This window comes from Neolamprologus brichardi, chromosome 18, assembly GCF_056152115.1.
Source record: "Neolamprologus brichardi isolate AB-2024 chromosome 18, ASM5615211v1, whole genome shotgun sequence".
NCBI lineage: Eukaryota > Metazoa > Chordata > Actinopteri > Cichliformes > Cichlidae > Neolamprologus > Neolamprologus brichardi.
The window spans coordinates 10,352,988-10,471,925 of NC_142121.1; the positions used below are offsets into that span (position 1 = coordinate 10,352,988).

At 40.3% G+C, this 118,938-nt stretch overlaps 1 protein-coding gene across 1 annotated transcript; it reads left to right on the plus strand.

The window, feature by feature from the left end:
* Positions 1 to 13,501: 13,501 nt before the first annotated feature.
* On the plus strand, positions 13,502 to 118,428 carry LOC102779545 (neuropilin-1a-like). The gene is made up of 18 exons (XM_087831757.1): positions 13,502 to 14,317; positions 15,231 to 15,405; positions 46,905 to 47,086; positions 57,254 to 57,481; positions 63,167 to 63,337; positions 71,288 to 71,454; positions 84,539 to 84,694; positions 85,736 to 85,880; positions 90,380 to 90,555; positions 91,095 to 91,250; positions 95,460 to 95,604; positions 105,136 to 105,309; positions 105,856 to 105,897; positions 109,187 to 109,324; positions 111,337 to 111,638; positions 112,028 to 112,124; positions 112,702 to 112,746; positions 115,178 to 118,428. Exons 1-18 carry the CDS (start codon positions 14,224 to 14,226, stop codon positions 115,450 to 115,452), a joined length of 2,868 nt encoding a protein of 955 aa, XP_087687883.1. The 5' UTR covers positions 13,502 to 14,223; the 3' UTR covers positions 115,453 to 118,428.
* Positions 118,429 to 118,938: the final 510 nt, after the last annotated feature.

Sequence of the window (118,938 nt, forward strand, 5' to 3'; positions counted from 1 at the left end):
TTTCAGTTTTTGTAAGTCCAGGTGCCACAGGGTCATGTGACAGGAAAGTGTTCACTGTTCTCACTGTCTGCAGCTACAGGTTGGTTATGGTTACTTTCACATGTGGAATTGCATGCAAGTCTACTTTGTTTTCCACATTTGTATTTTCTGACAACTATTCTGTCTTTCTCCAGTCTCTGGTGCAGGTAAGGTCTCCGAATATGTAAGTTAGTATTTGTTTGTGTGCGAGAGGAGCCGGGCAACTTCACACCAGGACAGAATTTGCAACAAAGAGCAAAACCAGACGGCAGGTCAACCTGAGAGGACGCGGGGACCACGGCACACGCATTCCCAGCCATTTCATTTCCTAATTTTAGTTTCAGTCTTATATAAAGTAGCTACAAAGAGATACAGTAACAAAAAACAGTGTTTCCATGACATTAGAAGATGTTACTTTGACTTGCATTCATTTCCTGGAGACTTCTAACCATAACTGCTGCTTGTGTTACCCTTTCCAACACCTTAAGTCAACTCTTCATGATTGTATTTAACCAAATTACTGTTCACAAGGACTTTGCACACACACACACACACACACACACACACACACACACACACACACACAGGCACTCCCCCTGACTGTGTAATGGACATCCTTTTGCCTACAGCTCCAGGTCACTGATCGCACTCTGTGTGACCTTTAGGCCATGATACTCTCAGTATCCTATTTGCTTCCATTTACTATGTTAGAGCCATTTTCATTAGTTCAATGCCAAATTTCCTCCCGTTAATACCTCTTAATGGTGTTTCTGAAAAGCATCAGCAAACATTATAGTATATAATTGTGCTGAAATTAAATTAAAAAAGAATTATTTGTAACCATTTGTAGTTATTAATTTAAAGCAAAGACCCAAAGAAAATGAGGGTTTTTCTTTTTATGTTTTGTTTTCATTACATAACAAAATTGGTCTATTTTAACCAGGGTCAGGAAGGAAAGGTCACTTTTCAACAGCAGCCCAGTCAAGTTGGCAAAAAAAATAGTAATTTTTGTTAATTTGGGGTCATTTTTTATAATAATATTTGCAGCTAAATATCACATTTTCATTTCAGCGAGCTTATTTGAAACAGACAAATCCACGTGTTTAAGTCGTGCAATAAGTCGTTCCATCCATTTACTTAACTGCTTATCCAGTTTTGGGTTGCTGGGAGCTGTAGCCTTTCCCAGCTGTCATGGGGTGAGAGGGAGATACACTCATGACAGGTCAGCAGTCCATCACAGGGCTGACACAAAGACAGCTAACACACCTGCAGCCAATTTAGAATCAACTTAACAACCTATTATTTGGACTGTGTTAGGAAGCTGAAGTACCCAAAGAAAACCCACACAGGCCCAGGGAGAACATGCAAAGTCCACACAGTAATGTCTGGCAAGCTTAGATAAGATAAAAATAGGAATAAAAACATTCATATAGCAAGAATTTTTCTTGTTTTTATGTAGCTTTGATGATCTTTTGTGTGTGTGTTATTGCATGTGGACTGTGCGGTCTACAGAATGATGTAGTGGTCGTTTCTTTGTCAGCTGATGTAATACAACACCACAAACTGCGCCATCCCGCTTCTCACCCACACAGAGGGAGATGTGGGACAGTGTTCTTTTCTTGACAAGCAGCTCTTCATATCACTTGACAAAGTATCAGGGTGCCTGGAAGTGTTAGATGCTGGCATTTGCACTTAAAGCCTTCGTGAATAGCTGCTCGGTGCCAAGCGAGGGCTTAGGCTAAATCGATGATGACTGTGCCAAGAGAGAGAATGAAAGGGTAAATTTTGCACAGCTGTCCCTAAAAATAATGGAGGCAAATATCATTCTGAGGAGAAGCATGTGAGTGGTCGTAGTTTCACTCAAAAACATGATTTGGATATTTTAAGAGTATCAGAACTGTGTTGGGGCAACTTTACTAAAAGCTGGGAAAAGTTGCAACAAAATATGTTTCGGGTAACCTAAAAAAAAAAAAGGTTTACAGAACAAATTAAATGCAGTAAACTGATTGATGTTAAGTAGAAACACAATGTGTTTGTGCTTTCTACTTTTTTCCATTAATGACATGCAATAGTAGCAGCTGAAATGCCTCATTCGATGCTTACTTCGTGACTCGGTGCATTTTGCACACATGTGGTCATCATTATTTATCAATCAGTTAAAGCATTGGGTTCTCACGTCTGTGTGTCAACAAATAAAATCTGAAAATCGGAAACATTTTTTTTTTCCTTTGGTTGGTTTTTGTTGGAATGGGTGAATCTTAATGTTGAATTAGCGACATGAATATATTACACTCGAAAAACGATAAATAAAATGCATCTAAATGTCACGTGTTCGCTTTGTTTATATACCTTTTGCTTAAGTTGCGTGGTAGAGCATTGGAGTGAATCGTGGTCATTGCTTCACTTATTGGCTTTGACTTCATCTGATAAATACTGAATCATCCTACTGTTGCTGCTCTTGGATGGAAAACTTGCACGTGTGGCACTAGTTTATCGTTTTTCGAGTGTAATATATTTGTGTCGCTAATTCAACATTAAGATTCACCCATTCCAACAAAAACCAACCAAAGAAAAAAAAAAATGTTTCCGATTTTCAGATTTTATTTGTTGACACACAGACGTGAGAACCCAATGCTTTAACTGATTGATAAATAATGATGACCACATGTGTGCAAAATGCACCGAGTCACGAAGTAAGCATCGAATGAGGCATTTCAGCTGCTACTATTGCCAGCTGGGCTCAAATCTTACTGAAAGGTATGACTTTCAGATGTTTCTGATGCAGTAATGACTCAGCATTTAATATCGGGGCTCTTTAAATAAGGGACGCGTTAATAGACATCAGATTTTTACAGTCACGGAAATTTCTGATTTGTTCTGCCGTGGGAAATGTGTGTGTAACATCTGAAATCAGAAAGGTTAAGTTTCAGCATTTGCGTTTACTTTTAGAGCCACATGCTATGTAGATTTTAAGCAAAGTTAACAGGTCAAAAACTTGTATACAAATCATGCTGATAACTACCATATGTCAGTATGCCAAATGTGCTACATTTTAGCAACAAATTGCTTCACTACTGTAAGCTTTCTACCTTATTTTCTCTTGTTTGGTGATGTTTAATAGTAGACCTTGCTGCTGAGAGCTGTACATTAGTTTTGTAGGTTTCACGTTAAATAATTATAATCTCTATTATTCAGTTTCAGAAAAAAATGTCTTTAGTTGTGGTGAAACAACTTCTAACTAAAACAAACAAATCATGTGGAGTACTTGTAGATGTATTATTATTACTAGCTATATTACTGGGTAGAGTACTCAGTGCGTAGAATCTGCTGGAGAAATCATGTATCTCATCTGGCCTGAGAATGGCTGCTGAGAAGGATCTGGAACTGGTGCCTCTGTGACCCCATCACGGACTGATGGCTGGATGAGTTGCTGCTGTTAATGTTGTCATTATCAGTGTGGCCAACTCCTCAGTAAGGAAAATCGCTATTGGTTGCTAGTCGCTAGAAGTTGCTAAATGACATCATTGCCTAATTTGCATAATTCGTCATGCATATGTAGAAGAGACATAAAGTGAGTAAAAAAACACCCTAAATGCATTTAGAATATATTTAGAACTGCAAATTAAATAAGTTTTGCAATTATTTAAGAGGATACAATTTTAATTGTATTGAAATATTCTAGCATAGACTTTCTCTTTGAGGTTCCACAGGGTTTCATCTTGGGTCCTCTGATGTTTATATTTAGTTTTAAACCTCCAACTGTTTGTTTTTTTTGTTTGTTTTTTTTGTTTTTTATTGACTTATTTATTTTGTATTGCTTCTGTATGTACATTTCAGTAAGTTTCACTTTTATTTTACATTAAACTATGATGACTACTTCTCTGGCAGTAATAGTGCACAAACTGTAAATAAAGCATTTCTGTTCTGTTGAGTGAAAATAACCATTTAATCAATTCTTTGTGAACTAGCGCTGAAAACCTCTGATATGGCTGTCAAGTGCGGTGGAACGTCAGTAGTGGTCTGCAGTGAAAGGTTTGAAGTTTCAAACCATGTTTTTTGCTTTAATACCAAATGCATGTCCCACTTGGATTATGTGAAGGAGCCATCTGTCTAGTAAATGTTTTGTTGTAGTTGAATTTTGTACATTGATCATAGAAAGCAGCTCCCTGGTGCACATGGGCAACTTCAAGTTTTGCAACTTAACTTTTTCCAGCAAACCAAAATGCTTTTGGGCAGCCCAACAACGTAGTAGCTGAAATGAGCTGGGGTTTACCCACTCTTTTATTTACAGCTGGACGATTGCTATGGCGTCCTTTTTCAAATCGCCTCCTTGGTAATGACAGTAATTATCACAATCCAAATCCTTAAACAAGGCGTTTTTGGCCAGCTTCGTCCATTTCACTCCCCAATCCAGACTCTCATCATTAGGTCCTTTGGGAAGTATAACTGGCATGCCTGCTGCAAGGGTGTGTGTGTGTGTGTGGAGGGGGGGGGGGGGGGGGGGGGGGGTCTCACATTGTGTACCATAACCAGCTTGGCTCATTGCCAGGCAGTGAGACCTGATCATCAGTGTCATGACCTTGTGTTGTGTTGAAACATCTTTTCACTGTGTGTGTGTGTGTGTGTGTGTGCTGCCGTTAATCTGCACATGTATACGTGTGTGTGGAAAAAGGAGGGGGGATCAACACTATGAGTGTTTTGGTTTCACTGGATTGTTTTCTGAAGGAAAGCTTTTGAAAAAATCTGAGGAGTGTGTGAAGTCGAGCTGAGGGTTGCATGTGCCTCGGATATTGATATGTACTTGAGCACATTAATGCATGTAAACTTTCATGCGATTGCTTTTGCAAATTCTGCAGCATTTTTAGATGTAGGAAATAAAATTAAATCAATCAATAAGTGTGCATGTGAATAAAAATCACAAGTGGTTGCCCTGTACTTTATCTTTTACTGAAAGTGCAAAACCATCAACATAAAAAAGGATAAAAACCACAAGATGGCAATAAATGAATGGAAGAAATGGCACCATTTGCATGTGACCATATCCTTGAACCTGGGAACACCAAATGTCCTTGCCAGATGGCTCAATGATCCAGGTGTTGACTGGTCAGCTATGGCAGACTGTAAAAATTAATTGTATGTAAATGTTACTGTTTGTTTTTTGAGAAAATATTCTCACTGCAAGTATTAGCATTAATATCTGTATGCATTAACTGAAACTGTGAGTTGTGTGTTGCTTGAACCTGTTGGTCTGATCGGGTCATTCTCTCTCCACTTTGCATTTTTGCTCCATGCTTGTACGGGCTTTATCCAGGTGCTCTATTTTCTACCCACAAGACATGCATGCAGTTTAACTGGTGATTCAAAATTGGCCAGAGGTGTGGATTTTAGCGTGAAAGGCATCTTAGATTTCCATGCCTTTGATGGACTGGCATCTGCTGGGACAGGCTCCAATCACCCATCCACCAGTGTGACCAGCACTACTCCTATGCAGCCACAGCTGAATATTCAGTCATGAGAATTGTCTGAACCGCATTCGTGTGTCAGAAATGCATGCATCAGAATATAAAGAGTTATAATTAGCTGTATTAATGAGTGTGTTATGGTACACGCAGATAAAAACAGTTGAAATAACATTGCCAGACTGTGTTTCAGATACGTGACTATCACTGCATTACGCTTCTTTGTACATGTGCCCTTGAACATGTGCTCGCTGAATGCGGCATATATAGAAGCTATGTTTTATTACATGTGATCGGTAAGTGCATAATAATAGGATGTGTCTACCAGAAGCCCAGTGTTAGCCAGTATGTAGCTGCTGTTGCTCTCAGCCCACCACGGCAGACTAATGGATCACTGTCAGTTTCTCCTGTAATTACTGAGATATGACTGTGTCATTATAGAAATACCGCCCCCTCCTCCATCATTCCACAGCCGTTAAATGCACGGGTGTTATTGTGTGTGGGTGTGCATGTTCCCGCTCCAGTATGCACATACACATTCAACTATACATCGAGTGAAATAAAGGGTTGTTTTTGGGAATGCTTTAAACCTTTTGTGAAAGTTTGCTCTGCAAGTATCTCGTCCATCAGTTCTGTAACTTCACAGGTTTTCTCATAGAAGTTATATTGCATTGTTTAATTAATTTCATTAAAAGTGACAAATTGCAGATGTTTTCTGCATTATAAGATAGATGAAGGCTAAACTATTACTACCATAAATACAAAGAATCTAGTTGCAGCAACACATGTTTGTGATTGAAGCTTATTATTTGTACACTACTTATTGGTGATCCTACTTCTTGACAGTGTGCTTTAATTTAGGGTTAAACTGTTCCTCTAAACATTTGTTGAAATAACGTAACTGGATTTCATTTTTTAGCATGAGGATTAATCCTAATGAATCTGCTTTAAAATATCAAAAGTGTATAATTAAAGCTAATCTAGGGTATTTTCCTCAAAGTAATTTAAAATTTGCAAAAAAATGTTATCGTCATCGATTAAACATGGCAGTTTCCTGAATAATGTACATGTGCTTTGTTTATTTTATTTTATTTTTTTGACTTATTTCAGTTATTTCAACAACGATTCTAAGAAACCAGGATTTTTATTTTTTTTTTTTCCACCATCGTGAAAGAGAAAATGGTATCTCATGACCCTCGGGAAATACCCAGTCACAATCACAGTGCTATTAAAAAACATCAGGGTTTCATTGCTGTGGTTTACAATAAAACATTGTCCAGCTCCTGCTGAACAGCTGAATATTTTATTTATATTACTTATTTATTTTTTTACAGTGTCATCTTTAAGCTTAAATTAAATGACAATGACTAATTGAAATTTTACACTTTAAAACCAAATGATTTGATATATCTCACAAAAAAGTGCTCATTCAAAGTCAACATTTAGTTTTCTCCCATTTTTATAGACACAAACGTTTTTATCTACGGCTGTTGTTCAGATAAACAGCACAGTTATCTTAACCCCTGACACAGTTACACATCGTGTAGTGATGATTTATTCTGGAGAGTTTTATATCCAACTACACCCTGGAAGCGATCCAACTTATGGTCATCTACAGTTAAAGTGCTCATAATTAAATTACCTGAACTTTGTTTTCTTTAAAACTTGCACATGCAAATCAGCAGAATTACCAGCGTGTGCAATATATGATCAACCATCAAAAAAGAGATGAATATCCAAAAGAAATGGATTTAGTTCAGTATATTTCAACTGAAAAAAACTTGCATAGCAAAGTAGATTAAGCGTATTATATAACAGCTATATGCCCAAAACACATTACATTATCATATTAAGAAATGATACAAAATAACGTAACTACTGTGAATAAATACTGCACAGATTGGGAAATCACTTCATCAAAAGATGAGGGCAGCTAAGAAGTTGCGCGATGAGCTCGTTCATGGAGTAATAAAATAAAAATAAATTGTGTTAAAGCTTTTACACAGATGAGTGTGTGGTGTCCTTTGGTGTTCTGCTATAATACAGTTTAACCAATAGTGAGGAGGGTCTCTTACTCCTGACTTATCACACGAAGGACACTGTAGTTTCAAACTTAGATGCATGGCATATGCATCACCTTATAATATCCATCCATCTTTCCATTTTATTAACCGCTTATCCAGTTTACAATCACAAGGGCAGTGAAGCCTATCCTAGCTGTCATAGAGTGAGAGGTGGAGAACACCTTGGACAGGTCGCCAATCGGTTATGGACAAATCAAGTGTGTGATCATGTATGAGTTGTGTAGTTTTAATGTTTTATTTGGGAACAGAATGGTGTGTATGTGTAAGTTTGGTGATGGAGTTTTTATTATGAATGAATGATGAATTTTTATGAATTGTCTATTTTTTTATGTTTAAGGACAACAGATGGAAATTAGCCTTTGGCTACAATCTGGCATGTTTACATTCATGTAATTTTTTTTTTTTTACATTTATGTTCATTAACATGCACTGTCCTAAATAAATAAAATAAAATAAACAATCTACTGCTTGGCTAACTCAGAGAGGCAGACAATCACTCACCCTCACATTCACAACCATGGTCAAATTAGAGTCACCAGTTCAGTTAATGTTCATGTGTCTTGACTGAGAGGAAGCTGGAGTAACTGGGAAGAACCCGCACAGGCACAAAAGATGCAAACTCCACACAGAAACACCCTATCCTGTGTTCAGATCCACTGGTCGTTTATCAAAATGTGGGGTGTAATCTTTGCTTAAGCCTCATCAGCTGCCTAAACTTCATCAAACAGCAGCAAAAATAACCACAGTAAAAGACAGAAAATCTCTCTCCGCGACACCAGCAGCATCTGACAAAACATCAGTATTTGATGAGAACATGTAGGTCAGAGGGGAGGAGCCTAGAGATTGGTTTGTAGAATGAGGAAGTTCAGGAAAATGTATGGAAGAAGAGGCTGATGAAAAGAAGTGGAGTAGTGAAAGAAGAAGAAAGCTGACGAGTACAAACAGTTGTGGGATAAGGTGGTGAATGAAAAGGACGAGGTATTGTGTAAGTGGTCCGAGGATGTGCACAAAGGATGTGTCACAGGTTAGAGAGATTAAAGATGGAAACTGACAAGAAAAGAGAAGAAGGATAAGGAGTGTTTTGAGGGGATAATGAATAAAGAATTACAGGCTGCATTGTGAAGAGATGGTGGAGCTGGGAGTGTAAGTAAAGGATGAGTATAAAAAAATGGGACGGTGGTTAGTCCATATGAAAGACATTGAGAGACAAAGAGGTCAACAGGCGAGATGACGGTGAAGTTTCTAAATAGTGTGTTTCGCTGTTTTGGAAATGAAGTGGATGAAGAGAGGAAATGGGCTAGTATGCTTGCAGTTCTGAAGAATAAGGGTTATGTGCAGAGCTGTAGTAAATATACAAATAATCAGCCAGAGTGGGGGAGTTAGTTGTGGAAAGTATTGGAAGCTAGGCTAGGATTAGTGAGATGCAGCCAAGAAGTGGGCTACAGATGCAGTGCTTGCTTTGACTTTGAGAGTACTGCTAGACAAACAGTCTTTGAGGACTTGGAGAAAGCATATGATAAAGTGCTGTGACAGGAGGTGTGGTACTGGGTAAAGAAGTCAGGAGTGTGTGACATTGGTTTATTATATGTACGAGTGCCGTGGGACTATAGTGAGGTGTGTGACAGATGGTTTTTAGGTGGAGGTGGGAATACGCCAAGGGTTGGCTCCGAGCCCTTTTCTGTTTGCAGTTTTGATAGACAGGCTGACAGGGAAGATCAGGCGAGAGTCTCTGTGGATATTTGCAGATGACATTGTGATTTGTAGTGAGATTGGGGTGACTTGCCTGGAAAGTTCAGGGAGTGCTGTGAAGACAAGGTGTAATAAAATACAGCAGAAGAAGGGCAGAATAGTTGTGCACGAGTAAGAAGGAGGAATGTGGGATCACGAGGATGCAAGGAGCAGAGGGTTCAAAGAAAGTTAAAAGTTTGGGAGACGTAACGGGTCCGAATCCCGGATAAGCCCCCATATGTCTATGAAACAGCTGGGAAAGACAGACGGGTTTGGGAAGGTATATCACAGGGGCAACTCAGGTTAGTTGGTTCAGGGACACAGTAAGACAGGCAAGATGGAGCAGCCAAGCAAAAGGAAAAATGAATGCCAAAAAGGTTGTTTATAGATGTGGTGAGAGAGAGTGCAGGCGGTAGGCGTAATATAGAGCAGGACAAAATGGAAATAGATATTCAGCTGTGGCGTCGCCTAATAGAAGAGGAAGATATTGTTATTCTTATTATACATATATCTTTATATTAACACATAAACATATGGCTTCACTTTTAATAGCGCTCTCAACACTTTCTATATGTCACTCCTCCATCTTTTCACACTCACCTACATGCTGAAATTCACTTTAATGAAGCCACACTCCCGACCATTAGTACACATGAACCAGCATTAGAGTAATTTATTAGGCTGTTATTGGTCTTTTATTAAATCCTGATGAATGGCTCTGAATTCCTGGAAGCACTTTGCATTAAAATAGGAAAATGTCAAGTTGTCAAAAAATATCAACAGGCGTCGATACAGCAGAAAACAGTTGTGATCAGTCTTCAAAAGCTTGACTCTGTTGTCATAACACAAACACAAGTTCTGTTCTCGCTTTACAATCTGCGTCACTAACATGTACTTTGCCACTGATGCTATTTCAGTCATGCTTGGCAGTGTTATGAGTGCATCGTGCTGCCAACGATTTTTTATTGTCTCCACTCCGGCATGTACTGGTGCGGAAAAAAATAATCAGAAGACTAAAACTAGAAACTAAATCAGATTTGAACACTGACTGGAAACATTAAAGTCTATCGGGATCTTTGGATTGTAATACAAACTGTTGAGATGAGAGTCTTGTGTCTCCTCGCTCTCTGCCAGACCCACTCAGCTGCTCATTTGCTGATCTCTTACTGTGTTTTTATGTCACTCAATCACTCGTTCTGCTCGCTCTCGCTAACACTCGCTCACCCCATCGTCCTTTGTGTTTACATTGCAGGATCCATCTCTGCATGCGATTATGTTCAAGCAGGTGCGTGTAGTGCAAATTTAGTAACTGGTGAAACTGTAGGAACAATTACTTTATGTAGGCTCGAGGGTGTTTTTTGAGGCCCTTTCCCAAAAAAAGTTTCAGTTATTTCCTTTGCTAACCTCCTGGAAGTCTAATAGTTTTAATTTTTATAGACCTGTTGCTCCTCTTGCTGTTTTTAATTGTTGCTGAATTGAAAAATAAACTTGTTTTGCATTAAAACTTGTCATGGGCTGGGTCGTGTGACCCTGTGTTTGAGTTTTATGTATTTTTGTATCCATGTTTCATCTAGTTAATTTCTAGGTGGCTATTTAGTCCTTTATTTCTTAGTTGTTTTTGTCATCTCCCCCTGTACTCAGTCTCCCTGATTCGTGCGTCTACCTGTCATGTTTCATGTCTGTGTGGTTATGTTAAGTTCATGTCATGATTTATCTTCAAGTCTCTGGTTTTCCTGTTTTATTTTGAAAGAGTCTGGTGTTCTTTGTTCACTGCATTTAGGTTAACTCTCCCCTGTGCTGTAATTATGTTTCATTCTAGTCAGCTGTGTCCTCATATGTCTCCACGTCCCCTGATCACCTCATGTGTGTATTTAGTCCTCAGTCTTGCTGCGTTCAGTGTCGCGTCGTCTGTGTTCTCACCTCCATGTTTTCACGGTCAGTCTTTGCAGTGCTCATTATAGTCTCTGAGTCTTCTTAGTTTGTCACAGTATTAGTTTTCCCAGTTTAGTTATAGTCTAGTTTAGTCACGCTATCCCTGCTTTGTTTGTACCCTTTGTCTTCAGCCATAATAAAGGCTCACTTTCTGTTAAGTTCACTCCCGTCTACTCACTTGTGTACGCACCTGGGTCCATTACACACACCACCGCACGGCCTGTCTCCGCAGACCGTGACAAAACTGGTGTTTCGGAGCACTACACTATCACTACATGCTAAAATTAAAACTTAACCACTTAAATCCCTAAAACAGTCAAATGAATTCACATTTTTGCTGTTGTACGTTTTTTTTTTTTTTTTTTTTTTTTAACCTCCTAAGACCCGAACTCTTCCATTTTTAATTTCTCTGTGATATTTTGGCATATTGGGGCCCGATGAATGTAAAAACAAAGAATTACCAGATTTATTTTTTTACCTTATTTTTGTTTTTAAGAAAAATAAGAGCCACATATGAGGATATTTGCTTAAAAATTTGATAGAACAGTAGCAGCAAAATGTAGTATTTTGGTCTAAATAACCCAAAATGTGATGTCCGCATATGTGGACACCAGGTCCTAGGAGGTTAAATTTAAATTGTTCACCATGAGCATTCATTGTGCACACAGTGCTAGAAAACCCCAAGTGCAAGACTGGCATGTGTACATTTAATTTGAAACATACTTTACTGCTATTGTTATTTTTAAAATCTTCTCCAGAGACACTGACCTTAATCTAAGCAACTGCTGAAGAGATTAAATTGCACACAGCAGCTCATCGGCGAGGATGACAAACGCTGATGTTGAGGGAAACTAAACTCTTGTTTGCAAAGAGCAGAAGATTGCAAAAGTGTTTTCTTTAAGCATACAGTTGTTCAGAATTACGCTGCAGTGAGTAATTAGCCCCTCTTATAAGTGTCTAATAATCACATTTTTATCTTTATTTAGCCAGGGATGATGTGCTGAACAAGCAAGCTCTCATTAATTATAGGCAGCTCCACCTGGGACTGTTCTGCTGTTTACCACTGAAAGACTCCTGCAGGCCCAGGATATTAGAAAGGTCATGAGGTTTGAGCTATGACTTTTATTCTTCATGCATGTTTTGTAACTGTTATGCACTAGATGGTAAAATCCAAAGGGCACATTCTCTGCTCCCCCAAAAGACTCAGTCTGTACTCTTAACTCCTTCATGAGCTTTTGGAGAAAAGAAAAATGGAGTTTGTGTTCTTGTCGTAAGTTTAAGATATTCTCATTAGTCTCAATGTCTAGTGCAATGATGAAAGTAATTTTGTTGGAGAACTCCAGTGCAAAGGACTGAACATGAATGCATTAATCACAGGAGGCCAGCAGTGCAGCACTAATGTTTTCTGTCTTGTGGTCAACTTGTGATTGACAGTTTAGTCAGTGCAGTGAGTCTATTATTGTAATTAAAGTGTTGTTTATCCTGAATGTTGTTACTGTAACCACGATTTGAATAGAACAAGAATGCTATAGCTAATAGCCCCTGAAATTCCACACTCTGTCCTCGTGTGCCATGACCCTGCGCTTTGTTTTAGGTCTATTGTTGCTCTTTCGTTGTCAACATTGCCTTATTCTCATTCAAAGTATTTATTTTCCTACCAGTTTGGACATGTTCTCTGGGGATTCCATGAAAGGCATTGTGGGAACTGTAGGACGTCATGCTTCACTAGATAAGACCTTTTAAAGACGTGATCACAAACTCCTGTAATGGACTTGAGTTTAATCTGAGACAGTAGTGAAGTTTCACTATATGTTGAATACTATTATACATTAGCATAGATCCATAGATATTAGTATATACTACTAACACAAAAATTAGGGTATAATATATTAACAGACAAAAGAACAACAAAAAAACACTCCAGATAACGCAGTTCTCTCCCCTGTCAGCTCTCTTTTCACTGAACAAGTTCAGTCTTTGTCGGTGTTATTTCCATCCACCCAAACCACCCTCATTAGTAACAAAAATAGACTAAATATGCAATAGACTTGTCCCCAATATACTTGTAATTATTTTCAGAGGAAAGACGTGTAATTTAACAGTTCAAGTATCTAATATATTTCATGAAAGTATCTGGTCATTGGAGCAAACTATTAAATGTGGGATGTAGGTCGCCAACAAAGGACCGAATAAACCTCCCTCCAATACTTTTCTCCTCGTGACTACGTGTCAGATGTGGATTCTCGTTGGCTCATATGGTCGCTGTCCACACCTCACCTTACACCAGACCCACATGCCAGCCTGAGTTTGCGTGCGCATTTATTCCCGCGAGCACGCGTTTGGAGCGCAAAGAGGGCGCACCGGTGTCAGTTTGCTCCAGCCCCTTTGTAGCGGTCGGTCGCTGGTGGCTGCGCGCAAGGCGTCTAGAAGCAGAAATTTGGGGAGTGGAAATTCCGCTGTTACTTTCACGTCTTCCTGACATTTCTGCTGCGGCGGTCAGTCAGTCGCTGAGAGCGGAGAGAGGCGGAGAAAGAGCTGAGCTGAAATAAGGAGTGAAGATCTGGAGAGCGGCGCTCCGATGTTCCCCGCGGCTGGGTTTCCTCTGAATACCGTTTAACTAGTGATTTCTCTTTTTCCATTTCCCACTTGGAAGTATGTCTGTCGCTCCCGTTTGGTGTCAGGAGTGAGAGGTCTGAGCAAGAGTCGCAAGCTCACGGCTGCCACTTTTGACGATCGGATTTTTCCTTTTGATTCTTCGTCTTGTTTTCTGCATTTGGATTATTTTTTTTCCAGGAGATGCCAAGTTGTTCCCTGACAGACGCAAGGCTCTGCTGCTGAAGCTCACAGGATGCTGGGGACCCTACAACAACCAGATTTCTTACTTTGAGACAAATCTCTGTTATTTTTCCTGTGTGGACGTAAACTCTGGACGTTTACCCACCCGTTTGCCTTTATTTTTTTATTTTTTATTTTTATGTTCTTTATTTTTTCATTTTAAAGAAATGTCTGTCTTGTGCTATCTAATAAGGATGCGTAGTGGATTGCTATTGTTCCTTTTCGCCCAAGTCTTCTTGGTTGCTTCGTTGACACAGACTGGTAGGTGTTGACGGGTTGAATGAATACATGTGGCTTGACAACAGGCAGTCTAGCTGAACGTTGATCCGTTTTACATCGTTTTGCACCATTGTTGCCGCTCACCTGTTATGCTTCGGCTCTCCCTTTGAGAGCACGTCCGCGAGGCTTCAAGTTAGACCACGCAAATACCGTTTTCAGTAGAATTCCTCCAACAGATGGAAGGGAAACGGCAATATGGATAAACCACAAAATACACGGAAACCGGATTATACTAATGTATAATATAGCGACGGAGGCGCAAATTACCTTGCAGCTGCAAACTAATACATACAGTCACTGAGGCACAACAATTCACTGTAATAAGTTTCCTTATTATAATAGAAAAATTAAACAATTTGTCTTTGAGGTCTGTTGGCTTCATCCATTCAGAGACGCGTTTTGGAGCTTGGCGCTTGTTGTCATTGAAGCATGATCTTGGCTACAAGCAATTCATTAAATCATTCAGAGAGAAAATTAAATTTAATCATCCTGCCTGATTGCTGGCAAAGCAGCCCACCTCACCTTCATGGGCGTAATCACACCTTATGGCGCGGATGCAAAGGAACCTCACTTTATCCAACACCTTTTCTAAAAAAGTGTACGAGTGTAAAGTTTTAGAGAATTCTAGTGTGTGAATTTATAGTTCCAATGTGTGCCTGGTTTATTGGCGCAAAAAAATATGTGTAATTTCTTTTTTTAATTTCTGCTCTGGATATTTGGATTTATGTGCCCAAGCTGGAGTTGTTAGTGTCCTCCTCACTCCCACCCCTGCGGTTGCACTTAAATCTTTTACACCAGAATGCGCAATCAGTCAACATTACAGTGCAGCCCAGTGCCCAGAAAGTCAATTTATCTCCTCTAACTGAACAACTTTCTTGCTTTTTTTGCGTTGTAGATAAATGCGGGGGGAGCATAGAGATGCACGCCGCGGACTACCTGACCTCCCCGGGCTATCCCAGCGCCTACCCACCGTCCCAGCAGTGCGTATGGGTGATTACCGCCCCCGAAGCGGGTCAGAAGATCCTCATCAACTTCAATCCGCATTTTGATCTGGAGGACAGAGACTGCAAGTAAGAGTTCACTCCTCGCGCTCTTCTCTCTCTGCCTCTCCCACCCTTCTTTGCTCTCTCTCTCCTCAATTCTGCCTGGATACAGCGTGAAACTGTGCCACCTATTGGTCAAGGAGATAGTTGTACATCTGTTCCCAGGAAACGGGGGTGCAGGGATGAGATATGGCGCTGAAGGTGCTGGCAATTACTTCAGAGGAAATGGGCTTTGATGGGTTTAGTAATTCATACATGATAAGGAGGCAGGCTGGACGGGCTTTTAGCATGATTTTAGGGGGGGAGCAAACTCTGCAAAACGGGCTGCATCCACTTTTGATTAATGAAGTTCACTTTGCTCAGTGCTGAAATGGAGAAAGTGTGTTTACTTTTCATTTGGAAGTAGAGTTTACCTGTTTGTACTTGAAGGAGAAACGCTTTGTGTGCCTTTTTGTATGCAGCATTGGAATAATGATCAAATTTGATTTTTAAAATGGGTGGAAGGGCTGCTGTGTTGGTTTTTCTGAGGAAGATGTTGAAAGATAAACACGAGTCAGTTAATGCGTTTATCTGTAATCATGCTTCCTCTCCTGCTTTTTCTTGCGCTATTTATGAATCAGAGTAACAAAAGAATACGCCAGTGCATCCTGATATCTAACAAAAACATTTATTTCTTTAGGAAAGTTCCAGTTTTTGAGTTACTGTGAAGCTTTTGTGCTTTTCTTTGTCTTCCATCATAGTTAAGGAAATATATTTGAGCTTGGGAGCACTGGTCAGACAAAACAACGTAAGTGACGGGATGTTGTTTCCTGAGAACTCGTATTTTATATCTTTTATTTGTTTTTTTTGTTTTCCTTTTTGTGAAAATGATCAGCAAAAGATAAATAAAGCTCTATTCAGCCTTATCGCTGTCACTGGAGACAGTTTGGGTTATCGACTTTTTGAAAAAACGTTCTTATAATGATGCACGCACGCTGGAATCGTTCATGTGTGCGTCTCATGGTGCTTTCCTTTGAATTACTGTTCAGAACCTGTGAGCAAGCACCCATGCAGACACCCTTAAGCCACCCTCTGTGACACAGAAACACACACTCAATTGTGCACGGCCGCACCACAACCCATGTGTTGCCGTTGTCCATAAATAAGCTTGTTTTTATGTCGGCTCCTCTGCCTTTTTTAAAAGCTCCATAAATGGCTCCTGTGTAAATCATGACTAGCTGTCCGGCGCTGTCTCACAGATGGGGTCCACCAATACTATTGGATCACGTTTCAGCACCAAGGGACTAATAAACCATTAGCGCTCGGGACAGATAGTGGATATCGTGTGTCTTTCGGGGGAATATACCTCGTCCACCGTGCTGAAAGCAAACAAGCTGAAAAGAATCTCCTTTGGAAGCTAATTCTGCAGTGACCCTATTTTGTGTGATAACCCAGGGAGCAGTATAAGCATGCAATAATGCTGCTTAAGTACTTAATGAAATGTAATAAATCACGGCGATAAAATTTTCGACAGTGGCTGGCTGGCACTGCAGTAGATCTCGAACTGAACGTTATTGTCTCCCTAAATGACTTTTCCATAGGTTAATGTGCTGAAATAAGGCAGTTGTAAAATAAAATATTACAGTTTAATCAGGTTTTATCATGAGCAAATGGTTTTAATATTAACTAGAGACCATCTGGCTTCTGGTGTCGGGCAAAGCACCAACAGAGTGTGTTCAGGTTTTACGAAGATCAAGTTTTTTATGTCCAAAAGGTGGAAAAGTGTGAAACCAGGAGGGAAATGGAAGCATGAGCTGTATTGATCGTGTTGCTCTTCAGTGTTATGGGATTGTTCATTTCAGCCACACGTGCCTGATTCCATGTCTCGCAGTCAAGAGAGCCAACGTTTCCACATGATGATTGACGCGCCTGTGCCCGCTGAACAGCCTGACCACCCTGCAGCCACCTCAACATGTCATTTGGCTGTTTACTTAGGGGCCTCTCCGCTTTCCTTGATTGGTTTCATTATTTGTTGTGTGAGTTTATGTTGGATGATGATGGGGTGCAGCTCGTAGCTCTCTGACTTGGCAGGAGCGGTGTTGTTTTTGGGAACGAGTCAAATCTTCGAAATATGCCCGTCGAGGGGGGCCTTAAGCCTTTGGCAGCGCTGCGGTCCCACTTAAAAATTTCCTGAGATGATATCTTAGTTTTATTTCACTGGATGGATGGCACAGCGTCAGCGCCGGAGTATGATACGGCAGTTGGCGGGGACATGAGTGGAAACAGGAACAGAATATAATGTTTTACTGTGAACTGAATGTCTGAAAAGTTGTGCGTTAATCTCTGCTGATAGACGAAGGCGGGTGAGGCATTTCACACCTGTTGTAGAACACCTGGGACAGCTGCTGCTCACCTGAACCTGCACCTGTAGGTGCCATACATCACCCAGAAACAGTTTAGATTATTCATAAAATCATGTTTACACATGTTGGTATGGGATATTGTATTTGTTTTAAATGTTATATACCTATGTGTTATGTGACTTTTGTTGCCATGATGCCAGGTCTCTCTTGGAAATGAGATTTTTTACCTGGATAAATAAAGGATTAATAATAATAATTTAAGCTAAAAATGTTAAAAAAATATATGTAAATGTATATGTATCACTTTAAGACTCTGTTTTACAGTAGTGAGTAATATGCCATTAGAAATGAAACTAAAAGCTGTAACAACAGCAATTTAACACCTTTTATCAGCCCAGTCAATAGCTGTCATCAGCTGTTATCAGTCCAATACATATGGTCAGTAGCTCTGAGCTAGCAGGCTTAGTTTGCTCTTATAATCTATTGTATTCAACGATTAGTAGATAAAAAGACACGTTATACAAGAGACCTCAGGCAGGACGCAGTGAATATGGAATTTATACAATGGTAAATATGGTGAGCTAAGAAACAGAGCTTTGTAACATGTGCTTTATGATGTGAAACGAAGCAATTTACACAAACGGTACTGTTTTTCTCACCTTAGTCTATTAGCTTTGCTGCCTTAATGCATCCAAGTGCTTTTGTTGCCAAAGCCTACCAAAGTGCTCTGACGCCTGACCAAGTAGTTTGTTTGCATAAACCTAATCCTTTTGGTGCCTGATCCTAACTTAGCGAGTGAAATATAATTGAAATCAACATTTGTTTTAAAAAGCCCCCTAACCCAAAAGACAGGTCTCAAACTCATGACTCAGTTTAAACTTGAATCGATTATGTTTCTGCAGACTGTTTATAAGCTTACAACACAATTCACATTACCTCTACTCAGCAGAAAGACGATCTAGAAGCAGGCAGCTTACAACAAGTAACAGCTACGAAAACTGATCATTGATTTAGGTCTCGTAACACACAACAATAGTAAATGTATTTTGGCTAATAAACTGATTAATTTGAAATAGTGCAAATTGCCAGTTTCATCTTCAAAGAAGCCAAGATGATGCATTTGAATGGTCTGCTATGTCTAATCAATAGTCCAGAGAGCAAATTGAGTTAACTATTAGAGGAAACAGGAAATCATCCAGTCTGAGAAGCTAAAAAGAACAAAAATGTGTTTTTTTTCATCTTTTTTTGTCTGATTAATGGCATAAATTAAACTATTGTCACTTACTTGTCTGCTAATCAACCAGTGTTTCAGTTTCCAAAGCACTACAATCATCAGTAACCTTCACAGCACCTTCACAGTGCTGGTTTGAAGTGTCTCGCTAACACACATTTGGAAATCCTACAAGGAAAATCAAGCCAGTGGCATTTAGGTTACAGTTTCTCAAATATCCCTGATTTTAAGATACTCTCCAAATTGAAATTCATTGTTGGAATGACAATCCCACCTCCTCCGTCATAGCATGTAGCCGCTTGCCCATTTCTCCCAGTCCCATAATTAAATTATTGGACCAAAACAGAACAAACATGTTCCACTGCTGTGAAGCATGTCTGCAGTTAACTAGCCAAGCAGAGAAACCATAGCAGTGCTGTTCCACGAGCGAACGGCGGCTACATTTCCGACATCTGTGTCACAAAATATCTTCCCCGTGCAGCCTCACGACCCAGGGTTTGTAATTATGATCCCTAATTACAGCATATGTAAAAATATATGTTTGTGAGCCCTGTTTTCTACAGGGGTGATTCATGAAGAAAGAAATCTGGGAGGAGCTGTGCACTAGATTTAGATGATCCATCAGTGTGGAGACAATGTAGCTTTATCTGAAAAATGACATAAGTGTAACACACACCATTATAAGCTGCTGTTATTTAAAAAGAAATAAAAATGGAAGCATCTTTTTTGTGCACTTTGAGGTCAAATAGATGGATCTGTGGTTCACGAGGCCGTCGCAAGCTTCAGAAAAACAGTCAATCTGTGGAAGTAAAAGGTCGTTGTTGGAATTATCACCCAACCTCTCAAGTGACAAATTCTGTGCTCGGTGAACAGACGAGAAGCAGTAACACTTTTTTTTTCAGACACATTAAGATCCGTCGGCTCTTCCTCTGGAGCCAATCTGGAGCCGCACCAGAACAAGACTTGTCTCACGTCCACGTCTGAAATAGCGTGGCCGACAAAGTGAATCCCCGCGGAGCGTGGTAAAATAGAGCAGAGGCATGGGTAAGGAACATGCGTCGGTGGCCGGATAATTTGGGACATCTTTTTAGGAGTTGGCTGAACTGTTGCCTCCTACATGAGGCTGAACTGGCACAGCGTGCGCCTCACACATACACGGCACGCACACAAACACAGGCAGCCTAAACTTTGTCGCTTACATTAAGCCTCGTGTTCAGACATCGATGCACGCTGCTACTGAACGCACAAACCACACATCCTCAAGCGCACATTCATACTGATGCTTTAAAGGTAACTTCAAAAGGAAATCTGCCATTTCTATCTCCTTTCAGTGATGGATATTGTCTTTGAGCAATTTTGTTGTTCGGCTCTCATCTTTCTTTCATGTAGATAAATGTCCGAATGCATAAAGAAAAATCACGCGCATAAAATGAAATAAATGATAGATTAAAGGGAAAATGTGAACCTAAAATCCTGGATAAGCATAAAAAGTGGGAAGGTTAAAGGCAACATACTGGGGCTCTCATTCAGTTTTGATCATTCGGATAGCAAGTAAGTGAATATCGTTTGGAAGGACAGAGTACTGAACGTGACTCACTGAATACAAAAAAGCACTGAAGCGATTCTGAGGCCTCTTTGTGAAACAACAGTTTCAAAGATTTGTTGAGTTTTGCTTCTGTCACCAACATTTTTTTGGTTACCAGCCACATCAAAGAAGAGACAGAGAAGAGGTCTGTCGTGGATTTCATAGCCCAATTTGGCTCAAATACATCTCCAGTTATATGAAAGGGACTCACATGACTCTTTGCAGTTCTGTGAAAAAGTATGTCGATGCAGTGCAGTAACTTGAAGTGATTGTTTACTGTATGATTTTTGTTATTGCCTTACAACTTTTCTTCAGGTCATTGTACTTTGTGGGCATTTGTTTATGCACGGCTCTCTCTGAGGTCTGGACTTCGACTGGGCCACTTCTTCACTTAATTCTTTTCTTTCTCAGCCGTTCTGTTGTAGATTTGCTGCTGTGGTTGGGATCATTGTCCCAACCACAGCAGCATAGGATGTGCTGCAGTATCAGCCAAGTTTTAGCTGTTGGACAGACATCCTCACATTTGACTGTAAAATACTTTGGTATGCTTCATGGTTGATTAAGTAACAGCAAAGTGCCAGGTCCTATGGCTGGGGGTAAAAAGCCCAAATCATCACCCGTCCACCACCATGCTTGTGCTGATTTGCTGTCTTTCGTTTTTGCCAAATATGGTGCTGCACATTAAGGCCAAACATCTCTAATTTGGTCTCATCTGTCCAAAGGACATCGTTCCAGCAGTCTTATGTTCAGATGCAGCTTTGCAAACCTGAGCTGTGCTGCAAGGTTGTTTTTAGAGAGAAGAGGCTTTTACCTGGCAACCTTTCCAAACAAGCCCTACTTGTTGTCTTTTTGTGATTGCACTGTCACAACATTTAACATTCAACATCATAACTGAGGCCTCTAGTTTGAGATGAAGCCCTTGGATTTTTATTTTTTTTTATTTTTTGCAGTTTCCCTGAGCGCTGAACGGTCTGACTTTAGGTTCAAGGTTCTTTATTTGTCACATGCATAGTTATACACACAGTGAAATGTAACCTGACATGCTTCTCGACATGTGCAAAAATGGGGGTGGGTAGAGGAAGAACATTTAGAGTGAATTTGATGAGATATCCACTCCTGGGAAGATTATGGCATGTGTCACAATAAACCTGAATACTCCAGACCAGCGAACTGCTAAAACTTCTGCTTCTATAGAGGTGCCCACACTTGATGATGATGATCAGTTAATCAAATGCATTTCATTAGCAGCACCTGGCAGCTACTTAACCCTAACCCTCTTAATTCTGGTTGAAGCAGGAAGGTGCAAATAAAGAGAATTCAGATTTGGGATTTTGTGAAGTTCAGCTAGTCGCCGTTTCAGTTGGTGAACAGTTATAAACAGTCTTAACAATGCTGACCTTAGAGAGAACAGAGAGAAGCAGAAAATCCAAAACAGAGGAAGCTATCAAAGCTGTGTCACATGACCTCAAGGCTTTCCAGCACCACCAGTTTAATAAACACACAAGTGGATTTCAGTGTGATTCATATGTGGAAAAACACTGGGGTTCTTTGTTTTGGAACTGGGTTACACTCCACATCACATGCACCCTGCTGCCAGGTTTTTATCATCATGTAGATTTTTTAAAAGTGATTTACTACAAGTTCGTTGTATCGGTCTGCATTAACATGGGTTAAAAAAAAGTAAACGAGTGTAAAATACACAAGTGAAAACTCTCCTTTCGGTGATGGAGATGAAGCAGGGTATAGGCACGGCTAAGAAGATAATTAGAGTAGTTAATCACAGCTGCAATTTGTGGACTGCCTCGTGATAATAAATAACATTATAAGGATATCTATGGTTTTTTTTCCCTTTTCTCTGCCCAGCAACACATTTAAATTTGATGCAGCTTGACATTTCAGGAACATACAGCGAACTCGTCATCGTACAGAGGAGAGGCTGGAGGGGGAGAGGGAAAAAGGGAAAAGGGAGAAAAATAGAGTTCCTCCAGAGTGTGACGGAAGGACCAGTTGCTCCTTACAGTTTGTCTCCAGGCAAAGCGCTTCGTGATAAGTCAGAAAAATGCCCCAGCAGAGACACAGTCACAGGACCGACATCTCGTAGCCTGGAGGTGTCACACGAATGGAAACGTACTGTTAGAGGGCGTTTGTGTTGCGTGTGTAATGGTTGGTGGAGCTCGTGTTTTCAAAGTTGATTTCATGTTCTCATTTCTATTATTATTCCCAGTATGTCTCACTTATTTATATATCTATTTTTGCTGAGGCACGGTTTGATGTGAATAAATGAAGAATGGATCATTGGAAAAGCTTGTTTCTTTTCTATTTTGCAGTAACATTTATTTCAATGAGGAGAGATCACTTGGAGGAATTGAACATGATTTATTAAGATAGAGAAAATAAAGTATTTGGGGATTAGACTCCGATGGCCCATCGTGGCTGAAAGGAATCCCAGCGGTGATAGGATTTGGAACGGGACCCCACGGAGTCGAGACGCTGGTGGTGGTGGAGAAGATGGAGATTATGGGTTGAATAGAGCTCTGGCTGAGGTGTCTGAGGTGGAGATGGGGAGGATGTGAAAATGACGGAGAGCACAGATTTAAACCATGCGACGCTGAGGCTTATTGGCTCAAAGAAGGCGGACAACTAGATGATCGGACTAGAGTAATGGTGATGGTGATTCTTTATTCGCCACATGCATAGTTATACAAGTATAACACGCAGCGAAATGTAACCTGACACGCTCCTCGACTTGTGCAAAAGTACATAAAGTGAATTAAATAAGAATAGACAATCTGAACATTTTACAAAATAGACAATATGAACATATTTCAAATTAAAAGAATTGGAAATGTACATTGTGCCGGTGGGTTTAGAGTGTCTAGAAGAGAGTCCTGTCTCAGTCACTTATGGATGATGTGAGAGGGCGGGCGTGTGTGGTGTTGGGGGGGGGATGTTATGGTTTAGGGCCCGGATGGCTTGGGGATAGAAGCTCCTCTTGAGTCTCTCTGTCCTTGCCTGGATGATGCAGAAACTTCTACCAGATTGCAGAAGTTGGAACCGTTTGTTGCCAGGATGGGACGGGTCCTTCAGGATCTGCGCTGCTCTAGTCCGGCATTGGAAAGCCGTAGCACAAAAGCAGCCAGGAAAGCAGGCAGATCACTGAACTTATGCATAAGCTTCATTTAGTTGACCCCAGTGTTTTAGGCAACAACAAAAAAGAGTCAGCGAAACTAATATAGCTTTAAGGCAAGACCAGTAAGAGTTAATATAAGATTTAAGGTAGATGAGACAATATTATTGTCACTTTGCAACCCACATTTTCACTCCACTTCTTCCTTTATATGTGTGTCCTACTTAATCATTGTCATGTCTGTCGTTACTGATACTTGCTCCGTCCTGTATTGAGGTCTTCCTGCTGCTATCTCCTTCTGCATCTTTCCATTTATATGTATGCACATGGAGCGGCTGGGAGGTATGCTCTCCTCCCGTAATGGAGGGTCAGGGAGGCCCCAGGACAGAGCTAGGCAGCCAGATATAAATTACTGCAGATGGAAATGACTATAGAGGTCCTGACTGAAATACACTTTATTGCAACATAAAATAAGAGAAGAAAGTGTAACGGGCAGCGACACTGTTACACAGACTGAAGGAGTGTAGGAGAAGCTTGTTTGGGCTTTTTATTAGGTGCTTTGAGGACCTCCACAGGAAACAAACCCTGGTAGAAAATAGATGGTAGAATCAGATTAATGGACGCACGCGTTTATGGATGGGCCGATAAAAGGATGGAATTCAGTGTGATGGGAATAAATGTCAGAATGGATGGATAGATTGACAAATGATTGGCAAGATATGAGTGTTTTTGATGAAACATTACATATAGGCGACTGGGTGACTGAGAGAAGCATGACACGATTAGTGGATAAAAGGGTGTTTACCGAATATATGAATACATTTGAACGAACTTTGTTGCCTCCTCTTCTGAAAGTGTGCGTTTATACCACATCAAAACGCGTCGTCTTGAATGTCATCCTTTGTTTTGCGGCTTTAGACCGAGGCGTCGCTTCACCCGCCCGGCGCTCTGAATTCTCAGCATTCACTCTGACTTTGCCATTTTCAGAGGAAAAATAAAAGCCTCCCTTCCAGATGGTTGTATTTTTCAGCTCCACAGCGACCACACAAAACAGGAAGGCTGAATGTGCTGCTGTCACTCCACGAGTGACTTGTGGCCCAAAAAATCGAGGCGGGAGCCTTCAAAAACAATTTAGCTGTTTGTTTTTGTGTTTTTTTCTATGTGTAACTTTAAAGCACTAAAGCACAACGAGGATTAAGTCAGCGTCATCGTGTTTGCATTCTGAATGAACAGTTGTAGTGTCTTATGTAATATCATTTCCATTTTTTTCAGTAATGCACAAACAAATTTGTGATTTCTCGAGTACATTTGTAAAAATAGCAGGCACACCGGGACTATTTCAACTTGTAAAGCAGACCACCTTAAAGCTTTCCTTTTACACATCCGTGTCTGGCAGTGGTTTGACTGGTTGTTTTTGACTGTAAAGCCAATCTCATAGTGGCCCCTGACAGCCCTCAGCACTGCAGGATGTCTGTGGGTGCAGATGGGGGCAACAAGAGGCCCCGGGAGCAGTGGACTCGCGTGCCTCGGTAGAGTTGCGTGGTAGCTACACAGAGAGCGACGGACGCCGAAGCAGGCAACCAACACCGTGATTGCATGCTGAGAGATCCCCAGCGATACAGAGACAAAGACTTAATGTTCCTTCTACAGATCTAACAATAGCTGCAATCATAAAAATAACTGCATGCTTTCTTTCTCCTTTTTTAAAAATGAGCACTAAGCTTCAATAGAAATAGAAATACACACTGAGGACTGAAGTTTGATCGTTTAATCCTGTGTGGTCAGAAAAAACGTTCAGCTTTTTATAGAAAAGGGAAAATCTGCTTCATAAGAAGAGATGAAGATTAAGCCAAAGGTTAGTGAGTGAAGTGATTAAAGCAAAGAAGGATGAAAAAGAGATCAGGAGGGCGCCAATATACTCAGAGAGACAGCGAGCGTCATGCTGGTTGGCACGGTCAGTCTGATCCTGACCTCAGCGACAGACCTCTCGCTGTTTCTCTCCACCTCCTCCACCCTCAGGCTGTCCTGTCACTTGTTTGATCCAGTCGCCTCCTAACATTACTTTCTTTTTCTCTGTCCGTCGTCTTGCTCTCTTCTCCCTGTGAACTCGGTGTGCACTTGCTATGTTTTCAGCCCACGTTCTCCCCTGCTCGCCATATGCTCTCCCTCTCTGCTTGATTTGACAAATGATGGTGAACTTTAAACCGTGTGCAACCTGAGCTCTCGGCCCTGTTTGACAAAAAACAAACACAAAACGATAGCTGGCCAAATTACAGCCTACCAGCATTTGCTTTTGTCTGAACCGCATTATCATAGGAGACGATATTTGCGAAGGTGTAAGAATCGGCTTCTTAAAAAAGGGTCTGTGAGATGTAGTGGCCTTAGATAGAAACGTGTGCATACACAACCAGAAAACAGAGAGTCCTTATCTCTGTTGTTTACCAGATATTGCACGTAACTTCTCAAAGATCTCATTTATCCATTAACTGCAAGCCATGAGAGAACTAACCTGACAACCTAGGGTGAAACTGAGTTTTCTGTTTTCATGCCTCCTAATTAGGAGCTTCAGATTAAATTTATAAGATTATGAAGGATTTAGAAGTTTTGATAAGCTCATAGGAATCATGCAAAATATGTGACAGCTTTAAGGACACGCTGCACTCAAAATAAAGCCATGCAGAAAAAAAAACAAGGAAACCTCTACAAAGAGCATAATGAGACACCTCAATCAAAGAACTCAGAGCTTTGAGTTATTTAACGGTGATTGTTTGGTTGATTGGATCTTTTTGAGGCCCTTAAAAGAAAAAATAAATATTTCTTTTAGGAAAAACACACCGAATGAAAGCACTTTACAATAACTGACAGTTAGATTTACAGATCTGGCTGGTGCGAGGTTTTTAGAATTTATTTAGCTGTGAATGCAATAATTGACATCCACCATTTAGATCACAGTACGAACAGAGGTGAAACACTGGCGAACAAACAGACTTTCACCAGCTGACTTCTCTCTTTCAGCAGCAAATATTTGTGTAATAGGAGGAAGGGTGAACTCTGAATCCCGCTATTGTTTCTCTTATGTAAGTTAATATTGTTTAGATTTGCCTTTTTTAAACAATTACAGGCCCCGAATTCTGTGAATCAGCTCTCACATATGGAAACACTGATTCACACTGACTGTATCAAGGCAGGCGTTAAACAATAGCGCACATACCAGCTAAGCAAACACAAAGTCAAGTGCGTGCACACACACGCACGCGCGCGCAATAAAACTAACAATATGTTGTGAATGTAATCAGAGCCATTGTGGACTCATCAGTGAACTACACACACAGACAGACACTCACACTTTCACACACAAATGAAAACACATGTCAGATTAGATCCTTAACGAGCAGATTAGCAGGGAGAGAGCTTGCAGGGGGGGAGAAAGGGGCAACCTAGTTGACAATGTCACACACACACAGCTGCAATCACAGGATTTACAGGACACACTCGCTGATACACTCCAGATGTCGTCAAAGCAACACACACTCACACACTTATACATCAGAGGGCATCAGAGGGCATCCATCAGCGTAAACAGCTGGATTTAACGGTGACGATAAAGCTTGTTTTGAACTCTTTTTTTTTTTTCTTCAAGCTTCCATTGGCTGTTATCTAATCTTCTGTTTAATTTCAATATATCTGATACACAGTAAGCACTAAAATGACAGATGGTAGTGAATAAATGTTTCATAAATTGCTGGATGGGTTGAATAAGTTTGGTGATTTTTATCCGAAGAAGCGTTTAAGTATAAGCATCGCCTTTAGGATTATATTTCACGTGGTGCTGGTTGGATATGGCTTCCTTTAAATCTTAAGAGGTTTTCAGGTTTCAGCTCGGCTTAAGTGATTATTCAGGTTTGTTTTGATACGCAGGACTCTTCTCTGAAATGTTGGTTGCAACATCGAATTGTGTTGCAATCAAAGTTGAAATCTGCTGCTCTGTATTTTTGTACAAATGCAATACACAGTCTCTTCATTTTTGCCCTTTACTTCTGGATTATTTGTTCCTGACAGCACATAAGAATCTACTTAAGACAGTTTTTCTGGATTGAAGTCCAGCCAGAGCAGCTTTCACCCTTCAGCAAAGCTCTCAGGGAAAACGGGGTCTGGCCCAGCAGTTGGCTGTGGTGTAAAAATGCCCCTGTGTGAACTTTGAGACATCTCTACAATAGGATTCCCAGACATGTCTTTAGAAAGAGAAAAGAATCCTTGTGATTTGTTTGTTAAATGCATAAAAATCAAAGGGACCGCACTACTCATCACCAAACGTAACGACTTCACTCCTCGTGCTTCAGTCAGGACAGGTCAGGCTCGGGATATGAGGGTTAGAGGTCAGTCAAGGGGTCAAACTGTGTTTTGACCCCCTTCAGGGAGGACGAGCAGCTTGAGAGGCTTTTAAATATGCGTAACAGGGAACCAGCCCTCAGTGCAGTCTGAATGGCAGTTCAGTCACGGGATGGACAACAGCCTTTTTCTTCTTTAGCTTGTAAAGGAATGTGTTGTATCTGTCTGGGTAGAAACATCCAGAGTGACCTCTGAATGAGACACGCAGGCAGAACATACACATGCATACACATCTTGCGGGCAGATGATAAACAGACGGAAATGTGTGGGAGGCATAAGCAAAAGCACACAGATATATGCACGAATTAAAAATTAGACCAATGCATGCATGTATGAATGAATGTATTCATTGTGTTGACCCGGCCCAGCTAACAGACACATTTGGGCCTAATCTGAGCTACGTGTTGCACTTACAGCTCATTTGCAGCCCAAAAGTCTTGAGCTACGTTTGACGTGAACAACAGCAAATATTTTGTGAGCAGTGTTGGGGAGTAACGGAATACATGTGCCGCCGTTACGTATTTAAAATACAAAATATGAGTAACTGTATTCCGTTACAGTTACCGTTTAAAAAGGTGGTATTTAGAATACAGTTGCTTTGTTGAAATAAATGGATTACACGGCGGTACTTCCCTGTTTCATTTTGTGGCGGATCAGGACTGTTTGGGTTTTGTTTGACAGCTACGTTCTGTTGTTCCAGGCGGCAGCGTTGCGGTTGCCATGGTTACAGGGTGACGCTCTCTCTCTGCGTGTTTCCTGGGTGAGAGAGGCCTTTTTGTTGTTGTCGTGCTAAGCTAACAGGCAGAATGCTACCAGTATAGCTCTAAAGAATGTAGCATCATAGGCAGTGTAGTCCGTGCTGCAGGGAGAATGGACTGCCATACACGTTATGTGTCTGTGAGCGAGGGAGGGAGAAAAAGGAAAAGTACGAGCTGTCATCGAGCAAAAACGGGAGCTGGAAGCATGTAAATATAATAATAACCACTGCAGCCAAGAAGAGAGCCTGACGAGCCCAGCTGTAAGTAAGCTATTAAGACTCGACTGTACACCGTGTTCGTGTTTTCCTCGAAACAATAAGTTCCGTTGGAGCAGCCTTTCAACACCTCTCTCTGTCTCTCGCTAGCAAACTTGACCCAGACAACAAAGTAAAGCTAGTTTTCAGCTACGAGCCCGACACGAACCCGACCAGAGGTCCCTTTACTACGGTTCGGAGCCGCGGACCTTCAGTAACAGTAATAAATCACAGCAATAGTACATTCATGTAGTTGTAAACAGCATGATAATATATTAAGTAATCCAAAGTATTCAGAATACGTTACTCTCATTGAGTAACGTAACGGAATACGTTACAGAATACATTTTGGGGCATGTATTCTGTAATCTGTATTGGAATACATTTTAAAAGTAACCTTCCCAACATTGTTTGTGAGCTACAGTGCCATAACCTAGCTGACATTTGGCTAATATAAGGTGAACCTGCGGCTGAGTTAAAGCAGACAGACCAGAATCGATGCCAGCATTCAAGTTCAAATGTGGCCCCAAAGAAAACCAGTGATTTCTCCCAACGCTAGTTGCTACTATCTAGAAAAACGTTGAGAATAACTTGATACTTTACTTTCATGTGAATAAACTTTAGTGCAGTGTGTCTGTGTCTTTCTTAGTTTAACTTTAGCATACTTTGCAAAGCACAGTGAGTGGGGGTAGGTGACTGCATAATGAGCTGTAAGTAGTTTTGAATTAGACTGATGAATCAAGGAAACTCCCCAGGAAATGCTGCATTAGTCACCAGAGATATTTTATGCTGTTCTTTGCTAACATTTAGTATAGTGCACATTTATTCGAGCAATAACAGGCAATAGTTGGCGTGTTTAGATGAACAGATAAGACACGTCGGTTATAACTGCCGAACATTTTTATTATGAGAAATGGCGATTTAGTGTTAATTGAATGAGGAGAATGTAGTTTTATTTGGCTCTTTGGAGAATGTGCATCAACTTTTTGGTTGTTGAATGATGAGAAATGTTTCAGCTTTCCAATTAGAACATGCTGTTGTTTTAAAAACTCTAATCCTATTGTTATTCATCTTGCTAAAGTGTTAGCGTGGAGCTCCAGAAACAGTAATCCTCAAATAACACGAGACTCATTTGGGTGTTTATGTTTTTATTACTGAAAAGCCAATTTTGCAAATGGGCTAATCTCCATATAACTTGGTTTATTTTCCAAATGTTAGTCATTAAGTCCCAACACCAGGAGGCAGTTCTGCTCGGTATCATCTTTCTGTCAGAATGAAGACTGTTTCGCAGCCTCTGAGTGTTTGCTCTTTATCTCTCTATCTGCCTCCGTGTCTGTCTGTCAGCAAGCGTCCATCGCTGCACACTGAACAATCCCTGCTAGAGTTTCTATATTTGTGTCTGAATAGGGTTGGATAATTAATCTCACATGTTTTTGGAAACTAGAGAGGAGAATGTATGGCGGGGGAAAGCCTCTCTGTGAATGCAAATGAACTTGTCGAGTGCTAACGCATGTCAAAGTGCAGTGGAAGTGACAGTGTGTTTATTGCTTTGACCCTGGATCACTTCAGAGAGGTGAGGATTGAGTGTCGGTTGACAAAGGGTCTTTTTCCTCCCAAATCTCTCAGGTACAAAGTGAGAAGTTTGGAGTTTTTCAGGATTCGGACTCAGAAACGCCCTGCTGTGTTTATTGAAGTCTAAAGTTACCCAGGCATGCTCAGGATGTAGCAAATTTTATGAAGCTGATTAAACTTTATCTCATTTTCTGCGCTCACAGGAAACACCTGGATTTTTTATTACTTGTATAAAACATACAGGCTTTAGCTCATCTTTTTTTTTATCATAAAACAAAAGCACTTCGAGCAACAGAATAACTTTCCGACTCTCCAAAATGTCGAGTCTGACGTTCGTTCTGTTCACCTTTTCCACATTAAACACTGACGAGTTTGCAGCAAATCTCATTTCATCCTTCTGGGTCCCTAAACAGTCTGTCTAAGAAAGCGGAGGGGAAAACGGTGTTCTCTTTCCCCTTTCTGCTGGATTAAGGCTTCCTAAATGAGAACAAATTCCACCTCCTCCTCGCCTCCGTTTTAATTTCCCAGAAGGATTGCGCTGCCGTGGCTTTGTATCTGCACGGCCGAGGTGAAGGATGAGGATATTCATACTTTGGCTGCTTGGCCCAATTTATTTTTTGGACAAACTTCTTGTGACTGTTTAATCCTATTGGCTTAAATTGGATTTGCTTTAATATGTTTTCTCAGTTTTTGAGATTCATCATCAGACCTCAGTTACAGAGTCTCATGAACAATTTGTCATCTAGGACCAAATTTGCATGTAGGTTCAGGGTATTTGATTAGCAGCCATGGTCATTGATCATCTACGTCTGTTAGATGTGAAATGACTGTTGTGTTGTGATAAGTGTGTCCTTAACTGCTGAATTTGAGAGTTAGGTCATTTTTTCTGATGCTATTCTTAATCTCAAGGCTGGCATAAGCTGCTGGGTCGGGTAGAAGTGATGAATTATGTGACACCACATATTTTACTTGTCACTGTAGACTTGCCAGCCGCTTTCTCTAAACCCTTACATGCATAATCTTTGGACCATGTAAAAAAGGATATTCGAGAAGCAATGATACACGTTTATCAACACATCTGGTGAAGAACCAGCACAGGTCACAGCCAGGCAATTTTCTCTTAGCTGGAGTCTCTGCTGATGCACTGTAACACTGAGAGCAGCTTTTGTCCTGGTTAGCACAGCACATTTTAACACCTTCAGCACCACTATAGCACCATCTTTCCATGTGCAGTTTTTCTATTGTAGAGTCAAGCTTCGAGCTGAGCATTCATAGCCTAACCAGCTTAGTGACTGTCAAACTGAGGACATTGGGATTGACACGTTGCTAGCCAATGAGCACTGCCTGGATAATCCTCATTTCTGACTCTAAAGACTTCTGACTTGACTCCAAAGTCTTCTATGCAACCAGAACTCTTTTGGCACCAAAGAAGGCGCTTCAACATTTGCTTCACTTATCACACCCAGAAAGTCCATCGTTTTCTATCAAATATCAGGTTCGAATGAAAGGAAACGGCGAAAACAAATGGGAGAAAAGTCGGTCTCTCTGTCGATAGCCGACGACACCACTATTCTGTCACGGTGAACGGATGGGAGTCGGGCGCAGACTGAAAGTCACAATTAAACAGTTCTTTATTCACAAAAATACCAGATGCAGAATATATACAGGTGGGGAGAAGTCGGGGGTGCCAGGGTCCACAGGTCCTCTCACACTCATATTCCAAACACAGTTCCACTCGCTCCTTCCACACTCGCTAGCTCGCTCCGCTGGGGGGAAATCTTCACACAGCCACGCCAAACAACTCACGCTCAGGGTTCCTAAAGGCAGGGTTAGAGGACGGGTCCGGGGAAACAGGTCACAACCAGGAAACAAACTCGCGAAGGAAAGCTTTTCTAATTTTCACGAAGCCGGGATTTTACACTAACGTGTCTAGCACAATCATCCAGCGACAAGAGACTCCAAGTCCCGGCCTTAAGACGTGGCATAGAAAGATTCAAGATCTTTTATTTATCACGTGCATAGTTATACAAGTACAACACAGTGAAATGTGTCCTGATACACGCCTTGACTGTGCAAAAAGAGAGAAAAAACATTATATACAGTAAGTAAGTAAATATATACAAAGAGGACATTATGTGCAGGCAGTGAATGAATTATATACATTAAGACAGCGGTCCCCAACCTTTTTTGCGCCACGGACCGGTTTATGCCCGACAATATTTTCATGGACCGGCCTTTAAGGTGTCGCGGATAAATACAACAAAATAAAACTAGTACCGGTACCCAAAAAAAGAAAATTTATTCATAACACACGTGAAAAGACCAAGGAAAACCGAGTAAACAATAAAAACGATAACAAAATAACGCTGAAAACCGATAAAAACCCTGAAAACTATACATTTCACACCTGACCCTCAACTCTCGCGGCCCGGTACCAAACGACTCACGGACCGGTACCGGTCCGAGGCCCCCGGGTTGGGGACCGCTGCATTAAGATAATTAAATTAAATTAAATAAACAATCTGGAAATTTACAGTTCAAATTTGGGAATGTACAGTGGGGCAAAAAAGTATTTAGTCAGCCACCGATTGTGCAAGTTCCCCCACTTAAAATGATGACAGAGGTCAGTAATTTGCACCAGAGGTACACTTCAACTGTGAGAGACAGAATGTGAAAAAAAAATCCATGAATTCACATGGTAGGATTTGTAAAGAATTTATTCGTAAATCAGGGTGGAAAATAAGTATTTGGTCAATAACAAAAATACAACTCAATACTTTGTAACATAACCTTTGTTGGCAATAACAGAGGTCAAACGTTAACTATAGGTCTTTACCAGGTTTGCACACACAGTAGCTGGTATTTTGGCCCATTCCTCCATGCAGATCTTCTCAAGAGCAGTGATGTTTTGGGGCTGTCGCCGAGCAACACGGACTTTCAACTCCCGCCACAGATTTTCTATGGGGTTGAGGTCTGGAGACTGGCTAGGCCACTCCAGGACTTTCAAATGCTTCTTACGGAGCCACTCCTTTGTTGCCCGGGCGGTGTGTTTTGGATCATTGTCATGTTGGAAGACCCAGCCTCGTTTCATCTTCAAAGTTCTCACTGATGGAAGGAGGTTTTGGCTCAAAATCTCACGATACTTGGCCCCATTCATTCTGTCCTTAACACGGATCAGTCGTCCTGTCCCCTTGGCAGAAAAACAGCCCCATAGCATGATGTTTCCACCCCCATGCTTCACAGTAGGTATGGTGTTCTTGGGATGCAACTCAGTATTCTTCTTCCTCCAAACACGACGAGTTGAGTTTATACCAAAATGTTCTACTTTGGTTTCATCTGACCACATGACATTCTCCCAATCCTCTGCTGTATCATCCATGTGCTCTCTGGCAAACTTCAGACGGGCCTGGACATGCACTGGCTTCAGCAGCGGAACACGTCTGGCACTGCGGGATTTGATTCCCTGCCATTGTAGTGTGTTACTGATGGTGACCTTTGTTACTTTGGTCCCAGCTCTCTGCAGGTCATTCACCAGGTCCCCCCGTGTGGTTCTGGGATCTTTGCTCACCGTTCTCATGATCATTTTGACCCCACGGGATGAGCTCTTGCGTGGAGCCCCAGATCGAGGGAGATTATCAGTGGTCTTGTATGTCTTCCATTTTCTGATGATTGCTCCCACAGTTGATTTTTTCACACCAAGCTGCTTGCCTATTGTAGATTCACTCTTCCCAGTCTGGTGCAGGTCTACAATTCTTTTCCTGGTGTCCTTCGAAAGCTCTTTGGTCTTGGCCATGGCGGAGTTTGGAGTCTGACTGGTTGAGGCTGTGGACAGGTGTCTTTTATACAGATGATGAGGTCAAACAGGTGCCATTCATACAGGTAACGAGTGGGGGACAGAAAAGCTTCTTACAGAAGACGTTACAGGTCTGTGAGAGCCAGGGATTTTCCTTGTTTGAGGTGACCAAATACTTATTTTCCACCCTGATTTACGAATAAATTCTTTACAAATCCTACCATGTGAATTCATGGATTTTTTTTTCACATTCTGTCTCTCACAGTTGAAGTGTACCTCTGGTGCAAATTACTGACCTCTGTCATCATTTTAAGTGGGGGAACTTGCACAATCGGTGGCTGACTAAATACTTTTTTGCCCCACTGTACATTGTGTGAGTGGGGTGTTAAAGTGACTTGTGCCGCAGTGAAGCCAGAGGATCAGGCGTGATATGAGAATGATAACAACGAGTCTCATCTCGGTCAGTTATGGTTGATTGGGGAGGGGGCATGTCCTGATCTAACACACGGATGGCCTGAGGGCATCTTGCCCAGATGGTGCCAAACCTTCTGCCTGATTGCAGAAGTTGGAACAGTTTATTGCTGGGGTGGAACGGGTCCTTCAATATCTGCGCTGCTCTGGACCAGCATCTCCTGGTGTGAATGTCCTGAAGCAGGGGGAGAGCAGTCCTGCAGCAGCGTTCTGCTGTACGGACCACTCTCTGAAGAGCTTTTTGTCCTTGACACAGCTGTTCCCAAACCACGATGTGATGTTCTGTGTGAGGATGCTCTCCACAGCGCCTGTATAGAAAGTCCTGAGCAGTGTTGGTCAAGTTACTTGAAAAAAGTAATCAGTAATTAATTACTGATTACTTCCCCAAAAAAGTAATCCCGTTACTTTACTGATTACTTATTTTCAAAAGTAATTAGTTACTTAGTTACTTAGTTACTTTTTAAAAACATGATTTACAACCTGAATAGGTGATAAAGTGATAGATCTTTCAGCCCAATTCTACGTTTTCTACATAATCCATCATACAAAATGTAATCAAATGGAAAAGTCTCTTTTTAAAACTTGTTTTGTTAGTTTTAATCTTTTAACTTTATGCATGAAGCAAAATTTTAATTATATGCACCATTCTCTGACTGGAAGAAATTTGTTTAACATTTAAACCTATTTTCTGCACATTCCAGCACATAATAAATATATATATATATATATATATATAATTATATAATTATTTTTTTGTGTTTACACTCACTCTTTCAGATGCAAGTAAAACACAGCAGGAAATAAATAAAGTCAAAGACTAGCGGTCCTTTTGCTCTATTTTCACCTGTAAAGCAGGAGTAGAGTAGGCGGAGGTTTATCCTGGTGCAGGTGTGCCGCAGCGGTCAGTGGAAGGATACCGCAGTTTCTCTGTGAGTTTCCCATTACGTCGTAGCTACTCGGTGCTTGCTTGGAAGTTTAGGGGGGTTTTTTTCGCTGTAAAAAGAAGTTTTCTTCCCACGCACAACGGACACTAATGTTTTTGTCACTTTTTATGGAATCAAACTCAAAGTAAGGTCAGTACTTCCACGCTTTAAACGCTGCACGCTCATACTCTCCCTGCACTCGATATATTATCCATTGTTGATCTGCACACAGCTGTTGTCATGAACGTTGCACTCGCTTACCTCACTGTCATGAGACATTCTCGCAAGAAAATCACGGTTTTAGTAACGCAGTAACGCAGCGTTCCTACGGGAAAGTAACGGTAATCTAATTACCGTTTTTGCAATACTAATCCCTTACTTTACTCGTTACTTGAAAAAAGTAATCGGATTACAGTAACGCGTTACAAGTAACGCGTTACTGCCCATCTCTGGTCCTGAGGATGTCTGGTGAGACCCTGAACTTCCCTAGTTGTCGTAGGTGGTACAGGCGCTGCCTAGCCTTTTTTGGACTAACATGATTGGAAACAGATGTGTAGGGAAGGAAGAGCGACGAGAGAGAAAAACTTTAAAACAAACACATGTCGCCTTGTAGGGCTGACCGGGCAGACACAGGGACCATGACATATTCTTTTTGTTCTACTTACTGTCTTGCATATTTTGTCAGTTTTTCAAACAGAACCATTCGCTTTGATCGTCCCGGGCATGCCCGGTGGATCAAGGCATTGACACCGGAGCTCGAGCTTCTCTCTGTGACACTAATGGCTACTGAAAGATTACAGCGTTTGATGCACTGGGTTGAGAATACGTTAGAAGGCCAGTGGTTTGCATGCCTGAAAGGATTTGGTGGCATCTAACAGTCGTGTTGCAGTTGTACCGAGTCAGTCTGTGACAGTGGGGCTGTTAAGGAATATATTGTGTCAGTTAGGGAGAACCCAATTTTTAAAAATGGACACGTGTGTTGTGAGTAATTGGATGGCATGAATGCAAGTGAGTATTTATGCAAAATACGTGAGCGTGAGTAGAAGAATGACTAAGAGTATTGTAAGGAGATGAGTTGAGCTGCAGCGAGTGAGTAAGACAGCGAGCAGGAGATGATGTCGATTTCCTGACGAACACGGAGGAGGTGATAAACGCAGAGGGATGGACTGGTGTGCGTTTGTGATGACAGGTGGCATCGTAGTGTGTTTTCTGCTCACGCGCTCAGACACTACACACACACGCGCACACACATGTGCCATCTGTAGCCTCCCAGCAGAGCGACTGGTCAGGCTGAGTTTATCGGTTAAACACAGAAACCACTCATGTATTACAAAATCGGAACATTGTAGCCTTCAGCGTCCCCCTGCGTGCGCGTGCGAGTGTGTGCGCATTACTCACAAGGACAAAAATGTGTTCACAGAGTCACACTGTGGGAGCTTGGCTTGCATTTAGGGACGAAAGCTGTTATCAATAAGGAAAGCCATTAAATTAGTTGACTTGGTTTAGAGTTGAGGGTCAGACGTGTAATTTAGAGATTCGAGGTCAGTTTAAATCCTGGGAGAATGAGCGTAAGTCTGTTTTCTGAAGCAACAAAAACACTTGAGAAAACAATGTTTTAATGGACAGTTTTGAGTTTGTTTATTCAAGAAGCTTGTTATTGACAGGCGTTCAGTGGTATGCACAAACTCCGAGAGAATTTGGGGACCACGTTAGAACATTTATGTCCTTCCTCACATATTATTTTTCCAGTCAAGCTTAGACAGCACTGTGTGGTGCCCCCATTGTTGAACCAACAGGGAAGTTCTTCAATTGGCCACTTAACCTCCCAGGACCTGCCGTCCACATATGTGGACGTCATATTTTGGGTTGTCTAGACCAAAATACTAAATTTTGCTCTACAAGGGCCTGATATCCATTTACGAGGACATTATACTGCCACTGTTCGATTGAAATTCTAAATGAATATCCTCATATGTGGCTCTCATTTTTCTTAGAAACAAAAATCAGGTTAAAAAAAATCTGGTAATTCAGACAGAAGGACAGATGGTTTGAAAGAGGAGTGAAAGAAGCCATCTATGTCCACTGTGAGCGACCATCTTTGAACAGAGGCGGTGGTTTACGACACCAACTCTCTGCCATCTATAATCCAGTTTTGAGATCCCTTCCCAGACGCCTTAACGCCCACTCACACCCTGGGCCATCTGACCTCAGGAATTCGCATGATAAGGTGGGGCCAGGTTTCACAATGAACTCACCTGAAACTCTGGCTGATTGGGACCCACACCCAGTTCCACACCTTGGCTCAGGCGATTAGAGGATCATCAGGGGGTCCTTTTGTCCCTCTGTGGGGGGACACTCCCACTAGGTTTATATCTGGGACTCTCCACCATTTGACCTTAGAACTGAAGAAGCTTCTCGGATGAGAGGTGAAACGTCTTCAAGTAACTTAAAGAAGTCCAGACGCTTTTCTTTGCAAGCTCCTTTGCCTGGTAATTCTTTGTTTTTATATTCATTGGGTCCCTGTGATGGACCGAGCAGTGAAAGAAACGTAGGCACAGGTTAAAATCCAAAAAAATGATTTTTTATTTAACCCACAAAAAATTATTGGTTAAATCATGCAAAAAGAATCAAAATCTTGGGCCCATAAAAGAGGTCAAAATAACAAAACTCTACTCAAAGTTGACAACACTACTGATAACTCAAACAAACTGACCTCACTTAACGAGACAAAGAGGAAACTTAAATAGTGGCTGATCAGCCCACAAAAACAGGAGAAGGGGTAAAACACACAAAACCTAACTAAACCTAACATAATGAACTCCAATTCCCCCCCCCATGGTCCCGAGTTATGGCATGAACCAATTTGCAGCCTTCCTTTAACGCTCGCTCCGCCCCTTTTCCACCTCTTGGCTCCTTAATCAAGGGCCTGGAACAGCTGCAACTAAGGTAAGTCAGAAAACAAAAGATTAATCACACGTAATAGTGTAAACTAAAATGTGCGCACTTATTTTAGAATGCAGTGTTATGTGGATATGTGAATTAATTCTAAACCAAAACCAGTTATTTATTGTCCTGTAAATTAATTCCTATATTTAAAGAAAGACAAATGTTACTTATAAGCCTCTACACTAACATGGTGGGTATTACCACTGTGTGGCTGTAAGTGCAGCCATCACAGTCCCAATATGTCCAAATATCAAAGAGAAATTAAAAATGTATGCCACGGAAGAGTTCGGGTCTTAGGAGGTTAAAGTTGGTTTTGCAAATCACACAATCCATTGACTCCCATGTTAAACTGTCCACAGCAGAAACGGTCATTCTCCTTGCTTGGTACAAAAACAATTTTAGCTTCCACAGTTTTGTTCTCATTCCATATGTTTTCTTAATGTACATGTCAACAGTTTAGCTGTATCAATAATTAATAGACTTAATATTTCTAGATTAGGCGTGTAGCCTGTTTGTTAAGTGGTATTTGGTGGGCAAACGCACTCTCACTCTCAAAGCGTAACATTTTACGCTAGGTGACAAATCGTTGGTATATTACGCTTGCGGCCACCCAACATGTCCCTATATTACGAGTTCAGAAAAATGAGGAACATGAGAACCGTTTGGAATGAATCTACATGTATGTTTATTTTACTTAAATCACTTTGGAAAACACTATCTAACACGATTGAGGTGGTGGTTAAGATTAGGGATAAGGTTAGGGCTGGAATAAATCTATTCGATTTCATCCACAGTCCGGCGCGTAGCATAGGAACGCGGAAGGTCACCTTTCACGTTCTCATGGAATGCCTTGGGACGTGACGAATCGTCAGTATATTACCTGTTGGGAGTGAGAACCTGTTAGGTGGGCATAACCTGTGCTAATTCAAGTCATACATCTGTATGTGATTTATATGAATGTGCAATATGAATATTACCAAATGATTTGGAATTCTATGGTGGAGGAAACTATGGCTGCACCTTGCTAAACAAACTAGCATGCATTAGCTCATAATTTATTCACCTTCTTCAAGTATGCTGACTTTTGGCTCCATAAAGACAAAACAACATCAGCCAAAACGCTAAAATCATTGTGGAACTTCACAAACCAGTGAGCAACATTCATTATTTACACCTAGTTTAACTAGATACACCTCTCTGCTTTGTGAGGAAATGATGCACAGATCAAATGTAGCATTCAAGGTGTGTGTGCCATCGTTTCAGGCGTAAAAAGTTGTGAGTCCTAAATGACTCATGAACAGGAAACAGGATGTAACAGAAGAGAACTTCTGATGTAAAGGCTGCTGACAATTTTGCCTATTATTCAGTGCAGTTCTTGTTTACAAAGGCGAAGGGAATTTGTATTGACGGATTTTCGGGTAATTATTCAGGATATACAGTTTGGCAGCTTTAGCTGCTTAATACATTAAAAGTAGACTTGTTTGGGTGTGAAAGAAAAAATGTTGCATTATGCAATTTTTTTAGGCCCGTTGGACAATGATGCATGACAATACCTGTTAAATTTAGAGAGTAGGGCGTGATACCCTTTTAAAAACAGAGTACTGTCTTAGTGTTATCGACACAATGGCTCTCAGTCTGCTGCTGAGTCCAAAAATATTTTGCTGAGGTTGTTAAAAGGCTAATGAAGGAAATCACTGGATGAGACAGGAGTAGATGGGTGCTGTCGGAGAAAAGTGGGCATGCCAAAAAGTTTATTACACTACTTGATCAAACTTTACCACCTGAAAATGACTGAAAGAGAAGCTTTTGGAAGAACCTTTTAATGTCTGGAGAGGAAGGTGGAGCGCAGACAGTGTTTGCACAGAGGGATCCAGACGAAAGGAAAGGGATCTGGTTAAAATAAAGGGATGTCAAAGAAGAAGGTGTGACGGCGCTCTGCAGATCACTGAGTCATTCCCAGCTTCAGCTTCGCCTTGCAGGAGGTGAATGTAGCAACAGCTCAAAGTTCACTCTGTAAATGCTCCTGTGATATGTTCCAGATGTGCTGTAAGAAGTTAGCCACAGGGGTAACGCAATACAACACAGCACCATGAGCATGTTAATGAGTTGTAATGCATTTGGAGAGCAGAACGAGAGTGCATGCTTACATTTCAGCACTCCAGTAGCTTGGGAAAGAGGTGAGAAGGAATTCGGGGCTGTGTGAAAAATTCCCATTCCATGTCTGGATCTTATTTATTTTAAGTGGTAATCTGCCACATCCTCATTTGTGTTAAATTTGGCAGCACTGGAAGAACTAAATGGTCACTGTTCTCAACAGTTTTCTTTGCACTTACCGTAACAGAGATTACTTATATGTAAGCGTGATACTGTGACACGTTTATTTGTTTTGCTTTAGCTGGTTTCTCAACTGAATGGAAATTATTTCTAATCAGTGAAATCGCATTTTTGTTTTCCCAGTTAGGCCCGTTAGAAATTTTGCTAGCCGCCCCGTTTCCATAGACTGTACAGAAAAACGTGCAAGTGCATGTTGTTATTGCACATAAATAATAGACATATGGGACTAGCATAGGCCAAGCTATCCATTTTAGCTGTTGCCTGTGCTGACCCTTTTATTAAAGTGGCCACGCCCAGACTTTAATCTTTAACTAAATCCACACAGATGAGCTATAACAGCAGATCACCCCCCATACGAGTGTTATAAAGGGAGAAATTAGCTACTTTGTACTAAACCTTTCTTTGTACCAAGCTGTAAACATGTTATTTGTTGAAGTTGGGGATTTTAACAGAGGCACACATGAGAATTGTCTTAGAGCCTCTAGTGGCCACTGGAGTAACTGCAGTTTTTGACACCTCTGCATAATCGTTATTTTTCACTTGACCATTTCTCATCATTTAAAATATAGCGTTATTGTTACTGCTGTTAGGTTAAGACCACACGTTAGGTCTCAACTTTGTTTAGTTTTAAAGCCAAAAGGTGGAAAATAAAGAAGGTCGGACTCAAACCCTACTGCACTCCGACCGTGTGGCATATGGTCACCTGCTCACCCAGCGAGCTGAACTGGCACTCACAGTCTCACCGCTTAGTCATTTTCTTTTGCAGTTAAGACTGTAGCGTCCTCGCCATATAGATTTTGTCAGGTGGTTATATATGTAAGATGAGTATCTGTAAAGACTTTTCAAATGAATTCATAAACTTTCAATAATCATAGTCTGCAAACATATTTAGAAACTTGAGAAAGTGCATCCAAAAAAGAGGTGCAGACCAGTTTAATCTTAACCTTCAGCTTCTTTCATCTTGTAACTTTTGCAATCAAATCAAACCGTAATTATAAAAGTGACAGACCTGGCTCCTTGGGGCACACTCCCTTAATTTTCTGAGGGGGAAATTGCACAAGTATTAGCTTACACTGAATTTTGTTAAATTATGAGTTCTTTGTCCTATAGAGTGGACAAAAAAATCACACATTTCTTATTAAACTGTTTAATTCTTGAAGCTCCTGCTTCTTTATTATCCACCTCTTCACCTTCCTCTGCTCTTCTTCTACTTGCTTATTAACCTTCACATGCACTTCCTGTTCTATACATGACGGTCAGTAAGTGCATCCATTAATTGCATAAAATGTTAATTTAAACATCTGCTCTTGGGCCTCCAGATGGAATGCCAAGCATTTTTGCCCTTGAGCAAGGCATTTGCCACGGACAGCTGCATTTGGAGGGCATGAATAGCCGGTGTGGTTAATGAGTGATGTGAGGGGATGGAGAGGAGGCTGCAGGGCTGAAGACTGAGAGACTCTCCTTAACTAGAGTGTGAAGAGACAGACCCACTTCATTAAACGGGCTGTCTGTGCAAACACTCACTGCCTGCAGGACTGGCTGCAGTGACTGAGGGAGTGAGTGTAGCCATCTGCATGCAGCCACACACACCAGACACACACAGTTTCTGTGCGCCTCACTCTCCCTGTTATTTTATGAGCCTTTCTAGGGGAGGACAAGGGAGGGAGAGGTGGAGGAGCTGGGTGGAAGTTTGATGCTATGAATAAAAATGCCATCACCTACACATCACCGTCGGCACTAAGACTTTACAAGTGAGCACTTAAGTCCATTTCTCACCGGGCATGTAAAGCCGTCTGCGAACGCATGCAGAGTGAGACCAGAGACAAAAGGAAAATAAGTCAGAAAAGGAGAAAGAGCAGATTTTGTACACCCAAGGCGAACGTATCCCTGTTTGAACACAGAAAACATCATCTGTCCCCTGAGCTGTCTGAGAGCTACTGTAAATTTCACAACATTAAAATTAAAAGCATTTTTTTTTAAATAAAATGCTGCTGTCTTTTCATAATCATGTTTTTAGAGGTTTTTGCTGCCGTAATAGGCGTATTAGTTAAACAACTTGGGGCCTGTTAATTCACTGAGCTTAGAGAGTCTGCGTCTGGGCAGCTTTGGGCTTTGACTGTGTTTCTACTTTGCCTGCTGGTGTAAAAATCTGAATTTTGTGGCATTTCTTTGGCAGCTGATCCTGTATGATTTCTTTAGAAATGTGTTATTGTTAGGTGGATGAAAGTACAAAGCCAATGTCCCTAAATGTTTGCAGATTTAAAGGTGTCCTGGGAGAGCCTGGTCTAAAATGAGCCTTTATTTTACCTTGTTATGCTGTGTCTCCTGTCTTTCCACTTTTAACCATCTAATAAAGGCAAGAAAAGCTGTTCAATAAATCCAGTTTACACTGTTAGAAATTAAAATATCCAAATTATATTTTTTATAATTTTCTAAATGACTTTTGCTCACCTGTTCAAGACCTTACCTATAATCACCGCTATGATTTGCAAGATTCGATCTAGAAACATCCTCACATCCGTGCACACTGATGCACGGGAGCTTTGTTTTTCCCTCACCGTAAAGACAAAGAGACCAAAAAGACTTTAAATCAAGATGTCTGCATCAGATACAGGAGAGAAAACAAACCCTGCTGTCAGACTCACGGGGAGGCTCTTTGAAAACTACTACCTAACAAGCTCTCTGCCTGCACGCTAATGCTGTTAGCCATCAGGAAAATCATCAGTCAGCAGTCTGAGTCAAGCTAACCGTCTAGACGAGCTCCAGTCAAAACGCACCGATTAAGTTTCTGTGCGAAAGCCATAGGTGTGTTTATCGTTTCTGGTTCAAATGCATTAAACCGGTCATGGTTATCTGGGGAAGCTTGTTTTTGTTTTAAATATGCATCACTGTGGGGAAGAACTCTCATTAATGTGAGTCTTATCTACGAGCTTCTGATCAACAAGCTGCTAAAGGAATATTTTCATATTCTTTCCAGCTTCCTCAAGAAAACTTGTCTGATAGGTCAGAGGTCAAACTTTGCTTCAAAACAGAAACCCTAGAGCTCTTATGGATTTTCTGTCTTAATCAAGGACGGCACAGCCAATCACGTCCCACTTCTGCTGCTCTTTTATTTTACACATATCAGCTCCGATTCTTCTTATCCCAAATTGCCTCCATTGCTGCCTCGAAAGGATGAGGCTTTGTACATCATATATTACTGCTGTGCGAAATATTTGTAAAGCACTAATCAAAACAGCTACTAACGCTTTCAGACACTGTAGCAATAATAAGAGATACATGTCAAAACAAGGACATGAAGAGCAGAGTATAAAAAGGCCAACAAGTGAATAGTGAGTAATGATTTTTTTTTTTTCTTTCACATCCTACATGTTCTGAGTGCCGATGCTGGAGGCAGTCTGAGCAGTATAGCTGATTTCCAGTGGGGTTTCCCTCCATAACAACCAGACAGGGAATTTAACAGTGTTTCCCACACAAGGATGAGGCCGACCTCTGTGTGCAGCATCCACACGCTCTTAAATTATTATTAAATCCCTTCTTTAAACAGGTTGTTTCCTTGAGTTCAGGATCTATTCCTAAAGCGAGAAACAAATTGACTTATAGATAATACAGATGCGATATACAGCTTCAGGAAGTGATAAATCAGGAATATGATTGGTAATATCCATACATATTATCATTTTAAAAACCTGTGAAATGAATAGTTCATTCCAAACTGGGTGTGAATGCCAGGTACAGAGACTATCCGGTGTCCTGGTATTCTTAATGCTATATTGGAAATCTTTGCAGAAGAGCTTCATAATGTTTCTTTTTTTCTGATGTAAAGGAGGCCCATCAAACCTTTGCAAACAAGAAATCCAGTGCACACAACATCACACAGCTTCCAGGTGCACAGAGATGAATGCATAATGATGATATTACAACTATAATAAAGTGCTGACAAAATGTGTAGATTAAACAACAATTTTACAAGTAATAAAAAAGGGAAAAAAATTAAATAATACCATAAAATCTCCTCTGTCTCAGCCTGAGGCATTTCAGCAAACACTGGAGCTGGACCTCGACCCTAAAGCACTCACTTTTTGGATTATCTGCTTTCTTAGGCAGTGAATTAATAATCATGGCGTAACTGTTTTCTAGCAAGCAAGGACAAAATGTTTTATTCAACAACGACTAAATCCAGTATTTTTGTGCACTATAGCTTACTCTAATCTGATCTGAAAGCAATCAAGTTGATATGAATAGAAAATGTTTCATTTTCAAACCCTGTTTTGACGATGGGCTCGTCACATTTGGTGTACGTGGTCTTGAATCTGTTCAACCAGCTTGCATCTGAGCAGACAACCTGTGCAGCTTCTTCAGGCCCAGTTATTTATTTTAGCTCCTGCATAGCACAAAGAGATGATTATCATCACATACACACATACAAGTGTATTCATATAGGCAGACATCCACTTTTTGCTCATTTCGACCCTTAAAAGTGTAGTTAAAGTGCTGAATAACATGAGTTGATGTGCAGAGTATAAACAAAAACACACGTATTACTGATTACATACTCACACACAGACTTGAGATGTTGTAAAGCGGACAATGGGTGGACAGAAGGGTGTCGGCTGGTAAAGGATGAGTCTGCAGCGGTGGTGGGAGGTCCACGCTGAGGGCAGAGACTGATGAAGTCTCTCGGTGCGCTCGGTGGGATCCCTGCAGCCTCCCGGTGCTTCATCCTGCCATGTGTTCATATTCCTGTTATCTCTGCCTCTCTGTTTCTCTCTGTGGTGTCCCTCTGACTCCCAGACGGAGAAGCCTCATGTCCGATCTCATAGATTCTGTTCACGCTACAGTTTCCTGCATCTGATTCTCTTTTCATTTACCCACACATACTTGAGACAGAGCTGATGTTTTCTTATCGTCGTGAAAAGAAACAACATGCGCAGTCTTTCGTTTTTTTACTCTAGATGAAGTCCAGTGACTATATGGATCGCAGCGTGGGGTTAGATTTAAGCAAAGATCATTTTTATATGAATGTGCAGACGTTCTAGAGTCACACAAGTCTGAGCCATACGCCGTTTTTGAGGTTGAGTTTTTTAATATCATACTGCCTTGAGCTACCTATTGTTGCACAGCCCATCCAGATACTGGCTCTAAATCTAGGCAAACAGTTACATTCCTCATTAATTACAATGCTGCATCAGAGCACATTATCCAGCTGAGACGGTTTAATCCTACAACAGTATTAGCTATAAGGACAAAAACCCCAAACATTTCAAACAAAGCCAGCCAGCTGAGGTGGTATTTGGGGAAACGCCTCGATTCAGTCGAAATCCAGAAGCTCAACAAAACATGTTTGAGAACGACAAATATGCTCTTCCTTTGTTGGGGTTTCACAGTATGGGCGTGTCCCCTCAGCTCCTCGAGCAGTCGGAATCAAAGTATTTATGAAAATGCATTCAAGAATAGATAAATCTGTCTCAGCAGCACAAGGCAGGACCTGTTCTTGCATTGTGGGAGTTTTTATTTCTGTTCCTTTTTACAACAGGAATGCATTGAGTTACTATTGTGTGCCAAACAGCAAGGAGGGGAAGTGAAAGCAAATTCACTTCCCCTCCTCATTAAACATTTGCAGTAAGCTGGCAGTCCCACCTATAATCAGTAGAATGCCTCAAATCACTAATAAGCAAATCAACAGGAACATAAAAATCATCCTCGGTCTCAACAAGTCAAAGTCAAAGTCGCGCACAGCTGCTGTTGTTGTTTTGCAGGATCATAAATCTGAACGTGCATCTCCTCTGATTCCCCCACAGGTACGACTACGTGGAAGTTTACAATGGCGGCGATGAGTCTTCGCCCATGTTGGGGAAGTTTTGCGGGAAAATCGCGCCGTCTCCGATCATCTCCACCGGCGGCCAGCTCCTCATCAAGTTTGTCTCCGACTACGAGACCCACGGGGCGGGATTCTCTGTTCGCTATGAGGTCTTCAAGACAGGTGTGTAGTTTTGAACAGAACTGCTGTGATGTCCTTGCTTTATCTGCTCAGCAGCAGTAAAAGCATGAGCTGAATGGCTCTGCTGTTTTACATAAATCCATAAATGAATGTGCTGAATACGCCTGGTGAAAAATGGCCCCTTTAAATTCAAATGTAGTTTTAGATATCCAGGTGATTGTTCTGTTGCTCTTGGATCAGTTTTATATATCACCTTGTCATACATAATGGGAAAAAGTCTGAATTGAACACCATTTTAGCCATTTAACATATTATTAGGGCGGAAAAATGCAGGAGCAGATGACAAATTGAACAAAATCGCTATACCTGCCCTCTGTGACTGAAAGGCAAATACAGCCTATATTTTATGGTAGTTATGGTAGCCACTTGTCGCAGTAATTTTCCAAACTTAGTCGAATTTTGAGCTCCATTGAAGCAATCATATTATCTGAGATTGCATATAAAATAGACCACAATCATGTGACCTGTGTTTTTGCTAAAATCATCTTGACTACAAATTTATGCTTTTGGTAGATGAATGTAGCAAGTGAGGGACACAGTGACTTTTCAGTAACAATGTAGCCAGGCCCTGTGGCATACCCTGCGTCTCCTCTGTTTTACTCTAAGTTGGTGCTGTCAGCGTTAATCTCGTTAAAATTACGTTAACGGCATTAACGCAGCAAATCTCCATTAACGAGTTAGCACGGATCGCCCCGTAGGTGGGGCTGCACGGCGTCAACGTATTAGCGGGGTTAGCTTGTTAACGCATTAGCGCCGTCCAGCCCCAGGCACGGGGCAATCCGCGCTAACTTGCAAACGGAGATTTACCGCATTGATTCGGTTATGGTGTTAACGTCATTTTAACAAGATAAACACTGACGGCACTACTCTAAATTTAACTATAATTTAGCAAATGAACATCAGATTGTATTTAATAGGATGTAAAACTAGCAACTCAGACCCTTAAACCCATTAGGAGAATATTTTTTAACATTGTAAATTAAGTAATGCACTCAGGTTTTTTGTGTATCATTAACATTAGTAGCCATTAGTTACTCCCTGGTGGCCTTTAGTAGGAATGCAGATTCGAGTAAGTTTTGCACTGGCTCCACTTTTCAGACCCAGAGGTTATTTTTATATAATCTATGGATTACTGAAAGGAAGTAAAACGGGAAGAAGTTGGTCAAGTAACCATAGCAACCACAAGTAACACAAAAAAGCTTCCCGGTTAAAGAAACATACTTGGAAGAGAAAATAAAAGTAAGCCATTATGAGCCCAAGCTTGACCTAAACTTAAAACTGGACAGGAAAGCACAGTGAGTGGAGTGACCTTTAAATGAAGTGATTTACCAAAAACTCTGGAAAAAACACTTTTTTTTAATAGTGGTGTCAACATGTTTGTGACACTTGCTTTGTAAAGTTGATAAATTATAAAATCAGGAAAGTCTATTCTTACTGTGATGATTGTGTAGATGCTTCATGTGTATTATTTTTGCAGTGAGTAAATAACAATTTGTATGTTAATGTAATCATGACAGCAACAGAGATAAGAAATGACCTGAAAACAATCAAAAGTATGGAAGTGCATCTATTATTAACACCAATAAGCATTGAAAGGTGTGCAACTTCACTAACCTGCTGCAACGTCAACAGTCAATAAAACCTGGAATTCACTCCCTGCAAGAGGCTTTCTCTAAAATTAGGGTTTAACAATATCTTTGGGTTTGTCTGCCTGAGAGCTGTAGCTGAACCTCTGGTACAGTGACCTCTATAGCTGCAGGCCAAACAAACTCAAAGACCCAGAATTCATTGGAGGAACACCAAGTCCCAAATGGGCAGGATGCTAGCAGGATAGACCTACATAAACACTCCCTCTCAAGGAAGGAACCTTGCTCCCATGTCCTACATTTGTATCTGCTCTTTCCTCCAGGGTCCATTTGAGTAGCCGCCAAAATGACAAGTCTCCTGTGACCACTTCAATTTTCACCAGTGGGGACTGGAGATAAATCAGATAAAAAGGGAACATGTGTGAGATTCCCCTTCGTTTTTTGTTTGTACCCAAGAGAGCAATAACCATTCAGAAAATAACGGCATCCAGAAATAACAATCCCCAGGTGGATTTAAGTTAGCAAGTGCTCCATTGTACTGTGAAAAACGGATAGGCAAGTGCTCTTTTGTTCTTTAACGAGGTGCACGGCAGTACTATGAGGGGAGGTCAGAGGCCCAGCTCCAACTGCAGCTCCTCCAGGCTCTTCACTTGTCTCTTCTCTAAACTACAAAGTGCGGCCCGACTCCTGACTCTGAAACTTTAAAAATATGCTCGTATCAACTTTAATTTCAGGGTACAAAGTGTAGCCGTGACTGATGAATGACAGGATGTCATTAGAGAGTCGGTGTAATAAATCTTTAAAAGTGGGTCAGCAAAGTATTAGCATGGAAGGAACACTGGTCCTGAGCATTTTTCTTTAAGGGTCTTTTTAAAGATCCACAAAAAAATTGTGCTTTGATCTTAAATAAAGTGAAGATTGGGATTCGCAGGCTCTTATGAGCCGACTGCTTGAAGAACAGATACAACTTCTTATAATTTTATCTGAGATGGATGGTGGTAATGTTTTGGCTAAAAACAGGCTAGTTTTTAACACAGTAGCCGTGCGATGTCACCTATTTCTGCTTTTGGCCGTTGCCCTCTTTTTTTTTTTTTTTGTGAAACCAGGCATCGTGACTGAAAACAGCTTCTTGCTCATTTATTTTACACTAAAAGGCAATTTTCTTGTATTCATTCAATTAAATTTATATATTTATATAGGCTGTTATTATATATCACAACAACAGTCACCTCAAGGCACGTTATATTGCACGGTAAAGACCCTGCAATAATACAGCTGCATAATAATACAGTTGGCGACAGTGGGAAGGAAAACCTCTGGCAGAACCAGGAGCAAGGGAGGAAGAATATTAAATAAGACTTAAAACTAATGAGAGAGGCTATAAACTCATTAGGTCATAATTAGGTCTTATTATGAGGCCATAAATCAAGTGAGAAGTCGAAACCGTCTCATAGGCTTCTTTTTGTTCCTTACTGACCATTAAAATGAACACTGGGTTTAGCTAAACGTTGTAACTAATAACCCCAAATATATATGCCGTTTAATGAAACAGACCCTTTAAAAATGGTTTGAAAAGTCTTGCACTTTGCACTGGAAACAGCTGCAGAGACGTTTCACCACAAGGTCCATTTAGTATTTATTCTGCGGGTGATTGATCTTAATCATCACCGCTCTTCATCGCTAGGTTTTCATGGAACTGTGCCAAGAGTTTACTTTAGACAAATCATAAATCACTACCAGAAAACTGCTCGCCATCGTTAAAGAACGTGATCAGAATCTTCTCAGCAGCTACTAAACGCACCTTGCGGTGAGTATCTGAAAGATCGTCTTTCAAAATAAAATTGCTCCGATTTTTCTCATGTTACTGTTACGTGTCGATTAAAAAGACGACGGTTCAACTGTGTGATGTATGAAGCGAATGAAGCGTAGTTGTCAGATCTGTGAGTGTTGCCATGCTGCTGTTGTCCCACCTTGTAACTGTCAGAGAAACTGTTGTTGTTGTTGAACGCGTCCAGCTGCCGTGTCTCGTCTGCAAGCTACTGTTCAGCACCAAGACGAATGCTTCAGAACAAGCTGTTTCAATGTGCTCACACCCATTTTTATGTTATTGCACAGCCTGCACATGCACGTGTTAACATCTTATATTACTTTTTTTTTGCTTCTGCGTGTGTGAAAATCAGTCTTTGTTGGTAACGCGGTGCATTCATTTGGTTTCCTTTGTGCGTATGAAACAGACAGGTGTGTGGGACCCCAGGCTCATTTAGCTAATGGGCTGTTTGTCCTTGGAGGCAACAGGGGTGACCTGCAGATGAGATGGATGCTCTGGCATAGAAGAGGGCCTGTGAAACTAGGGCACAATACGCGTGTGGGTGGGAGCATGTGTTTGTGTGTGTGGGGGTGTGCTGGCCTCAATATGGGTCCTCTACCTCCTAACAAGTTAAAAACAGCACTTGTACTCACTCAGGTAATCCCCCTGCCATGTCGCTGCCTGGCTCCTCACCACATTTAAAATCCATTACAGTCAGAGCAGCATATTGTGACTCACTGCTAAATGGAGCCACTGCTCTGAGCACTGCTCTTCTTTGTCTTCAATGCACGATTATCTCTCTCTGTTTTTGTCCTTTGAGCGCAGATCTTTTCAGATCTGTGCACCCTAAAGTATCAGAGGGACTAGATTAGGCAAAGGTTTTGGATATTATATGTAATGTAAGATTTTTTTTTTCTCGCTGTTATGTGCACTTTTTAATAAAATATGTGAGGATAAAAAAGGAAAAGTGACGGAGATGACGAGGTCTCTTTGGAAAGCACTGTTCCTGTTGCATTTGAACTACTCCCTGTTATAAACGTTGACCAGTAGCCAGTATTAAGTGTTCTGTGTTAAAACCTTTCAACCCAAGGTTCATTTTGAGAAAGAGGATGGGGTTTGAATGAGAGAAAATTTGAGAACAAGCTGCTGTGGTCAAAAAAATATTTTTGATGCACTCTGAGCAGCTGACACACAAAGTTCAGGTCGTTTGCACCACATGTTCTTCCTCAGATGCCTCGGGATGTTGCAGCCTCATCCTGGGGGAAGATTTCATGGTGCACAACCTCATGACTGATTGAAAAAGCGACACTCATGACCTTATGTGCCACCTTCAGACTGCAGGTTCTCTCTCAAGCCATCTCTCAGCACCGGTGGTGATCCTGAAAGTTGCTTCAGTTTGACGCTGAAGTTGTTGTTTGCCGTCCTTTTTGGAATCACGTGTTTAAGGGGATTTTCATTATATGTTTTAGTTGCAGGAAGGTTGGAAATGGTGCAGAATTATTGACTATTTAAAATCAGCTGTGCTACTCCTATCCATGAGCTTTTTTCAGGCTTTTTTCTACAAGAGTGAAGGCTAACAAGATTAACTAACAAGCTAACAAGCTGTTTGGTTCCATTTGTAGTCCAAAGCCTTAACCATACCTTCAAAAACTTCAATTCTATCATGTTAATCTCAGTTTCTCTTTTATATTTAAGCAGTATTTGCATTTGAATTAAGAGAAGAATATGAAGTCTGTAAAAACAGGGGAGCATTAGCTGTTTGTCTGAACACCATGAATGGCATGCTTTTCTTTTCTTGCAAAAAAGTCCTTGTGGGTGTTCTCCGAATGACTGATTTTATCTGGATAAAAGGCAGCAGTGATGCAGTGTTGCTATATCATCATAAAAACCATTCGTATGCAATCTGCAATGTGGGAATTTCACACAGGAAACTGAAGTTCCCTTTTTTTAACTGACATCAGCGTTATTTTCTTGCACCCATGACCACTGGAGCTACTCAACATTATTAAATGTGACTTTTTTTTTAAGCCAAGCAAATGAAATGAAAATAAAACATTGGGTTTTAGTATTTTCCCTTTATATGAGAGCTTTTTTGCTAGATTTGACATATGTCTCCACTTACCTTTGCCTAATTCTGTGTATCAGTCTGTGGCTTCGTCCCTCATCTCAGCCCTCTTTCCCCCCTGTCATTAGTACAAGAAAATCCCTAAACACTGCCACAAAAAGCACCAACCCTCATTCAGATGACATGTTCTGTTTGGCTTTAAAGATGGCACTAATGAGTGCTGGGCTGTAAAGCTCGGTTGCATCCGTCTTTTGTAACCATAACCATAACTCCACCCTCTGCAGACCGCACAGTGCATTTTATTTAGAAATGATAGCCAAGTGAGGCCTCTTCAGTGTCCTGGAACTATATTTGTCCCAACTCTCCTGTTTCACTACAGCTTTTTCAAACCAGAAACACATGTTTGTCTTTGTGGTTTGGTAGACAAGAGGGGGGGCGATATCTTTCCCCTCTCTCTTTCTGATGTGACCTCAAGCCGCAGCTGATTGAAGGGTCATTGATTGAAAAAAGATGAAAGTAAGAAGAAGATGGATGGACAGAGGATGGATAAATGGGAAATGAGAGCACCATGTTGTTAAAGGAAAGAATGCACTCATGTCAGTAACGTAGCACAGTAACACAAATGCTTTTCACCAAAACATTGTTAAATATGGAAATATACACATACTGAAGGGTGCACGGGTTTTTTGTCTATTTGATTGTTTGTTTAAGATGGGGTTTTCTCATTTTCAATACATAATAGTCCAAGTTACAACATCCAGAACTGAAAAATACAAAAAAAAAAACCGGAAGTACCAAAAACTGTAGTTCCTCAAGTGGCCACTTGAGGCTGCTTCCATGTCTGTGCAAGTAGACAACCATATATATATATATGGGGGGGTTTTTTGGTCTCCCTAGCCTATTTCTGCCTCCACAATAAAAGCACTGTGGGTGAAAAATTAGAGGCATGCCCATTTTAACTGACAGCGCCATCTACAGGGCCTCGCACCCACTGAAATGATCTGACGCATAATTTGATTCGCTGTGTAATGCAGCCCATCCAAAAGGTTTGTGCTCTACTGTTTAATTAGTCCTTTACTAATGCACCCATACAGTTTAACAATGGCGCTTGCTAATCAAGCTCGCTAACCTCAGCTGATAACTTCACCCTCTCATGTAAAAAAAACAAAAAAAACCCCAAATTGATGATGTCATAGGGACTTTGTCCATCTTTTATATACAGTCTATGGTTAAGTCATATTTATTCAAACGGGTACAGATTTGGAATTTGTTTGGTTGTAAATTTGATTTTTTAACATGAGGAAATCTTAAACTCAAAGAGCACAACAATGCACGGAGGCAGAGGAGGAGAGGTGAAAAGTGGCTTGTAAACAAAAAGGCTGGTGGTAATGGGGAAATACAGGACTATAAATACTCTGAGAACTCACTGACTAATAAAACAGAAGTGAAATAAGTCAGGTTGTGGAAAACCATCTTAAAGGCAGGAAATACAACAAAGGCATGCAGTAACAGAACTAAACACACTAACACAGGTGAACATAGGGAAGCGGTGAGAAGAAAAGATGGGGCGGCAGGGAAAAGTAAAAGAAAAGCAACACCAGAAAAATAATCACAGGCACTGCAAACCATGGCAATTAAAAATAACCCACATTGATTGATGAACAAACAAGTTGCATTATTCATTTTTATCTTCATTAAATCAGATTAATTTCTGTCCTTGATCGACATACCGCAGCACAGATTTCTCAACCTAGATTTGAGAAACCCATCTGCACATTTCGCACAGACACACACATAACTCATGCGCACACACACACAGTCCAAAGTGTGCCAGCTGAGCAGGAGTGAAGCCTCCCTCATCCCTCGCCGCCTATCTTTCCTCATCATTTATCATGTCGGCCTTTTAATGACACCACCTGTGTCAACAGCGAGGGGACCACTTCAGTGTGTGCGTGCCTCTCCTTGTGTTTCTATCAGTGTGTGGATTCGCGTTTGTAGCCATGCTCAGATAACATGCAGGTCACATCTGGACTGGCAACACGAGAAGCCCCCCGCGCCGCAACACACTCACGCTAACACACACACACACTTTGTTCCTGCCTCCGAGCAACGCTTGACCCGCGTCCACGCCTCGTGTCCTCCTGTCTCGCTCGGAGATCAGTCACTGTCTCGTAACCTCGCTCGTGTCACTTTGCAACAAGCAAGGTGTGAACCGCCCCGCCGCGTTGACCGATGCAAGCCGACGCAGAGATTTTACATGAGCAGTGTAAACATTGCGGATGTGACTGTGGAGAAAACAGCTTGTGTACAAAAGATGGCACTGACATAACAGCTGCCAAGCTGGCCCGCTGGTCTGTTTGGATGAGCCTTGTGTTACGTGTTATTACTTTGAACTGGGTCGTCTGTGTTAATTCAATTCAATTCAATTTTATTTATATAGCGCCAAATCACAACAAAAGTTGCCTCAAGGCGCTTCATAGATACAGAGAAAAACTCAACAATCATATGACCCCCTATAAGCAAGCACTTTGGCGACAGTGGGAAGGAAAAACTCCCTTTTAACAGGAAGAAACCTCCAGCAGAACCAGGCTCAGGGAGGGGCGGGGCCATCTGCTGCGACCGGTTGGGGTGAGAGAAGGAAGACAGGATAAAAGACATGCTGTGGAAGAGAGACAGAGGTTAATAACAGATACGATTCAATGCAGAGAGGTCTATTAATACATAGTGAGTGAGAAAGGTGACTGAAGAAGAAATACTCAGTGCATCATGGGAATCCCCCGGCAGCCTACGTCTATTGCAGCATAACTAAGGGAGGATTCAGGGTCACCTGGTCCAGCCCTAACTATATGCTTTAGCAAAAAGGAAAGTTTTAAGCCTAATCTTAAAAGTAGAGATAGTGTCTGTCTCCCGAATCCAAACTGGAAGCTGGTTCCACAGAAGAGGGGCCTGAAAACTGAAGGCTCTGCCTCCCATTCTACTTTTAAATACTCTAGGAACAACAAGTAGGCCTGCAGAGCAAGAGCGAAGTGCTCTACTAGGGTAATATGGTACTAAAAAAAGATTTGTCTAGATAATGTGAAGATCTAAAAGGGCATGTGATGTTTTCATGCAACGGTTGTGGGTCAGACTCTGAGGCTTCATTGTCCAGTAGACAAGAATCAGACTTTCTAAAAACATCTCCAGGAATTTAATTTGTAGTCAAAGCTTTCCTCAAATCAAATGTTTCTATTTTCCCTTTAGCTTGTAGCATTTTTCATCCTTCTAGACTATTTTGGTCGGGGTTAGCCAGTTTTGAAGATGATGGCTTCTCTTGAATATAAACTAAATGGCACGCCAGTCCAGATGAAAGCTATGTAAATTTAATTTTGGGCTGAACTGTCCTTTTTAAGTTACTGGCATGCATAACTGCCGGTGTAAAAGCACAAAGCAGTTTCCAGTGTTGTTTAATTTAATATACAATTCAGCTGCAGTCACCAAGATTTATTAGACCCATATAATTTTAATTATATACTTAGACCTGTATGATATCCAAAATAATACATGCATTGTTCTCACTTTAACTAAGAATAAATATAAGGACTTTAACTATTAATTAAAGCTTATTACCAGGAACTTATTGTAAACCTCTTTGTCTAAATGTCAATACTCAATATATTTATGTACTGTACGTGATTTGTGCTTGAAAATATCCACAAATGCTGTTTGCAAAACTTAAAATTAATGCATGCACTAAAAGCTTTACACATAAAACAGAAGGTAAGCAAATTTGTTTAAGAAATAGAATCATAGGCTCATTATGACTTCCTCAAAAAACCCATGAAGTAAATTTAACATCTGCGTCCTGACCGTGCAAGTTTCATTATGTTATTAGTTGTGATTGCAAGATTAGTGTTGTGTTGTCTGTTAGTGTGTCTCTTGTGTTGCTGTTTGTTTGCCATGATCAGTCTCACATGGTCTGGGATCTTAAATAAATTCCAGTCAAACAACCGCACCCCAGTCACAACTCAGACTCAGTGGGCTCCGACAAGGGAGGGGACCAATCACGACGGAGCGCAGCAAATTGGATGGAAATTGCATGAATTTTGTCAACAAACCAAGGGGTTTGTTTTTTTTTCTCTCATTAAGAAACAGCGTGTGTGTGAGTGGCTTTTTCTGTATAAAACAGGTATTTCAGATTCTCCTCATTTTTGAAAATCATTTCCGGTCTTAGAACTTATTACTTCCTTTTTAAGATGTTAAAGCTGCAAAAGTGTTTGGAACAGCCAAAGTTTCAGACACAGGGAAAGGTCAAAAGCAAATATATTCAGTTGATTTCCAACATGTCTATCCTTTTTTTGCCAGAGTAACAACTGAAAAGGTCAGAAATCCAAACTGCTGAGGATTTTGTAAACCGTGCCAACACAAACAGACCAAAAAACCACCTCAAAAGGCCCTCTGTTGAAGCTGATTTTGAAGCAGATGAAAAACATTCTGACATTTTGCTTCTCGTTCTGTAAATGTTTAATTTTTTCTTTCTACGTTGCAAAAACATGAATTTTATTGTAAGAAATAAACTACAAAACCAACGTAAGGGCGGACACATCACGACCCCTTACTGCCCCTTAACTCCACAGAGTTTACGCCGTCGTTCAGCTGAGAGTTGGTCACCTCTTGACATTTTAAAGCCTCATCTATATCTTCTCACCTCGCAGGTCCTGAATGTTCCAGAAACTTCACGGCTCCCAGTGGAGTCATCAAGACACCGGGCTTCCCTGAGAAGTATCCCAACAACCTAGAATGTACCTTTATGATCTTTGCCCCCAAGATGACAGAGATCGTGGTGGAGTTTGATAGCTTCGACATGGAGCCTGACACCACGCCGCCACCGGGCGCCCTCTGCCGATACGACTGGCTGGAGATCTGGGACGGCTTCCCTGCAGGTGAGCGGAGGGCTGGGGTGCAACGGGCAAATGTTAGTTGAAATCTTAAAGGTTAAAACATGACTGAAAAGGAATTTAAAACTGAACTAGTGCAGAGATGAAGAGAAGAGAGAGGATGATGCTTACAGCTTCAAAATAGTAATCATAAAAGAGCATTTTCTTAACTAGTCAGAAATTGTAAATGCATATATATATATATATATATATATATATATAAAATGATTACCTGATAAATAATTTCTAAAGAGCATAAAGGATTTTTAATGTTTTATGAATTTCCAAACACTCTTTTTATGCATTCATACACTTAACTTAAATGCCAGGAAAATGGTCTTGTTTATGAATTAAAACATGCAAAATAATCTGAAAAAGATTTTTTTTAAATTTACTGATTAATGTGAAAAGATGAAAGTAAAAAAAAAAAAAGCAGGGCTGTTTCTCCGCAGATGTGAAGCAAAGTTACAAAAAAAGGGGCGCAGATGTAGAAGGAGGAGAGGGAATTGGGAGGAAAAGGGACGGAGAAGTGAAGGAAGAATATAGAGAGTTGTGAAGCAGAGGAGAGGAGGATGAAAAAGGTTTGAGACAGCTTCCCCCTGTGGATGCTGACAGAAAACAGACAGAAAACAGGCAGAGACATGCGGGTGTGAAGGGGAGGAGGACCGTGGAAAACAAGTATGGATGCCTTCCCTGCTGGTGAGATGAGTCGGGATTGAGTGACAGAGGTGAAAAATAGGTGGATAATTGCAAAAGCGAGATGCGGGATGAGCAGGGGGAGCAAGAACAGCAGACAGGGATACATCCAGGATATGCAGAGTGCACGTGTGTGTGTGTTTTTCTTGATTGGCTCATTTAAAAACATATTTTTTATTAAAACCTCATTGGCCTTAACATTTAATTTCCAGTTTGTGTAGAAACACTAATTCTCACTTAGCAAAATCCGAGAATTGTCTGCAGTAGATTTTCTCATCACTTCAAAACAAAACAAGTTTCACTCACCCACGAAAAATCTTCAAAGTCACCGAGAAGTCGCTGAGTGTTAAGCCTGAGCTTAAATATGTTTGAAATGAAACCCCTCATACTCGTTGTTTTGCTGTTGCAGTTTGGTGAATCACTCTCTGTGACCTCATGCTCCCCAGCAACAAAACACATGTTGCAATGCTTCAGTACACTACAAATTATCTTCATATGAAGTACGTGTCCGAGCTTGTTCTCCTGCTTTGCACATCCCAAGTCCGGTCAGGATGATGATTATGCATTAAAGGAATAGTTTGATGAATAAAATTATTAAATAAGATCAATCTGGAGTGGTAGATAGATCTTTTTCAATCAGGGCTGCTATCTATGAGTGTCATTAAACCTCAAAGGGAGGTGTATCCAGGTGTCATAGACATGCAGAAATATGAGGAACATGCAGAAGGTGACGCTTATTTGCATCTTTTGCACTGAAAGTGAATGATGCAGAGACTCCCACACATTGTTCCTTTCACATTTGTAAAATCAGCTCAGGCACAACCTGCTCTACCCTTTATTCGCGCTGCTCCCCTCGCTTTGGACAGCATTTCTCAGCTTCTATTGTTGTCTAATTAGCCGTGCAGCGTGCATATAATCGTGAGAGCTACATACCTCGGACAGGCCTGTGCCGGCTGCCAGGATGCCCACAATACTTGCTGCTGTGCCCAAAGCTTTGCCTGATTATTGCCAAGGAGGAGACTGGCATGAGGACGTGAGGGACACAAAGACTGGCACAGGTATACAGGCAGTGACATGCACTTTTAAGCGGTGCCAGTATACATAACATGCCAGGGCTTTTCCTGTCAAATGATCTGTGCGTACATTCGTGTGTTCAGGTGTGTCTGTTTGCATGAATGCATGCGGGTGTGTGTGTGTGTGAGACTATCTGTGGGTGATGTTAAAGCCGAGCCGACAACAAAGCGTCTCTGCAGCAGGGTTGAGACCGGCGTGTAGCTCTACATCCCAACAAACATTCATGCGCACATCAAAGGTTCTCATTAGCCACGTTTTTTTCGTCTTTGAGGGCTGTAAATCAATTCTTCAAAAAGAAGCTCTTTCTTCTGACTGGGCTTAATTAGAAAAACATTCAATGGTCTTTTGTTTGTTTTTTTGTTTTCCTATTTTATTCTTCAGAAAAGATTCTTTACAAGAGATTTTTCACATATTATCTCACCAGAACAATGCAACCATTACCAAGTAAATATCTCGATCAAAGCTTTTCATCTTTTGGATGAAAAATTCCTACTTTCTTAGTTTTGCCAAAGCTTTAAGCACATTTCATGGCTTTCATTAGTTCCTGAGGTTTGTCCCGATTGTTTTAGAAAGGCTACAAGATGTGCCTCTTTGAAAACCTATAAAAAACTATGATGCAGTTTATCCATTTTATGATTCTAATGCACTGCCTGCAGTTAGTGCTTACAGGGGAATTTGATTTATACGAGCCACATGTGATGTGTGGTGCAGGGAATAGAAACTTTAATACGTGGGCGCAGAGATCAGTCTACCAGCCTTATGATTAGTAGACCACCAGCTGTACCTCCTGAGCCAGCTGTCAGAGCTTTACATGTGCAGATTTATGTTAGATTGTTTAATTTCTTGTATTAGTTGACAAATTCTTGAGAAGATTGGTGGCTGAATACCAAAACACACAATTTGAGATTCAAATTATTCATTATTTTATAAACTTATTATTTTGGGGTTACTTCAGTTTGTCGGAGAGCCCAGATCACATAAAAAACTTAGAGAAACTTTGAACTAAATATTATAAAGTTGTAAAAAGCTCTATTTATTTTGGTGGCTTGGATTCTCAAACTTTACAAACTGATAGCTTAATGTCAAGAGTGCTGAAATGTAATTTTCTTCCTCGCCGTTTGCTTCAGATATAACCATTTCCTTAGATGTATATGGAGCCATATCGCCTGCAGGAGTTTCTGATTGCATCAACTGACAGCCTTGCAGCAAAACCATTTTCACAACACCTCCGATAAGGCTGAAGTAGTTTTAAAATGTAATCCGTCACAGATTGTCGACTACCCGCTTCAAACTGTAACTGATAAACATAAACCATCAGAGTAGCGCAGCTCAGCATTCCTGCTGTGACCGCCTCGTGTTTCTGTTTAGCTGGTTTGCCTTTAAAAGCTGAAGGAAGTTGTTAGAGAAGTATAATTTTTGTAACATATAAAACTGAATCTTGCTCCGTGGGTCTCTGGGAGATCGCTGGCGCAGTATCTCCTCAAAGCAGCAGGCGAGACTCACATTGTTTCTCACAGATAAGAAGAGGATGAAACGGGGGACCACCTGTGGATGTGGAACTCAAAGTCTTCAGACACGAGACAGTCTGTGACTGTGTGCTGCGCATAAAAACACATGATGTTACAGCGGGCGTTCCTGTGATGCTGTCATGTTTTATCTTTAACTGTGAGCGTCTCCTTTACTGAAAGAGGAATCCCCGAGTATGCTGGTTCTGCCTGTTGCCCAAGTAAAAACAATAGTTTTCAATGGTTTTCAGGAGCTTTAACCTTCTCAGGTCTGAATTGTTGTCACTTAAGACCCCAAACCCACCTTAACTGTAACTACTCAATCAGAATATATCATGTTTGTTATTATTAAATTCTTCTTCTATGTCTTTGTAGTCAGGGAATAAAGAAAATGGTCATTCTAACTGGAAACCCCCCCAAAAAAGAAGAAAGTATTCACATTTTTTCCCTAAAAATAACAATGTATAATATATTTATTTTCTGCTGACCAACTATGATGACACAAACCTAACAGGGTTAAACAAAATTACACCACTTATTGAATTATTCTATTCTAAGCAAAAAATAAAGAACTGCCAGGTAATATTCAGAGTATGTTTTTTTTGAAAGAAGGAAGTTATAATTTAACTTCAAAACAGGGAAGGTACGTACTACAAGAAAAGGCTTTTGTGTTTCTGTTCATGGAGTGAAACTATGGAACAGTCTGAATATGGAATTCAAGCAATGTCCAAACATAAAACTGTTCAAAAAGAGTTATAAAAATATGATCTTCTCGAACTATAAAGAAAAGGAAAATATTGAAATTAATTGAATGTCTCTATTTAAAAAAACAAAAACAAAAAAAAACCTCATGTGATATTATAATATATAGTATATCAGAAATCTGTTCACTATTTTTATTACAAACTATATCAGTAAGGAAGCTGACTAAATATTAACTGATAATTTATGGCAAAGGGGTGGGATTAAATAAGTGTTTACTTCTTCCCTTTCAACATGTAAATTAATCAGAACGTTTTTTGTATGTATTTTGTATAGTATTTTTTTTCTCTCTTATTTTCTTTTCTAAATGTACCTGTATATTGTTCATATGTTGAAATAAATTACCAATCAATCAATTAGCATTATTATTATTATTATTTAAAACTCACACTGTTGACTGTATCTGCATTAATTTTCATTATTTGCCTGACTGAGCGTGGTGATTAGCTACAGCACTTTTAAAGTGACAGTTTACTTTAAATATACTTATTTTTCATTGTTTATCCATCTAGATTCTGGTGTTACCTGATATTGCTTTTATAATTTAATTCTTTATACTGAAGTACACCCACCAACCAGGTAAATAGAAGGACTGGAGACTCAGTCCAGTGACATTGTAAAAGCATATAAACATGAATGGTGCTAAACATAATTCCTTCAGTAGTTCCCTAATAGTTTGTTTCTCAAACAAGCTCAAACATTTGTTTTGTACAGAGCACACAGAGTTTGCATTTCTGTTATTACTTGTATACATAAATCAAGTAAATTTTTTATGCAAGCAAGTAATTGATTCAGCAAAGTTTCTAATTATAAATAAATGTAAATTGGATGGTTGTTTGCTGTATATGTTTCCTCATAATTAGTGTTGGTAATTACACTGTACTTTGTAGGAAATTTGTACAAAGAAGCTTAAACAAATTGTTTACATTTCATGTTGTAAAATGGATGTTTAGTTTTGTGGCATGAATGTTTTAAAGTCAGCTTTTATTTATTTATTTGCTTTTTAAAAGAAACAGGTAACTCTTCCTCAATCTGTTCTTGGACCCTTCAAAATATATTTTTTAATATATCTGCCATATTTTGCTCCTCCCACAAAACTACAGCTAAAAGAAAGTTTTTGCATGGATTGTTATAATTTGATGTCATGCGATAGGAGTTTAAAACTTAATCAAGGTGTGATATCAGAATAAAATACCTTGCACTCACTTGATACAAAGGTTATTCATTGCTGCGCCTGATATGATCCTGTATACACACTTTACTTGGAGTGTTAGGGTAGGGAGTGTCAAAACAATACGTGGTGGGAATGAGTGTTTCTGCTGCATGCCATCTCACCTTTATTTCTGCCCCTAAGGTGTCACATCACTCCTGAGAGGTGGGAGATTGTTGCTGACAGGAGATCAGCTCCAAACTTTGTTTGTTCAGAACAGACTCGAGTTTTTCTAAATCTAAATCAGAACTTTTCAATCTTGGGTTCCATGCAAGATTTAACAAGTAGATTTAATTGATGTCACGTAATATTTCCCATGATAACAAGGGAAGTACAGGACAGAAAAAACACTCTCTGGTCGGGTGATGAGTGATGAAGCTGACATCTCCTTTTCTTTCTCCCTCCCCGTTGCCCATACTCTTCCCATCCCCCTTCTCCTCCCAGTGGGCCCTCACATTGGCAGATACTGTGGCCAGACGTCCCCGGGCCGAGTGATCTCCTACACGGGCATCCTGTCCATGACCATCACCACTGACAACGCCATCGCCAGAGAGGGATTCTCTGCCAACTACACCATCCGCGAGAGGACCCTCCCCTCAGGACACGAAGACGAGGGTGAGCAGCTGGATTAGTGAAAGGAGTGCGTGATGCGGAGGGCAAAGCTGTCATCTGGTTCACTTCTTTGATATTTCTGGTCTCATCGAGAATGAAAACAGAGTAAATATGAGCCAGTCTGTAGTTTCAACTCAACCTAGTTGTCCTTGAGCACGAGGTAGTAGCTCCTCCAGCTCTGCAGAAGCCGGACTCTATCCGCTGTCTGACCTCTGACCTCTGTGTTGGAGGCAAGACAAGCAGAATGAGAATGTATCTTTCAGGGGCTAATAAGGGTATAATTAGACTTTTCCTACATTTAGAGAGAGAGATTTAGAGTTTTTAGTTACAACCAACTTTGCCATTAATTATTCTTGTCATCAGTTAATCATTTCATGATCCTTTTAGTCCAAAGACATCTCGACATATATATATATATATATATATATATATATATATATATATATATATATATATATATATATATATATATATATATATATACACATATATATATATATATATATATATATATATATATATACACACATATATATATATATATATATATACACATATATATATATATATATACACATATATATATATACACACAGTGTTGGGAAGTAACGGAATACATGTACCGCCGTTACGTATTTAAAATACAAAATATGAGTAACTGTATTCCGTTACAGTTACCGTTTAAAAAGGTGGTATTTAGAATACAGTTACTTTGTTGAAATAAATGGATTACACGGCGGTACTTCCCTGTTTCATATTGTGGCGGGTCAGGACTGTTTGGGTTTTGTTTGACAGCTACGTTCTGTTGTTCCAGGTGGCAGCGTTACGGTTGCCATGGTTACAGGGTGACGCTCTCTCTGCGTGTTTCCTGAGTGAGAGAGGCCTTTTTGTTGTTGTTGTGCTAAGCTAATAGGCAGAATGCTACCGGTATAGCTCTAAAGAATGTAGCATCATAGGCAGTGTAGTCCGTGCTGCAGGGAGAATGGACTGCCATACACGTTATGTGTCTGTGAGCGAGGGAGGGAGAAAAAGGAAAAGTACGAGCTGTCATCGAGCAAAAACGGGAGCTGGAAGCATGTAAATATAATAATAACCACTGCAGCCAAGAAGAGTGCCTGACGAGCCCAGTTGTAAGTAAGCTATTAAGACTCGACTGTACACCGTGTTCGTGTTTTCCTCCAAAAACAATAAGTTCCGTTGGAGCAGCCTTTCAACGCCTCTCTCTGTCTCTCGCTAGCGAAGTTGACCCAGACAACAAAGTAAAGCTATTTTTCGGCTACGAACCCACCGTATTAGCCAGAGGTCCCTTTACTACGGTTCGGAGCCGCGGACCTTCAGTAACAGTAATAAATCACAGCAATAGTACATTCATGTAGTTGTAAACAGCATGATAAATAATCCAAAGTATTCAGAATACGTTACTCTGAATATATACATACTGTGTGTGTGTGTATGTGTATATATATATATATATATATATATATATATATATATATATATATATATATATATATATATGAAAGCGAGATCGAAAGCAGCTAAAGAAAAGAGCTTCCAGTCAATAAAAGCCCCGAAAGACACTGTATTATAAAATAACTATTAATGAACTATTAATGCAGTTGAATAATTAAGTTAATGGTTGTTGATCAATATTTGCTATAGTCAGCTGTTGCATTTTACAGCTTAAAGTCCATTTGTTGTGGTTGAAGTCTAACAAATGGACCAAAAATACTGCTTCCCAACTTTTGGGCTTATTTTCTGATAAAGCAATTTATTCTCCTGACAGCTCATTCAAATAGTGTTCCCATCTAAGACCCGTTTATTTTAATACATGATAGCCTCCTGAAACTCGGCAGTATTTAACAAGAGCGGTGCATAGATGTGGGTAAGATTATATATTACATGCTGTGTAGCTTAGATATATTTTCTTTCCTTTTAATCAAGTCGTGGGATTTACGCACGACTTAGTAGGGTGTGGTTGGAGATGCTGCAGAATTGTCGATAGCTGTTTTCTGAGTGACTGAAAGGACAAATTTGAGTCTTTAGAATAAATACAACCAATCTTGCATATTGTTTTTGTAAGTGAGAACTTACTAGAGAGGTGTTTTCTGAGAGATAAAACCGATAGTTCTGTGAGTTATTTGCAACAGCTGTGATAAACGACTCAACTTTAAATGAACCGTTACCATCAGACACGTGAATGTAATCTTATCACATGGTTGCTTTTAAATTAATTTCTTTTAGCTTTTATCTCCAATTCACTTGATCAATTTCCCCCATGAGGATACTATCACGAGGCGAAAGTTCCTCATGCTTGGTTATTGTCTTTTTCGTGTTTGTTCATGTCCACGTGTTCGGGACAGAAGCCGTTTGTCTGCGTCGGTTGACTGTATGACCTTGCTGGAATGCCTTTAGAGGTTTAAGTTATGCTGGCCTGTATGCTAACTGCACTCTGGTAACCCTGACCCCGGTCACCCCTCTGTAGGAATGTGTGTGTGTGTTCAAAGGTGAGTTTCCTTAAGGTCCCTCAGTGGCGCTTTAGGAGAAACCGATGTAAAATACTCAGTTTGCTCTTCCAAATCGATCTTTAAGTGTTTTTTAGGGTAAGATTACCGGCAGCTGCACACAGAGGCCGGTGTTATTTTTTTATATAAAACCAAAATAACTGGTTATGTCAAGACAGGAAATATAAACACACTTGGAAATGGTCAGACACAAATAGTTTTTGGCCAAAATCACAAGCCAGTTATTAGATATTTTGGAAGGTTTGAGAAAATGAAATTATCGATACAGAGAAAAGTCAGAGCAATGTCCGTGTCTACACGTAAATGTTAAATATTTGAATTTTTAAGAGAAAAAGTACAAAGTCTCTCGGTTTATTGTTCCAAATTTTGAGGATAGTCTTGTTTTAAACCCCTTTAACTCCAAAAGTGATGTCATGATGAACAGATCACACTCACTCTAAGGGAAATATTTCTGTAACCAAACATGTAAATCACGAATTTCACCAGAGAGTCAAAGTTGTTATCACCATTTTTTTTTTCTTTTCACTCCTCTTGTTTGTTTTTGCTGTGGGCGGAAGATGTGGGTGTTGTCAGCTTGTATCTGATGTTGATGGTGAGCATTCGAGACAGTGCAATAATGCACTGATGTGCATGTATCAGATATGTCAATTGGTATTTAAACAGTAACGATAAGTCGCTTTACTAGCCGAATTTTCTTTTTTAGGATGTCTGACAACAGCCCTGGGTTTAGAAAAAGGCTCGCACACAAATATACACATACACATGGGAAATTACTTCGCCTGCAGACCGTCGGCTAGACTCAGCAGATTGAATCAAAGCTTCTCACCAAACCAAATCACATTGTCTTTTCTGCAGTTTTATACAACCAGGGTTAGCTACTCCTGCAGCAGGGGGTAATTCAGCAGTTGCCAAAGGGGTGCATGGACACATTTTAGGGTAGCTCAACTGCTCTGACACTAATAAAGATGTGTACTAAATAAACCTTGTGATACAGACGAGAACACCAGCTGAGAAACGGTTGTTGATTTTTTTGTTTTTAATTCTATTTCACCTCTATTTAACCAGGAAGCAACTGGAGATCTACCCAAGACGGCACACTGTTACCAGGTTAAACGAGTATTAAATCAAATGTAACATGAGCAGGCGTGGGATAAAAGTAAAGCAAATCAGGGAAAGCAAGTAACATGACACAAAATGCAAAGTCCAGCTTAGAATTAGCAATTCTTTAGAGCTTTACAGTCTCACTGGAGACAAAAACATCCAGCTTTAGTGTGCACTGGAGGTTATTCACGAACAAGGTGCACAATAAAGTCCTGGCTACCTATTATTAAAAAGGAGACATCCAGAGGAGCGAAGGCTGTGGAATAATCTGCCACTACAGCTACTGTTAGTTGACTCTGTGGACTCTTTTTTTTATAATTCAAGTATTTATTAGATTTTGCATTTTATAACAGCAAATACAAAGATGCAAGAAAGATGCAGCAACCAAAAGCAAGAAGCAAACAAACAAAAACAAACAAAAAAAACCAAACAAAACAAAAACAGTGAGGTTTTAACAGGTGTTGTATTAAGCTCAAATGTCCAAGTCAGGTAGACATGTAGGTGCAAAAATTGTCCCACTGTTCCACCGCACCTTCCGTCACGTGATGTATTTTTCCCAGCATCTTTTCGCACGCAACATTCCCAATCATTCTTTCTTTCCACATTTTAAGCGTTGGAGTATGGGAGTCCTTCCAGTGTTCCAAAATGATACGGGCACATGTTACCAATGCAGTACTCAACACTCTAAACTGGTGTTTATTTAATTGCGGCACCTCTCCTTTGTCTCCTAGTAAACATAAGTTAGGTGATCTGGGTAGGTTACATGAGCAGGCGTGGGATAAAAGTAAAGCAAATCAGGGAAAGCAAGTAACATGACACAAAATGCAAAGTCCAGCTTAGAATTAGCAATTCTTTAGAGCTTTACAGTCTCACTGGAGACAAAAACATTCAGGTTTAGTGTGCACTGGAGGTTATTCATGAACAAGGTGCAAAATAAAGTCCTGGCTACCTGTTATTAAAAAGGAGACATCCAGAGGAGCGAAGGCTGTGGAATAATCTGCCACTACAGCTACTGTTAGTTGACTCTGTGGACTCTTAAAACAAGCAGACAATTAGGATTATTATGATTTTTTAAATTAAACTATCAGTTAAATTTATGGTGTCTTTTTAAAAGGCTGTAATGCCAAAGGAGTTTAGCCAGTCTGGCTTTGTAAATAAAAATATGTCAGCGTTAATGAAGATCAGGAAATCCGACTAGTCTGGATAATGAAGTGTCGGAGAAGCAGCAGGCATGTAAATAATGTCAGAGAGAAAATGAAATAGCTGAAATGTGAATAAACAGTCAGTTAAAATGCACACATTTGAATCAACTGTCAGATTAGAAGCTACAGCTTTAAATGTTTTATGTTGTTTTTATGCAGATTTTCACACCAGTGCTGCGCTTCAGTTTCGTAAAAGAATCCGCAGAGAAGTTTTCTCCAAGCAAAATGCTTACAGTCTTAGAGGAAGCAAATGCTGACGTCCTGCAGTGAATTTATGGGTTTCTCTCACTCTGTCCCTGCCATCAGCAGTGGCCTCCAGCAGAGCTTTTGATCAGCTGAAGCATCGACGGGGGCTTCAGTTTGCATCCTTTCTTTCTTTTTAGATAGCGGGGTACAGGGACAGGCTGGATGTTTGTCCCTCGTATACCTGCTGCGGCGGGGACGCAGGGGCTGTCTCATGAATAAAAATAAGTTTGATGAGACGGGAGCTGAGATGGAAAGCAGAAAAAGCGAGAGAACTGGAGAGCTGTTGGGGATAAGCTTGTGTTTCAGCTGTATGAGAGTGCTCTCTTATGGTCTAGTTGTAGTTTCAGAGCATTTTCTGGCAAGAGGATTCTTCTGGGGAAAGCTGAATTGGAGGATTTGGGCCTGAAAATTGTCAATTTAAAAAAATAAATAAATAAAAGATGATGAGAACAATATCCAGCTTTCTGCAGGCTTTAGGAGATGTCGCAAGCAAACTTTCTCCCTGGTTTATTTGTGGGACTTGGAATGATGTAGTGTGTTTGTGTCAGTCTGGCAGACCTTGTGTCTCCAGACAGCCCTCCCACACACACAAACACACATTTCTTTACGGCCACCCTCCCTCTTCCTTCCCCACACTCTCCTGCTGTTACAGAGTGGACACTCATGCCTAACAGATACAGATGTGCAGCTTGACATTGTCCAAGCTGCTGTTTTTGGTCCGTTTCGTAAGACCAGCGGATTGCAGAGCTCTCTAAACCCACCGAGGAGTGGATCATCCTTCTGATGAAGATTAAAACTGAAATCACAGAGTGTTAAAGCTGAACCAAACACAACAATAGCTGCAATATCTGCCTGCTTGGGTTTATATCCGTTTGTAGCTGAGCACATATGCATAATAGCACCTAAACAAACATTTTATTATTGGAATTATTGTCAATTTACTTAACAAAACATGTATAATATTTTCTCTAACAAACATCAGAAAGCCAGAATTATTTTACTTTAACAATCATAGGTCACAAAGAAAAGCAGCAAATTATTTTAGAAGCTGAGAATAGCGAATATACTTGAAGAGAACATTGCCCATGTCTGCAATCACTCACTGCTCACTATAATAGACTATTTAGTTTCCTTTGAGTGCTTCTGAATGTATAATGAGTATGCTACACTTGACTATAAGCATCCCACAATACGTCTCTACAGGCAGAGTACAAAAAAGTGTTTCCTAGACAAGCGTCGTATATCATCGTGCACAAATAGCAGGGAAAGCAGTGAATGACAACAAAACTACCGCATTTATTAATAGACAAAAAATCTGTTGGTATGAGGTGAATTTAAATTTTGCGTTAGTAAGTACGAATTTATTCATCGGAAAACGCCCAAATCTTCCCAACGACCTCACTATATGGTTATAAAGGGGTTTTGTTTTCATTGTTAAAGATGCATTTTGTAAGAATCTCTGCAAATTGCAACTAAAACTTTCACTACTAGAGGCAGCAACAGACACACATTAGAAACAGAAGTGGCGTTATCCACTCTTTTATCGTTAATAATTTTATTTTTTGCCCTGCCTCCATTTTTTCCGTTTTTTTTTTCCAATTTGTTTTTGTCACCATCTAAATAAAGGTCACTTTGACTCACTGCACCATCTTGTTGTACTGTAAACTAAACTAAACACTAGTGCTGTCAGAGTTAATCTCGTTAAAATGACGATAACACCATAACTGCATTAACGGCGCAAATCTCCGTTAGCGAGTTGCCGCGGATCGCCCCGTGCGTGGGGCTGGCAGGCGCCAACTTGGGCCATCCGCGCCAACTTGCTAACGGAGATTTGCGGCGTTAATGCAGTTATGGTGTTATCGTCATTTTAACGAGATTATTGCTGACAGCACTACTGGAAACACATTCGTTTACAATAAGAACTTTTAATGAACATTGCTATACATGGCCCATGAAAAAATTTGATTCACAGCGATGGTAAAGTACACAGCAGAAAATCAAAATTTAGTTGCAGATGTGATTAAAATGTGTTTATCGAAAATAGTAACGCCACCCGAATCCAGCTTTTAAAATGCAAGGATTTATTTAATCTGTAAATTGATTTATAGTTAGATTTTGAGTTACTTTGGACCCAGTTAGCAATATCATCTGCTTCTCTGCCATTTTCCACTATTTTGTTACATTTTATAGCTTTTTTGACATGCTGAAGCTTCCACAGCTTCACAGTAACCCTCCGTGGCCCAGACTAAAGCAAAAACACATAGATTGTTCAGTCAGATAGATTTTTATATATTTTGCTGGCTCCATATGTCTGCAAATGGAGTATAGCCTGTGAATGTGTGGATGCTGCATAGACATATCAAACCAGTGCAGCAGCTCTTTGTAATGACCTCTTACTGACTTCTCTGCAGGCAGCAGGAAGCTGGGACAGACTATTTCACATTGTCTGGGCGACACTCTAATCACACTCAGGCTCACTTGTTTTCCTGCCTGACACAAACTCAAACTTGAGTAGTTGTTTTTTTTTTCCAACTCAGATTTATGACTCTAACTTTCAGAGCCCGGTTCTGGAGTTTAATGATAAATTCATCCATTAGTAATGACTGCATGCAAGAGCAAAATACCAAAAATTCAGTTCATCCAGCTAATGATGTGTGTAATAGACTTTTTAAACTCATATTATAGAAGCCGTTGGTATCATTTTGACAAACAAACATTTTCCCATCTAACCTGATGATAATTTATAGGCAAAAGAATTAATGCGTCTCTTGATTCACAACAGTAACTTGATGATTATTTTCTCGTTGGGGGTGTTTTGATGTATACCTGTGCTGTGGAGCTTTTTGTCTGAAGGATTTCTGTCTTTTTCGTCTCGTCAGATTTTGCTTGTATGGAGCCACTGGGCATGGAGTCTGGAGAAATTTCCTCTGACCAGATCACCGCTTCCTCCCAGTATAACTCCAACTGGTCTCCTGAACGTTCCCGCCTCAACTACCAGGAAAATGGCTGGACACCCTCAGATGACAACACGCGGGAGTGGATACAGGTGAGTAAATTTGTCCTTATTTTTAACTGTCATTCATTGTTCATTATCGTCATGGGTTAGAGTTACTCACATTTATATCTTTAGGTAATGTAGCGATAATTACTGCTATAATTCCACATTTGAAGGCTCAGAATAGGTTAGAGGGATTGAAATTATGTCACATTGGCTTTAATTTTCAGTCTGATCTCAGACTGAAAGCATCCTTGTATCTCTGTGGAAAGAGAGTGTTCCTCAGTTTGAACTTCACTGTACCACTGAGACCATGCTCACATCTGGTCTGAATATTGTTCACTCATATGTACCACTTCTGTGCATTTTATGGGGACACTCGACAGAGAAAAAATAAACCAGTCTGCATTATTCATTGGAGCGTGCCTCTCCAGCACAGCTGACATCTCTTATTCATAGTGAAATCTGATAAACTAGCATCCAGCAATCCCTGAATGAAGGAACAAAACATTCTTGTGTTGAAGTTTGGTTTTTTTTGACCCTTTAAAGAAGATGGAACTGTTGGGTAAATTTGTTTGGTTCAATAGTTGATCAGTTTGTTCACGCTTGTGGAACATTTGACATAAAATTAATATAAACTGGTGAGGAGAAACTATTAATGCTTAGTTTGTGGTTGTATTCTTAAAGATGATATGTAGATTGGTAAATGGACTGGTTCTTATAAAGCGCTTATCTACTCTGAGAGCTTAAAATGCTTTTAAACAACTTGCCTCAATCACCCATTTATACAAACACTTTTCTATGCTTTTCCTATCTAAGTGCTTTCTAACTAAAATTCAGCAACTTGGGGTTAGCTTCTTGCCCAAGGATATTTAGCATGCAGACTGGAGCAGACAGGGATCAAACCACCAAGCTTTCTGCTTTACCTTCTGAGCCACAGCCACCCCAGATTAAAGATTTATATACAACTAATGCTGTAGGATGGTTAATGGCAGTTATTTACCACGGTATAGTGAGTTATTTTATGAAAATACCACAAAACTATGCTAACTTGTTGTGAAAATTAAGCTAGCAGCTACCCTGTAGCTACTATACTAAGCCTTTTAGTTGTTTTTTTCCCCATATCATGAAAAAATATATATTATTATTTCTTACTTCTTTTGTTCTGCATATAAAATAATCTAAATTTTGATTCACCACCTGATATTTTTTCAGAGAGACAGTGTTAAGGGTTAAAAATAGCTGCAGCTAGCTTATTACTTTACCTGTAGCTACCATTAGTTCTTTTGTGTTGCCTTCACTAAGAGACAGCCAAGTCAAAGCCTACTGTTTTTTTAAACATATCAATAAAAATGTAGGTACAATTTTTGTACGACAGAATACAAAAACAAGGTGAGATGAGCCACAAATGTGTAAGTCCTCAGGACAAAAGCTATTTTCCCCCTTATTTTCTGAAGAAAAATGTGGTCAATCAAATTTAGGTTTTTAACTATGATTACAGGAACTAAAATCTAATTTATTTACATTCATATTAGAACCCATTAAAGTATCATACCCAACAGACGCTCAAATTAGTAAAACTCAAGGGACCTTTTATAATTAGCAATTGCAAAACAAAACCAGCCTGTGAATTTCCTAATATGGGTTGAACCATTAAAACCAAAATCTACTTCACATAAACAGTCCCAGTGCTGAGGTGCGGCCAGAGTCCAGCACTGTCCCATTGTCCGGGACAGGAACTTATAGAGGAAGACTCACAATGCCCCTCGCAATAAGAGCAGACCCTCACTTCCCTCCTGTGAGGCTTACAACAGGAAGCAGACAGGAAGACGGCCTCAGCGGTGGATTAGTATTAGTGGCCCTCTATTGTCTGTCTTGGGACTTGTTTTAGGTAGTGGCTCATTGCTGAGCCCTCTGGGATGTTAGGATATGAAGGACAGTGTTTTAATAGAGGTCAATGGGTAAATTGAGAAGAGGCTAAATTTAATTGAGCGTCACTTTAAATACTACATACAATATGTAGTATTTAAAGGTTTGCCTTAAGAGATGTTAAATATTTATTTTTCCTGATGGTACCAATTACTTTGAAGGATGTTTCATTTAGTGACAAAGTAGAAAGATGCTTGGAAATGCATTGTTAATGAGTTAAATCCCCTTTTATATGTTTCTTAGTTTTTGTAAGGTTTCCATCCATCCATCCATTTTCTTCTGCTAATCTGGGGCCGGGTTGCAGGAGCAACTATAAATGCATTGGCTTTCCCAGGCCAGCCGAGAGAGATAATTTCTCCAGCGTGACCCGGGTCTGCCCCGGGGCTTCCTCCCTCACCTAGGACGCATCCTTGCCAGATGCCCGAACCACCTCATCTGGCTCCTTTCGATGCTCATTTCCGCTGCTTGTATCCACGATCTCGTTCTTTCGGTCACTACCCAAAACTCGCAACTTTAGGTGAGGGTAGGGATGAAGATCTACCAGTATCTGATTGCTTTTTACACCACGAAGGACCGGTACAGTGCCCGCATCACTGCAGCCGCAGCACCAATCTGTCTGTCAATCTCCCGCTCCCTGAACAACACCCGTATATTTAAACACCTCCACTTGGTGGCGTAACTCATCCCTGACCCAGAGTGGGCACTCCACCTGCTTGAGGATCATGGTCTCAGACTTGGAGGTGCAGATTCTCATTTGTGCCGCTCACTCGACTCGGAAACGCTCCATAGCTGACCTTTAAGGTTTATTATCATTAAAGTGGGCACTTGGCATCATCTTGTTGCTCAGTCTTGCTGGAAAATCTCATTTATAATGTGTGTGAAAAGGAACATAGAAACCTAGAAGATTTACTAAGAAATTATCTTTTTTCCATTGAGGAAAAAATGACCAGATTTAACTTGTTTTTGACTCTTAACTAAATACAATGAGCTCCCTTCACTAAATCACCAAAGAAGACTAGGTTGGCAACAGTTGTCACTTTAACCACATATGCACTGTGGCAGATCTACTAACATTATAGATGGAGGATAATATCCCTGCAGAGGAGAACTGGTTTGTTTCTGAGCCTCAGGGCAAAGTATTCCAAGGCTGCCATCTGCACGGTGCAGATTACTTATTATACACACAGTGGACAGACAATGGGAGTGCAATTTGTTTTTATGAGTAATATGTATGTGTGGTGTATTCCTTAATTTATTTCCTTTGTTTTATTGCACACTCCTCTGTGCAGTTAGATGCTAATTTTAATATCTCAGAGAAGAAATTGGCAGTTGTTTAATGAATCATTTCTCTTTAAAGAGAACATGGTATGCTTCTGTCACATTTATGCTGCAACATTGGTGAAGTTGTATTAAGGTTTAAAAACTCTGTTTTAGACAATTTATTCAACTCTTGGCTCCGTATGATGTCTAGGGCTGCCACGATTAGTCGACTAGTCACGATTATGTCAACTATCAAAATTGTCGACGACTAATTTAATAGTCAACGCGTCATTTGAAGCTTTGTAAGATCCTGAAAGACGCAGGATTAAGTAGTAGGATTCAAGAGTGTAATAAAGGACTGAAGCAGAAGATTGCAGCAATGCATCTAACAAGGATGCCAGCTGCCGTTAAACACCAAAGAAGAAGAAGAAGCAGCAGTCTAGCGTTTGTTTGTGTCCAGCATTTGTTGGCCGATTACGTGACAGCGATGCAAGGCTGTCCAAATTTAAAGACTCCGACAAATGCAGCCGACAAATGTGTCCTCCTTTTCCCCAGATTTGAAGGATAGGTTGGGTGTGTCCTTCGTGGCCCAACCTGTCCCAGAATTCATAGCGCGGCCCAGCCAATTCCAGTTTCCAACAATGGCGGCAGCTATTTAGTTTTAATATTATTCTTTCTGGGTCACGAAATAAACTTTTAAGATGTTTTCAGGTAAAATTGTAGCTGTGTAAACTTCAAATAGCTGCGCGATTTATCTAGACATCAAATATTTGCAAAAGTGATCTGACGTAAACATAGATAACTTGAGAATGTTATTGAGAAAAATGTCACAGAGAGTGGATTTCCCTAATATGGTAATTACACAGCTCACTGAGAATACAGAAGACCCTCCCACCAGATGTTCAAACCAAATGTTTACCAAGGATTATACTAAACTGTGACTCATGCAAAGCTATTTACTAACAATGAAAATGCATAAAGGTCGCTTTGATACAAGTGGTCAAAAATACTGTTCTAATCTCATTAAAGGTTAAAACATAAAATTTGCTGATATAACAAATTTGTTTTGACACCTCTCCGGGAAGTTTGCACAATTAATGCATTACAAGCCTGAAGTGCCAGTTCAGGTGATGTTATACACGAGTGCAATTAATCAAATAATTATTAACTGACACACTGTGAAAATGGCGCTTAGCTTTCTTAGTAATGTAGGCTTTTTAGGCAGCATGGTGGCTCCAGGAGGTACTGCTGACAATCTGAGCCTAGAAAAATTCATGTCGCTCACTTGTTCCAATTCACTGTTATTGACACAAGCACCCATCTGTGCAGCTGCAGTGCAGAGACACTGGCATTTTTCTTATTCCCATCAATTAATCTATAAAATCTGCAGGTTCTTTTCTCGATAACAAAAAAATGCAGCGGTAAAACACCTGGCTTGAATGTGCCTTTTCAGCAACATTGCTTCAACTGTGTTTCCATCTCAGAGCAGTCTGATTGTAGGTACTGCAGGAGGTGACGACACTCCTTGTGTCAGAAAGCTCTGAGAACTCTGAACGCTACCAGGTCCAGTTTGGTGCGTGCAAGCAGCGTTCTGCACGTGTGTTCATCCGTTGCTCACATAAAGAAACATGAAGAAACGGCAGACCATCCCCCTGCCACGGTGATTTATAGCCTCCAAACCAATGCTGTTGCCCGCCCCTCTGACTCTGTGAGGTATTTGAGTTATGACTGGTGGTTTTTGTGAGGAGAATTTTCCCATTTTATTTGATTAAGTGTGGTGCGTGGCCAAGTCTGCACAGCATGGTTTGCCTTACGGCTTTCAATTCATCTTATTTGAAAAAAAGGAATTATGACTTAGTTAATTCTTGCATGCCTGCCTCCACCACTGCAAACACCTCTATTATTCATTTAAAGGCATTTATATTTTATTGATACTATTTTCAGGTTCCTATTCATAATGTGATCGGGGTGATGTTACCCGGTGGCAATGTGGATGGCGACACACCATGAGCTCATTATCTAGCTGTATGATAAATATGTAATCATATTTTGCAGTGCCGCGTAGTGACCCATTTCATCAACATGCTGGATATTTGCAATTAAATGAGGCCCAACTCCTACAACCACATTTGCTCAAGAAGAAATGCTGTAGTTTTACTTGTGCTGCAGTAAAATTAACCAAGCAGGAACTTTGCAGTCAAATGAGCTTTAAAAACTACTTTTAATAAAAAAAAAAAATTATAAACTATCAGTCTGCACTCACAACTCATGCAAGCCCTCCAATCTCATCATGTAGGCCTTTGGCGCTCTTTCAAAGTGGAAGCACACCAATATGTCTCCAACCGCCATCAACAAATGAAGTGATAGCACTGGGTGGAGGAGCCCATCTACTGGCAAGATTTATAGATTTGATAACATTTGATAACTGCCATTTAATGGGCTGATAAGATTCTGCATATGTGCATATGGGGGACATTATGATCTGATTCACATGTTTTTGAATTAAAATTTTAAATGAGGAAAATGCAGATAGATATCTACCTCTTACAGATAAATAACTAGTTTTGGTTTAAGCAATTAAAGTTAAAATAGTTGGAAAGCAAACATTTTAATAACTGACTGTATTTATTTTAATTTCTGGAAAATCTTTACAAAAAATCACTACTTGGGTAAGTTTAATTAGCTCTAAATTTACTATTTATTATGGTTGTTATAAATATTTTATTGTTTGCACATGTTTAAATTGGGCTCCACTAGTAGAGCGGAGCCACAGCACAATGGCGCCAAAGTAATTTGTTGGATACTTGAGATTAAAAGGCACTATATATGTGCAGAGCATTAAATAATTAAAAGCTACAAACAATATGTTGAGCATATTAAGAACATGTACTCGAACATGTATTCGATACATTCCTAATTCTTATAATTACTACTTACTCTATTATTAATAGAAAAATTCCAAGGCAGTTATATTGAAATCCGAAATAAGAATCATTCATAAATAAAACAAAAAGTTATTAATGGTAAATGGAAATTCTTGAGTCGTGTTGAATTTCCTTGCCATATGGGAAACATGGTTAGTAGGTGCATCTTTACAATTGACCTGTTATTGAGGGCAGTGATGTAAACCCAGGAAAGGTTTCCTTCCCCTCCTGGCTTCAGGTATTTATAGAACCCCTGCTGTTTGTCTTCAGGATCTCTTTGACGCCACCAGGAAGAGCATCTGGAGAACTCATTTAGACATCTCGCAAGTGAGGTGTGTTACTGAAACCGGGGCATTAGGGAAGCAGAAAGACAAAAGATCATCCACAGAATGTTAACGGGTCGGCCTATCCAGAGCAGGCCTCTGGAGGAATGCCACAGTGAACTTCCAAACCTGGGAAATATCATTAACCGAGACAAATAATCAGTGCACATCAGACTTGTTAACATAGAAACGTGTCCAAAAGTTGTGATGAACGAACTGAAGAGCCTTCACACTGATTATAAATATAATTTCTCAATTAGTGAGAGAGGAGAGGTCGAAAAAAGGTGATGTTCTCATCAGCTATGTCAATCATTCATCAAAGAAAATAATGCCCCCAAACCATGTAGATCTAATTAGTCTGTTCATTAGCTCATTTTGACTGGAAACCCAAGGCTGCTAAAAAAAAAAAAGAAGAAGAAAAGATAGAAAAAAGACGTAGTTGGACAGTGAGAACAAAATATATTTCTTTTTAAGCAATGCCAAGTAGTCATGCTGTAATAAGATTTTAAGGATCCCGTGGTTCTAAATGGCACTCAGCAGATGCATAATTGCATTCAAACAAACAACATTTAAAAGTGACTTTTTTTCCCCCCTCCAGCAACAATTAGGGCCGTTAATGATTTTGCCATTTAACGATTTTAACACTGTAAAAGCAAGCCACATGCCACAGCTTTAGCTTTGCAAAGCATTATTTGCAGCATTAGTATAATTTAATAGTAGAATTTTAGCTGTTTGGACATCACTTCAAATTCACTTCCTCGCAGCATGAAAATCAATGAGCAGTTAATGAGAATTTGCTGTTATTTTATTATTTTAGAAGGAAACCCTGTAGTTCCAGAAATATATTTAAAATTAGAAACTAACAAAATAACTTAAGAAGTGAAATTGGACGTCAACAGATGCAGTTTTATTTCAACATTTGAATATAATGTGAATATAAAAGGCCATAATAAAATTCTTTGCAACTCTTTACCGTAAATACAGCGTCAGTTTTGCACTGCTTTTTAAATCATTCTGTATTCATATACTGGACCGTCTTCTCCGACTGTTCCAGGCAGCCCTTGATTTCCAATATTATCCATGTAGCATTAAGCTCAAAACAGGTCAGGATGTGCTACATGCTAAACAAGCTAGCATGTAGCTAAAGAAGCTACATGCTGTAGCTAAACAAGCTAGCATGTAGGTTGTTTAGCTACATGCTAAACAAGCATGTAGCTAAACAAGCTATCTATTGGATAAACTTTAATACATGCATTTTGGTCTGACAGATTGTTACGTTCCCTTAAAAGGGTCCAGGCGATGAGGGAAAGTAAAAAAAAAAAAGTGCTATAAGTGAAATACTATATAAAAACGGCTGTATGCTAATAATCTAGCCCAATCTCACCACACTTCTTGCAGGACTCTTAGTCTTGCTTGCTTTGTAATATTATGGTCATCTGATAAAGCTGAAAGTATTGGTTTTATAAGCATATTGGTTTCAATGTAGAAGGCTGTCTAAAATGAAAGATACGCTTTCCAAAATCAAATGACTTCCCAGAAGTAAGAGATACTCTCGCTAGCTCAGTAACAGTTTTATGAGTAAGAAGAATCTATGGGTTGTTGGGCTAAGTAACCTTTATCACAGCTTCCATATGCACTGTAAATCACAGAATAAACGTGTTATTCATTGTTGTTTGATTTGACAAATAATCAGCCTAATAAAATATCAGCTGTATGGACAAAACCTTGGTAAATATATGAAAATAAAATTAATATTTAGGTCGTTGTGTAGTTTTCCACACGTTCCAACCATCTAATTATCTTTTTTATCCATAAAAACAAACTGCAATCAGCTGCATCACCACAGGCCTCCACTTTCCTAAGTAAAAACTAAAAACTTCAGATGACAATGGAATAATTGACGCTCATTCTTTCTCTATCACTCTAAAAGCAGTATCCTGTTTTGGCAGGAAGTAACAGAGTTTCTGTTCAATCTCATTTAGCCACACTTCAGCTCGAGTTATGTCCCCTTCCTGCATTTTGTTCCCTTCATTAAAAAGCTCTAAGTGTGACCATTTTCTGTGGCATAAATGGTAGGCACTGCCAAGTGTTGAATAATTAGAAGATGGAAGAGCAATTACCCTCGGTTGCTTGATGGAGGAAGTCTGGAGAATGGAGTTATGGCCGACCGCTGCAGAAAACATGTAATGACAGCAATGGCTGGCCAAAGGATGGCTGTAGATGGTTTTCCTGAAACACTTTGTTTAATCTTAAGTAAACGGTCTCCCTTTTCTTTAAAAGCTCTTGTGTCAAATATTGTTTTTGCCACAGAAGAAACTTTAGCACTACAGGGAAACAGCAGTCCCTCCAACCCATTGTTATACCCAAGATGTTTGGTCAGGACCCACAGACATCATATTTTAACATGCTGTAGCATCATTTTTGAACATGCATGGTCACCAGATGGAGTTCATTACGAGTCCCACGGAGATACAGACGCAATGAGACCGCAGCCAAAAGTGGTCTGGCAGTGTTTTCACTGTAGGACATGAAGTCACTTGTAGTGTAGATAGAAGTTTACCTTTTAACGTGTGATTAAAGTTGTGAAAGGGTGTACTTTAATTCAAACCATGTACTTTCATGGGCTTACGAAAGTCAAAACAAAAGTAAAATCCCAGACAGGATTTGGACTTTTGTCTTCTGGTTGGAGGCTGTGGGATTGTCCCATCCACCACTCCAAAAACCAACTACTGCAAACTACTGTAGGTTTCTGGTACTTCCTCCCTCACAGTGGAAATTGGGAGCACTTTTTGTGTAAAACTATGATGAAAAATGGCAACGTTTCCGTAATATGATTAGTTGGGAATGAGAATATGTCGATTTCTCAAGTCAGGTTTTTACAAAACGTATTGATATCTATTATGTTACACTAGAATTAACATTTATCCTACACGCAGTATTCACGACTTACCTCCTCACCTCCCAGTGTACTGACTTACCTTCTGTTTTTATTACAAGACCAGCCTTTCTTAATTTAAGCCTTTATTTAATCAGAAAGTTTCTTGAGATTGAAATCTCCTTTCTAAGGGACGCCTGGCCAAGAAAGCACACCATTAACTGCAGGCTGCTGTAGCAAAATCTCAGATAAATTTCTCCGTATATGAGTGTCCATTAAGTACAAAATCACAGCTCCAGAAACACAAAAATGACTGTGACACCTACTATTGATAGTTTAGCAGAAATTAATATTTTCGAAATCCTTTCAGCACTAGCAATTTTTTTAAACATCTAGCTAAAATGAGCTTTGTTAAAACAAACCTTCTTTTAGGATTATGCATTTCCTAATAATTTAAAATTGGTACCAGTTTTTCCAGTTAAGGGTACCCTCTGACTTAACCTTCCCCGACTTGCTTCACTTCTTCAGTCAGAGCAGATCTGGTAGCTTGTTTGTGATTTCACAACAAAATCCTGCTGTGTAAAGCTTCTCGGTCACATACAGTATGCATAGTGTATGTGGGTGAGACGTCTCATGGGAATTTAGATGAGAACAGAGCTGGGAGCGCCGTCAAGTAATCCCACAAAGTATCGTTTCCCAGGGGTCTCCCTGTCAGTTACACATCCCACAAAGACCTGCGGGAAGCTATTCTCCGCTCTTCTCCTTAAAAGGAAACAGTGGGAGAAGTCAAATCCTGACTTCTGGGGTCTTCCCATGTACAATATCACAGCTGCAGTGTCTCTATGGTAATATAATTACACACCATATATTATAGCCATCCCACATATAGAGTGTATTTTGGTATGCAACTGATAATTTAGAAACTCAACAAACAAGCGACTGAGTTTAAGAGGAATTAAATGGAAGCCTCATAGAAAGTCTTTATTACACATTTAAATTGTTTCCAAACTTTGGAGAAACTCGATGTGACGAACACGAATCTGTTGGTGAAATAAGAAATCTTAATTTAAGATAAGCGTTAGTGTGGACATTTATAGACCACTGTGAGGCTTTCTGTTATCACTGCTGCTCTCTTTGATGATAACTATCACTTCTTAATCTCCTTTTTTATCGTTTCCTTTTTCAGCACTTTGAACAGCCGTGTTTCTGGACGCTGCTGTGCTGCATTGAGATAAAAAACAAAAAAACCTTCCGCCATCTGAAAAATTATTTTTATCTGTTTTTTTAGCCCTTAGATCATAATTTCGTGAAAGAAACTTGGGGGAAACGTATCGCCAGGAGATCCGTTTTGATCGAGTAAAATGTGTGGTTGAAAAAAGATGATCGCTTCTGAGATTCTTGCTAATAATTTGAGAAATCTGCATATAGCTGTCCTACTGTCTGTTTAGGTCGACAAATGCTTATCTGATCCTCTTCGAACTCGTTGGACGTGTTGCTCTGTATCGTAGCGAGCACGGTGCTGAATCTGAAGTTGTCTGGATGAGCTGTTTTTATGTTTTAATTTGTTCTGTGTGGCCAGTGTTGCCCCTACAGCAGGTGTCTTAAATCTGACGTAGCCACTTTTATTTTTTATATGTCAAAGCTTTAAGTGATTCTTTCTATTCTCCAGCTGCAAAAAAAATGTGTAACCTTTAAACCACATTTAATTTAAATCTACGCCATACCCTACATTTATCGCCAAGTGCCTTATCTCTCAATTTAGCTATTCCCTGAGAAAGCTACAACCCCAGGTCTGCACACTCTGTGCAGCCACATTTGAACAGACCAATCACACGCATGCATTCAGTGAGCGTTTCTTCATGAGTCCTCTTGTCAAACCTATAAACTTAATGACTGCGTGCACGTTAAGAACATCTGTACGTCATAGTTACAATCTCTCAGAACAGACTCTGTACTAGTTAAAAGGAAAAATTGAGTTACACAATATTATGTTCCCATTTGGGGGATTTTCAAGCGTGATTGAATCATTTTCATTTCACATTCTTTTCTATTTTTAGGATTTCTGGGAAGTTTGTCGTTGTTTGCTATACTGGATAATTTAACTTAGACAGACACATGACAGTAAGCTTAGTCAGTGTAGCCTCAGAGTCAATCTGAGAAAGCCCCAGACACATCGTGCTTTTTTTAAAACTGTTACTGCAAATCGCCTTGTTGTCGACCAAGGTCTCAGTTTTTAAGATTAAAGTGGATCAAGAACTTTACTGTTAACAACAAGACAGCTCCCAAAAAGAAAGTGTTTTAGCTAACTCCTTATATTTCCTGACTGGTCTTTATTTTGCTATTTAGTCCAAAAAAACATCTTCAGCACCTGTTGTAGTAGGTTTGAGTAATACAGCGGTTTACTGTTAATTCCCTTCGAGCTGACATGCCCCTCAGCCCGCCCGTGGTCGAGTTACATATTTATTCTTTGCTTTCAGTTATTGGTTTAACACAATCTCTTAAAACCAACCGCGCATGTCACACACTAGTTAGTAGTAATGCAGACTGACGACCATAAAAGTAGTCATGAGCTCCTACAAACACACACCGTCAGGCGTGTGGACAGTTTTAGACGTAAATCGTGTATCATGCTAAATTACTTCGTAGGGAAATTTTACATTGTTGTTAATGAGAAAGCTCTGACATGTTGCGTCTAACAGTCAAATTCAATCAAACAATAAATGAAAGAAACGTCAAAATCTGAAGTAACTTCTAGGATTAATAGCTAAAACAAGAGAGATGATTTTAGCCATCGATGCCTCCTCTCACTGTCTTTAAGTGCATATTTGTAGAAAGTGAGTATTCATTACTTATAACACTTGCCAGCATTTTACTCATAGAAACAAGTGGCAGCTTAATGTTTCTGTAAACTCTTTCTCATTAGGTTATGTGTCTGAGTTTACAAATGGGGTGGCATATCTCTCCAGCATCCTCCTCTGATTTTTCACCGTCTAGTTAATGATGAATCACAGTGTAATTAATGAGGTCTGAGTCCTTGTTTCCCGTATGCCTCAAGTAAAACAGAGCAAGACACTGTAGCCTATCCAGTCAGTGCTGCTTTCATATTATGTCCTTATTGTATATTTTCTACAAGATACAAGAACTAACCTGCAGAAAATGCTTGAATTCTGCAAAAACAAGTTGCTTTATTTCACTACAGGCACATTTTGACGCTTTAAGTTCTTCCCAAAGAAACACAATCTTATGCTTGAGTGCACTGGGGTTAAATCGGGCCTCAAAACTCAGAACTTTCGAATCTACAGGCTTTCATTTCCTTGCTTAAGTGCTCTTTGACAGTAATTGTTGTTCAGTGGAAAAGCATCTGCTGTTGGGTTTTCTGTCACAAATCCACTCCTTTAATCGCCGCTCCTAAAATATTTTTGTCTCTGAAGTCCCCCACGGCTTTCACCCACACACTTTTTACTTTTACTCTTCTAACAGTTTGTACAATACTTCTAAAACGGTTTAGCTAATTTTGATTTTTACCCATTTCAACAACCTTAATGCATTTACATTTCCACTGTTTATGTACTGTATTCACATGTTTTTTCACCTTTACTGATTGCTTTTATTACTGTTTATCCATCACATAAGTAACAGTTTAAAATTTTTAGGCAAATCTTCTTCAAACCCAACTCTTAATGGTCTAGTATTTCTCATTATCAGCCACAGATTATACATAAAGACAGTCTGGGGTTTCGGCATGTTGGAATGTTGGAATTTCCACTTGGTTACAGTTGTAGGATTCAGTCGTTTCCCGTCGTTGGACTTTGTTGTCTCTACAGGTGGACTTGGGGTTCCTACGATTCGTCAAAGCCATCGGGACGCAAGGTGCCATCTCAAAAGAAACCAAGAAGCACTACTACGTTCGCACATACAAAGTGGACCTGAGCTCCAACGGAGAGGACTGGGTCGCCGTGAAGGACGGCTCAAAGCAGAAGGTAACGATGAGTCACTTATTCTCTTACAATGATCATCTACCTAATGCTGACAAGTAATGAAGGACCCTGCATTCTAATCAATGAGGTAAATGGCTGAATCAATGTTTTCCAAGGCTACAGCAGCTGGCTGCATGCCTAAACTAAAGTGTGCACTGAAGGTCTGCTTTGCATCCCACTTCTTTTAACACGTTTAGAATTCATTTATTCTGGCACTGGAAGTTGTTGGTGCAGAAATAAACTTCTAGGGACTGAAATTAGGCAACATACTGACAAACTGTGTAACACGAAGCTTCGAAAGAAAATCTCGTCTACTCTACGCTAAATCTGCATCACGCTGAACATTCGTGGTTTATTGTTTCAGGTGTTATTTGTTGTTTTTCCCAAATTCTAATTACTCTGATAATACAGTATCATCTAAAGTCATGCAAAAACACACTGAAAGCTCAGTTCTTAAAGGTCTGCATAACCACAAGGCCGCAGCTCAGGCAGTTGTACCAGTAGTATCAATACAGTTTGCTGTAGCCATGTGCAACGAATAAATAATTTTCAATAAGGCAGCTGTGGTGTTACTGTAGTAGCAGCTGTATTATTGGGAAGAACACTCATTTCTATTGTCGATCGTGGAGATGCTAGCAGCCAGAGCAGAAGCTTTATTTGCACTTTTGGTGGGAGTAGCAAACACTTACAGTGTTACAGTGCATAGCTGTACTGATTAGCAGCGACTGTGATGAATAGCAGTAAACATTCCTGCCAGCGCTGCTGTTTTGCTCAGGTTTTCTCCTTCTATTTAAAGACCATCCCCTGCACCCTCACGCTTTAATCTTTCTCCCAGCAAAATCACCTAATTTAGGAGTAACTGTGATGCGTGCATACATAACGTTTGTGCATTTCTTTAATGTTACATGAGTTCCAAAGTCATGTATGGAAGCCAATCTGGAAACAGTCCACACAGTTTTAAACCCATCAGTCACTGCAGCGGCCCGGTTGAAGTGGGTAAATATGAGTAAAGTAACAGATGCTCTTCTGTGCCTGTATTTTTAGACCTTTCTGGGGAACGACAACCCCACAGATGAAGTTCGCAGCCATCTTCCCAAACCCACTCTGGCTCGCTACATTCGTATCCGCCCTATGTCCTGGGAGCAAGGCATCTGTATGCGCTTCGAGATCTACGGCTGCAGAACATCAGGTACACAAACTCATACATACTGATGTGGGACCTCACTCCCAGCTTCCTGATGTATAGATTTATGTTCCACAGCTACTCCGCCGCATACCGTTAGTGCTGAAGTCCGTGTTTTTACATATTCCATTCATACATTTTCTTCTTAATTAACTTTCCCTGTCCCCTCGGGGATTAATGAAGTTTAATGTAATCATTTTTTCCCCCTTATCTAACATATACATATGCAGCGTATGCATCTGCTAATACTCACTGGATTGCTTTTTTCCCTACTTTCTAATATAGTAAGCCAAACAGACTGTATATACAGAAGTTTCCAGCTCACTTTACCATCTCCATAATTTTTCTCCATGCTCAGTAATCTCTTGCAAATATTCTGCATTTTTCCCCAAACACAAAAAGAAAGATTTATCATTTATTAAATGTTTTATGAAATTTTAATTATGAAAAATGTTCAGTTCTTTTCCGTTTTTATAGACCATTCGTGCTCTTCTCCAAACCTGAGCTGAAATTTTTAACATAGCCTCTCTTTAAAAGATGGATAGAGCCCCGCAGTCTTGTTTCAGAGCTAGAACGTGCTAGAAAGTGGGTAACTTTTAAGCTTCTGAAAATCCACCAGGGTAAAGTTGTGATGAAGGTGGTGATTACAGGCTGTAATCATGATTGTTTTCTGCTGTAAAGTTAGCGTTTTATGATGCGAGTCTTACTCATAGTCCTACGCGAGTGATCGTTAGAGGAACTGCATTAATTGCCAAAAACAAAAAGCCACTGATCTCTTAAAGAAATTACTAACATTTCACCAGCTCGTCTGTTCTCTTTTATTCCTTTTACTTTTTCTTCACTTTTGTTCATCATGAATCAAACTAACATCTTTTCGCTTTGTGGATGAAAAACCCCCGCCGCTCTCTGTTGATTTAAAATAATCACTGCTTCCAAAGCGAGCGCAAACTCCCACAGAAGGATGCCGTTATTCATTACAGTGGAGCAAAGGAAAATCATGGTGCCTCATTACTCATCCCCTAACATTACATAAACCTCAGTCCTTGATGTGCTACAAACAACTCTCAGTAGGAGGGCCTCATGAATTGGATATCAGGCTCTTACTCATTGGAGAACTGGATATAGAGTGCCGGACAGGTGATTCGGGAGATATAGTGACGCAGTTTGGAGAGTGTATATGTGTGCTGTATGCAGGTAACGCACTTGAAGCAGAGCCATCATTTACTTCAGAGCACAAAAGTTTTTATCTACATTTTCGCAATTTAAAGAAGTGATAAAAACATGAATGCACGTTATCGTGCGTTTTGATGCTCAGCAACATCAAAACGCACACTGGTAGCCCTGTAGGAGGTTTCCACAAGGGAGTCTGAATAGCTTTATATTTTCACACTGTGCAAGAATTTACATCCCCAAGAGCTGTTGTTGTTGTTAAACGGCAGATACAACTGTGGGAGCATTTGTCAAATGCAAATAATATGACTGTTTGGGCCCGGATATTAGCTCTAGCTTGTTGTGGATAATGGATTTAACTTGGGCTTGCAATGACTAGACCATGCTGTGCAAGTATTATTAAGAGTTCACATTCCAGGCAAGCTTATCCAGTCATTATCCCAGAATATTTTCCAGCACTTAAACACTGTAATGAAAATGGAAGCATTCGAAAAAGCAGCCTGGCCCGGTTGTTGAACAGATTGCACTGTAACCTCAAGGTCGCAGGTTTTTCACACACGTCGATGAGTCTGTCAGCGTCATGATGCCCGTGAGGCGAGACTTTAAACCTCCAACATGTTGCTAAGATTCTGCTGCGAGCCGCCTCTTGACCTCTGATGATGTGAGGCAGATTTGTAGTTGTAAACTTTTCTCTCCTTCTTCATTTGAATCAGAGATCTGTCCGGTTTTGCTTAATGGGGCAAATTTGTCATTTTGGTTTATATAAATTATTTTTAAAACTCAACTTGACTTCACTGCAATAGGAGTGAAACTTTCCAAGCCTTCTATGTGCTGAAAGAAAGCTTTGTTTAGACCAACTTTAGCTCTGCATGAATAATGCAGCCTCTTCATTTATTTTGCTGGAGTGTTCAGTGGAGGCTCGGTATCATCTGGCAAGGTGCTGTCAAGTGTATAATGCAACTAAATTACCTTTTACCCTGAATGCAGAATTTCTCCTATCCCCTCTCACGCTCATCAAGAGGAAATAAAATCATTTCCACTGTGACAACTTCCCCCTCCTCGTCCTAATGTATTAACTTAGCAGTGTTTTGGTGTCTGGTAACTCTTCATACAAATCATTTTTCATCATCTAGCTGGTACTTACTATGCAGTAGAGCAGGGCGATATGACCAAAAATATTTATCACGATATACATTTGAAAATTTGCAATAATGATATAACTGATGATATAATTGACACTAGACAAAATACTTTACAACTCCACAACTTTATTAGTGCAAAAAAAACAAACAAACATCAATGTATTTTCACTCAAACAAGCAGCTGTTTTTTATGTGCATTAAAACTATATAAAAATTTAACAGTGCAAATGCAAATTCCTTGCTGACAGTTTAACCAAAAGTCATTTCCAGTGGAAATTGGCCGACATATCCTCAGCAAAACCATGTATAATGTCCACAAAACCTAAAAAGAGGTTATACACACACAATATGGTAACATTATGTTGAAGCGCAGTACGTATCACTCCGCGAGGCTCCTCCCTACAATAGCCGTAATGCTCCGACAATCCATCAAGCGGTGCGGCTTCGTAGCTTAGCAAAGTCGTACTAAAACATTTGACAGATTTTCGAGCGCCGTGTACGACATAAAATCGTTTCCAGGTCAGTAAACACAACCAGAATTCAAACATAAGGCACATGGGATTATAAGGGGCACTGTCGATTTTCAGGAAAAATCAAAGGATTGATTTTAAGTGTGCCGTATTTTCCAAACAACACGGTAATAACGACGGCCCGCTAGCATGCGCTACCAAAAATAGTGCTTTGTTGTGTATCTGACGGACGAAAGCTAAACCAGTTCCACACCAGTGAAGTTGCAGCATTTTTACAAACCAGTTCTGGTTCATCCGTTTCATTCAGCTATTATCTTTTGTCATTCTCCGCCGCCATGCTTTTTCTGCTTTTTATGAAAACAAATTCACTGTGCATGCGCGTTTTACCCATATTCTATCGCGATATTTCATTTTCTTATCGTTGCCCAACATTATCCCAGTATTACCGTGAAAGGTATGATATGCCCCAGCCCTACTATGCGGCAACACGATGAATGCTTTGGATCTAACAGTCACAAAGGAGGAGGCATATTCCTCTTTTTTCCCTTTAATGTTGGCCTGAACATAGAGGGCACAGACATGTTCATACCTAACAACCTTTGTCTGATAGGTGTTGGAGTATATCCAGCCATTATAGTAACATCAGTAATGGCAGGAGAAATATAAAACGAAGCACTTATTTTAGTTCAAAACACAGCTGAGACACAGACGTTTGGATGTTTGGGTTCTTATCCATCACAATCATGTTGCTATCAGGGAGCTTTCTAAACTGCCCGTTATCATTCTGTTTAATGTCAGTGACCATAAACTTACAGTCGCAGTCAAAAAGAATTAACTAGGAGTCCTGAAAAAGATGTTGTGGCAGCTCACATCACCCTGATCTCAATATTATGGAGTCAGCGTGAGACTGAAATCCCGCTGGTGCCTCAATCCACAGAAGACGCTCAGAAAAACATACCCGCAAAGTCAAATCTGTACTTGCGTACAAGAAGGAGAATAGTTGCTGATAGTCAAGCTCCTCAGAATCAGAGAGGCTCGACTCGGGAGGCAGACGCCCTCTTTAAGATTCAACTCACAGCTTTGCTTTTTGATAAAGTTTTTAGTTTGAGCTCGATCAGGTGACCCTGAATATCCCCTTGTTATGCTGCTAAAGGCTCAGGCTCCTGGAGGACTTTCAAGTGATGCACTGAGCACTTATTTTCCACTCACGTCTTTTCACTCCCCACCTGTTTATACACCACTGCTGCATTTTTGTCTTATCTCTCCATCCGCCTCTATTTCGTCTTGTTTCTCCATCATCTCTGCTGAAGATTTCTTCCTGTTAAAATTGAGTTTTTCCTTCCCACCATCACAAAGTCCTTGCTGATAGGTTTTCTCACAAACACCTTACTGTCCCTTGTGGCGACTGTTGTTGTGATTTGGTGCTATACAAAAAGGATACTGAATCCCTGCTTCGTCTACAGAGCAGCAGCGTACACACACTAAAAGTTTAGTAATTCCTCGTTTATTCAAACAAACCCATCCTGGGAATTAAAGATGACTCTTTGATATTTTTACCAAAGCGTTTAAACACTGCTCCAGCACCCAGAGGGCCTCCACTAAAACCGCTGACTTAAGCAGTGACAAGATAATGATGGCCGTGGCATTTCTTATCGTTCTTTACGCCTTTCAAAAGTTTCCTACCCACTGTTCATTGTCTGCTCGTCGTTCTCCTGCTGTACAGACTACCCGTGTGCAGGGATGTTGGGGATGGTGTCTGGCCAGATCTCAGATGCTCAGATCAGTGCCTCGTCCTACGCTGACCGGGGCTGGGTGGCCGAGAACGCGCGTTTATTGACGGGAAGGTCGGGCTGGACCGGACAGTCGACAAAACAGCCTTTCAAGAATGAGTGGCTGCAGGTGGGTTCACAAACACAGCTGAGTGTAGAGATGAAACAGGCAGATCATGACCTCATGTGTGTTTTATTTGTTTACAGTATTAGAAAGTTCAGTTATGCATCCAGCAGTCACACACACATCCTTAACTACCGCACTGTTAACTGAAACAGTGCTTCACAAAGTTTCTGGCTGGTGATGCTTTGACATGAAGACAGTGTCTGCTCACTCATATGGCCACGAGTGCTTTTATAAACAGTTTAAAATAGAGTATACAGTTTATTTTTCCTGTTCCCCACTCAGATGGGAAGCATCAGGCTAGTAAATATCTACATTTTGACTAGTAAATATCTAAATAGTCTTAAGATTTCTCAAATTATCCTGATTCCCACCTGCAGGGATCCCAGTCCCCAGAGTGGAAACCACTCGTCCGCACCAATCCAAGCCAGTTCTTTTTAAATGAAACCACAGTCATCTTTGTCATTTTTATAATCTATCACAGAGCGACAAGGTTTCTTTTTGATTCAGATCACAGGTGTAGACAGTATTTTGCTCCTTCACAGGTGGATCTGGGCCAGGACAAGATAGTGACCGGTGTGGTGATCCAAGGAGGGAAACACCGTGACAGGAACGTCTTCATGAAGAAGTTTAAGGTGGGCCACAGCCTGGACGGAGAGGAGTGGACCATGGTGAAGGAGGAGAACACCACCAGGGTCAAGGTTGGCTCACTTACACATGTAACAGCAAAATGTCACTTTTTATTAGCCTGTGTTTGCGGTGCCTGGCAGCCAGAAGGTCAGGTTGAAAAAAACATCTATTTATCTGTTTGAGATGCAGATTAATTAGTTCGCACGCAAAGAGTAAAACAGAAAATGACCAAAGACATGACGGCCAACATAGAAATGAGGAAACGCAGTCAGGAAATTGCCCGAGAGGCTAAAAATTAAAACTGCACATCACCAAAACAACAATTAAAACCAAACGGGGACAAAAATTCAAAAATATCAAAAGAACTGAGGCTCAGCATGACCGGAATAATTAAATCAAAACAGCGATCCGATTAAACGAGAATCCAAAACTCAAAAACAACACAGAACCATAAGACTGTGACTAAATGTGCTTAATATGACTTCAAATGAGCACATCTGAAGGTGGTGCTCGCGGCTCTGAAAGGACCACGTGTGCACATCAGATGAAAGTGGTTTTACTTTTTCTTTTGGCTTCTATTCCTCTTCTTTCTTTATTCCTCCCCGTGTCTCATTCGGCAGCATTGTGAAGCAGGCGATGAATTACAAGGAAAGCAGATAAAAAAAGTTGTTGACATGAAATAAACATCTTCTCACAGACATCTGTAATTCCTGAAAGCCGTGAGACAGACGCTCTACACGACACAGCGCCGCTCCTGGAATGAAATGTTAATCACCTAAATTATAGGCGGCTTTTCATGTGAGCTCTGTTTGGTGGTCCGTGTTTGTTGGATGCTTTTGTCTGAAGAGCTCCACAAAACTTCCATCAAGAAATTTGTGTTTTTATGGAAGCGAATCATTTTAGTGTACTTTAAATAAACGCAGGCTAGAAGAAGAAAGAAGAACTGTGGGTAAAAAAAACTGAAGCGGCATTATTGGGGGGTGTGAAATCATCACAGCAGGATTCGGTGACACAAAAAAGTGCGGCGGGAGTTGCTGCTCGACCACCCACGCATTTATTTATTTTTCACATTCGCCCGAGCTTTGTGCCGAGGTCCCTCGCTTCTCTCTGCACCAGAGCCTCTAAGACGCGTATTGATCAAACGTGTCGATACGTCTGTGTTACAAAAATATTAGTGGTCATACCTTACTGATTCCCTCATCGATCGGCTTTCTAGCACTTTCTTGGCTTAATGACACCACAAAACTGCTGCAACTAAATGAAGTTTTATTGCTCGAGAACAGAGTGCAGAGTGTAGTCCTGAACTGAAGCCGATAAAAACGTTAATATGCAAGTAACTTTAAGTTGTTAAGTATATTTCACGTTGCTGGGCTTTTTTCTTTTTGTCCTTTAGATGACGGAAACATAACAAGTCACGATTTTGGTGTCATTTTCTGTCTCTGTAAACATAACTGTAATTCCAATCTGCAAAAAGGAAATGCATGTCGTTGCTCTCGAGACCCTTCTTCCCCTCCTCGGCTGGCCCTGCTGGTGCGACATCCTCCTCTATGTTTTCCAGATGGCAGGGCGGAGGGCGAAGCTGGCCATCAGACTCCTGCTGATTTACTGCAGACGGAGATCTAGATGCTCCCGTCAGCCTCTCCGCTCTGTTTCCTGTAGCTTTTTATAAAAAAACCCTTCAAAAGACGAGGCAGGAAGGTTTAGTGGTACGTGTGTTTAAAGGTGCCTGGGCACAAGCACGTACTCTGTACGTACAGTGCATGTTCGTGCATAAAGATGAGCGTATATAGAGTTGTATAACGTGTGCATGTGGGTTATTCTGTCTAATCACAAACAGACGTCCTGGAAGATAAACACAAGTAAGAGATGATTAGCTTTCAGGAACCACATTTGTAATGGATTTTAAGATTACAATTACAGTAACCTCCCAGTATGCGAATTCAAATCACGCATTTTATGAGTGTAAAAGTGCCACAGTGTTGTCTAAAGAAACTAAAAGGCTACTGTAATAAGATTTTCCCTAATACTGGAGGACAGGCTGAATAAATTGTGGCACTATTCTTTAAAGAGGACCAGAAGCTAATTTCCAGATCCATTTTTTTATTCTTTACCAGAAAATCTTTCCATGATTCTCAATTTAAAATAATCCTTATTCTTCTTGAATTTCCCCTGCGTGCAGCCCCTTTGTCCTTCTTTAAACTCCTCCTTCTTTCTTCTTCTTCTGCTGATTGACTGCCCCTCTGAAAGTTTGAACAGCATGTGGGCGGGGCTTCTGTGCCTGAGATGACCATATAAGGATACCCTCTCTGACAGGAAATTTTTTAAAAACTCGCAGGCTCGTATACTCATCAGATATATGTTGGATTTTATGCGTACCTGCAGACAAACATAACATTTGTGTTATGGAACGGCTGTGTGCAGGCAGGAAAAGGACCCAAAGTGCAGACTCCGGAGTCAGACATGATCTCAAAAAACAGCTTTAATGCTGAACTTAAAAGGGTAACAAAAGTGAGAATACAAAAGAAGCTTACACAGACAGAACAAGATGAGGGTGGATGTGACGGCGGATATGTAAAACTAGCTCATATTCACGTAATATAACGTTTGTGCTTTTATTTTGGTAACTTCCTGTGTGACCGGAAGTGAACGGTGTAACGGTAACCAACTTGATGTACAAAAAAGACGCAAGAAAACGGTAAACTAATGCTAACGGAGAAAAGGGAGAGAAAAACATGGTTAAATTGTACAAAAACGAATGGTTCTAGCTACAGTCGACAGGGGAACAAGGTTTGTAATGTATATGATTTAAGTTGAGCAATCTGAAATGCATAATATGTATTATATTGTTAATAGCCTGTGTGCAGGCAGGGAAAGGACCCAAAGAGACAGACATGAACTCAAAAAACAGCTTTAATGCTGAACTTAAAAGGGTAACAAAACTGATCATACAAAAGAAGCTTACACAGACAGAACACACAGCAAGATGAGGGTGGATCGCAACACGGACACAGAGAAACACAGGGCTTAAATACACGGAGGAGCAATCAGGGAATGGCAAACAGGAGGGGAACACAGCTGGGGCAACTCAGGCCTAACGAGACAAAGGAAGCAAAACCAGACACATTAACATAAGACATGGACCTTCAAAGTAAAACAGGAAACATAACACAGAGACGCAGACTTGAAACGGGGATACAGCAGACGGGGGAGACAGAAACTATGGATCACAGACAGAAAACCAGAACACTAAAACTCTAACAAAACCCACACAGAGAACCTAAACTAAGAATAAACCTATAACCCATAATATAATGAAATAAACAAAATCAAAGAACCAAAACCACAAAACACTGGGCCGATGACCCAGGCACCCTAACAATTTGTGCATTTGCACATGTAGACATTAAGAGCTGCAACAGTTTTGCCTTTTGTTTCTTATGAAAGGCCACTTTTAGTCAACACATACTAGAACATGCTAAGGTGTTAGCAAAGATGGAGCAGCTTTAGTGTAACAGTTATGTCCATGCACAAACTTTTCATATTATAATTCCAGCTATACGGCCACTCTGCAGGCTTTAATAAATCAGGCACGAGGAAACCGCAGCGCTTCAGACATGCAGGCGTGCGTTTGGTGTTTGGTGTCCCGCCACTTGGTTCCCGGTGTGACTGTAACCATTTTCATCTGTGCTGCTTCCATGCTGAAAATATGAAAGGATGGCCTCTGGATCTGATTTCCTCCTTTCATTTTGTTTCAGCTCCTTGTCAAACAGAGTAATGCCTGATCAGAGGCAGCACACGCTGTTTTCTTCTGTTATTCTTATCAAAGCCCCGAGGATGGGGCTTTACAGCAGTGAGTGCTGCAGAGTGTTCAGAATAGCTTGGTTGTATTAGTTATACTGGTACCTTCCTCTATAAATGACAGAGCTTTCATACCAGTTTAATAGGTTTACTTCTTTGACGCAATTTCATACATCTCATATCAGAAAGATCCTTAGACTCTATACACTGGTGATAATTACAGGTAAAATTATCAACGACTTAACTATAAAGCTGCACAAGTTAGATCAGAAAGCATGCTTTCCAACTTTATGGTCATTTGATTTAGAGACACAAACATATATCCACCAAAAATCGATATCAGCTTATGTAGGGCTGCAGATCAGATGATGTTTACCGCTGTCAGTGGTCGATATTTATCAGTTGTAGCGCATTCATTTCATAATCACATCCCTTGTTTATATATAAAGGCCTAAATCTGTGCAATACCTTTATTTTTTCAGGTATTTTTGGGGAATCAGAACCATGACACCCCGGAGCTGAGATCCATGGGTCCACTTATTACCCGCTTGATCAGGATCTATCCGGAGAGAGCCACCAACGAGGGCGTGGGCCTCCGTTTAGAGCTGCTGGGCTGCGAACTGGAGGGTGAGTCCCTTTTACCACAAACAGATCTATCAGTCCGTCGTTCTGCATTATGCTACAAAGATATAAAGAATGGCATTAAGTCTGTGATGTGGAGCAAGTTTGAACTGGATCAGATTACATTGGAAAACTTAACAGCATGTTGCAGTTTAATATCCTGATATTACACACTCCTGTGGTTTCTGCCTTTGGCAGGCTTGGTCTTGCTTGAAACTGGCACTGAGCTTTCATAAACCATAGCAAAGAGCATGCAGAAAAAAAAGAAGGTGAATTCCTGCGAGGAAACTCGTTGCAGGAAGATGGAATTTACCGTTCGGGTTGTTGACAGAAGGAAACAAAAACCCACAGCGAGGCACAATGGGACACGCACAGTAAATGTTTTGTATCTGGGCTGAGTCTTAGATCTCAGTCATCACACTCACAAACATTCAGACTACATCTCTAGGCCGCATGTTTTATCTCATGTTTAAAACATTGTACTAACAAGAAAGCTCAAACTTTACGCCTCTGTTGTTGTGCATCGTTCTCTCACATTTTCTGTTATTCAGTTTACTTTAAGGTGTTAAATGAAATAAAGCAGGCAAACATAAAAACAGCAGGTATATTTAAAGTTTGCTTGGTTTTTTTTCCTCAAATGAAGTTCACCGTTAAACACATCACTTGAATCCTTTTATTTTCTTCAGCCTCTTTAAGAGAGAGAGCAGGTGCTGTGCTGCGGCAGTTCTAAATCTGTTGATCTGCAGTTTTTGCTTCTTTTAAATCGCACATGATTACATTACAGCAATCCATGTGAGTCAAAAGCTTTAAACACTTGATTCCAAGCATGATTTTGTCACCATAGACGGAAAAGGTTGGAAAAATTAAGCCAGTGTGAAAGTGCCTCAAACCTGCATTTTGCCTGACAGCCACCAGAGGGCTATACCTGTGGTTGGAAAAAGACTTCAAGTCCGATAGAGGTGTATGAGAAAACAGCTTTCTGTCTGGACCTCTGTAAACACCTTCCTGATTAGTTTTTGGGCCTAGTTACTCGTTTTGGGTCATATTGTCTGAAAAATAAAGTCTGTGTGGCAAATCTTGGCCTTACTGTGTTTCAAAATTGAGGATTATCTGTGGTATGAAACCGCACGCTCATTGGCTAACAGATGGTAACAATGTAAAGATGTATATGGTTATTTTACCGACAGATACCTCACTCAAACTGCTTGTCGAATCTTTTTGTTTGCGAGGGGCAGCCAATCAGAAGAAAGCTTCCTCAGAAAGAAGGAAAGGGAGCTAAAGCAGCTCGTTTCAGACTGAAGGCACGCACAAAAGCCCAGGATAAGATAAATAAGGATAATTTATAACAGTGACTCAGGCAAACGCTAATGAAATCTTTGAAAACGTTCGACATGCAAACAGTATTTGGCCTCAGTCAGCCGTTAAACAGTAAACTGCTTACACTTCACGCTGGTTGGTGTAATGAGAGGCAGAAAGAGAGCGTGAGCACATGAAAAGGCTGACGCATGCCATGGCAGGGTACTATCTCTGCTGTTGCAGTGGTCAGAGCTTGACGGTGTGTGGGAGAAAAAGGGAGAGGAAGAGAGGGAGGAAGGGTTTGACCTCTCACAGTAGGTGAGGAAGGAACAGATGAAGGGAGGAAGCAGGCTCTCTGATGGAGTATCTGGTTGCACTGTGGGGAGAATGATAAGAATCAGCAAAACCATGCAGGACTGTGCGTGAGAGCCCGAGAGAGGAGAAGACTGATTAAAGGACGGAGAAGACAAAGACATGAGGGAAGTACGTGGGGCGTCTTGGATCTGTCAACTCAATTAAATCAACCATGTTAAACTGAATTTTTGAAAACCTTAAAATCTCTCAACAGCTAATTGTTTTTTCTTTGTATTCACGTTCACTTCAAAGAAAAATGTCTCCCAGTCGACAGGGAAGCAGCTCGGAGACAGCGACAGTACCTGCACACCTAATTGTGCAAACCATTAACTTTAATACTGCTCCTCAACTAAAATCCAGTAAAAGTAAGCAGCTCATATGCAAAACAAACATCCTACTCTTCCCCAGATGAAAACAGTAAACACACTTTCTTGTGCGGAGTGATATGCTTGTGAATGCAACAGTTTGTGACTCATGTTACAGATGGACTGTGACTCATTGTTTTTGACAAATGATCTACCATGTAGGTCTGTTTGCATGTGGGCATATGTGGGTCATATTAAAGGAAAAGCATTAATCCTTGACCCTTACAGCAAGGGGCTGTTCCACTCTGGGGGCATTTACTGGCATTGTTGGGGTGCACTTGTTTTTTTGGCCGGAAAAATCACAGCAAATCAGTTTGGGTTTCTTTTTTAAGTTGTTCTGAGTGGGAGTGGAAGATGGCAGTGCCCACCTTAATAAGAAATAAACCGTCTCTGAGCAGTTTTGGGAGTGCAGCAGTGATGTAAATCATCTTCAATCTTTTGGAGTCACCAGATCTTAACTAGTCTAAACACCTGAAGCCAGTGTGAAAGTGCCTCAAACCTGCATTTTGTCTGATGGCCATGAGAGGGCGATACCTGTGGTTGGAAAAAGACTTCAAGTCCTATTGAGGTGTATGAGAAAACAGCTTTCTGTCTGGACCTCTGTAAACACGTTCCTGGTGAGTTTTGGGGCTTAGTTACTCATTTTGGGTTCATATTGACTGAAAAATAAAGTCTGTGTGGCAAGTCACACAAGCATGTCGATTATCAGGTTGGAGAGGTAGGCTGGGTCGATGGACGGATTTCTTTTTAAAGTCACTCCTTAAAAGCAGAGGTCACTCAATGAGAAAGGCAACAGTTTTGCAGCCAAAGTAAATTAAATTAGGACGCTCATCTGCCAGAATGTTTAAGGCTAAAAATAATATTTTGCCCTTTAAGTTACAAAGAGTATTTTTATTGTGTTCAGGGGGAGAAGACAGCAGAAGGAAATTTTATTTTAAGCATCAGTTAGCTAGGACTACATAAAGATTAATGAGTCCAACGGTTATACGACTGTGGAACTCACTTCATTATAATTTAAAGAATTGTATAAATTTAAATTTTTTTCAAAAGTGTTACATGATTAAAACGATAACTCAATATGAAGAATGTGAATGAAATTGGAGTTCATTGAAAAAGGATCTATTATAATTTTTTGTTTTATTTATTTTAATTTTAATTTTTCTCCTTGTTACTATGTGGAGCGGTATATTCTGATTGTAAATTTGTTGTTTGGTTTGGGTTAGGACCGGAGATAAATGTTAATGTTAGTTTGTTCCTTGATTTTTGGTGCCCACTTGTAATATAAATTGGATTGTAGATAGGGGGCAGGGTTTAATAAGAATATTTTCTTCTTCCTGCTCCTTTTCACACATGGTTGTAGTGCTTTTTGATAGAAAGTGTGGTTGGTTTGTTTGAATTGTTGTACCAAGTGTGAAATAAATAAATTAAATGAAATGAAATGAAGAATAACTGCTGCTGAAGCTCACATTTATGAACAGTGTTGGGAAGGTTACTTTTAAAATGTATTCCATTGCAGAATACAGAATACATGCCCCAAAATGTATTCTGTAACGTATTCCGTTACTCAATGAGAGTAACGTATTCTGAATACTTTGGATTACTTAATATATTATCATGCTGTTTACAACTACATGAATGTACTATTGCTGTGATTTATTACTGTTACTGAAGGTCCGCGGCTCCGAACCGTAGTAAAGGGACCTCTGGCTAATACCTCGGGTTCCCTGTAGGGCTCGTAGCTGAAAACTAGCTTTACTTTGTTGTCTGGGTCAACTTTGCTAGCGAGAGACAGAGAGAGGCGTTGAAAGGCTGCTCCAACAGAACTTATTGTTTTTGGAGGAAAACACGAACACGGTGTACAGTCGAGTCTTAATAGCTTACTTACAACTGGGCTCGTCAGGCTCTCTTCTTGGCTGCAGTGGTTATTATTATATTTACATGCTTCCAGCTCCCGTTTTTGCTCGATGACAGCTCGTACTTTTCCTTTTTCTCCCTCCTCGCGCTCACAGACACATAACGTGTATGGCAGTCCATTCTCCCTGCAGCACGGACTACACTGCCTATGATGCTACATTCTTTAGAGCTATGCCTGTAGCATTCTGCCTATTAGCTTAGCACAACAACAACAAAAAGGCCTCTCTCACCCAGGAAACACGCAGAAAGAGAGCGGCACCCTGTAACCATGGCAACCGCAACGCTGCCGCCTGGAACAACAGAACGTAGCTGTCAAACAAAACCCAAACAGTCCTGACCCGCAACAATATGAAACAGGGAAGTACCGCCGTGTAATCCATTTATTTCAACAAAGTAACTGTATTCTAAATACCACCTTTTTAAACTGTAACGGAATACAGTTACTCATATTTTGTATTTTAAATACGTAACGGCGGCACATGTATTCCGTTACTCCCCAACACTGTTTATGAACCAACCAATCGGAATACAGCGTGAAATGATGCGGATGAACTCGATGCACTTGTAGGAAAAATAAGGCAAACAAACTTGAACAGAGTAGATGCAAAACAGAATTTATCTTGTTTCCGAGATGCTTCCTCCAGCTGTTATCGTGACTGCAACAACGAGAGCGTTGCAGGGAAACAAACATAGACTGCAGTTTTGGAGTTATTATCACGAAACAGTCTGATGTCCTCCTCAAGTTCGAGTTCCACAAAATTGATTTCCACATTTTCCTTTAATTTGTCACTCCTCCACTTATGTAGACTTTGCTGGAAGATAATCGCACACTCACACTTTTACATGTGTTTTTAAACAACACCGTGTACAGTATGTGGTGGATGATGGTGTGGCATTGTTAAGTTAAACTGATACTTTAGTGTATTTTTAGTTAAAAGGGAAGGTCACTGCAATACACACTGCAGCAGGAGACATGACACAGACGCTTTAATCCTTGCAGCACATGCACACATACTTAATAAAATACATGCAAACCATGTGAATAGATATATAAACGTGGTACATAGACATTCAGTCATATCCAATTAGCCAAATCACAGCTTTCTTGTAGGAACAGAGATGCTCGCTGAGGCAGTTTGGTGCTTCATAAATGTGCATAATGACCTCAAGTGGTCCTTAAAGGGCTAAACAAGCAAAATTTGTGCTATTAAATAAATAAAATGTGCTAAAGCTATTGTCGAAAGTTTTAGAAATGCACGGTGTCGGATTTACCAAGCATCAACCAGCAGTTCATTTATAACTGAAAACAGGTTTTTGTTAATTAGACCGAGAGCCGCGTTTCATTAATGAGTCTCCCTCTCTCTTCACGAGAACATCAAGATGCCAACTCGAGCCCAGACAAACACAAGCGAAGAGAAACTAACAAGCTCAACGATATTCCTGCGGATCACTTTCAGCAGCTTAATCAGATGTTTTGCCTCGAGCTCCGAGTTAAATCAGCTCGACGCTTACATCCACGCTGCTGTAAGAGCAAACCTCCATCCCACTCGAAGTGTCGCAGACACGTTTCCTCACAAAGTTTAATTATATGCAGACCATCTGTGGTTTTCACATAGTCTGCATACGCTTAATGCAAGTTCAATTTGTTTAATTTACATAAAAACACATCACCACACATTGACTGCAGAGTAGAATTTAACAAGATACAAGAGTTTCTGTCATTATTACTCTGGTACTTGATGGGGGGGAAAAGTGCCAGCTCTCAACCTTCCGAGAAATCAAGACACTTGAGTTTTGCAGTTAATGAGAGCGCTGTATCCAACCTTATATCACTTTTCATTAAAGGGGAACCTATTATGCTTATTTCTAACTCCATATTTTCATCTGGAGAGTCGACTAGAGTCAAAATCATCTTTATTTAAACTTATGCTGGGTGTTGGTGCAGCCCTTCAGTTCATCCTCTGTTAGCTTTCTTCGCTCTCCCTTTAAGACAACTTTCTTCTGACTGGCCCGTGGTAAACTAAAGATCATGTTAATGACCATATTAAGAGCATCCTGTTATGTTATTGGGTCTTTGCCCCTGCATTTTGGACTTATGATTCATTCTTTTGGATTTGAGTATTTCCTGGAGCCTCGTAGTTTTGCTATTTATATTAATAATTCTTGTTTCTTGTTTATGTTTGTTCCCTTTTTTGCGTCCAGTCGGTCTTCAGTGTCTATGTGTTTGTTTGCCTTCGGTCTCCCCAGTCCTGTCTCCTGTGTTCTCAAGTTCCTTCATCTTTTGTCCACATGTCTTAGTCTGACTCTCAGTGTGTGTGTTACTTCCTGTTTTATTTTGAAACTGCCCTGGTCAGGGGGATTCCATTCAGCTGTTCCCAGGTGTGTTCACTCTGCCCAATTCCTATAGTGTTATTTTTGTGCCACTATTCTGGGCGCACGTAAAAAGAAATTGCAGGTGCAAGTGTCGCATTTTGAGGAGAAATTTATTTTGAGCGAAGAAAAGTTAAATTTGAGTGAACAAAATTCATTGCTGCGTGCAAAAAATGTATTTCAGTGTTTGCACTTGTGCTCGCTCGCAATGTGTTGCTCGCGCTCTCAACATTTCTGCCCGTGCGCGCTCAACTCTTTCTCTACACCGTTATATTTGTGCCACAAAACCAGCCAATCACAGACTTGGATGCAAAAAAAATCTGATTGACTGTTTTGGTCTCCAATCAGCTCGAAATGACGAAATGCAATATCCCAGAATCCATTTCGTCCAAAACTCAAACGAGGCAGTGGCGGAGGAACACAGAGTGGCGGAGTTTGAAATATTACTCTTTCTGGGTCACAAAATAAACTTTTAAGATATTTTCATGCGAGAATGGTGCTGTGTAAACGTCAAATATCTGCTCGATTTATCAAGACATCACATATTTGCATAAGTGCTCTAACGTTTTCGGAGACGTCCAGTTTGGACGAAATGGATTCTGGGATATTGCATTTCGTCATTTCGAGCTGATTGGAGACCAAAACAGCCAATCAGATTTTTTTTGCATCCAAGTCTGTGATTGGCTGGTTTTGTGGCACAAATATAACGGTGTACAGAAAGAGTTGAGCGCGCACGGGCAGAAATGTTGAGAGCGCGAGCAACACATTGCGAGCAAGCGCAAGTGCAAAAACTGAGCGAGAGGGGCTGCTGTTGTGTGTGTGTGTGGATAATAGCAAACACTGAAATACATTTTTTGCACGCAGCCATGAATTTTGTTCACTCAAATTTAACTTTTCTTCGCTCAAAATAAATTTCTCCTCAAAATGCAACACTTGCACCTGCAATTTTTTTTACGCACGCTCAATTTTTTTTAAGTGCGCTCAGAATAGTGGCACAAAAATAACGCCATAAATTCCCTCTTGTGTATATACTGTCTGCATCTTTCTTGGTTCTTTGTGTCCTTTCTCCTGGTCTGTGGAGCCTTTTTCTTTCAGGTCTTTCAGGTTTTTGTTTCCAGATTACCAGCAATAATTTTCTGATTTGGAGTTTTACATCTGTATGCTGAGTCCTGCGTTCTGGGTCCACTCCCTGCCTGCACACGTCCCACTTCTCATGATAGATCCTCTCTTTTGGCAACAGACACAGCAAACATTAAAAAAACCTGCCTGCAACTCTGCATTGAAAGCAGTCTGAGGCCTGAGCATTAGACTCACAGGGATTACTTTTATGTTTTGTCATGTGTAATAGGAGGAACACCATTTGTAACAGTATATATGGAAAAGCGTAATAGGTCCGCTATAATGACTCTGAATTCTCATATAAAAGAGACAAAATGTGTTAGTTGTTTGGATTCATAGATGACTCTTAAGAGAGAGACGTCTGTTTTCTCTGTCAGGATATAAATGATCGGACTTTTCTCCTAAGTATTCTCCTTTCTAGACCAAAAATCCTCTGAAACTTTCTTTTCAGTCATTTTCTTTTTCGACCTCACTGCAAAAAATGACATTAAAGTTAATTAGACCGACTATATTGTCAAAAGCTTTTAATGCATGTAGCGACTTTTCTTCTTTGTAAGTCTGTCTATAGAGTAGACACGATCTGCCCAGCTCCATGTTATTTTTAATCTTCATTTTTTAAGAAGCACCGTGAAATAAATCAGAAAATCAAAAAGTCCTTTGTGCCCATTTCTGTTTGCGTTTCCACCACGATCGCAAAACTGTGAAAATCAACTTAATTAGACTGATAGCAGATGAAAAAGCAACAGGTTTTCAACAGTTTTCCCCCAGTGGGTATCTGACAAGACCGAGACACAGTGGCATCCCACTGAGAACGCCTGTCTCCGCAGTAGGAGGTGATTGGGTCCTCTTACTTGTTAGTTACCAAATAAAAGTTAAGTTTTGTTTTTCTTTGCCATCTTTGTCAGCAGACGCTACTAATTCAGTCCCAGTAATTTTTAAAACAAGTTCAAGCAGCTTTCATATTACAGCTATTAAGTTAGATTTTCAGACTATAACTCTCTTTGATTTGTACACTAGAATATACGTGAATTGTAAACTGCATCTAAGGCAGGATTACAAACAGAGCAAACTAAGCAAATGCTCAGGAACCCACAACTCCAGGGGGACTCATAAGTCTGTCACCGATGATCGGTCCTGCATCCTTCGAGTTTGGCTCCAGTAAATGAGAGGAACTCAGACTGGAACCAAACTGTTTTAGTTTTGCTTCTTTCCATCAGCGCTTTGTGTAATTATCAAGCAGAAACCCGAGGAAAGAACTGTAAGACAGCGGCAAAATATCTTTGGTCTCAGTATGTCTTTAGCAGTTAACGAATCACTAAAGGCCGATCATTATTCACTGAGTGTTTTAAGACTTTTTTTTCTCTGCCCAATAGATGATGAGTTCGCTGTCAAAGAAAAATTGCTAGCTTTTAATTAGCTTTGAGAAATCAGTGAATTATTTTGGCTTTGGTTTCAGCTTTGGATTGGTGCTTATGTAGCACTTTTCTACTTAAGCTACATTCACTCATTCACACACACAGTGTAATAACTAGCATCCTCATATTTGTTGGATGCCCAAGGGCTTCTTCAATGTCCACACATGTGGACACTGGAGAAGCACTTCTGATTGGTAGATGAGCCCCCCACCTCCTGGGCCTCAGTCGCCTGTGACGACACAACTTTGGAGGTGTCTTAGTACTTAAAAAAAATGAAACTAGTATAGTTGTGCCACAGGGCCTCATATGAGATCACCCTAGCGCAGGGGTGGGCAATCTCAGTCCATGAGGGCCGGTGTCCCTGCAGGTTTTAGATGTGTCCTTGAACCAACACAGCTGATTTAAATGGCTAAATTAGCTCCTCAACATGTCCTGAAGTTCTCCAGAGGCCTGGTAACGAACTAATCATGTGATTCAGGTGTGTTGACCCAAGGTGAGATCTAAAACCTGCAGGGACACCGGCCCTCGTGGACTGAGATTGCCCACCCCTGCCCTAGCAATTACTGAGACTCAAACTGCATTTAAACGTGCATGAAGGGCATTGATAGGGCGAGAGGTGGGGTCAGTTCTTGACACTCTTTCATCTCCTTTTTTTAATCCATTCTAGTCACTCACACTTCCTGTCTCTTCATCTTCATCCACAGAAATAACAACTACAGCACTTCCCACCACCCCACTCGCATCTACGCCTCCCATGACCACATTTGGTGCGACCACCACGGCACCGATCACCAACCCCGGCACTACAGCAGTTATACAGTGTGAAGATGGACGGCTGGACTGCATCACTGAAACCGAGACCCCCGAATACGACGAAGGTAAACTACGGAAACTCTGTTCCTTTTAGTTCGCTCTCCATCTCGGTGTGTGTAGCGCTCGCCAAATTAAAATGCAAAGCAATAAAGGGTAAAAGGATTGAACGCGGAAATAAAAGCCTTTCTTCTTCCTTCCTTTAAATGTTATTGATTTAATTTCTGCTTTAATGAAGCCCAGTTGGAATTGGATCATGAGAAATTCTCCCTTATCTCCTCACTAGCTGCTACAGTTTTGACTGAATTGGTCTTTTTCTGTTCAGCTTTATTTATTTATTAGCTTTTCTTTAGCGCTGTCTGACCATCCTTGTTTCCGATTCTCCTTTATCCTCTCTTTTATTTACAGCCACATTAAGCATTAGGCCTCTTTTCTAGGATTTAAAAAGCTAAAGAAAAAAATCTAAAACCTTAAAGTTAAACTGTTTGGCTTGAATGCCTGGTACTAGTTTTTTATAAAAGCAGGTATGTTGTGTTTGTGCTGGCATCTGTGTGGGTGAGAAATCCCTCTCTGACCTTTGACCCCAAACTGACTGCCCCATCTGTCTTTCGCAGGAGGCACCACGTCCACCAACCCCATTATGGAGTTCATGCCAGGTGAGCATTTCCGCCCCAATCTGCTCCCATGTTTCCCCGTACAATGTGTTTCATTTAAAGCAAAGTTGAACCATTTTACAGGCAGCTGTAGATGTGAAAGCGCTGCTTTGCCAGATCGGTGCATTAATTCAGCCAATGGACCCATTATTCAGTGTCACTAACGGTACTGACCACGGTCGCGAAGAACAATGAAGCTGACCTCCATTAGAGTTAATAGCTTTTTCATGGCCCCACTTCACAAATGAACCTGACACTGCTGACCGCTGACACTAGTGGACTACAGAGAGAGACAGAACAGACACACGTGCTATTAGGTTATATATTTACAGAGAGAGAGAGAGTGAAAGAGAGAGCAAAGCTTTTTTTTTCGTCAGTGTTTTTCATCTTTGATGCCAGACCAGCTGTAGTCAAAAGACGATTATTTCCCTGTGTAGTAATTTGCACAGCACAGATCGCGGAGGCTTGAAGATGCACAACACCTGTAGGCAAGCTTAAATGCTGCGCCACATCTGCCAGCTAGATGCAACTGGAAGGCTATCAGCTGATCAGGATACCAGCTGAGCTTGTATTTGTAGCTCGTCTCTATGCTCAGTTTTTAAATGTAACACAAAAAATCTGTTTAATCAAAGTTTTCTTTACACTGTACACTGCTGTACACCAAAAATTAATAAATATATTGAAAAATCATAAAAGAAATAGTTAAAACTCAAGAATAGAACATTTTAAGCTATGCTGGACATATGGGTGGGGCATCCACTGCTTTTACTGGTACTGGATTCGCTAGTAGATTTCTATAGTCTGATTCTTGAGGTGCCATCGCTATATATTTCTCTGGGTTAAATCTTCTTACATCGATGAAAAGGTTTCTAAAGGTTTCAACAGCAAGGGGAAGGATAAAGGAAAGGAAAGAAGGAAAGAAAATAGGAAAAAAAAAGTCAAGATATTTGTGCAGAAATGTCATTTTTTTTCATGTTCCTTTCCCTGCAGATTTCTCTTAAACCCCACTGGAAACATTTAAATAGCGTTTTGTTATAAAGAAACAACTTAAAACTTTCTAAGCGTGTCAGAGGTTGAAATAAAACTGCACTTTACAGATGTGGAAACAACAGCAGAAAAGCGAGTGGCGTTAGACTCGTGAGATAGAAAAAACTGCAGGTGTTAAACATTGATGCACATGCATTTAAAGCCAACTGCAGCGCTCTGTTTTGGTCATTTATGGCTTTCTTTTCTGGGTGAACATTTTAGCACCACATCACAGTTCACCCTCCCTTGTGAGTACACCGAATTCAACTCATTTGGAGCAAACAGGCTGAGAAGAAGAGGAATGAATAGGCAGAAAGGTTTAAAAAATGGCAGCTCTGACGGGGGGGAAAAGAAATAAAGCGGGGGGGGGGAGGCTGGGTGAGGAGGATAAAGAGGCTAAAAGAGAAAGGGAGAGTGCAGGTAAAAGAGAGGAACAGAGGGAGGTGAAGTGAGAGCAGCGGAGGAAGAATAAAGGCCTCTTGGGTCTCAATTAGCTGAGCTGAAGCATCGCGTGAAGACAGCTTGGGGTTGCTGGGTGGTGGGTGGGTGGGTAAGGTGGGTATTACTGTGTAGCTCCATGGTCATCTCTGCATCCTATTAGCCTCTCAGAAACATGTCCACTGTTGAGAGATTTTTGCATTTATTTGGATGCTGCGGTGAAGCGATACTGCCCGTCGACTGCTGGCAGAGGCAGAGGAAAAAGGGAGGGTTTTTTCTGTTTGAGTTTTTAAGGGGGCCACATCCGTTGATGTTGGTGGCACCGCGCCCTGCTCCGTGGTCCCTCCACTCTTCGGTTTCTCTCTCCTAAAGTGCTGATCCCAAACATATGTACGTGCTTGGTACTGTTTTCTATCAGGGCTGACATCTTGCTGAGGATGTGGAGAAAAATGCCCTCCAGCGCTGCACATTGTACATACAGTCACAACGGTCTCTCTGTTTGTCTCACCACATCCCATCTGCACAAGCCTTTTGTAGGCTGCACAATTTATACTCGGAGAGCACACAACAGCAGGAACAGCTTCCTGATAGGAATGCTATGAGATTTGCTGTCCTTTTTTTCAGGCCATCTCCCCTTACCTCCTCCTGAATGACACTGATTGGTCAGTGAACACAGCACCAGATCGTAGCTGTACGCCTCTTCACTTAAAAACCTAAGCAGTTTGTCACATAGCATAGCAGCTTTTCAGGGACTTGATTCAGTTCTCAGGAAGGGTTTACAGGAGCAGATAGGAGCTGTTTACTTCAGTATTTGGTTTTTCAAATCAAGGGCTACTGTTTCCTTAAGGTTGTCTTTAAAGTGCTTGATGTACCAGCAAAGATAGAAATAAATATAGTTAAGACACGCTTCTTCCTGTTAAAAGGGAGTTTTTCCTTCCCACTGTCGCCAAAGTGCTTGCTCATAGGGGGTCATATGATTGTTGGGTTTTTTCTCTGTATGTATTATTGTAGGGCCTACCTTACAATATATATTGCCTTAGATTGAGGGACTGCTGTTGTAATTTGGCGCTATATAAATAAAATTGAATTGAATTAAATTGAATAGAGGACCTTCCAAGACTAGGGCTACGTCCACACGTACCCGGGTATTTTTGAAAACGCAGATTTTTCTATGCGTTTGCACCTTTCGTCCACACGTAAACGGCGTTTTTGGTCACTGAAAACAGAGATTTCTAAAAACTCCGGCCAGGGTGGAGATTTTCTAAAACTCTGTTTTTGCATTTAAGTGTGGACGAGAAAAACAGAGAAAACACAGAAAACGCAGTGTCAAAGGTGTGCGCATTTTTTGATGTCACACTGTGCGCCATGTTATTGTTTCGGTGAAATGAATTTCTACAATACTGTTAATTGTACTCTCTGCAGTGTTTAAATGCTTACATATACACACACAGTTACTGACCCTCCACACATACGACTCTGTTCTGCTTCTATGCCCCAGCTTTGTTTACTTTTTCCCACCGAGGCTTCTAGACTTCTGATTGGCCAACATTTCTGCACGGTTAGGAATATATCGCCACCTGTTGCTTTGGCATGTTCCTAGCAGCGTTTTCCTTCATTTCTGCGTTTACGTGTGGACGGGATTATTTTTTAAAACAAAAACGGAAAATCTCCGTTTTCAAAAATACCCGTGTACGTGTGGACGTAGACTAGGACTGAACTCACAAAAACTGTGATTACTAATAGCTGATTATTGATTACCGGGAAAATTTTCAGTTATATTTTGTAGATACGAGATTTTTAGGAGTGTTTTTGTGTCTCTTTGCTACAGCTTACTTGTGGTTCGCCTGTAACTTTGACTTCTCGTCGTTCTGCGGCTGGACCAGAGAGACCGGTACGGGAGCTGAGTGGATCATCCAGGCCAACGGGGCTCCCGCTGTCCACAGAGGACCACCCCTTGACCACATGGGTAGGTGATGAGTGCTTTTTTTTTTTTTCTCTCTTTCTTTGAACTAGTGGCACTCGACAGATGCTTTGGGAGAGTGCTCCGTAGCTCTCGATGTTACTGTGCATCTGCTGAAAAGTCTGTTGAAACCTCTTGTGCTAGAAATGGGAATATTTTCAACAAAGCTTTAAATAACACTACACAGTCCCCGTGCTGCTGTAAATTCACAACTCTGCCTTTTTTTCTGTTTAAAGAAATGAGGAAAAACATGCCTATGATGTAAAAAGAAATTCCCACTGGACACCCAACCTTGTTCTTGCTTTGAAGGACAAAAACTTTGTGAATATGGAAATATATCACAAAGCTAAGTAGGCCTGATGCTCTATGAGCTGTTATACACATGAAAAGGCTCAAGCCACTCACTCATGCCACAATGTTAAGTCCCTGTAAGGTCCGAAAGGACATATTTGGATAATAATTACTGTAATTATCTGTCCACCCTGTAAAGTGTATTTGGCAGAAGTCTAGGCAGAGATGCCCAAATTTCTTTGTTTTGGTCACCTTGCGAAGCGCAAACAACTGACCAACTGACCAAATGACCGTTATCCCAAGGTTGTGACCACACACCCTCAGAAGGAATCTCACTTTCACTGCTTGCATCCAAGAGCTTATTCTTTTGGTCACTACCAGCACCTTCTGGCCCCAGGTGTGGGTGGGAAAATAACTCAACCTCCCACCTCCAAAACGCTGAGATGAACTTCTGCACTTAAGGCAGTAACCCATCCATAAATATCAAAACTATACTCATGGAGCACAGCCGGCAAACATTTTCTGGATCTGAACTGACCCAACCTTCCCAATAAGGACCATTTCCTGGTGAGGGCAACATCTCTCACCGGGTTTTACAATGGAACAGTCCAGAGTGTTCACAGCTGAAAGCAGAGGATGTAATCATAAGCAGAATCAGAAGCATGCTGTTCTGCTGTAGCTTCCTGATGGGTTTGATGGAGAAGAGTTGTCAAAAATGGTCCAAATTGTTGTGCATGTCATCGTGTGCATACACAGTGAGAGTATTCTGGCTGCACCAACAAAATTGTTGCTTACTACTCACCAGAATGTTTGCCTGCAGCTTCTTCCTCTTCAAAAAAAATTATCTTCAAGTTGAAAGGTTGCTGTTATGAGACAGTGGAAGAAACCCAAAAATAGTAGCCATGTTTGAAAAAGATAAGAAGAGATGGAGTGAATTTAAATCAACTTATTTTTGTTTTGCTTTGTTTTTTAAGAACAAAAGATGCAATTGCATCTTGTGCTTTTTTCTAACAAAACATATGTTTGTATGGGCATATTTCAATGTTATGTGCTGTAATACAATTTGAAGAAGGAACGAACCGACTTGAAATCCTTGACTTTTAAAAGACGTATATCACTATAATTCATCAACATGTCTCGGCTCTCTGTCCTTCTCTCCATTCAAGCTTGATGGATGTGATGGATGTTTCTGTGGAGACGGGAGCAGCAGTAGCAGCAGCTCTGAAATGAATGATTTCACCTTGATTTCTTGACTTAACCAGATCACTAATAAAAAATGAGTATTTTCTGATGTCAAGTCAGATTTTTCTCCTGAAGCGAGAGCTCTTTGTTTTCACGAGAAAACCTTGTGAGGTCCTTGAATCTGATGTCTGTGGAGGTTTCGAAAGCTTGATGCTAAGCAGTATCACAGACATTATCAAGTACTCGCTTTATGAAAAGACAGTTAAATGTTTAGACAAACCACAAGGAAGGTAATCAGCTGAATGCAGTCAAATGAATGTACTGTAATGAAGGCTTGGGAGACTTATAAGTCCTTTATTGTCACACTGATGTTTGCGCTCAGTCATATTAAGGCGTGCATTCATTAAAGATGTATAGATATCAGCATATTTACATTCAGGGATGTATTTAAAAGAATAATATCAGCAGTAAGGCATTGGAAAAGCTTTCAGGAGTCCTCTAATGTCACAATCACCTCTTACCTTGTCTTCTGCTGCCCCCTGCAGGCCAACCTGGGAACTTCATTTACGTGCAGGTGACTGACTCGGACACACCGAGTAAAACTGGTGAAGATGAGGACAAAGAAGAGAAGGTGGCGAGGTTGGCCAGCCTGCCCATCACCTCTCCAGACTCTGACCTGTGCATGGCGTTCTGGTATCACATGGTTGGTGAACACGCAGGAGCGCTTCACATCAAACACAGGAAGGAGACAGAGGAGGGGCAGATCCTGTGGACGCTCAGTGGCCATCAGGGCAGTCGGTGGAGGGAGGGACGAGTTATACTGCCACACTCAAGCATCCCCTATCAGGTAATGTAAATCTGGATGTAATGACTCTTAAAATGACAGCAGGGAGAGATTGTAAATTCACTACTACTGATAACTATAAGACAAGTCAGTCCTAAGTCAGAACATTCTTTCCTTATAGGCTCACCATTAGGATGGATTTTCGGGGTTATTTTTGCCTTCATTATGTGCAAACAGAAAGTATGTTAAGGGCAGAGAAAGAAAGGTATGATTTGGAACAAAAGAATAAATTCTGGATGTTGGGATTACAGTTTGCACCGTAACAATTTAGCCAAAAAAAAAACAAAAAACAAAAAAACTTATATACAGCAAAGTTTCTGGATGATTAACCTTCTCTTTTTGTCGTCCTGTATGAGAAAATGCATGTGAAAGACTTGTGTTGTTTTTTGCAGGTGGTGGTGGAAGGCATCGCAGACCGACGCAGCTTAGGCTACATAGCTGTGGACAACATCCAGATCATGGATGGAGTCAGAGCTGAGGACTGCAAAGGTGTGTATTTCAATGTTACTTAACATCGTCATCATTGCTGTTTTGTGCTTTGCTTTTTCTGTGCGAGGCCAGTGTAGCTATGGTTGAGGTGTGGGATGGCCCAGTTAAATATGTGATCAGAATTTAAGAGTAAATATTTTAGTTTAGCCAAAAAAGTGGAATGTCACTACTGTGTGAATGTGCAGTATCCCTTGGTTTTTTTTTTTAGTCAGATCCATCCCTCATGGCCTGTTTAAAAGCACCAAGATGAAAAAAACTCTGCTCTTTATTTAGCAGGAAAAGTCCTTTTGTCCTTTTTCAGCAACTACAGTGAAAAAAGAACCGCTGTTGGTGGAAAAAAATAACCTACACTAACACATATCTTGTTCCAATAAATGCAAGAAATGGAACGAATCAGCGCTTTAAATATTAGCTCAACTTTGGTTAGTTTTTTGTCTAATACTCTTATTTTTGTCTGGGACATCATCCAAAATGTGTAAAAAGAAAGATATGAAATGCCAGCATCTGACAATATAAATTAAAAGTAGGCCTGCTTCTGCATTGTATGCAAACAGAGAATCTTTTTTTTATACTCCAGATCCCAAACCTCCTACATCTCCACCAACAGAGATCTTCATTCTGCGTAAGTATTGAATATAATATCTTGGTGCCCGGTAAATAAGTGCATGCCGTTTTTATTGGACATTTCTCCACTTTACATCATTGTCTCTGTCTCTGCAAAGTAGAATTGGTAAAGAAAAACATTCAGTCAATGCCAGAATAAGAATCAGACTTGTGTTAGCATGTTATTTTGTTTGGTTTTACTTATGTCAAAGAACTACATCTGTTGTTGTTTTTGTTTTTTCCTGATTAAAATTATTCATAACCATACTCCCATATACCAAATGAACAAGCTTATTCATTACTGTACTTCTGTAAATGTGATATTTATATAATAATTGTGGTCTTCAAGTAAGCAACCTCAGAAACTAAACAGTCCCAGATTTTACAAGAATATTTCAACATAATTCTAATGAAATTAATATGCGCAATATTCTCAGTCTCACATTTTCCTCTTCAGATATCTGTGGCCTTTCCATGTATCGCTATTATAATCTAAAATTTCAATAACACAAAATGCTGTCAATTGACAAAATAGCAAATAAATATTACGCTCCAGTAGATTCTGACATATCAGAAGTAGAAAACAGCCGAGTTTGATGATTTCTGCTTTCTGCTTCTGCTTTTTCGCCCACATCTGTAAATCTCCGTATGGAGAAGAAGGCAACTCTGATACATTTAGTCAGATCAGGAGCTAGTGTTTCTAATCCGATCGTTAAGTGATGACGTGACGAATCCTACTTCCGGGCCTAAAGTAGTCTGCGTTTAATATGGTTTTTGTGTTGCTAACATGTTTAATGTTTTGTATTTTCTTCTATTTAATCTCAAAAAGCTCGTAAAACAGTCAGTGATCACTGTTGACCTCCCTCGGCTTTTAATACCGCTAATCATTTATTTAAGCTCAGTTTTTAAAACCTTAGGATGTAACTACAGCCCAGCCCATGCAGCAGTATATGAATGACTAACCTCGTATTGTGGATGGATTATCTCAGTTGTTCTCCTGGCTGAAGTTTGGTCCTTTTACAGCATCCTGCCATGCGATTACATTTGTTCCTGACCACCGAGAACACTCACGTTAACTTTTATCAAGTGGAAAAAAAGTTAGCTTGTTTATATTATGCTAACATAGCTGTGTCGCTAGCGGTCACGTAGCACATCATTATATACCAGCTAGCCAAACTTCAGTAACCCTACAAACGTCACTGCTGTTTAGTTTTCTGTCTTCATTTATGTTGGAAGTGATAACAGAGCTGTACGTTTTAATTTGTTTCCAAAACCCCGCAGTCAGGATATGCTATATTATATTTAGATAGAAGCTAGCGAGCTAACTTCCTGCTAACTTCTAACTCCGTTAAATGTCATAAATTCCGTTTTCATGGATGCCTGGATGTTAAACTCAATTGTTACACCTGGTAGAGCAGAACGCTGAGCATTTTATTAAAGAAGAAAGACTTTAGACAGTTTTTCAACTCTCAGTAATGCCATAGTGATCGTTTGATATATGGACCTGCAGCGGAGTTTAGGCCCAGACACGGCTAGTGACGTCAGACTTTACGACCGGATTGGGAGTGTGGCTGCTCCTCTCTATCAACCCAACAAATTGTGTATATAATTTCTTCAGAGATATTGTTAATAACAGCAGGATGCAGCAAACCACAACCTTAGTGCATAGCTAAAAGCTAAGATTTTATTTTTATGTTGACCAGGAATAAAGAAATAATTAGCAAGGCAGTGACATATAGGTCACAGGGGGGAATTTTCACCATCCCTCTTGGCAAATATGCATATTTTTCCCATGGTAATCGGAAGACTTGGGTCAGAGACCACTCGAATTGGGTGAATGGGTCCAGCAGATTCAACACATTCCAGGAAAGACCTCCGAGATCTCTGTCCAAAAGAGTGCAGTCCTAGAAACAACAAAAATACTATAAGGACCCTCAAGCTCCTTAAGCCTCTAGTAAAGGACCCGCACATGCATCTTGATGATAAACAACAAGACGTACACATGAATATATATTTGCAGCTTCCTCCCTGGTTATAACATAGTAAGAATACTATAAGTTTAGTAGCCATCGAAGTTACATCAGCTTTCCCTACATAAATCTAAGAAAGGAGATCCAAACTCAATAAAATTATGAACATTTACACTTGATATATTAATTATTCAGTTATCAGGCACAATGAGGCAGCTATTAACCTAGTAAACAAGAGTCAACCTCTTTTAGGGCTTTCCAACCAAAAAAATTAAATTAAAAAAATGTCTTTCATTAAAAATTAAGAATTCAGAGTTTAGGACAATCAGGGACTAGATTTAGGATCATTTGAGAGACACATTTTAAAACTTTCCATCCACTGAAGTGACTTTTTTGACGTTACATTTGACACTAGCATCAGGTCAGGATCTGTTTCTATTGTGAATATTTTAAATGGAATCTTTTTTTAATCTTTTGCAGCCATGGACACCTACTCACAAGAAAACAGTCCACTTGGCAGCCCAGGAAACATGCTGAAGACCCTGGACCCGATCCTCATCACAATCATTGCCATGTCAGCTCTGGGTGTCTTCCTGGGCGCCATCTGCGGTGTTGTCCTGTACTGTGCCTGCTCACAGGGCAGCATGACAGACAGGAACTTATCTGCCCTTGAAAACTATAACTTTGAGCTGGTAGATGGTGTGAAACTAAAGAAGGACAAGATAAATGGACAGACTAACTACTCAGAGGCGTGAGTTAGAAATGGGGACGGAGCTGCAGTTGCTCCGCAGGGACACGTTCGATGCAGCCAATCAAGAAAGTGGAACACAGGGCTGAAGCCACCAATGGGACGGCAGGGTGGGCTGAAAAGTGAGCCGATGTAATTTTATTTCTCAGGAGCAGCAGTGGAAGGGACTCACCTATAGGGGGCACTGTGTATAAAGAATCTGTACAGCAAAAAAAAAAAAAGAGAAAAAAGAAGAAAACTAAGGATTCTATTTGTTTTTCGGCGTGCTTTGTTGATTTCATGTAATCACATGCTGGTGTTGAGACCAATTCAGATGAAAGTATTATTTGGAAAGATAAAATCTGTTGTTTTTTTTGTTTTCGTTTGTTTGTTTTCTTGGTTTTTTGTTTTGTTTTTTTCCTCTTTTGTTGTTTCAGATGTCATTGTTACACAGAACAGGCAGACTATTTGAAATATGCTATTGTGATATCTGGCTCTTGTTGGCCGTATGTCCCCGTCCCCATGTGTGCATGAAAGTGTTTATGAGTGTGTGTGTGTGTGTCACATTCATACACATCTGTATATAAGGTGTGTATGGGTAGTAGTCTGACTGTAGAGGTGTGTATCATTACAGTCATGTTTGTGTACATGATCAGCATGCATCTGTGTGTGTGTGTGTGTGTGTGTGTGTGTGTGTGTGTGTGTGTGTGAGCGTCTGTGTGTGTGAGTGTGTGTGTGTGTGTGTGTGTATGTGTGAAAAGCGGGGACCCGTCCCTGCCTGTTGACCTGCGTCTAGTTCCGACAGTGCCTTTTTTTTTTTCCTCCAGTTTTTCTGTTGCCTTTTTTTCTGCTGGTTGTTTTCCCATCAGCTAATGTCCCATCTGGGGTTCCTACACGGATGTGAAAAAAAATGGAAAAAAATAACGTTTCCACATTGTGATAATAAACCTACAAACTTTTTAATGTTGTAGTGTGTTGTCAAATATCACATGTGTTGGTGTAGCTCTGTAGATCCTCATGCCTCAATGACAGTGGCACTGACACACTTTTAAAATCTAGGCGACATTTAGGAAAACTTGTGAAATCTATGGAATTTTCCAGATGGAAAATGTGTAGGAGCCCCGAATGCCTCATTTTCACGACACATCCACCATATTGTACATAGGTTTTAATATATTTGAGCGCCCTCTTTATAGAGAAAGACACCAGTGCTGCAGCATCCTTTCTATGCTGAAAGAAATGTCACTGTTTATCATTTGGATTTTGATAATGTATAGAAAAACAAAGAGATACAGGCCTGTTGTTTTTGTGGTTTTTGAATTTAATTGTTCCCTGGTTTTCACTTATGTTTTTACAGACATGGAAATGAGGTTAAGGAGAAAAGCATCAGATATGCCTTGAAAGAAGAGATGATGGATTTTTTTGTACAGGGTACCCTCAGTACCATAAAGATGCTGACAACAAGTTGAAGATGGATTGTTAAGATTATTTTTGAACGCCACTGGCACACAATGAGACTGCTAGAGCTTTAAGCAGAAGGGTGCCCAGTGGTCTGGGAGTGGTCTCTTTCAGTCTCTTTAGGGTCTAACAGCATCTATTATTGAGCAGACAGGTTTCATTTTCAAATAGGACTGAATAATTAAGAACAGCTGGAAATTTCAAATTGTTTTCACTTTAAAAAAAAACTTAAAATGAGTTTATTTTGTGAGATTTGGTTTTGTATTTCTATTTCATGTGGTTTGTACTTGGTCTTTAATTTGCTCGAGCATTTTAATGCCTTATTTACTGTAAACCATAGTAAACCTTTACACCTACCAACTTTGGTGTTTGTGAAATATAAAGTCAGGGTATTTATCTTCGAAAACTGGTTAAAAACTAAGAACAGCAAGTGTTCTACAAAGACGGCTTTGTTGTGCTTTAGCTTTTTAGCTGAACTTGTTGTTATATGGGTCTCTTCTTCAAAACACCATAAAAAGAAAATGTTGGTGAAGACTTTTTACTACTCTCTAACTATCTGACAACCTCCAACAGATGTTTGTTTTAAATGGGAACATTCTGACTTATTGCTCAAAACTGCACAAAACTTATTGAAACCCAGTAGTGTGGTTGACTGACATTTTGCCTTGTTTATTTCCTGTTTTTACTGCACCATGAGTGGTAACTCTACCTATTTTTAATGTAGCATTATGAGACATCACCCAGCTCAAACTGAGAAGTGCTCACCTAAGTATCAGTTCTCCATCTTTAACTGTCTTTTCTCTGTAGCCATTCAGTAAGCATCCACAATCAAATAAAGTGTGCTGACTGTTGAGGCATTCATGCTTTATTCTTCCACGTAACTCTTCATCTTCTTGCTAAAGTTTTACCTGTACATTCATAACAGGAAAAATAACCAGACAATATATCCTCCCCCTTTAAACTTACAAGGATGCTGCAGCACTCAACGTGAAAACAAATGTTGCACTGATATATTTAAAAAATAAATAAATAATCTATGTGTTTATGATGTTGATTTGCAAAAAGAGAGGAAGGAGGGAAGAGAGGACAGTGTTATTGTTGCTTCTTTTTAACACGGTTTCAGAAGACTACGTTATAATTCTGAAATGTACAATTTACAGAGATGTTTTTCATTCTTGAAAAAGCTTATATGCGTCTCTTTGAAAAGTAACAATTTTATTTACTTGGTATAATATCACCTTGTGTTTTTGTACTGTCACTGATGTACGTGCCAATGTTTTATTTTTTTTCTTTGTATGACAAAAAAAAATGTTTTATTTTCAGTACCGTTTTCTGTAATTTTGCTGTCTCAAATCTAGAAAAAGAAAGGAAATGAGGAAGTTAAAAAAAAACATTGGAAAGCAGTGAGGCCTTACGTGACTAATAGTATTGTTTGTACTTTGACTTTCTGGTCAACACTCAGACTCATCTGTCTCTGTTGTCTCAGACTCTCATCATTGACTATTACATTCCAAAGAATTGGATCAAATAAATGTTTTAATTAAAAGCTGAGCTGCTTTTTCTTTCTATCATCAAAGATATATTTTCTATTCATTACATAAAGCTTTATTTCTATTTAAAAGGGTTTTCACTGCAGCAATTTTGTCATATGCAGATGTTACTTTAAAATATTTTGGCATCACTATGTGACAAGGACCGGATACCTCAGATGATGGAAAATCCTCGGTTAACACAGTGTTTCTCCTTACTTTTTAACTTTGTCTGGGAGACTTTTGACTACCTACGGGACACTTTAGGGGTTACCAAGATGGTTTAGCATGTTGCTGCCAACACACCAGGCACAGGACATTCAAGGTTTCAGGGATGGTTTAAAATTTCTGGCTTTTATTCTTTTTCTGGACAAATTGTGATTAAGCTAAAGCTACAGCTGGATGAAGGTCAGTTTATCAAAAATACTGGACACAAATCCTGGCATTGTAGAAAAGTAACCACAAATGTTGCCTACAAAATTTCCTATTTTCCTATTGGTCTGTGAGACCCCTCTCTAAATGATGTG

Excerpts from the sequence above, each read along its gene's own strand:
- LOC102779545 (XM_087831757.1), top strand. The coding sequence starts at position 14,224 with ATGTCTGTCTTGTGCTATCTAATAAGGATGCGTAGTGGATTGCTATTG. Across the intron at positions 95,605-105,135 it reads GCTGGGCTGCGAACTGGAGG|AAATAACAACTACAGCACTT; the intron begins GTGAGTCCCTTT and ends CTTCATCCACAG. Across the intron at positions 112,747-115,177 it reads AACAGAGATCTTCATTCTGC|CCATGGACACCTACTCACAA; the intron begins GTAAGTATTGAA and ends AATCTTTTGCAG.